This window comes from Eptesicus fuscus, chromosome 5 (assembly GCF_027574615.1).
Source record: "Eptesicus fuscus isolate TK198812 chromosome 5, DD_ASM_mEF_20220401, whole genome shotgun sequence".
Classification (NCBI taxonomy): Eukaryota; Metazoa; Chordata; class Mammalia; order Chiroptera; family Vespertilionidae; genus Eptesicus; species Eptesicus fuscus.
In genome coordinates this window covers 20,945,848-21,090,026 of record NC_072477.1, presented here as the reverse complement: position 1 = coordinate 21,090,026, position 144,179 = coordinate 20,945,848, and the positions used below count along the sequence as shown (strand labels likewise).

Here is a 144,179-nt window from a genome sequence, read left to right as displayed (position 1 = left end):
AGGTCTGTCTGTCCCGCAGAGGAGTTTGCAGTAGGTGTGTTCAAAAGTGTCCTAAGAAGGTCCCATGGATTTAACTTGTGTGACTTTAGGAAGAAAGTTACAATCGATGGTTCAAAGTTCAGTGGAGGCACATAACAGGGTAGTATAAAGAGGAGCTTTCTGTGACCAATGGGTACCCCAGATTGGAAGGGAAAGTGCTGACGGAGCAGAGTCACCACCAATGGAGGCATCCCCCACCGCCCCTCCCCCCAAAACACACACACACAGCTGGTGTTGTAGGAGCTCACGAGTCAGGTCCCTGGACCCTGGAGGGTCTTTCTAACCATCAAGTTCTTCCATTGGGCAGATGGCAATATAAATGAACAGGACACCCAAATCTAGGGGCGCATTGGATGTCTGCCTATTCCTCTTCCCCAGATCCCGAGGTGAGGGTCTGCAAGCTCCTCCACAAGAACAAAGAGAGGAGGCCTGGTAGGGCTAGGGAGGCCCATCGCTTGTGCTGGCCAAGCCAGCTCCTGTACACGCATGGATCCTGCACACACAGACCCTGCACACAGACTCTGCACATGCATGGACCCTTTGCACATAGATCCTGCAAACACACAGACTCTGCACATGCATGGACCCTCTGCACACATGGATCCTGCACACACACATAGACCATGTACATACATGGACCCTGTGCACGTGGATCCTACACACAGAGAGACTGCACACATATGAACCCTGTACACACAGACCTTACACACACAAGGACCCTGTGCACACATATCCTATACACATATAGACTGCACACGCATGGACCCTGTGCACATAGATCCTACACACAGAGATACTGAACACACATGAACTCTGTGCACACAGATCCTGCATGCATACACACAGGCCCTGTACGTGCATGGACCCTGTGCGCATGGATCCTAAACAGAGAGACTGCACATTCATGAACCCTATGCACACAGACCCTGCACACACAGACTCTACACACACAAGGACCCTGTGCACACAAATCCTACACATATTATAGGCTGCACATGCATTGACCCTGTGCACACAGACTCTGTACATGCATGGATCCTATGCACACAGTTTTCCTGCTCACATGCCCTGATCTGGCCCTGCCTCCTATACCAGGAACCCCAAACAGAACCCCTGAGGGCTGGCCATGTCCCAGGAGCTCACCAGTTTCCTGAGAAGTGCTGGTTTGCTGATGAGGCCCAGGCACAGGAAGTGTGAGGCATGGTGGGAAGTGGTGGACTTTGGATTTGACCAATCTTGACTTAAATCTAGGCTCTGGCCCTTTCCATCCCTGAATGTGCCTCCACATCTTCATTTCTAAAATGGAGAGACCAATACCGACCTCAGAGTCTTATGTGAAACACATGGAAATGTTGGAAAGCCCCGAAGGGGAAACTGAGGCTGGGAGGGTGTCAGTCGATGAGAGGCTGAGCCTGGACTCTGATCAGGGCTTCTGGTCCCAGCTAACACCCTGTGGTGCTCCGGGCTGTTTCCCACACTCGGAGATCAGCCTGTGCTCCGGGTTCAGGTCCACCGGTTGCCTTGAGGCTCCTCATGTCCCATGCGGCCTTGCCCACCTTTGCCTGCTTTGGGTTTCGGAAGCAGAGGCCTGGTGGCAGCCAGCTGGGCAGCCGCACTCTCTGCAGGGCATCCATCACTAGGGGTCACTCTTCCTCTGTGAGTGTAGTCTGGAGGCAGAAATACCCTGAGGCTGCTGAGCGGGTGCTGGCACCCCAGGTGTCCCTTCCCCCCAAGGGCATTGTCAAGCCTACCTTGCCAGGAGTGAGAGTGGCACCCCTTCCCAACACCTCTGGGGCCTAAGAGGGGGTGAACTGTTCCCCTCTTACGAACGGGTATACCCCCCATCTCCAGACTTTGAGCTTGCCCAGCCAGGGCAACCTGGCTGGCCCGGGGTTCTGCTTCCGGTTCAGCAGCTCAGGGTTCACTCTGATTGCCCCTGAGCCAGCTGCAGTGGGGACCGGTCTGGAGGAGGACTTGTATGGCAGGAGGCCCTAATTTCCACCTGCTAGTTCCTGGGCCTTGCTCATTAGAACTTGGGTTATGGCATACTTTTCTCTCACGGTGGCCTCACTCAGCAGTCTCTGGTTACTCCCTCCTGTGCCTGCCAAGCCCTTTCCTGCCACAGGGCCTTTGCATGTCCCTCGGCCTGAGTGCACTGCCTTAGATCTTCACATGCACGTTAGTCTGAGCTCACATGCCACCTCCTCAGAGAGATATTTTCTGACCTTCTCATTTAAATTAGCCACCTCCCAGCTTTAGCTGGTTGCCCTTGATCTTATCCTCCTGGTTATCTCCTTCATGGCACCACCACATCTCTAACTGCCTCCTTGGTTTACTTGGTTATTGCCCCCTGCCCCGTCGAAGGCTTTGTGAGCCCAGGGACTCTGTCTGTCTTGCCCTCTCTTGTGTCCCCAGCTCCTAGAAGAGTGCCTGGCACATAGTAGGTGCTCAAATATTTGTTGGAGGAGTGAACTGAAAAGTCCTAGAAAGTAGACTGTTTTACTGTTCTATTTTCTAAGAAGGAAGTTAATGAATCCTGGCACGTGTCCTGTCTGCCGGGCTTAGGAAGGTGGGCGAAGTGCTGGTGGAGAGACTGCAGGTGGGTTGGGGCTGATGGAATCTCCCTGTGGGTAGAATGAGAATAAAGAAATGTGGTTGTCTCTGGGACTGCTGAGAGCATCACAGGATTGGAGAGTGGGGTTGGACCTATGTAGACCTAATGTAAGACTTCCAAGGGGCACAGGGACCCATCTCATTGGGGGAGGGGGATACTTAACCCAAACCAAGAAACACAGAGTTTGTGGAACCAACCTGTTCTGGCCCTGCCTTGGCCTGAGCCTGACTAGAAGGGCCCTGGAAAAAAAGATTGAACACTTGGGCACTAAACTCAGTCCTTCCCTTTGACTAACTGTAGCCTTGAGCTACTCAGTTGCTCTGAAAGGTGAACAAAATAATATAGTATGGTATCATATCATGTTATATAATACTAGAGGCCTGGTGCACAAAATTCGTGCACTGGGGGAGGGGTTCCTCAGCCCAACCTGCCCCCTCTCACAGTCTGGGAGCCTTCAGGGGATGTCCTACTGATGGCTTAGGCCTGCTCCCCATGTGGAGTGGGCCTAAGCCACAGTCTGGCCTCCCTCTGCGGGAGGCAACCGGCTGATCAGGGGAAGGCACCACCCCCATCACCCCGCTGCTGCTGCCACTGCCGGCCACCGCAGCCACCAAGGTGTTTTCATCAATGTGGACTCCAATCCCTTCACCATGAAAAAATGACAACTTTCTTTAGGTATTTTCAAGATGTGTCTTTCATAGGATATGGCATTTCTTTCTTTCTTTCTTTCTTTTTTTTATCCTCACCTGAGGATATTTTTCCATTGATTTTTAGAGAGCGTGGAAGAGAGAGGGAAAGACAGAGAGAAACATCCATGTGAGAGGGACACTTCAAGTAGTTGCCTCCTGCATGAGCCCTGACCTGGGCCCCAGCCAGGGAGGAGCCTGCATCCTAGGTACATGCCCTTGATCAGAATCGAACCCGGACCCTGTGGTCCACAGGCCAAGGCTCTATCCACTGAACCAAACCAGCTAGGGCAGGATATGACATTTCTTAGCCCCTCCAGCAGCAGACCTTTGTTTTTTTTCTCCAGGAGTGAGGTGGAAAAACCCTAGATCCCCTTCTTGGATTCTTATTACCCAAGTTACCATGAACACTGCAAGTGGCATACAGGGAGCTTAGCCAATGAGCTGTAAGAAAAGGTGTTTCCTCTGCAGCTCACGCACAGAGGTGGGACTGCTGGTGCGCTGTCTCCCAGCAAGGGTGGACCCCCCCTGTGTGTTATGTCTCCACTCCAGGGCTGGGGGTGGGCTCCCCTGTGTGTTGTGTCTCCACTCTGGACCCATCTGCACGCGCAGCCTCCTCCTGAGCCGGTCATGACTGTTACGGCGTAAAATTTGCATATTACCTCTTTACATATATATGTGTATACACACACACACACACACACACACACACACACACACACACACACACACACTGAGTGGCCAGATTATTATGCATTCAGAGATCTTAATAATCTGGCCACTCAGTATAGGTGGTATATGATATGATATAATATTATATTATAATACATATTTATAATAATTCTGCTGTAGCAACCCACTCCTCTCTCTTTCCTGGCACATGAGAGGGTTATCTTTTTCCAACCCCTTCAAGTTAGGAGGGTCGTATGATTAGTTCTGGCCACTGGGTTGTGGACAGAAGTGCTGCGTGTTGCCTTGAGGCTGGAGCATAAATTTTCTGATGTGAGACCCCCAGCCCAGCTCCTCCCTGGGAATGGTGATCACAGAAATCTGGTGGAGATGGAGTTCTGCCAGCCTGGGTCTCCTCAGTGAACAGAGCCTCCTGCCAACTTGCATTGGGCATACATAGCTTAAACAAGAAATGAATTGTTGTTTTACGACACAGGGTTGGAGGCTGTTTGTTACGCAGAGCAACCTAGCCTAACCTAGAAACTGATACGGTTTCTCAACTTTGGGGTTCAGTGACCTATAGGGAACAGCCTTGTTAAACTGCACATTCTCAGGCCCCATCCCAGATGCACTGAGTCAGCATGCCCAGGGGCGAGGCCCCGCGATCGACCATTTGAATCGCAGTCAGGGTGGATCCCCGGGCTTGGGAGTGTGGGGAGGTCTCTGGATCTGAAGCAGGCCTGCCCTGTGGCGAGGCCAGGTTCTCCAGGTGCTGGGCTCAGTGCTGAGAGGTCCCTGCCCTCAGCTCAGGGTGGTAGTGCTCCACCCTCTTCTCCCACCTGGCAGTGCAGTGTCCCCTGGGCCAGACGCTGTGGGGAGGGCTCACAGAGTGGTCTCCGAGTGAGAGCGATAGAAACCTTGCGTGATGGATTGAAGGAGACGAGACCATTCCCAGCTGATGGCTGACGTGCAGCCGCAGTGACAGGTGGCGATGTTTGTGCTCTGAACCTGCAATCTCAGCTAATAGGAAAGATTGAGGGGTCTGGAATGAGAAGTATCGTGGGCCGCAGCCCCAGGGGCAGGGATGCTGCTGGTGGAGAGTGGCATGGCTTGTGGCTTCCCTAGGGAGTGGGGGGCACTTTGCTGCCCCAGCCCCTGGGGAGGTGGGAGGATGTCTCTGGCTCATGAGAGCTGGGCTAGCCGGGAGGCCCTCAGCTGCCCCTTTGGTGGCCTGTGACTGTCTGAGGGCCAGGCTGGAGCTCCAAGAGGGGGCAGGCAACTCCCATAAGGAGCTGCCCTGCACAGGCACATGGGGCTGCAATGCCCAAGTGCGGGAATCCCCAGCTGGGGTGGGGGTGGCTTAAGGCTGAGGGCTCAGAGCAGCCCTTGAGTAACTCTCTTCCCCACAGGAGCTTCAGGTGTCCCGCTGGGCCCTGCGGGAGGAGATGGTTAAAAAAGCAGCTCAGCCCAGCCAGCATGGCTCAGTGGTTGAGCATCGACCTATGGACCAGGAGGTCATGGTTCAATTCCCGGTCAGGGCACATGCCTAGGTTGTGGGCTCGATCCCCAGTGTGGGGCGTGCAGGAGGCAGCCAATCAATGATTCTCTGCCATCATTGAGGTTTCTATTTCTCTCTCCTTCTCCCTTCCTCACTGAAATCAATAAAAATATATTTAAAAAAAAAAGAATCAAGAGCTCAATTCGAGATTCAGTTCACAAGCCTCCCCTCTGGATTTGAAGCCATACTACCCTGGGCTCGAATTCCGAAGCTACCATTTCCTACCCACAACCTTGGACAACGAACAACCCATTTCCTGAGAATGCTGCATTAGGACTGAGTGATATAAGCTGTGAAGCGCCCGCGGAATCACCAGGGAGTTAGTTAAAATGCAGGTTCTGACTGAGCAGGTCTGGCGTGGAGCCTGAGAGCCTTCATTTCCAGTACGCTCCCGGCGCTGCTGGGGGGTCACCGTTTTAGTAACAGGATGTGGGAGACCAGAGCGGGTGCCGGGTTCACAGCGGGCACCGACACACGACACCTTCGTTATCGATGCCATCATGGCCAACCCAGAATCGGTGAGGCTGTCCCTTTCCCTACCCCAGCCCACGTCCTCCTTCCAGCGTCCTGCTCCTTTCAAGGTTTCCTTTGAAGCCACCTGGACATAAGTATTGGAGGGGCCCCAAGTGGGGTTCATCGCAAATCTTGTCTCCCGGGCTGTCCTTAGGCCCTGGCTCCACTGTGGGTGCCCAGTGGCCAGCCTGTCCAGTAGACATCTCTTCAAGCAGCCTTTGCTACACCCTCCCTCCCCGACTCCACTCAGCCCAGCCCCTCCTCCCCCACTCCAGGCATCACAGCTGCCCAAAGGGATGCTGAGACAGTTACTATCCCTATCCCACCTCTCAAAAGAAGACCGTTGCTGACCTCTTTCCTTATGGTAGGGATCCCCAGGGGTCTGGGGCAAACTCCAGCAGCAATGGAAGCAGCTTGGCTCAGTGGTTAAAGGCTTGGAATGTGGGCAACTTGTGGAGTCATTCAGAGCCTCCGTTTCCTCATCTGTCGAATGGGGCTAATACTACTATCATAGTGTTGTTGGGAGCATGAAATGAGAAAATGGATATAGAACCCTTTCCACCAAATGCACATCATTTTATGATCATTAGTGTCTCCATAATTCTCGACCTGCCCCCTCCTCACCTACCCCCAAAAGCTGGCCCTGGAACCATCTGAGCTGTGATGGGAACTATGGGTTTGAACCAGCTCTGCTCTCACTTGGACTGAGGTGGTTCCCATGGTTTGGAGCCAGGCTAAGTGTAGAGGAAACACAGAATCAGGGGAAGCCAGCTGTTTACATCTGTGGCTCAGGTGAAGAGGGCAAGCTACCTCTGAGACACTGCGGGGAGGGGTGAAGCAGGGGGAAAGAGGGAGGAGAGAGGAGGGAGGGGTGCTAACTTTGGAGAGGCAGATGCAGTGCTGCACTCAACTGAAGGCTGACCTTCAGGGGGAATCTGGGAAGGGTTGAGGTGTGTGGAGGCTGCAGGGACGCTGGAGACAGATGCTGAGGCCTTGACACCTAGGCCCCCTACTGCCCTCTCTGGGGACACTTCCCACAGGCCTAACTGTTCCAAACCCCTTCATTCCATTTGCACTTGTGGTAAAATGCACATGACATCGTAACCATGTTAACTATTTTTAAGGGCACAGTTTAGCAGTGTGGAGTATATTCATATTGTTGGGCAACCAACCTCCAGAAGCCTTTTCATCTCCCCAACCAGGAACTCTGTGAATTTGGTTATTCTAGGTCCTTCATATGAGTAGGAAGTGCAGGACTTACCTTCTTGTGACTGGCTTGTTTCACTTAGTATAGTGTCCTCAAGGTTCATCCGTGTTGTGCATCTCCGGTTTTTAAGTCCAGTGTAGTTACTAATTGTTCTTGGAAGTGCAGCCCCATGGCCGAGTGAGGCATGGGGCCAGCCCCCTGCTGCAGACCCCCTTCCCCTGTAGGAGGCAGTGTGAGAGCATCCGGCCACTCAGCACCTTGTTCATAAGGCAGTGGTCGGCAAAATCATTAGTCAGCAGAGCCAAATATCAACAGTACAACGATTGAAATTTCTTTTGAGAGCCAAATTTTTTAAACTTAAACTTCTTCTAATGCTACTTCTTCAAAATAGACTCGCCCAGGCCGTGGTATTTTGTGGAAGAGCCACACTCAAGGGGCCAAAGAGCCGCATGAGGCTCGCGAGCCGCAGTTTGCCGACCACGGTCATAAGGAATAACTTCCAGAGCACCAGGCTGCTGAGCTCAGCTGGATGCAGGGCAGGCTCATGTGGTCAAGCTCACACATCTGCTACCTCCAAGGACAATGTTGTGCACTGATGGGAAAAGGGCTCTGGGGCCAGGCGGCCTGGGTGTGAAACCTGTACTGTTACTTACTCTCTGCTTGTTCCTTTACAGAGTGAAGACCATAATAGGGTTGGTGTGGGGATTAGATGAGATGGCCCAGACTTGGCAGAGGAAGTGCTCAGCGAGGGCTTGAAATGACTGACTTTATTAGCATTTCGTGAGTTGAAAACCTCATCTCCACAGCTTCCGGTGTTGCCCAGCTTGGGCTGAGATGAGCAAAGTGTACCTTCAGGGTCTCAGGAGTGTTGGGTGGTTTTCAGTGTCTGTATATTTGCAAGCAGTAGAGCCCTTCTGGCAAATTCGTTGGTGAAGCCCCAGTATTGGGATGGAAAGGAAAGTTGCTCTCACCGGGGGGTTGGAAATCCAGTCCTCCCCGTACCACAGGCACAGGCACATCCACCTACACTTACACATGTATACACACACACAGACACACAGAGACACATGCATATACACACACACCAGACACACAGAGATACACACACACACAGAGAGACATACGTATGCATACACACAGAGAGACACATGCATACACAGAGATACACACAGAGACACACAGAGACACACAGACACACAGAGAGACACATGCACACACAGAGAGACACATGCATACACAGAGATACACACAGAGACACATACACAGAGACACACACAGAGAGACACACACACACACATATGCATGCACATACACACATAAGACACATGCATACGCACAGAGACATGTGCATATACACAGACACACGCACACATACACACATAGACACACGCACTTTCTTTCAGCCCCCCTCCCCCCATTGGGCTTCAAGAATAGAGTTGGAAACCATGCCTTGTGAGAAGGGCCCTCCTCCTGGACAGTCCCCGAGGGGTCTCCAGGTCCCCGTGGACAAGGAAACACTGGGCTCTGTGGAAGGAGGGCAGGGCTTCCGCCTGCTGGGGCCTCAACATAGTCACAGGCAGGCTGGGCTGCCAGGGCCCTCAGTTAGGGCCACAAGAGAGAAAGGCTGTGCAGTCCCCCAGTGTCCCTCATCTCACCTTCTCTTGGGTCCTCACAGACACCTGTCCCTCACTTCTCAAGAGGAAACAACTGAAAAAGCAGGGTCTTTGATGGGGGGGGTCTCACGGACACATGCATGAGCTAAAGACAGTATGTTTGTTTCTGGCCTTGTGACCGAGCCAGCAGAGAGAGGGGTGTGACAGAGGTGAGTGCATGTCTGTGCACATGTGCATGTACCTGTATGTGGGTATGTGTGCTCCTGTGTGCATGTATGCACCTGTGCATGAATCTCAGAAAGGTCCTTATGCTTTAGCATGTTCCCCTGCAAAACTGCTTATTAAATCATGATTCGTTCACTCTTTCATTCATACATTCCTTCAACAAACTAAATCACGATTCTTAAAATGATGGATTTAATTTGTGAAATGCCATGGTGCCGGGAGAGCATATGCCCATGATTCTATGATGTCCTGCGCCCTGGGGTCTCCGTAGGGTCCTGTGTCTCCATGACCTCAAACCCTGCCAAGCAGGTCATTCCTGGTCCTGGCTCCCCTGCAGCTCTGTGTCTGTGCCCTGCCCCTACTTATGTGCATAACCCAGTTTCTCCCTGGACCTATGGCGCTGGGCCATCCCCGAGGGCGTGGCGGTTTCTCTTGCTGCTTTTTGCCACATCAGGCACACATGGTTCCCCGTCAGGGTCTGTGTGTCATCTCCAGGTGTGCCTGCATATCCTTGGGTAGGTGGGTAGACGTCCCTTTGGATGTGGAAAGGTGTATTCCTGGGTGTGAGGTCTGGGGGGGTCACTGGAATCTCCGTGGGGGCATCTCCGACTGGGTGGATGTATTTCTGAGCTTGGCCTGGGCCTGGGCCCATTCCCAGCCTGCCCAGAAGCCCCCACTGCGTGGTCCTGCCAGTAATTACAGCGATAAACTGCTTCAGTTGAGGGCTGCTGTCCCGGCTGGCTGCCAGCCGCGGCCCCAGGCTGCGCCGTGGGAGTCCATTCATTTTAATAAGAGGTACACCCTGTGTTATTAAGAAGAGTGTTTATTACTGTCGCCACGCACTGACAGCAGCTTCCATCATCGTTAAACGGCAGATGGGGGGAGGGTAGGGGGCTGTGCACTGGCCCAGCTGGTGAGGCTGGGGAGGGAGGGTCTCTCTCTCCTCTCTCTTGCTGTTGGACTGCGTGACAACCCCTTTCCGAGCAAGAATGGAGCCCTTCGGCTGACCCCACCTGGGGTGGGGGTCAGGGATGGTGGAGGGATGATGGAGGGAACTCTGTTTAGCATCCAGATGCTGCCGCAGAGAGGAAAGGGACCCCGGGTTTGGGTTTGTCCCTAGAGCTAGGCAAGGTGACCCATTGGTCCACCTGCCCGACTCCTGGTTTCACCTGGATGCCCCACCCAGGACTTGGCTTGATTGCTCTTGGGGATCCTGTAGTTTCAGCTCCATCTAGTGACCCACACCACCCGCCGGCTCCTGGTCACTCACCATCAGCAGCGATGGCCTTCACAGCCCTCTGCTCTCCCAGCCCACTGAGGATGCTCATGAAGCAGGGCTGCTCAGTGTGCTCACTGCTCTGCCCCCAGCACAGAGAGCAGGCCCTGCTTTCGACAGATAAGTATTTAATCACGGAGTGAACGAAGCCTCACAAACACCTTACCCTGCCTGTCGTCTTTCAGGACCTTTGAATGTGGACAGGTGTTGGATGCAATAACAAGACGTGTGTAGAGAAGAAGAAGGAGCAGAGGTTCCCAAACTTTTTATGGCGCTGTTAGCATCTCAATTTCTTCATGATACCCCTTGGTTGAAGGAAACACCTAAAGGTTTTGTTTATTAAGGAGTTGGGCCCAAACAACTGAAATATTTATAGTTTCACATTAGCCATTTGAAAAAATAATACACAAAAGTTTACATTTAAAATATTTTATTTTATTGTTAACCCCAATCACACACTAATGGATGTGTGTGCTTGGTGGGCACTACATACCTTCTCACACTTTGTAGCAATTTTTAAAAAATATGTCTTTATTGATTTCAGAGAGAGGAAGGGAGAGGGAAAGAGATAGAAACATCAATGATGAACGAGAATCATCAATTGGTTGCCATCTGCACGCCCCCTAATGGGGATTGAGCCCACAGCCCAGGCATGTGCCCTGACTGGGAATGGAACTATGACCTCCTGGTTCATGGGTCAATGCTCAACCACTGAGCAATACTGGCTGGGCACCTTCTTACACTTTGGAATCAGGTTGTACCCCACTGCCCTCATTCCTGGTTCCACATTGATTTTTTTTTTAATCACAGCAACTACTGAAAACCCAGCTTCTTAAGGATATGACACCACTGCAAAGAATGTAATGTGATCTAATGTTGGAACAGTGAGCTCCCTCCAGCTAGTCGTTCACGTGGTGTCTGACAGATGTGGAGTGCTGTTTACCTGGACAATTTTAAACTTCCTACACGTGTGCTTCAGTGTCCAGGGTACCTTAGCCCACAGTTTGGAAACCATGATGGTAGAAGAGCTGGTTCAAGCCCTAGTTTGTTAGTTTGCTTTTTTATATGTTTATTTATTTAACAAACACTTCCATGGCGCTACTCGGTGCCAGACCCTGTTCTAAGGGCTTTACAAATATTATTTAATCATCATAAATAATTGATGCGAGGACATGATACCCCATTGTTTGGTCAAGCACCATTGTAGGTGTTGCTGTTAAGGTATTGTTTAGATATGATTATCATTTAAATCAGATTGAATAAAGCAGATTGCCCTCTATACTGTGGGTGGGCCTCATCCAATCAGTTGAAGGCCTTAAGACTGAGGTTTCCTCAAAACCTTAATCTAGAAATCCCGCCCAAGTTTCCAGCTTTCTTCTCTACAAAATTGAGACTCAAGACTACAGCAGCAATTCTTACCTAGATTTCTAGACTGTTGGCCTGCCCTACAGATTTCAGACCTGCTAGCTCCCTCAATTACATGAGCCAATGCATTAAAATCAGTTGCTCTATCTCTTCCTCTCTCTATATTTGTATTTTTTCCTCTGGAGAAGCTCAGTTCTGACTAAAACATATTGTTACTCTCATTTATGGATGAAGATACTGTTCAGCTACTTACACCTTCTCATTGGGCCTCTGTTTTATCATAGCCAAATAAAGGAGTTAAACAAGGTGAATTCAGAGTTATTTCCAGTGCTAACATCTGGGCTGTAAAATGATGGAAAAGTAGGACTACAATCTTGCCAAGGATGCTGTGGTCATCCTTGTTGGTTGACCATCCCACAGCCAATCCTAACCACTTCTCCCTGTCACCACTTACTTTATAGTTTAGATGCTCTCATTCCTAGTTTCACTTACAGCTAGATGTAGCATGTGAACTTCTTCTGGCAAACAATATATAAAGGAGAAATGTACTGGGAACGTCTACAAAATACACTGAGTGGCCAGATTGTTATGATCTCTGAACGCATAATCTGGCCACTCAGTGTATATCCTGTATAATAAAAGGCTAATATGCAAATTGTCCCCTCGAGCACGAGTTCAACCAGCAGGCAGGCCGGCCAACCGCCCATGTCCCCTCCCCCTGGCCAGGCTAGCTGGACCCCACCCATGCACAAATTCATGCACCGGGCCTTTAATACACACACACACACACACACACACACACACACACACACATACACACACACACTCTGAGTGGCCAGATTATTATGCGTTCAGAGATCATAATAATCTGGCCACTCAGTGTATATTTTGCTTCCCCATAGGACAAGCTTGGAGAAGAGAATTCACTGGTGCTGATCTTTCCCATTTCTTTGTGCCTCAAAGAAGGCCATGATGCCTGGAGCTGCTGCAGCCACCTTGTGGCTATGAGGCACAAACCAATAGGTAAGGATGATGGAACAGGAACAAAAGAGCCTGGATCCTTTATATATAGTAAAGCTGCCAAACCAACCATAAGGCCTGTAGCTTCTGGACTTCTTGGTATGCAGTCTGTGCAAATCCTTATAGTTAAGCCACTGTGGCAGAGCGTTCTGTTACTTGCAAATCACAGCATTTTCAACTGATACATGTGTCTTCTTCTATTGCTAGAGGCCATGGCTTAGCTTGGTGAGTGATCAAGGAAAGGGTCCTGACTTTGGGGATTGTCATTTTGGGCCTTAAGGAAATTGACTGTACTCTTTTTGATTGAGTCATAACTTTGACTCCAAGGAGACACTAATTCCGTATTGTCCCAAGTTTCCAATGGGTGGTGCTACACAGTCTTGATCCCTGAGATTGATATCCCCGAGATGGTTTTGGAATAGTGTGCTTATTCAAATAGATGGATTTGGAGCTCCTAGAAAGGCATGTGGGTCACAAGGGGCCAGCCTTGCTCATACCAGCCAAACCTCACTTCCCCTGTTTTGTAAGATTGATTAGGGAAGAGCCAGAGTACCACATTCTTGTACATAAAGGTGTTTGATAGAGACTTGGGGCCTGATATAGAAATGTGGGTTGAATAATAGCCCAGTTTTAGTTTAACTCTCTTGATCGATCAAGTCCCAGATGTTTGTTTAGCAAACACTTTCATAATACTATGTGTCAGGCCCTGTTCTAAGAGTTTTACAATATTAGCTCATTTAATCATCACGACAATCTTATGAGATAGCTGCTATTATTATTCACACTAAAGAGATCTGATCATTGGATTGATGTCAGCCTCAATGGAGTAAGTAGTGGCCAGCCATAAGGCCCTGCTCTTATACCTATTTTCTATTAAGCCTTTTTAAGAATCAGGGACTTGGGCCCTGGCTGCTGTGGCTCAGTTGGTGGGAGTGTTGTCCCGTACACTGAAAGGTGGTGGGTTTGATTCCTGGTCAGGGCACATACCCAGGTTGCAGGTTCAATCCCCGATAGGAGGCAACTGGTCACTGTTTCTCTCTCTCCCTTCCTCTATCAAAAATTAATAATAATAATAGAATTAGGAAACACATGTCCATAGTTTAGGACTATCTAACATATGATGCCAGAGCCATCATATGTTAGATAATTTCAATGGACTGCAATCACAGGGTTGAAACTATCCAGCTGAGATTTAATAAGATTACATATAAAACCATGCACCTTTGTTTTTTAAAGAACAATACAAAAAAAAAACCAACTCTATTGTACGAACACAGAGAGGAACATGGGTAGCCACATGGCAGTGCATGTGATGCAAGTCCTGGGTATGTTAGTTGCCTGCAGGCTCAGGGTACCAGCCCTGCAGTGTGGTCACTTAATAGCAAACCAGACCCTTCGTGTGTGATGCAAGTGGGGTGTCCAGGACGGGGTAGGAGAGACCTGGGACCCACTTTTCACAGTTGATACCACTCTGAGTTCTCATCTCTTTCACTGACCAGCTGAGTGGTCCAAACCAAGCCAGTTAACCCCTCTGACTCACATTCTCCATCTGCCCAAATGGGGTGGTGGTGTCTGCTGTCTCAGGGGTTATGAGGAGGCTCGGGTGCAGTAAAAGCTCTAAAGGGTTTGAGGAAGTTAGTTCACTGTCCAGGGAGATGGAAGAGGCTGGCAGTAGGTGGTGAGGTGGAGAAGGAGACACCTGCAGGAGGGAGGAGCCAGGCCTGGGTTGCAGAGACTTCCTTGAGGGCCATGCTCCCTCTGGGGAAGAGGCAGGTGCTGTAAATGACCAGAACTGGGACCAAGGGAGATGGCAGGTGTCTGTGAAGCATGAATGGGGGTGAGCCTGTCTGAAGAATTGCGAATTCTAATTTGATAAAACCATTGCAGACCAAATAACAGGCACCTGGGGAGCTATATTTGACTTATGGAACCCAATTTGCAGCCCCTCAGTTAGACGAGTAGGTAAAAAAGGACTTGGAACTGGCTCGTGTCTTATGAATGAGTGCGTTGCAGAATGATTGACTCATCCTGACTCCGGTCCAGCCATGGAAGTGGTACATGCCTAGGTCCCAGGTCAGGGATTCAGGCCATCAGATTCCATTTCTTCTCAGATGCGAGTCACTGAACCTTGGAAAGGCCCTGATGAGTCCTGCACACGACCCATGAAGTTATCCCCTCAGTGCCCTCTGTCCAGGTGAGCTTTCACCAGGTCAGGGGCACCACTCCAGGCTCTCTCTAGCAAATGGGGACTGCTCCAGGCCTGGTGATGCTCTGTCCTGTTCCCTGCCCAGAAGAAGCTCCTGAGAGGCCCACCCAAGGAGGGGTCAGGCCAGGGGTTGCTTGGCTTAAGGCTGATTTTCTTTCCTCCTCCTTCTCCTCCCCGCCTCCCCCCACCCCCCAAGGTTGCGATAAGGCAGCCTAGAAGCCAGCTGCCCTTGCCCATCCCACCCTCCTCAGGGACATTGGGCTGGACGTGACATTGGGACTTCTGAGGAGCCTGCTGGCTTTGGCAAAGTTGATTGGGACCCACATGTCAGCCTAGGCCACTTCCTCATCACCGTAACTCTGAGCCCAATAACAGGAGCCCGGGAATGTGCTAGCACAGGCCTAGGGAGCGCACTCCATTACTCTTTTATTCACTCGGGAGATTTATGGGGCCTATCTCCCTTCCCTTTGTCCACCTGCGAGGCCCTATAAGTCATGTCCCCAGGCTGACAGGTCACAGGCCTATGCTGCTGCTCTGTCACAGTGAGTGATGCTAGGGGTGATTGAAAGAGAGGAAGGGTGAGAGGTCAGCAGCAGACGGCATGATGGGAGTTTGGGATGTAATTATCACCCCTGTGACATACTGCTGGGCTGCTCTCCCCTTCTGATAATAGGTATACACACTTGGGTGGGTGCAGCTCAGAGAGGGGGAGGGGGGATGATGCTCAGAAGTGCTGGAAGGACCTGCTGGACTGGGCTGGGTGTCACGGGCCTCCCGAGTGAGCTTAGAGCGCCAAGGGACAGAAGAGTACAGGTGGCTCCCGGGTAGGCAGCACCTCCCTGCAGAGAGAGGGTCCCCCAAGCCCACAGCACAGTGCCTGGAACGGAGGAAGCACTGTTTGCTGTCATTATTGTTACTGGTTTGCAGGAAACTATGAAGGGCAGGCACAGATAGAGCAAACTCAGAGGGTAACTAAAAAGTAAAGTCACCACAATGCCCTGGGCTGAGGGCTCCCTCATTTCCTGGACTGCTTGGCGCTTCCCACTGGCGTCCAGTCAGGGGCTCCCAGCTCTAGGGGTGCCCAGGGGATGTCAGGTCCCAACCTGCTCAGAAACCCTCCCTCACCCACTGGCTGCAGCGTCTGGAAGTTTCACTCCAGAGGACCACTGCATCTGCCGGGAGGAGAGAGGGCCAGGCCCAGAACAGCTGGGACCTACCAGAAGAGCAAGATCGGAATGCCTAGGGGGTCTAAGGATAAGTTTTCATGGGAGTGGAAAAGGTCAGAAAGGGTTATGCTAGAGGTGGGTTTTAGAGGTTCCTGAGGAGACCAAGTCTTGCCTAGAGTCTGAGTGGCTGTGGGAGGCTCCAGAGAAAATCCCTGGCTGCACCGCATGTCACCCAGGGCTGGCCACCCTCTAAATGCGAGAGTCACAGTTGGTTGGAGCGTAGTCCAATGCACCAAAAAGTTTCAGGTTCAATTCCTGGTCAGGGCACGTACCTAGGTTGTGGGTTTGATCCCTAGATCGATCAATCAATCTCTCTCTCTCTCTCTCTCTCTCTCTCTCTCTCTCTCTCTCTCTCCCTTCCTCTCTCTAAAATCAATAAAACATATCCTCGAGTGAGGATTAAAATATTTTAAATATTAAAATGAGAAAAATTGATCAAAGAGTGTGGCTTTCTTGGTGTAGACCTTGAAATTAGATAGAACCTAATGTATTAGTCTGCTCAGGCTGCCATAACACAAGCCCTAGACTGGATGGCTTAAACAACAGTCCTTTATTTCTCACAACTAGAGGCTGGAAAGTCCAAGATCAAGATACTTATTGATTGGTCCCTGGTGAAAACCCTCTTCTTGGCTTATAGAGAGAGAGCCTCCTTCTCACTGTGCCGTCAAGTGGAGGAGAGAGGGAGCTGGTGTCTCTTTTCTTCTTGTAAGGACTTCAGTCACATCATGAGGGTCCCGCCCTCATGACCGCTCCCTTAAACCTCATTACCACCCACTGGCCCCACCTTCAAATACCTCCACTTTGGGAGTTAGGGCTTTAGCATATGAATTTGTGGGGGAGGGGCACAGACACTCAGTCCTTAACACGTGAGTTAGAATCCTAGCCATTTACTCTGTGGCTTTGGCGAATCACTCTTTCAAACTGTTTACTCAGCTGTAAAAATGGGGCTCACATCCCTCACTTCACTGGATTGCGATGTGTCTTCAAAGACCCCATGAGAAATGCCTGGCCTATAAACGTAAGTCCCATTTAACTGATGACTTGAACTTTGCTTCCCTACTAGCCCTCCATCAAAGCCCCTCCACCTTCATCTCCCTGCCAACTTCCCTCACCTCAGGCACACGACTTCCTGTTTGTAAGCTTCTGCATTAAGGTTTGTGAAAGGGGAAAACACAACATGTGTGCCAATGTCCTCCACCCAACGCCAGTAGGAATGAATTTCTAGTTTAAGGAAGTTAAATGATCGATTTGTTGCAATGAGGCCAAAGGGTGCCATGGGGAACGGTAGAATGTCTCAATAAGAGAGAGTTAGAAATGAATTATTTATAGGAGTTGGACTCATGATAGGAGATTTGGGGGAAGGTTCAAGGAAGCAGGGCTTTGCTCTGGGTTGGATGCTGTCAGGAAGATGGGGCAATTCTATGACTGGGTATCTTAATGAATCGTATCTAGAAGACAGGAATAGATGTAGGCTAAAGCTATAATTGGTGAAGAAAGCAGCAGTCATCCAGTTAGCCCGGACAGGGGGAGAGTTGGTCATTTTGTGCTTTGGATGTTGTTCTTGTTTTTGTCTGTGTTTAGACATGATCTTGAAGAAGTCTTGTTTTCACCTCGACTCATTGCAGTCATAGAGTAGCTCTGTCTGATGTTGGGTTCTGTGAAATGGTTTAGAATCACCAGGAAAGCACCACAGTCTACCTTTGAGTGCCAGGCGGCCAACTCTCTGATGTGAAAACAGCTTTTCTCTTTCTCGTGTGTGAACAACTTTGAAGTCAGTCCAAGTATTTGTAGGGTCCTTGGTCATTCTGACTTGGGTTGGAAGAAGAGGATGACATTAGCCTAGTTTCCTTCCCTTACCTGTTCTTCCACCTTTGCCCAGAGAACTCCAAGGGCCTCCCTGCTCTCAAGCAGCCCTGAGGTGACAGGGTCCCCAAAGGCCAGGAATCTGCATTCTCAGCAGCTGCCGTGGCTGATAGGCCTGAGATGGAAGTGTGTGCCAGGGGTCAGGGAGATAGAGAATGTTCTCTATTGAGAAGATGAGAATCCTATTCCAAGCCCAGTGCAGGACTACATGAAGGTGGGAGTGAAGAATCTGTGGGGACAGACAGTGGTCAGAGAATCAATGCATGTTAGTGCTGCAGAGACCATTTGGAGCAGTAAGAGAAGTATAGACTATTTTTATTTTATTTTTAAATATGTTTTTATTGATTTTAGAGAGAGAAAGGGAGAAGTACAGAGAGATAGAAACATCGATGAGGGAGGAACATCGATCAGCTGCCTCCTGCACACCCTTACTGGAGATCAACCCTGAAACCTGGGCATGTGCCCTGACTGGGAATTGAACCAGTGGCCTCTTGGTTCATGGGTTGATGCTCAACCCCTGAGCCAAACTGGCCGGGCAGTACAGACTAATTTTAGCTGCAGAACTTTTTCTTCAAATGAAATTCTGCACAGGAACCATATAAAACACAAACATAGTGGAGCCACTGCAGTTGAATCAGAAGAGTTTGGTGTTGAGGCCCATCCATCCCCCCGCTCTTGAGCCCCTTCATCAGTGTCCCCTAAAGTGTCTCTGGGGATCCCTTAGAACTCTGGGGCTTGAAGGGATAAAATCTCTCATTTCACTCAACATTTCACTTTCTAGAAACCTAGAAGGGAACTTCACCCTCACCAACCTTCTAGATTCTCCTGAGTCCTCCATGACCGGGGGGACTTTGTTCACATGTCATCCAGGGATTTTTCAACAAGATTATTATTCTCAAAACTTTCTTTTGGGAGACGTTGGTCAAAGGGTACAAAGATGCAGTTATGTAGGATGAAAAAGCCTGGAGATTTAATGTACCAGCATGATAACTACACCTAATGATACTGTGTTGAACACCGGAAATAAGCTAACAGAGTAGATTTCAGGTGCTCTCAACTACACACAAAATGATACTGTAGTAATCATGTCACTATCTATATTTATACCAAGCCATCATGTTGCATAGCATAAACATTTTTAATTTTAAAATATATAAATTCAAAAAAGTTACATCTCCCCTTGATGGTGAGGAGGCATGATAGATACTTCTGGGGTGCTGGAACTGTACCATATCTTGATCTGAGTACATGAGTATATTATACATTGTATAGGAGGTTGCCTGATCCAACTCAAGCTGGCTCACACCAGCTGATAAGAATCAATTGTAGGCATCTCTTCCCAACTCTATATTCAGTGACATAATGTTGGTGACTTGAAATCAACCATGGTGAGAATATTTGCACCACAGTAATGGGCAAAATAGCAATCAGGGCTCCCCCCCCCGCCCCCTCCCCTCCGGCCGCAGAGCCAGTCAAACACTTAACCACATACAGCTGGTGTATACATACGTAAATATTCATTGGACTGTATTCTAAAATTTGTACACTTACCGCATGTGTGTTACACCTCAGTAAAAAACATCTGGGGTCTCCAGACTCCTAGTTCCATGATTGCAACCTAAAATTACCTTACTGATTATCTTTTTCTCCTAAGTTCTGTGAGGGCTAGGACCTCATCTGTCTTGTTCACCACCCAATAATTAGTGGTTGCATGAAAAAAAGAATATCCATGATGCTCATGCAGCTTAGGCTATCCCAAGTGTGTGCCTATCCATGTCCTGCCTAGGTTTATGCTGCCAAGGGCTGGCGTGCCAAAGGGAGTTCCCACCATTGGTGCCTGAGCAGACTAGGACTATAAGACTGCCATAGTTTCTTATCCCCATTACTCTGCCATATTTGAAATATTTGCCCTATTTGCTTTTTTTTTTCTTCTGTTCTTTCCCCCCTCCCCCCATCCTCCTCCCCAAGCTAAATAGAAGTAACTACTGTTTTCTCTCTGGCTCTTTGTCTGTCTCTCTACAGAACACTTACTTAGCCCTGTTGAATAGATATTGGGAGTCATGTCTGCTTCCCCTGTGAGACTAGAGGTTGCTTCAGAAGGACCATATCTTCTTGTCTCTGCATGGATAAGACTGTGAGGCTTAAACCCACAGAGGCCTATAGAATGAATGCAATGTTCAAGAAAAGAAAGAGAGAGTAGGTTTGGAGGGAGAATGAGCTGACCCACTGACAAGGTCACACGTTGCTGAAACAGGGATGACTCTTCAGAAACTGGAAAGGCTCGCATGGTTTGGGATGTGGCCCAGCCTGGTGGTGGGGGCTGACCAAGCAGCCTTTTGAGATCTTCTCCACTCCTGTACGCCGCTATCCAAAGCAGAGGACATGGCTGTGAATGTGAGCACAAGGTCAGAAGTCACTGCCACTGCGGTTGCCCTGGGTTGTGGGCTTCCTGAGATCTGTGGAGACACTCCCATCCCCGCACACAATCTCTAGACTCTTCTGGGTGCTCCAGGCACTAGAGATTTTTGCTCACATGGAATCCAGGTCTCCTTTCAACAGGGTTTTTATCCCAAATGTCTCCTTGACTGGGAGAGGGTCGACACTTGAGGGAGACAATCCGATGGCTAGGAATGTTCTACAGCTTGACCTGGGTGGTGGTCACAGGTGGTTACCGATGTAAAAAGTAACTGCACCTTACACTTAGAATGGTGCATTCTGTGTGAGTTATACCTCAATGGGAAAATAAAGGAAACAAAACCAAACCCCGCCCTCTGTTGAGAAAGGCCCTCGATAAGTGAATAGCCACCCCTCCACCCCACTGCCACCCCCCTCCCCGGCTCCTGCACGGGTTCTGAGTCAGGGACCAGCTGGGACTGAGGGCGGCCAACCCGAGCAGAGAGAAGACGAGGAGAAGCTGCGGAAAGGAAAAGCCCCTCAAGCTTCCCAGGGAAAACGAGGGCTCCAGGGCCGGTCAGGTCACGGCACTGGGCGCGGAGGGAAAACCCTTGGGAATGCGGAGGGCAGAACGGAGTCGGGAGGAAAGACAGCGCTAGCTGAGGGGCGGTGAGTGGGCGCGGGAGCCAGAGCGCTGACCACGGCTTGTCTCCGAGGAGGCGCGGGCGCTGGGGAGGAGGAGAGGGGAGAGACAGCGTGACTGCGTCTGATCTACAGTGACGAGTACCAATGTTAACTGTCACCTCTCATCTCCAAACTAAATCACACCTGGAATTGGAGGCACCGAGGAGCTGATAGAGTCAGCCTCGCAGAGGAGACAAGTCAATCAGTGCGGAGATGCACGCCGAGACACCAGCTCCGCGAGGCCCGGCGCCTTCATTCATTCTGGGATTTACACTTGTCAGGCTGCCGCCCGGGGGTGCGCAGGAGGAGGGGTGCGCAGGAGGCTGGTCTCACTTCCGCTCCACTTACCACGGGATGACTGGCGGCTTCTCCCCGGGGGGGCTCAGCAGGCTGGATCCACTTCCTCTTGCTCCTCTTCCACTTCTTTATGCCGTGGGTCATTCCCCAGGGTCAGTGGACAGTGATCAGGACAGCTGGGTGGTCTCAGGGCCAGGGATATTGGCAGCCCAGCAACCCTTGTCACACTGGGAACACATGAGGGCAAAAAGAATTCCGACCTGGGCACCAGGTCAAGTGTTTGGGAGGGAGCAGAGGGGCCTGTGGGGGAAGGAGGGATAGATCCCAATCGACTACTTTGGAGCAATTCTGTGGTCAGATGAAATGGGAGAGATCTTTAGTTTTCCTTCCATTCATTCCTTTACTCACTCAATAAATGGTACTGCATCAGGCTCGCTGCGAAGGGCTGAGAATTCAACAGAGCCCCCTCCCTATCCTGCAAGAAAGAGGGCATTAAAGTGTTAAAAGTTCCAAGTGTGCTGTTTCTGTCTTAGAATAAGTGCATTGACCTACAGCCCCCTACCACGACTCCATCTCTGACCATACCCTCATAATCCTCAGCACAGTCATTTCTAAAAGTGATTTTTCACACATAAACATAACTGTGCTAAGTGCCAAGGAAAATGCCTGGAGATATACATTCCAGATGGAGAGGAAACCATCGAGTTTCCATTGCTGTTTAAACATCTATTTTATTTTTGTCACTATGAAAGTAATATAAATGTACTACAGAAAACTTGGAGTAATAGAGAGGGAAACAAAATCACCTAAAGACGAAGTTAGCATTTTGACATGCTTCCTTCCAGTCTTTTTTCTTATATCTCTTTAACTCCCCCCCCCCCCATAAAAAGCCATTAGTATGTCCTATGTCACTGAATGTGGAGTTAGGATGGATGCATCATTCTCTCCTCTGACCCCCATTCAGAGTGGCCCCTGAGGACAAGGCCTCCTTCTGCTTGGTGCTCAGGCACAGACATGGTGATACAGGCATTTGGCAGGCTGATCTCTTAATCCAGATTGGTGTAGTCATTTGAAACTGAAAGCAGCTCCTTTTTATGTCGCCTGCTTCTCGGCATTAACTTCTCTTTGATGTAATTTTTGCTTCCGATGCTCTCTCCCTTCATGGGTTAGATTAGTGTGAAATTGGCCTGGTTCCTCCTGAGACGCAGTGTTAAGCTTCAAATGCTCGGTCCTTATTGGAAATCCTTAACCCACATCAAGAGAGGAAAGTGGCAGTGTTACTTGGGAATGCGTGGGGTGGGGGTGGAGGATCGAGTGTAGGGTAAGAGGGAGAGAAGTGCATGTTGGCAAGAGGAGGATGGGGAAGTTGAGACTCTTCCCTATCAACTGCTACAGATCTGCTCACCTTAATCTTGGTGGGAGAGGGGAGGAATGGATCTTAGGGAACTTGAAACATGGTAATCTATCAAGAAATCCTGTTTAGTTGGCGGGAGTTCTGGTTGGAGCTGTCCAATGATCTTGGTGCTGAAACGAAGAAAGAAGGGTGCCGGTGTTTGGGGAAATAACAGGGCAATGCTACCTACCCCTGTTTCTATCCCTGGGTTATGCCTTTTCCTATGGGTGTTCCACTTGGTTCATATGTGACCTTGAAGTGCATACCAGATACAATTGTGAGGACTGTCAGAAGTGGATCTCTTCACCAGTTCTGCCCAGCTCTCTTGCCTAGTTCCCATGAGGCAGAAAATGGCAACTTGTAATTGGGCCAAGCTGCTGGAGGGAGGTACTTAACTGAGCATCTAACCCAGGGAGAGGTCACCCTCCCCCATTTTAAAGGCAGAATGAGGGTGGTGGTCCGGCTGTGATTTGGACTGTTCCAGAGGGAAGAGATGCTCCAGGTTTGTGATCACACCTCCAACTTACTCCCCCAATAACAACCTCAGGCCTTCTGTCCTCAAATCAGATTGCTACCTGAGGCTATCACTGGAGGACAGAAACTAACAACCTGGTTCACCCTGTCCACACAGGCAGTGAACCGTCTGTCTATCAGGGTGTTCTGAGGGAACTTCAGGCTCTCCATTCAAGGACAGTTGAGCTCTAGACATTTCTAATTTGTTTACAACCTGCATATACTTCCCCCCTGCAGTCCCCATCCAACTTTCTCTGCCAGACTAGCCTTGACCTTTACTTGTACCCAGCTTCTGCCTCAGTTTCTTTTTTCCCCACAATGCCTCATTCCTGACCCTTGGCCCAGTATGTTCATGATCTTTCTTTCCCTTGGTCTGATCTCTGTTCCTTCCCCTCACTCCTCGTGGGCCCTTTTAATCCACCTTCTCACTCACCTGGCTCCTGGGCTTTCTTTGCTCCTCCCCTCATTCCGCCCCCCTCCTCCCCCCTGCATCTCCAGCTTGGCTCACTTGCCCCACTCTGGGCCTCTATATGGTTTCTGTGCCGTGGAAGGGCCTTGGCCCACTTTGGTTTAGCCTTGTGCCTCCTTGTGCATGGAGCCTCCTCTCTCCTTCTTGAGTCCGCAAATCACTCCTTCCATTGTCAGCTGGCAAATTGGTTTATCCTCCCCCCAACCCGGCTTTCATTACCTTGCCGAAATGAAGCGATATCTCCTCGGTGGAGGCTTCCCGTCCCTGCCGCCGCTGGCATAATAAATGAAGACAAAGTGCCGGCGGCATAGACCATCTCTCCCACCGCACCACCAGCCGCTGCCAGCTTCATTATTCGCTTAAGTTGCCGGAGAGAATTACTTAACCCTGACCCGTGTATTAGGGGCCTGTATTAATGCCGCGACAGGCGCCTCTTACGGCAGAGAACAATTTATTAGTGCCGAAACAGGCTGCTTTTCTCTGTCATTTTTCCAATCTGAGCTTTGAACACACATCATTAAACTTGTCTGACTCTCTCCCCTTCTCCATCATTCCTCTTTCATTTTTTTAAACAGAAAGCACCGTAGAGAATGGAGATTGTTCTGAAAACCTCCAAGTACCTCTCCCTCTCTTTCCTCTCTCTCCCTTTTCTTTTTTTCCTTGGCCTCTTTTTGGTCTTGGTCTCCTTGCTGGTGTCCCTCCTACATTTAGAGTCAGAATGTGGTGGGAGGGAACATGTGGTTCCTGGAAGAGAATCCAGATGTGGGAGTTGGGGGAGAGAGCAATCATAGCTTCCTGTCCCTGAGCCCTGCATCAGTTGCCTCTCCCTCAGAACCCTTTCCCAGAGGCAGCCTCTGCCTCCCTTTGTGCCTCCAGCTGGGGGTCCCTTATTTTGAAAACAGACATTGGGATGCACTCTGGGAGCTAAAGGACCTGGTTATGAGGAAGGACTGGTCAGGTTTCCTATTTGTCATGGGGACTTTTTCATGTCCACATTTGGGAGAGAAGGTCGGGAGGGGTTTGGAAGCACCTAGAGGTAGCCCTGCAGGGTCTGAGGTACCCTGAGCCCTAGTGCAGTGGCTGGCCACAGCCTGGGGAGTTGGCCTTTGAGCTGTGCTACCACATGGCTCTTCCTGACCAAGACAGACAGTCAGTTTCTAGGTGTTTTTCATCGCTGGCTTCTTGTGTGGCGTTCTCTCAGCACCTGAGTTCAACCCAAGTCTTGTCTGGCTCCTGGTCTTGGCCCTTTGGGCCTTGCACATGCCCATGTGTCTAACATCACTGCTGCCCAGAGCCACATGGAGCCATTCTCTGATGCAGCACTTGCCACTTCTCCCTGGTGACTATCTCCTACCCTTCATATTGAGGGCAACTGGCTTAGTTTTTGTTCCCCTGAAAGCAGAGCTTGAGCAGAATTGGGTACAGATCATCTGAGAGATGATAATAGGAAGCAGGAGTGAGGGTGGAGAAAGCCAATAAGAAAGTGTGTTATTGAGAGGGCAGTGGGGCTTGATGTCACTAGTCCTCTGAGCCAAGTACAGGATGCTTCCCAGAATGATCTTTCCAGAAAGCCTGGGCTATCTGCCCACAGGCTCCTGTCCCCCATTGGCTGAGGGTTGCCCCAGGGGTATAAACTCTCCCATACTTCTCCATCCAGCTTGTGTGTGTGTGATGGGTACTGCTGAGCATCATCTTCTTGGTGAAGTCCCTAGGGCAGCAAACTGGAGAGACATGTGCGTCTCCTCTCAAGGTGGGTTTGGTTGGAATGGGTTCACAGAGGCCTGACCAGCACAGCTCTGGCTGAAATCAGAGGTGGTCTTCGAGGGTGTGAGGTGGCACCAACAGCATTCATTCCTGCCACCATCCCACATGCCCACTTCCTCTCGCCATCCCTTCACTCTCAGTCCCCCACCCCGGGGCCTCCAGCAGTTCTCAGCCTGACTAGGAGCTACAGACAGATGATGTCACAGTTCAGGCAGGGACACAAACAAGTGAGGCAGGATGGGGAAATAAACAGGAACTGGTGGGGGACTGGCAAATTGGATCGTGGAGACAATCTTGTAAAGACAATGACATGGTTTTTAAAACACATGCTATCGGACAAACCACCTGTATGGGGGGCTAGAAAATTTGACCTACAGACTACCAATTTAGCATGAACTTAATGTCTTTAGAGAAGAGTTGACTTTTGCAAAGTTTTCACTCTTTTTTTTTTTTTTTTTTGCATTTTCCCAACTCTAGCTGATGGCTTTGGGGACTGTTTGAAAGTGAGTGCTGGGGAGAGGGGCTGAGGGAGGCAGAAGAGCAGGAAAGCCCATCTACAGGGCCAGTGGCTTCCCCTTCACCCCGCCCCAGCCCAGTCCTTCCCAAATTCCCCGAGCCTCCAGATCCCCTCAACCCTCCCTCCCGCTTCGCTCAATAGCTCTTGAAAGTTCTCTAATCACCTCTCTGCTTCCTGCATTAATGAGCCTCTCATCTCACTGATGGCAATCAGAATATTTGCTTATGAAAGGGACACGGTTAATAACACGATTGCTCCCCTCCGCCTTCTTCCTTCCTCGTCTCCCCCCTCCCCTTCCCTCGCCCTCCACACAATTCTCTCAATTAACGATAGGCAGAAATTAATTTTTCCCCTCGATCGAAACAATTGCAGGGAAGCGGATTGCCAGCTTCACTTCTGATAGAGACTGCTCCCAGCAGAGCGGAGAGAAAGGAGGGGAGATGGAGGAGATACTGCGGCCCTATCTGCAGGCACAGGACAGAGTAATACAAATGTTATCCTTAGAAATGTACTTAAAGAGGATATGTTTATAATTCGGAGGGGATTTTCAGGGGCTCTCCTGCCTTCCCTCCCTCTCCAGGGCACGCCACTGCACTCCGTGCTGTACAGCAGAGCCCAGAGTTTGTTGGGAATTTTGCTCCTGTTGCCTCAATGAGTGGAGTGGGCCTGGGGTGAGAAGGGAAAACCAGGTTAGCCTGGGGGTCACTGTCATGGTCCAGGGGCCCAGGGCTTAGGCCACTACTGATGGTGTTCACTCTGTAGCCGTATGCCAAGCACCCGACTTCAGATCTGGGTTGTGTGGCTTTGCAGGCGAGGACTTGGCTTACTGGCCACCTTTATCATCCCTTCTGTGCAGGCCTGCACTTTGGGCGTGGGCTTCCCTCCCAGCCCATTCTTCCATCCGGGTGGAGAGGCAGGGGCCAAGATCATATCCTATCAAAAGAGTTTTAGGAACAGATTCTGGAGCCAGACAGCCTGGGTGTGAAACGCAGTTCTGTTGCTTTAACAGCTCTGTGATCCTAGGCAAGGTACTTAACGTCTCTGTGTCACAGTCTCCTCATGCAAAATGGGAATCACACCTACCTCAGGGGGTTGTTGTACTTAGGGTTGTAAGTACTTGGAACAGTATCTGATCGGGAGCAAGTGCTATTTATATATTTGGGAAAGAAAGAAAGAAAGAAAGAAAGAAAGAAAGAAAGAAAGAAAGAAAGAAAGAGGCCGATACTCCTGTGGCCGTCAGGGACTTGATGCTTTCATTCACATTTACGTCCTCTGGTCCTCGGGAGGATCTAAACATTTCAGATTTTGTGGTCTCTACACTGGCGTTGTGAACAACCGTCCCATGGGCAGAGTTCACCATGAGAGTGGTGTGTGAGGTGCTATGGGATTTCAGGAGGAGGAGGGAGGGAAATTCTGGCTGCACAGGACAATCAGGGTTGGCTTCCCAGAGGAGGTGGCATCTGAGCTGAACTTTTTTTTTTTTTAATATATTTTATTGATTTTTTTACAGAGAGGAAGGGAGAGGGATAGAGAGTTAGAAACATCGATGAGAGAGAAACACCGACCAGCTGCCTCCTGCACACCCCGAACCGGGGATGTGCCCGCAACCAAGGTACATGCCCTTGACCGGAATCGAACCTGGGACCTTTCAGTCCGCAGACCGATGCTCCATCCACTGAGCCAAACCGGTTTCGGCTGAGCTGAACTTTTAAGAGCAAGTTCGATTTCTATCGGCTGAGTAAGGCTGCTGCAGGGTAGAGGGGACCGAAAGAATGAGAGTATCTAACTGTAATGACACAAGTTAGGAGGGGGAATTGGGGAATTGGGTGGGGGAAGGGGATTATAGTCTTTTTTTTTGTCATCTCCACCCTTCCGTGTTCACCCGCACCGGGTCCCAACTCTCCTCTTTCTCTCAGCATCTAAGAAAGATTAACTTCTCTCGGTGCAACAGAGAAAGTTATCATTAGCAAAGAATTGAGAGTGATTAATGATGCTACCCCTCCCCCCATCGGCCTTATCTGGTGGCGATGAGCTGGACAATGCGGCGGGCTGGGGGGGGGGGGGGGAGAGAAGGAGAGAGGGAGAATGGAGAACAATAAACGTTAAAGGCAAGGAAAACGGGGCGCAGCGCTGTTCCCACTTGTTAGATTGAAGGCTCCTCTCCAGAGGGGGGAAGGCTCCAAATTGCTAATTAGCACCTCTGAAAAGGCCTGTCTCTGATATGCGCGTCGCTGAAAGGCCGCCGTTAATGAAGCCACCGCGAGCCCGCTTCCCTTTGACTGGCCTTCATCCCTCCTCCGGAGCCCGGGGCTGCGGGAACAATGAGGCGGGGAGCGCCGGCTCCCCCAGGCCTCGCCGGGACGGCCCGGGCAGCGCGCGCGGGGAGCGGCGTGGCGCCGGCGAAATGTGGAGGGGGAGATAAGGCCGAGCAGAGGGAAGAGGCTCACTCCCAGGGGCCCAGGGAAAATTTGCAGTTATTATGAAGGAGATGAGGCAGATTAAAAGCCCTGTGTTCGCCGCTTTGCCCCTTTATTTAGTGGCTTCATCTAGGAGATGAAAGAAGTTGGAAATGACTTTCTCTGCTTTGCGCTTGCAAGAAGCTTCATGGCACATTGCTTGACTTTATTCCTTCTTTTGTTTCTCTGTTTCTTGCCTTTAACCCCTGAAAGGCCTCGTTGTGCAGCCACAGGCACTGGAGACAGGGAAACAGGGCCTGGCAGGGCCTCCCCCATGGACCACCGGATGCAGGCCTTGGAGGGCTATGGCTGCTGGAGGAGCTCTGAGGGCATTGGCTGAGCTAGGGAGCGGTGAGCCTGCAGCCCCTGGCAGGCCCCAACAGGAGGCTGGATGACCCATTTATCCAGATGGGTGAGAGCAGTGGTTCTCAACCTTTCTAATGCCGCCACCCTTTAATCCAGTTCCTCATGTTGTGGTGACCCCCAACCATAAAATGATTTTCGTTGCTACTTCATAACTGTAATTTTGCTACTGTTGATGAATCGTAATGTAAATATCTGTCACGACCCACAGGTTGAGAACCGCTGCTGGAGAGCCTAAGACCATCGGAAAACACAGATATTTACATTACGATTCATTAACAGTAGCAAAATTACAGTTATGAAGTAGCGACGAAAATAATTTTATGGTTGGGGGTCACCACAACATGAGGAACTGTATTAAAAGGTCATGGCATTAGGAAGGTTGAGAACCGCTGGGTTAGAGGCTTCCATAATGCCCTGGGCCTGTTCCCAGAGAGCAGTACTGCATTGTGCACAGGGACCTCACAGCCAAACCACCTGGGTTCAAACCCAAACTCCACCACACATTAGCTGAGACCTCCGGCAGGCACTTCTCTGTGCCTCAGTTTCCTGTCTGTAAAGTGGGGACAATGATGATAATACTAATACCTACTTCACCGGTAGGGTAGACTGATTTCATGACTGTCCCTGACTTTTCATGCCTCTCTGTAGCTACACCCTTTGTTAGTGCCTTTCTGTACTGACTCTGGGCTTGGCCTTGTCACCAGCTTCGGCCATTGGGTCAATTACAAGCTTGATTCGAGCAGAGGCATGAAAAAGTGGGTTTCTGTCTTAGAGTGTGCACCTCTGTGAGTACCTCTCTTAGAATACTATTACAGTCATGAGAAAGTACCAGGGCTGGCCTCTGGTCGTGAGATGCCTGTGCCAGCCTGATGGAGCCATGTGGCAGACATGGAGGAGAACCACGCTGTCCCAGACCCAGACAAATACACACTAGAGCAGCCAGCTCTAGCTGACTGCAGGTACATGAGCGAGCCCAGCTAAGATATGCCAGTTCTGGCCCAGATGGGCAGGACTTTCCAGCCAGCTAATGGGCTTGTGAGAAATAATATGTGGATGTTGTTTTAAGCAAAATGTTGGAGTGGCTTATGTAGTATTATTGTGAAATAGGTAATCGATACACAAATTGGTGTCTAGAAGTTTGATGCTGCCAAACCAAAACCAAAACAAGACAAAAACCATCCCTAAGATAGACAGCAATGGTTTTGGGATTGGAAAGCAAGTGGAGGCCAGCATAGATGATAGAGAGACTGCTATAGCAGGTTGGGGAAAATAAATTTTTGTTTTTTAAGCTACTTAGTCTGTGGTACTTTGTTATTGCAGCCCTTGCAAACTAATACACTAACCATATCAATAATCATATTAAATGCAAATATTCTAAACAACCCAGGTCCCTACCTAACCAGAACAGTGCCTACTTGTCCTTTTAATGGATAAATCTCGAGAAGAGCCACATATGAGGAGTTGCATTTGGTCCTAACATAGATCAAACCATCCTAGACTCCCATCCTGACGCCATGGTTGAAAGAGACTTTTGGGTATCTGGGATAAGGTGTGAACATTTTGCATGTGGGAGGGACATGAATAAACATGACAAGAGGGAGGACTGTGGTAAGATGATGCCATTAATGTGCCCTCCAAAAAGATATGTTCAAGTCCTAACCTCCAGGGTCTATGAATGTTAACTTATTTGGAAATTAGAGTCTTTATAGATGGATTAAGATTAAGATGAAGATTACTGGATTAGGATGGTCTCCAATCCAATGGCTTGTGTGCTTACAAGAAGAGAAGAGACAAAGAGACAGCCACACACAGAGGGAAGACTGCCATGTGACCATGGAGGCAGAGATTGGAGTGATGCATCTATAGGCCAAGGAATGCCAAGAACCACCAGAAGCTAGGAGACAAGGATCCTTCCCTAGAGCATTTGGAAGGAGCACAGCACGGCTAACACTGTGATTTTGGGTGTCTAGCCTCCAGAGCTATGAGAGAATACATTTCTGCTATTTAAAAGCCACCCAATTTTTGGTACTTTGTTACAGTAGATGTAGGAAACGAAAACACCACCTCATGGCCCTTGCCCTGACTGTTCCCTCTGCCTGGAATGCTTGTCCCCGAGAAGGTTGGATGGCACATTCCCTCCTTTCTTTGTGGTATTTGCTCAGATGAGCCCTTATCAAGGAGACATATCACAAATAGCAGCAAGTCCCCACACCCAGCACTTCTTTCCTCTTATCCTTCTTTGATATTCTTCAAAGCATTTCCGCCACCTGACAGTTCGCATATTGATCCATCAATTGTTTGTCTTCCTTCCCTGGAATGAAAGAACCCTGAAGGCAGGGGCTTTTGTGTTGTTTTGTTGTTCACAGGTGCATCTTCATATCTAGGACATGGTAGGCACTCACTAAATATATCCTGATTAAGTGAATGGATGTGAGTACAGGCAATACCTGCCAAATACCTCCCAAAAGGGGAGGAGAAAGTATAGTAAAAAGACATCTGATTTTGGAGTCAGATGCCTAGTTCCAATCACAGTTATTTCATACCAGCTTTGTGACCTTGTTTAACCTCTCTAAGCTTCAGTTTCTTCATCTGTATTAGAACACTAGCACTTACATTAAAGGATAATTTTGAGGATTAATTAAATGATTTTGTCAATAACTAATGGCGTATAGAAATATCTTTGTATAATCCACATATGTCTAACAATCCTATCTAATAAAGAGGGAATATGCTAATTGACCCTCATGCTATTGCAAAGATGGCAGCGCCCACAGCCAATAAGGAGGGAATATGCTAATTGACTGCCCTGTCCTCAAAGATGGCAGCGCCCACAGCCACAAGATGGCAATGCCCAGTCCCCTCAGCTCCCTAGCCACCCAGGGCCGGCCCGAGGTTCAGGCAAGCCTCAGGTGTCGGCTGCCCAGCTGCCCAGGGCCGCCTGAGGCTCAGGTAACCAGGGACGGCCAAGGCTTGTGCTGCTGGCAGTGGCAGCAGCAGAGATGTGATGGGGCATTGCCTTCCCCTGATCGCCGGGTCACCTCCTGCCCCTGAGGGCTCCTGGACTGTGAGAGGGGGCAGGCTGTGCTGAGGGACCCCCCCCCTTCCAGTGCATGAATTTTCATGTATCGGGCTTCTAGTTAATATATAGCATGTATATATGAATGTATGTTTTGCTATGTGTATTCAATGTGGTAAACACTCACATTCATTTTAGGAGCATTATAATTTAGTGGTTAAGTGCATGGCTCCTAGAGTGATTAGGGGCAATCAGGCAGGCAGGCAGAGTTGTTAGGGGTGATCAAGCAGGTAGGCAAGTGGTTAGGGGTGATGAGGCAGGCAGTCAGGCAAGCAGTTAGGAGCCAGGGGTCCTGGATTGCGAGAGGCAGTCAGACATCCCCCGAGGGGTCCCAGATTTGCAAGAGGGTGCAGGCTGCACAAATTTCGTGCACGAGGCCTCTAGTAAGATTATAATGGAACTAAACTTTCTGTAAGAAATAAAAGGATATGTGATTTAGGAGGAATTTTTTTTCTCTCACAGGATCAGTATCAGTGAAGCTGGGCAATAGGTTCCCTCTCACTCACTGCACCTGTTTTCAGTGCACAGATGACATCCCAATCAGTAGCCACTGACCTGTTTCAGCACAGAGGAGCCTGATCCCCCAGGGCTACATGTTCAGCCTTCCCAGATCTAACCTGATGGTCTTCAGAGTACCTTGCTGTAAATTGTTGAGGACCTACAATCCTGTACAAGGACACAGGTCTATAGGAGCAACCATAGAAAGTACGAAGTGCCACTGCCATATTAGTAAAAGCTTTCTGTGGTATTGTGGAGCCAGCCTGCCCTGTACTTTGGATATATTTTCAGATTGTAATGATGTAAAACATAGATACGTTTTATTTCTTCCATCAATTCAATGGAAGAGAACCAATGGAGCCAAAATCAAAGTCAAAAGATTGAGTCCTCAGTTCTTCACCCTCTCCATGTTAGATACCCTCATTTTTAAAAATATATATTTTATTGATTTTTTACAGAGAGGAAGGGAGAGGGATAGAAAGTTAGAAACATCGATGAGAGAGAGACATAGATCAGCTGCCTCCTGCACACCCCCCAATGGGGATGTGCCCACAACCAAGGTCCATGCCCTTGACCGGAAATCGAACCCGGGACCTTTCAGTCCGCAGGCTGACGCTCTATCCACGGAGCCAAACCGGTCAGGGCTGACACCCTCATTTTTTAATGAATACCACAAATTTCTTTAATATGACCACTGCTCCAACATGCAATAGTCAAAACCATATGGCCACGATAATCTCCTATATTGATCTCTCCATCTTGATTTCTCATTTCTACTGATCCTCAGGCCAGCTTTAACTCCCTCTTGACAGTCACTATTATGGTGATCTACATCTTACCCAGCCAATTTCTCTTGGATATTTCCAATCAATCCAACCCACATCCCTGTTCATGGAGCAGCCTTGACAACTTCAATGTTCTATTTCTGACCCTGTCAAAAGGAAGGAAGGGGAGGGCATGTGGGGCAGTATTTATAAAGTGTACAGTATTGTACAGTAATATCCTAGGCCTTCACATTCACCCAGTCATTCACCCAGAGCAACTTCCAGTCCTGTAAGCACTATTCATGGTAAGTTCCCTATACAGCTGCGCCATTTAAAAAATCTCTTGTGCTGCATCTTTACTGAACTGAATACTGTAAGCAAGTGTAACACAATGGTATTTGTGTATCTAAACATATCTAAGCTCTTTCATGCTTAGATATGTTTAGATACACAAATACCATTGTGTTACACTTGCTTACAGTATTCAGTTCAGTAACATACTGTATAGGTACAACCTAGGAGAAATAGGCTATATTATACCTTGGTGTGTAGTAGACTACACCATCTAGGTTTGTGTAAGTGTACTCTAGGACATTTGCATAATGATGAAATCCCCTAACAACATATTTCTCAGAATGTATCTCCATCATTATACAATATATAACTGTATTATTTTATCATCTAACTTAATCTTCTATGCATTTCTGGGACAGTTCCTGGCATATTGGTGCTCCATAAATTCTAATTTCCTTTTCTGGACCCTTCACAAAGTCAGTGTGAGCTGCCCTTTTATTACACTTCCCCATGCTCCCCAACAAATTGCAACTTTAACAGTTTTGGCTTAGCTACACCATCCGGAAGAGTGGTTGCCTACCCAGACAAGGCCAATGGCAGAGAGCAAGCAAGAGGGAGGGTGGTTGCAAGAATACTGTAGAAGTAGAATCCATGAAGATTGGCATTTCATTAGATAAAAAGGTATAAGGAAGAAGCAGGAACTAAAAATGGCCTTGAAGCTTTTCACCTGGGTGACTTCATAATGGTGGTGAAATTTCCCAAACGGGGAACAATGGAGAAGGGGCAGATTTCATAGGGACTATGGAATAAATTCAACTTTGTTTCGCCATCTTAACTTGGAGATGCTGGTGGAGTAAACAAGTGGTGATTTCTAGCAGAAAGATGAAAATAAATGCTGGATATCAAGAAAAGTGGGTGCTTTCAGTGCTGCTAGAGGCAACTGACCTCTTGGAAGCTGATATGATTTGTGGGGGAGAACTTCACTTATGCAGAAAAGAGGGCTGGTGGCTGCGGACACCTTTTGAATATTTCCATCTTTCTGTCCTGCGGAAGTCACAGATTCAGCATGTCCAAAGTAGAATCAATCATCTTCCCACAAAACTGTACTTTATCCAGATCGCTTCTTTTCTCCTCTAGCTGTGCAAATGCCACTCTTTTAGTCACTCTGGCTCAAAAGCTCAGTCATCTATGTCTCCTCTCTTAATTCTTTTCATAATAAATTTACCTTATAAACAATTCTGAACATTCATACAAACAACAGGTCATAAATATAGTCATTTATAATGGAACTATTTTGGATGGTTTGTAGTGTATCATTCTGGTCACATTCCTAAGCAAATACAGATTTAATTTCCTTTAAACATGATTAGAGTCATACTCTACATTTTTAGAGTAACTATTTTATTAAAGTATAATATTCATATAGAAATGTACACAATAAAAAAGAAATGTACACAATCATAATTTGACAACTTTTCATGTCATTAAAATATTCTCCCATGACAATTTTCAAAAGCTCAAAGGTATTCCATCTCATAGATGTACCATAGTTTAGATAACTAACCACTGTTCTAGGGTTTCTGGCTTTTTTTCCTAATCTTCTCACCTCTCCTTCCACAATGCTGCAAAGATGAATTTACCTGTATTTAACCTGTATTTTGTGCCCATTTCCAATTTTTCCTTTAGAATAAAATTCCTAGAGACTGAATTTCTGGGCCAACAGGCATGTGCATTTTAAAAAATAAACTTTAATTTTAGAGTTGTTTTAGGTTTACAGAAAATTACGAAGGCACTGCACACGGTTCCTATATACCTCATACCCAGTTTCCCCTATTATTAATATCTCTAGCTGTGCAAATTAGTATAGCACATTTGTCACAATTAATGAACCAATATTGAGATATTATTAACTAAAGCCCGTACTTTATCCAGATTTCTTTACTTTTTACCTAATGTCCTTTTTGCTGTTCTACTATCCCCCTGAGGATACCACCTTACATTAAGTTGTCACGTTGCCCTAGTCTCCTCTTGGCTGTGACAGTTTCTCAGACTGTCCTTGTCCTCGATGACCTTGGCAATTTTGAGGAATACTGGTCAGGCATTCTGTAGCATGTTCCTCAATTGGGGTTTGTCTGATTTTCTTTGATCAGGCTGGGGTTATGGGTTTGGAAGGAGATAAAATACCGCTCTCATCATATCTAGTCCACAGACTGTCAACATGATTTATCACTGCTGATGTGAACCTTGATCACCTGGCTGAGGAAGTGTTTTCTCTACCATCAAGTTACTCATTTCCCTCCTGACTGTACTCTTTGGAAGTCACTAGGCACAGCCCACATTTAAGGAGTTGAGAGTTAGGCTTCAGGGTGGAGTATCTACATAAATTATTTGGAATTCTTCCGCACTAGCGTTAACTATTCTTTCCATTTATTAACGTATTCATATCAGTATTCAGATAATTACCTTGTATCGGTATGGACTCACAGATATTTCTTTTATTCTTGAGTTTTAATCCAGTAGTGCTTTACTTGTTTTGTTGCTCAAGGCATGTGTATTTTTTAACACCCTGAGTAACTCACTGCTAAGCTACCCTGCCAAAGGTTGTACCAACTCAAAGGGTTGAAAGGAGGATCCATTTCCCCTTCAACGCCACACACCCTTTATGAAAGTAGGTCAGCAAGCAGGGATGAGGCCTAGGCCCTCTCTAGCGCCCAGTTTCCCGACGAAGATGAGGCCGGCACGGAGACGTCCTTCCCCAGACGGGCACCTCACCCCTGGTCTCGCCCCCGCCCTAACCGCGGCCTCTCCTGGCCCCCAGTAGGGTCTCCAGGCTTTCCCCCACGGCCCCGCCCTACTTGGGGCGGAAGTAGGGGAGGCCGCGGGCCGGAAGTGCTGGGCGGGGGCGAGCCCTCCCGCGCAGATAGCTCCTCCCACTCTGTCGTCGCCCCACCCCCTCCGGCCCATACCGGAAATGAGGTCAGAGAGGGAAACCCTAGCGGGGAGACTCGGCCCCCATAGCGGCGGCCGCTGGAGGTGCCTGCGGCAGCTGGTGAGGGGTCGATGCGGGTCGAGAGGGTCGGGTTCCGGGGGGGTGGCGCCAGCGGGGCTCCGGGCTCTGCGCCGTGGCTGAGCGGCCGGAGGCTTTGAGGGGCCGCGGCGGCCGGCGGGAGGAGCGAGGGTGGCGGGGCCTTGCTTTTCAGGGCCCATCGCCTCCGTCCGGGGGCGGGGAGGAGTTGAGGGTCGGGCCGTCTCCTGGGCGACGGTCATCACCTCTTCGTTCTGGCTCTTTGGGCCGGCGATAGCGTGAGGGCTTGGTGTCCAGGGCCGTGGTCGCCCTAGTCCTCGGGGGCGGGCCGGGGCGTTGGAGAGCCCTTTGAAACACGCGTTTTTTTCCCCCCTCACATGTGTGGCCATGTTGTGACCCCTGATCACGGAGAGAGCCTAGTTACCGGGATTTGCTTTTTCGCAGTTTCTCTCCCGGAGGAGACTGACCCCTGGCCCCTGGCCCCTGGCCCCTGGCCCCTGGTGAGCAAGCCTGAGAAGTTGCCTCTTGCCTTTCCCGCCTCCTCCGCCCCCAACCTCCGACCCTGCCCCTGCCTCGCTTCTTACTCCTCCCAGTTTCCCCTTTTTCCTTTACGTAAATCAGACAGCCTTTCCTCTTCCCGAGGGCTGGCCTGGACCCGAGGGTCCTCTTGGACCGGAGGTGCGGGAGTCCCAGGCTGCTTCTGTCACCTGCTTTTCGAATTGCAGTTTGGGAGGCAGGAAAGGATTCTGCACAGGCATTCGACTCCTAGTTGTTTGGTAACTTAGTTCCACGTTAAAGTTTGTCCAGTTCTGCCCGAGTTTTTAAAGCGGTAGTTCTTTATTTGGGAAGTAGACTTAGGCATGCTGTTGTTCCCACTTGTTTACCTATTTTGGTCCTAGGGACAGTTGTTTCCCAAACCCCAGTCAGGGTGTTTCAAACTACTTCTTTTCTAAAGGGAAGTGGTCATGTGTGTGTGTGTGTGTGTGTGTGTGTGTGGCTTTTGACACTTGGAGAAGTTTTGTTTGGTTGGTAGTTTTGGAACTAGATGTCTCCATTGCCCCCACCGAGGTGGCAGATAAGCCAGCCGACTGTTTTCCTGCCTTTTGAGTTCGTTGGCATTGGGACCAAATGAAAAAAGGTTTTAGGAAAGTCCTTTGGAGAATGTGAACTGCATGAACGGAAATACGGCCTGAGAGTGGCATCACACAGAGATTTAAGCTCTAATTATGGTCTTGAAATACTTTGGTCTTAAGGGGTAGGGAAAAAGTGCCAATTTAATATGGATTTAATAGGTGTTACACAAATTATATTAGACATTTCCATTTAAAAGGGCATTTTGAAGATTGGTCTTACTACTTTCATTCCTTGAAAGGTTTGCCTCTGAAGTGACCCCTGAAATATGATGTATGATGGTTTGATATGAATGAGTAGAAAAGTAGGAAATTTTGGAAAGCGGTCAGCTACAAATCTTAGAGACTCCACCCATCCCTGTCATTTCAGCCTCAGTTATATCCTGTTTTTGTGTGATGGTCTAGCATGAAAGCACATAATTAAGGTGATCACTTATTTTCTGAAGGATGGGGGAAGAGTTTAAAAGTTGCTAATAATTAAAAATTATATGATATAGTCTTATAAGATTCTTTACCTGGTAGCTTCCAGATGGTAGTTGGTACCAGAACGGGTATAAACTTAGTCTCTTTTTCCCATTTAGAGTACAAACCCGGTCCACTACAGATTCTTGGATCGCTAAAACGGCAAGCAGTTTTCCTTAAAGTGTGTCACTAAGGTTGTCTTTCTGTTCTCTTCCACAAGCATTCTTATCAGTGACCTCATACTACACAATATTCCTTCATCTATGCTTTTGAAGTTGAGTGTTTTTCTGCCCTTGAGTGATGAGATATTCTTTTATCTTTTTGGATCTTATCATTAGGTAATTTAGTGACATGTTTAATTGGGGAAAAGGGGGAAAGATTTATTCCCCTGAGTTTGCTAATATTCCCATTGTCATTTGGTAAATGAGTTTTTGTGCTTAAAAACATGTTGACTTCAGGCATTTAACAGGGGCCAAACACCTATTTTCAGTGGCCAAAGCGGGCGTGGATGGTAGGATTCTAAGAGTAGGCAGATGAAATTGACTATTTTCTATGGAAAGGGTGGACTGTGCAGTGACATGATTTGTTTTGTAAAATTTTTCTAAAACAACAGCTCCTATTCAGGCTCTCTTTTTCTTTTTTCTTTTTAAACTTTCTTTTGGCAGATGTGGCCTCATGGATGAGCTGGTACATGACTTAGCCTCAGCCTTGGAGCAGACATCTGAACAGAATAAGCTTGGTGAGCTGTGGGAAGAGATGGCCTTGAGCCCTCGGCAGCAGAGGCGGCAGCTTCGCAAACGGAGAGGCAGGAAGCGCCGTTCAGACTTCACCCACCTGGCAGAGCATACCTGCTGCTACAGTGAGGCCTCTGAGTCCAGTCTGGATGAGGCCGTTAAGGACTGTCGAGAAGTGGCCCCGGTCACCAATTTTAGTGACTCTGATGACACAATGGTAGCCAAACGGCATCCAGCTCTCAACACCATTGTTAAGAGTAAGCAACATTCTTGGCATGAATCTGACTCCTTTACTGAAAATGCACCTTGTCGACCGCTCAGGCGCAGGCGGAAGGTGAAGCGAGTGACTTCAGAGGTGGCTGCCAGCCTTCAGCAGAAGCTCAAGGTGTCAGATTGGAGCTATGAGAGAGGGTGTAGGTTCAAGTCTGCTAAGAAGCAGCGTCTGTCACGCTGGAAGGAGAATACTCCCTGGACATCATCAGGCCACGGATTGTGTGAATCAGCAGAAACTAGGACTTTTCTCAACAAAACAGGAAGGAAAGAAAGGATGGAGTGTGAAGCAGATGAACAAAAACAGGGCTCTGATGAGAACATGTCAGAATGGTGAGATCTCTTACTTAGTGAAAGATTTTTCCTGATTAATTTGACCCAAAGTACAAATGCACAGTCTTGATTAATTTAACTTTCTTTCCAACCACCTTCTATAATATTGACTTTGTAGCTCTCCTTTAACCAATTAGCTAGTGTTTATCTCTAGTTTCTATTTATTTTTATTGATTTTAGAGGGACTAAGGGAGAGAGAGAGAGAAACCATAATGTGAGAGAGAAACATTGATTGGTTGTCTCTTGCACATCCCTGACCAGGGATCGAACCTGCAGTCTGGTATGTGCCCTGACTGGGAGTTGAACCCATCACCTTCTGATGCACAGGACTATATTCCAGCCAACTGAGCCACACTGGCCAGGGCTATCTCTAGTTTTGTTTTGTTTTTAATCCTCACCGGAGGAATTTTTTTCCCTTTTATCGAGAGAGAGAGAGAGAGAGAGAGAGAGAGAGAGAGAGAGAGAGAGAGAGGAAGGGAGGGAGAAGGGGAGAAGGAGAGAGAGAGAGAGAGAGGAGAGAGAGAGAGAGAGAGAGAGAGAGAGAGAGGCAACTATGTAAGAGAGACACATTGATTGGCTGCCTCCGACCAGGGGTGAGGTATTGCACATTGATTGGCTGCCCCCGGTGGGGTATTGAACCTGCAACCAACAGAAGCATGTGACCTTGACTGGGAATCCAACTGGCGACCCTTCAGTCTGCAGGGCGACACTCTTAACTACTGAGCAAAATCAGCCAGTTGAAGAACATTCATGATTCTGTTTCCCTCTGTCAAGAAGGCTATACTGTAATGGAAACACATTTGTTTCTAAAAATGGTTTAAAATGTGTGCCTCAAATGCATAACCAGAATTTCATTTTAAAGACAGTTTGCTGCTGTTTATGCCACGTAGTTCATACATGGGTATTGTTCTTTAGAATCAGGGTCTCAGCAGAGGTTGGTGTATATGTGTGTGTGTATTATAAATGCTGGTGCCACACACATGGAGTTTGTAAATGTTCCTGGTACTGCCTTTACCCATTAAGAATCATGGCTTTAGATATGTCTGGGCTATAATTGTGTTCTCTGCTGCTTACAGTTTGACTATATTGAGTTTATTTTTTATGGCTCATATTCAAGTTGTCCAAACACATCGTAGGCTTTGAAAATAACAGTACTAAGTCCCATTAGTCTTATGTCAGATGTCATTGAGCCAGAAAAATTTGTATGTATTGGGTGCATATTTATAATGTCAGTATAGTTTTTATTTTTTACCTCTCAGTTAGATAGTCCTAGGAACAATGAAACTACCCAGCTTGATACTTTAATATTGTCATTATTAATAATAATGTGTGATATCTGTTTCTCAGTGGGGGAGATGCTGTTGGTGTTTTGGATGGGGTAGTTCTTTGTGGTGAGGGATTGTCCCATGCCTTGCAGGATATTTGGCATTTTTGCTTTGTTTCCATCCACCTGCCCACTTCATATTATCAAACCAAATGCTTCTATGGGTGTTCCCTAGGTGGGTTGAATAGTCTCAATTGAGAACCTTTGTATTCTATTTTGATATTAGTTAGCATTTATGAAACACTAACTGTGTGCCAGGCACTGTACTATTGTGCATAACATATATTCTTACTTAATGCTCACAACTCCACTATTTGTATTTTATAGAAGAGGAAATGGAGGTTAAGCATGGTTAGATAATTTGCCCAAAGGTGGCAAAACTGGAAGTCAAACCTGATTCCTAAGTTCATACTTACCACCATGTTTCCTACCTTTTGACTTTGCCTTTTCCATGGCTCTTTTTTCTCTCATCTTAACTTCTATAACCTAAGGATGTATGGCCTTTCTTAGGACTTTGCTTCTTTTGAAATTTGTCTGAAAAACAAAGACATAAATCTTGGGGCCTCTGAGGTGAGGCTGTGTGAGTAACAGGAAAAGCTTTGTAGGTCTGTATGCCTGTACCTTTCTTGGGTGGTTTTTAATCCAGCTGCACAACTAGGTAGGCTTATGATTTGGTTTTTTGAATTTTCCTCTAATGTATATTCCAAGGTCTATTTACCCAATTTATATATAAATTTTGGGTTATAAAGATTCCCCCTCCCCCATCATGCTATTTTTAATTAAACAAGAAATACTTAGTCAACTTGTAGCTTTTCACAATGTTGAAAATCTCATTTGAGGTGGTCAAGTTTGTTTCAATATTGAGCATACATACCAAATAGTAATCTTACTGTTGAGAATGGTGATTTTAAAAATAGCCCTTTGGGATGATAGATAGCTTGTGTATATTTCTTCCCCAGAATTTCTTATTAAACTATGACAATTGTGTATGTGAGGGAGATTCTTAACTCTCTCTAAGATAGCCCATGTATGATTCTAAATGTAGAGCCTATAATCTAGCAGTGAGGTACTTTGGTTTTTCTGATTCCTTCTTATCCCATCTATTGCTCATACAGTCAGGTGGTGAGAATATACATTCTAGTTACCCGAGAGCCTGGAGAAATTGAAATCGGCAGCAAGTCTTACAGAATTTCTTACTCTTTTCAAATTGAGGAGACCTTGTTTCCCCCTTTGGTCTATCTCCCTGGTTCATGACTTTAGAGTTTTTTCAGTGATGTGGATGCCAAAGTCTTTGCAGCTAGCTAACTATGAGGGGGAATAATGGGTGGAATAGTAGCAGAAATAGAAAAAAAATTCTTTAGAATCTGATTATTTAGAGCCCTAAATTTGCTTTGATTATGTTGAGTCATCTATAGTTATAAACAGAAGTGTTTGTATTTATTCCCCCTAAATCTACTCTGTGGGGAAAGGGGAAATTTTTACTCTCACTGCATATTGTGTTCAGCCTCTCAATAGTAAAGTGGAAATAAAAATCTTCTGCCCTAAATTATTAAGCACACCTTATAAACAGGAGTAGCATTAGAGTGTGTTTAAGTAGATAATAGTGTATGATTTGGATATTGTACCGTCTTGTTGAGTTGATTCTGTCAAAATATTCTTAGTTTTTCTGCATTAAAAGAGATACTTCCAAGAATCCTCTTGGTTACTCTTTTCATAAATTTATTTGGATGTGCTAATTTATTCACAGATCAAAGTGTAGAACTTTACTTTTTATCAGTTGTATTGAGGTTTGTCAGATTGTATATGAACCAACTTGTAAAATTATTAGGATGAATTGATCATTTAGCTTAGCCTAGTCTCAATGGATAGGAAGAGTTCTTATAAAAGTCATGCATTACGTGTTTTAGGATCAAAACCGTATGTCTCAATCAGAGAGCTTTATTTCTAATTTCCTTAAATTCACTGGTAACTAAACTTGGAGTCCTTTTAAGTGTAACCAAGAATTCTTTTTGCTTTTTCTCTTTCTGTTCTTCAAGTCTACACCAGCCAGTCCCTTGAGTTCTGAAGAACTAAAAGTGGTTGTGATGTAATAGCTTTCTTATGCCTGCAAAAAGATCAGTTATTATTTTATTATTTTTCTGTGCATGTGTGTTCCATTCTAAAATGGAACAACTCTTTTATAAAGTTACTTTCTACTGATTTTTATTCAAATTGCCTATAAAGCAGTTATTAATTAGCCTAATTTTGCTCTATTCTCTCCTAACACATCATTCATCTGTTCTCTTTGAATATAGCTTAACTTCTTTTCTTTCATAAATGAGTTGGTTTGGTGATGGCCTGAGGTTGCAGTTAGGAGCCTTCCTCTGATGATATATTAGAGGCTGATCTCACAGGAAAGAAAATATTCCTTTCTCTTGGAAGGCAAGTGACAGAGATAGAGTGCTAAACCTTCCCCCCCTTCTCCAGCCCGAGCTGACCTTCTGCGGCCCCTTGGTGCCTCTTGTTTTCTTATTTTTATAGAAAATCAATATCCCTTCTGACACAAACAATAGCTCAGAAGCAAGAATAAATGGCAGAAAGCTGAGATCTCTGTCTATCACCTCTCACTTTAACTCCCCCAAACTCTTTAATTATGAGTGGGCTTTGCTCCAGGTGTTTGCGACAGTGAAATTGCTAAATGAGGACCATTTTAACCAAAGATTGGGTGATCAATATCACTCTATAGCAGTAGCTTGTTGGATCAATAGCATTCATTATTTCATGGTTAAGGTAAGTAGCCTCCTTTGCGAGTGGAGGTCATTAATCAGGGGTTTCTGGAGCTGTAGAAAAGAATATATGAGGTAGGTTGAGGATGTTCTGTTTTCTATTCTGTAAATAGGGATGCTGACCAACAGTATATTACCATTGTTGTAAATGATACTTTTGCATTTGAGAGTATTGAATAGCTAGCATAGTGTTTTTATGTAGATTTAACAAAAGTTCTGTTAGTACATCCTTAGGAACAACTTAAAAAGACAACTTGGGAGGTGAATCTGATACTATTGTATTTGAGGATCTGTCTCTTGAAAGAAATGTCTACCTCTTGAAAGAAATGCTAGAATTATTCTTTGTGGTTCTAGAGGAAGGAACTTGGACTCACAGATAGAAAGTATAGAGAATTAAGTGTTGCCTCAGTATAGATATAACATTCTGAAAATTAGAACTTTGTAAAAATGAAGTGAATTGTTTCACTAGGTAATGAGTTCTGGATCACTGGAGGGATTCAAGCCTGGGGTTGGTGACCAATTCTGTGTTATTGTGAAGTTGGAGAGTTTGAACTGAATGACCTCTAAAGTCCCTGCAAAACTGAGAGTCTATAATTCTTTTCAGTCACAACCTCCTTCCCATCACTGTAGCTTCATTTTTAAATAAAGCACCTGATAAGCAGCCTCCACTGCCCACTAAGATACTTACGAAGGCATAAAACATTGCACACACATGTCATCAGAAACGAGGACTGACAGTTGGCCTTTTGCCAAGATTTCCCCAAACTACAAGGTTGATAGAGCTATACTGGAGAGGCAGTTGGAAGCCCTCCTCAGCAGTGCTGAGCCTTCCCTGCAGGTGGACAGCGAGGCCCTGCATCCTTTCTCTGTAGTCAGCTCTTGGTTCAGAAAAGCAAGGCTTATTTTGATCAGAAAATTGAGCAGCTGCTGTTTGAGCCAGCATGTTGTTCCATCCTTTACTTTCTGATCACTATCTTTCATTTTCTATTTGGAGGCTATAACTCCCAGAATATACTTGGATAAGGAATCTTAGTGTTTTCTGTGTATATATCTGTGTTTGAGGGTAAGGAGGAAGTAGTCACAGCATGTTGAGTCCCAGGAAATAGAGTCTCCAAAAATAAAGTTTACTGTTGGCATCGGCAGAGACGGAAAAAGCACTCATAATAGAGCATTCTGAGAATTGTAGTGTTTTCTATGCCTTCATTTATTGCAGACTCCTAAAATGGAGTCAGAATCAGGCAGGGAGTGTTAGAAGATCCTGTCTTAGTCCAACATTAGCCATCTGAGATAAAAGCCCACCAGTGACACTGGGAATTACACTAGGGGCTCTGCACATCCTCTTGGCCAATTGTAGAGGTGAGAAGAGCATGTTACTACCCATAACCAAAGGAGTACAGAATGGGAAGATAATTTACAGACCCTTTCTGCTGGCAAATACCAGATTCTAGGTAAACCAGTCTGAACAAGAGGTCTTTGAACAAGTTCTGCAGAATAAAGAAAAGAGGTCATCCTTCAAGTTCAGAGGAAGATCACATCTTTGAAAATGATTGCCAGTGGAAAGCAGGAGAGCATTTTTGAAAATCTTCATTAGGATGCAAAGAGGTATAATCACTTTGGAACAGGAGTAGTAAGTCATAAGGACAGAAAAATAGCTATTTGAAAACCAGTGTTATGGGAGGGAAAATTGTAGGGAAATTTAAAATGTTAAAATGAAAGATAGTTCATCTTGTTGAACACTGCGTTGATGATGTGGAAAACTTCAGAAGCCCTCCCAAAATGCAGAGAGGAGCTAAAAATGAGAGAGAAGATGATAGATAAGGAGGACAGAGAATTGAAGCCCAGTCTGTGAATATGTAAATATTCCCAAGGAACAATCCAATGCATTCGAATAGAAGAATGATTTAAAAAATTTGAAGAGAAAAATAATTAATTATAATAAAATAAAATAATTAAGTATAATAATTAAAAGGGAAAACTAATGAAAAGAGACTTGTACTTAGATATATGCTGACATATTTTTGCATTCTACATTGGTAGTAGGGATAGAGCAAGTACTGTATAAAGAAAAATCTTAAAAGGGATGAGAAAAATAAGACTGGCATTCATCTCTATAGTACTAAATGTGAGGGGCTACATTTGTCTTGAGTGGGGAAAAGATTACTCCCCTACCCCTCGTCCCTGAATTTTATGTATAGCTAAGATAGATTTCACATAGAAAGGAGCACCTTCTTAGATATACATGTCTCAGAATGTATGCCCTTTAAAAATTTACTCTCAAAAGACATTTTATCTAACCAAAGATGAATCACTATTAGCTCTAAGAAAAGGTAAATCTTAGGAGGATGGGTGGACTTTTCTAAGGCACAGCCCCCAGCTCAGTAGCAGAGTCCTGAGCAAAATCATGATCCCTGCAAAGTCTGTCTGATTGCAGTGGCTTTGGTAATGAACCTGTGAAACTGGAGAGGTTGCTGCTTATGTGGTGCCAACTGAATGAAACTGAAACACTCCATTATACAATGTCATAATTTATTATGGGAATAATTTTACAGTTGATGTGAGATATTTCTCTGAAAAACCTCAGTCATGTTTGTTTTCATTCTTAGAAGTCTGATTACGTATGGTTACAAATGTAACACCTTGACCCAGAAAAAAGATGGGGGAAAATTGAGCAGAGATATCTTTGGGCAGTGGATCTAGGAGTGACATTTTTTTTTCTTCCTGTTTTTCTGAATTCTAAGACAATTTAAAATTATTATTAAGTACACCGTTATGTATTTAATTAAAATGAAAACTAATCTTTTAGCATGATGATGTAAGCCATAAACTCTATCCTGCTAATTTCTTTTAAAATTAGATAATTGAGGCACCTCTTATTGAGCTAATCCTATATAATAAAAGGCTAATATGCAAATCGACCAAATGGAGGAACGACTGGTCACTCTGATGTGCACTGACCACCAGGGGGCAGACGCTTAACGCAGGAGCTTCTCCCTGGTGGTCAGTGTGCTCCCACATGGGGAGTGCTGCTCAGCCAGAAGCTGGGCTTACGGCTGGCGAGGCTGGCGAGCGCAGCTGCGGTGGCGGGAGCCTCTCCCGCTTCTGTGGCAGTTGGACATCCCCCAAGGGCTTCTGGACTGTGAGAGGGCGCAGGCTGGGCTGAGAGACCTCCCCATCCCTGAGTGCATGAATTTCATGCACCAGGCCTCTAGTTGGTTAATAATCTTAAATGAGTTGGTTAATAATCTTAAATGAGTAATCTTTAATGAGTAAAAATTGAGTGGTAACTTATTGATATTGAATTTTGATTATAGATGATAAACTTGTTCTGTACATCCTTATTGTAACTGAGACAGGTGTAAACTATTCTCATTCAGTTTTAACTTACAGTCCTTGTAGTTAGGAATATGAAAGAATTAGCAAGCTCTCAGGTCAGAGGACAAGCTGTGGTTTTTTTCCTCCCAGTTGTGGGAATTTAGAGAGATTTGTCTTATTGAAAATAGAAGCTGCTCATGAGGGCCAGAAGGTAGGGAGTTATTTTCAAAAAAGAATTCATAAAGGTGCTGTATTATTTATTGCTGCAGAAAAATTGCCCTAAAGCATAGCAGCTTTAAATCACAAACATGTAAGTCTTATAGTTCCTGAAGTCAGGTATTGGGAAGCAGCTTAGCTGGGTGGTTCTGGTTCAGAATCTCATACTGTTGCATTAAAATTTAGCTCTCAAATGCTGGGGCTGCAGTTGTCTCAAGCCTTGACTAGGGCTGAAGGCTCTACTTTCAAGCTTAGTCACAGGGCTGTTGGCAGATCTCATTTCCTTATGGGCTTTTGGACCAAGAGTCTTGGTGTCTTTTTCACTTCTAGACTCACTCATGGGGGGAGGGGAGGGGAGGAATCTCCAGAGTACCCAAGATGGAAGCCACAGTCTTATTAAATCTATTATCAGAAATGACATACCATTACTTCTGCCTGTGCTATTGGTTACACAGACCAACTAGAGTGTGAAATACCAGGAAGTGAGTCATCTGTGAGTTTAGTTACTACAGATGGCTACTGGTCTTTTGAATTTCTTTCCTAACTTAGTAAGAAGATAAATTCAGGAATAGTTCAGATTACTATTTCCCCAGAACTTATTAGGAGAAGGTTTTTACTTTGATTTCAAAGGAAGGATCATTCAGCAAGCACATGGGGCTTAGGAGATATACCCCCCTGGCTCTGATGGTTATTCACTGTGTAATGCTGGGCAAGTGCTTAACCTCTCTGAGTCATTCCTTTATCTGTAGTATGAGGTTGACATAGTTACCTCAAAGAGTTTGGGGGTAGAAGAAATGTAATAATGAATATATGGCACTTAATACTTTGCCTGGCCTGCAGTAGAACTCAGGGCATGATATTACTTGTATCAGTAATTAATCGTAGCCTTCTATGTGAATAATTTCTTTAATAAACTCAATTCAATACCAAACCATTTTTTGAGATATTTGAAGTTTAGAGAATCTGTTGAGAGCAGCCTCTCCCCCCAGCCCCTGTGGGAAAAATATTAAATTTCATAGACTACATTTTACTTTTCCATTTAAAATGAAAATAGATTCAAGACCCATAGAATTTTTAAAATTGAAATGTAATTGAGAGCCCCATAGATTTTAGATGACTATTTTAATAAGAATGTCAGTGAGGGAATTACTACTATTAGCTTCTAAAATAATATTTGGGCACATACAAGAATTAGCACCCTAGAAGTCGCTTTCTAATCTTTCATCCTTTGCAGTGCTCTCGTGTTCACAAAATGCGTTCATATCATCACATCCTCAGAACAACCCATCCACATTTTATGTGCAGAGAAATAGGATTAGTGAGGTAAAGCGATTCACCACAAAGGCCATGCAAGGAGAAGCGGCAGAGCTGGTTTGAAGGAGTTCATTTCATTTGCGTAACATTTACTGGATGCCTGTCATGTGCCATGTGCTATGCTAGGCATTGGGCACATTGCGATGAGCAATCTATTTCCTTTCCAGCATGGATCTCTCTCTTCCGGGACTATAGGATCTCCTTTCTGCCTGTGCTAGGCAGAGGAGGATCTGTACAACGCTTGAGTAATTTCAGTCCTACCAGTTTGCCTGAAGATCCAGCTGCCTTCTCATGATTCCTGGGATCTGGAGGCCTGAGACTGTTTGAGGTCCTGGCCCACCCCTGGCAAGGGAGTGACACCTTTGTCCCTGAAGGCTGGCTCTACCTTGCAAAATGCACAGGCTTCTCTCCTCTGAAGTAGTTTCTCTTAACATGGCACCACTCCATCTCTCCACTTTGTTCATCACTCTCGATGAGGATTCTTAACTTTGTCAGTACTAATGTTTTGGGCCAGATAATTCTCTGTTGTAAGGGCTGTCCTGTGCATTGTAGGGTGTTTAGCAGCATCCCTGGCCTCTTACCCAGTAGATGCCAGAAGGACATCAACTCCCCTTTCTTCCCTTTGAGTCCAAACAAACAAAAATGGTTCCAGACATTGCCAGATGGCCCCCAGGATCCGTGAGGGCCAAAATTGCCTCCAGTTGAGAACTATTGCTCTAGATGTTTCTGGTACTGAGATTGGCTTTTTACTTCAGTGACTCTGCTTTTTCCAACAAGCATGAGTTTCAAATTTAGAGAACTGTTTAGTTTTTTAATTTATTGATTTGAGGGGGGCGGGGAGGGAGAGAGACATTGATTTGTTGTTCCACTTATGCATTAACTTGTTGCTTGTTGTATGTGCTCTGACTGGAGATTGAACCCTCAACCTTGGCATATGGTAATGACACTCTAACCAACTGAACTACCCAGCAAGGGCAAATTTAGAGAACTTTGTAAGACCAAAACATTGATCTACTCTATAGAATAAAAATAATGTAGTTTAAAAACTAAGAGTTTTTGCCAATTTAAAAACAATACCTTCTAATTGCTCCTCAAAAGGGCAAACAGTTCATTTCACAACTTGGAAATAGAAGCAGTTCAGATGAGAGCATTTTAAAATAGTGCCAAAGTTTACAATGTTTAGCTAACAGTGTTTGTCCTGGAATTAATTAAGTGGACAAGAAGTATGAATAGTGTTTTATTAGGCTTGATTCCTATGACAATCCACTTCTTTGAAAGTGGGTGCCATGCCCAGTCATCTGATTATTTCAGTTGGATGTGGTTCATTTGCTTTGGTCCCATAGAATCCCACCCAATAAGTTTCATTTTCTGGCACCATACATAGTTATTACAATATTATTGACTATATTTCCCATGCTGTACATTATATACCTATAACTGTTTTGTAACTACCAACCTGTACTTCTTAATTCCTTCACCTTTTTCACCCAGTCCCCTATTCCCCTCTTCTCTGGCAACCATCAATCTGTTCTTTGTATCTATGAATCTGTTTCTGTTTTGTTTGTTCATTTATATAGTTCTTCAGATTCCACATATAAGTGAAATCATATGGTATTTGTTTTTCTCTGACTGGCTTATTTCACTGAGCATAATACCCTCTAGGTCATCCATGCTGTCCCAAATGCTAAGATTTCATGCTTTTTTATGTTCTAGTAATATTCCATTGTATATATGTACTACAGCTTAAAAAATATATATATATTTCAGAGAGGAAGGAAAAGGGAGAGAGAGACAGAAATGTCAACTATGAGAGAGAACCACCAATCGGCTGCCTCCTGCACTGCCCCCACTGGGGATCGAGCCCGCAACCTGGGCATGCACCCCCAACTGGAATCTAACCCGGGATCCTTCAGTCTGCAGGCCCAACGCTCTATCCACTGAGCCAAACTGGCCAGGGCTGTATTACTGCTTTTTTATCTACTAATCTATTAATGGACAGCTTGGCTGTTGTAAGAATACTGCGATGAGTGTAGGGGTGCATATATTCTTTCGAATTTGAGTTTCTTCAGATATATACCCAGAAGTGGAATTGCTGAGTCATAAAGCACTTCCATTTTTAATTTTTTGAGGAACCTCCATATTGTTTTCCACAGGGGCTGTACCAGTCTTTATTCCTACCAGTGCATTAGGGTTCCCTTTTCTTCATATCCTTACCAACACTTGTTTGTTGATTTATTGATGATAGTCATTCTGATAATCTGTTGGCCATCTATATGTACTCTTTGGAGATGATTTTATTTTAAAATCATAATCTCTGAGCCATAAATGAAGGAAGGCTGCAGGACTGGACAACCGTGGCCTATGACTGGGAAATATTTGGTTCTACTTTATAGCTAGCGCTACATTTTGCGTGCTGTATTCTAGTGTTTATATACAAATATGCCATGAACTTCCTGGTATTTTTCTTTTTGATAAATTATGCTACCAATTTCTTATATATCATTAGATTTCTATAATACAAGTTCTTCTGGAGGGATAGGTTTAGCAGATGCTATCAAATGAAATAGTCCTCTCCAGATACTGGTGGAATGATGATACTTCTAAATAATAAGTGTTCTGTAAGACCTAAGTCATTTTCTTGGTGAAGAAAATATCTCCTTTGATAATAATCTTAAAATCCTGGTGATAGTCCTATATGACATCATTACCGTTACTCTAATTAACTGCATATAGAAACTTATAGAAATTAGTGCTAGCTAATCTTTCAAGAAGCGTCTCCTTAAATGCTGTTGACAAAAGTAGAAAATATACAGTGACAGGAAGGTTTTAGGTTACCAACACCTTTTGGACCCAACATCTTTCTTTGAGCTTGTCTTCTTTATTTAGAATATGAGGAGAGAATGAAATGCATGGAAAAAAAGGACTAAGGAAGCACTGTATCTTGTACTTACCAGTGGTTGGACAAGAATAGAGAAAAGAATTGATAGATTTTGTAATAAAGCAACAGTTTTATTTTTTTAATTGGAAATATTTAAGCAGAGGGGACCATAGACATTGCAGAGTTGAACTTGTAATACATGTACAGCAGGGATCAGCAAGCTTCCTCTGTAAAGAGCCAGATAGTAAATAGTTTAGGACTTTGTGGGCATTATGTTCTCCGTTGCAACTACTCAGCTTTGTATTTGTGGTGTGAAAGAAGACATAGACCATATATAAATGAATGAGTGTGGCTGTATTCCAATTAAACTGTATTTATGAACACTGAGATTTGGATTTCATATCATTTCCACATCTCACAAAATGTTCTTTTGACACCCCTCCCCCGCCCCCCGCCCGCAGGTTTATAAAACTAAAAACCAAACAAAATAAGTAACTGGCTGTTGTTTGCTAACCCCTAAGTCTCAGTTGGTGCTACTGCTAGCCAATAAAGAATATAACACGATGGTAGAACAGAATATCTGTCCCATGACCCACCGTCCTTCATATCAAGAGGAGTTAAAAATATGAAATTTGCTTTATTTTCGAGGTAAAATAAGAACAATAAAGTAGTAATCTGAGAAGATGTGTATGTAGTTAAGACTCAGTGGAATTAGGCTAGTAATATTTTTTAGGAATTTGCTAAAAATACAAAAACAAAACCATTAAGTTCAGCAGGCACAGTTCTTGGAACTGAGAAGTAGGAAGAATGCAGTAGTCCCGGCGTCCTCAAACTATGGCCTGAGGGCCACATGCGGGTGTTTTTGCCGTTTTGTTTTTTTACTTCAAAATAAGATATGTGCAGTGTGCATATGAATTTGTTCATAGTTTTTTTTAAACTATAGTCCGGCCCTCCAACGGTCTGAGGGACAGTAAACTGGCCCCTTGTTTAAAAAGTTTGAGGACCCCTGCTAGTCTGTGAGGATGTCTTCTGGATTTAACTGCAGAGCTCTTTGAAGATTCTAAATCCATTAGAATCCAGTGGTATAGTTTTGTAAGACATTTCTTACAGTGACACCTGAGAATGTTCCCACTTGTTCCCACAATAAAATAAAATGAAAGGACCTTTAAAGAAACTGGATATGTTTTATTGGCTCTTGCTGCAACAAATCTCTTAGGTCTATTATTCAGAGACAAGCTTAAGTGAGGAGAGCATTGCTACTTAATTTACTCAACATTCTTAGGATTTAGTATTGCCAAAATATTTGGAAGTATTGCAAAATACAAAATATTTTCAGATTTTTGGTCCAGAAATGTAGGTTGGGATTTTCCCAAGCCTTATGCAGTGTGGTGAAAATGTTTCTTCTTGCTTTGGTTTCTTCCATCTTCTAGAGCAGGTGAAAAAAATTAACTGCCTTGGAAGGAAATACTTCCAGTCAAGGAAACAGCTAATATAAAGAATAGAGAAATTTTTCTTGAACCAGATAAATCAAATTTAATGATTAGATGAAAGAAATACAGCCTCAGAAGAGGCAGAATTAATTGTTAGCAATAGCTCAGAAAAAGAAACTTATTAAATGGAATTCTATGCAGCAAAAGTTTTATTTCAATGAGTTCAAATGGAGTTTGTTTTTATATTTTTATATCTTAACTTCTTTTTGAAAATGAATTTTATTGTATATGCTTGATATGTAGGAAGACATTACATTTAGAAAGTAATAACTTTTGTCATACTGATTTCCCCACTCCTCACCCTACTTTATGGATTTTTGTTTGTTGCTTTGTAAATGGGAGAAAAAACTTGAGAGATGCTAGATGTCTTAAAGTTAGATAGCTTCATTTAAAACTGATAGTTGGTAATACTGAAAAAATAAAATTAGTTGATAAATTTGTAAATTTATGTTGTTTAATATACCAAAATAGTTTGAGGTTATTTCTATGAGCCTTAATAAATAGTTTTCTAATGCTAAACTAACAAAGTGGCTTTAGATATTTTTAAAGTACTTTGAGATATAAATAAAAGTTTTAGAATTTTTTAAAATAAACTTTTCCCAATGACTTAACCATGAAATTTACATTTCTGATTGGCTAATGAAATTAGGGAAACCTTTGATTTGAAAACCAGAAGAACATTAGACAGTGCTTTGTATTTGACTGGAGCTGATGTCTTCTCTTTGTTTTACTCTTTTTTTTTCCAGTGAAACCAGCAGTGTATGTAGCAGCAGTGACACAGGGCTCTTTACCAACGATGAAGGACGGCAAGGTAATCTTGATCCCAGCTTTAGGAAGATTCTAATGATTATAGGAGTGAGTCACTGAGAATATGGTGATTGTCTATAGCAGTGGTTCTCAAACTTTAGGGCATGTAAGAGCCACCTGGGGAGCTGTTAAAACTGCAAATTTTCAAAACTCCTAGAAATCACATAGTTCTAGAGTTGTCCCTTGGAATCTGCACTTTTCATAAGCACCTGGGGTGATTTTTATGCAGGTAGTTCAGACTTTGAGAATCATTGGTCCAGGGGTGATTATGGTGTCAAGGATGGGACTTTGGGAAGTTGCATTTTATTAGATATTAAATTAATCTTATTTTCATATAGGAATAGTTTATTTTTATAGCCTTATTTATAAACTAGAGGCCCGATGCACAAAATTTGTGCAAGGGGCTCAGCCCTCGTAGCCGCGGTGGCTTCGTCTGGAAGGTCTTTCGGCTGTCTGGTCTAATTAGCATATTATGCTTTTATTATTATAGATGACCACAGTGTTCTGAATGAATATATTATAGAAAACATCTTCTTTCTAAAGTTTAGCATAGAACACTGAATAAGGCTAATGTATGTTAACCTTTTGCACTTGGATGTTGAGTGTGACTCGACACCGTTAGCATCGGTAGCAGCTCGAGAAAAAAGCAAGCGAGTGCAAAGGGTTAATTATCAATTCTTTATTTTTACTACCTAAGCAGTAATTTGAAACTTTGTTCTTATCCTGTACACTTCCTAAGGCCATACAAATTGTGTACCAATAAGAATTTCATATAGCTCCCTTGGACTAGTTTTCTTACTCTAAATCAGGAACTTGTAGATCTCTAAAGTCCCTTCTAGATCTGAAATCCAATGAATTTTCTCCAAGGGTTAAGTGATTGAAGGACAGAGACACAGTGGCTACATGTCTTGGTTGATACAGATAGGCTCTCTAGTAATTGAAGGAATCCTAGGACCGTGAGACTCAGGATCCAAGTACTGATTTGGAGAGAGAAACTGTGGAGGAGGTGGTTTCTCACCCATGCCTCAGAGTAGTTATGGGCATGGATGGACTTGTTAAGCTTCCTACTATATGGAAGTTGTGAGTACATTTCTGTTCCATTCTAATGCTGAGGGAGCTAGGTGTCATTTGAGATTGTGTGTGTGTATATTCCCTGGTAGGTTCTGCCATGGCCTTTATTCTTTTATCTCATACCAGGAAAGTGTGGTTGTCCATGAGTGACCTGGTGTGCATACTGTTCAGAATTACTAATATTTGTTCTTTTTCTTTGCTTTTACTGCAATGCTATGAAGTATCATAATGCGTCTCTCAAAGGCTATGTTGTGTAATTATACAGAGGTGGAAGAGTGGGTGGACCTATTGCAATAGATTAGGTTTTGGGCCTTTGGAAAATCTTTCCTCTGATAAGAAGTCCTTGGTTTATCATGGAAGATTGTAGCCCCAGCTTTCTTCTTTGTCTCTCCCTCAACTTCACATATTATGGTGATGTTTTAGATGCTTAAGAGTTCTCAGCACATAGTTATGTTATTTCCTGCTTCCATGTCTGTTTATGTTGGTCTCTGCCTGAAATCTCACCCTTACTTTTCCTTGAATGGCTGCTCATCCACCAAGACACAGTTCTCCTTTTGCCTCTCTGGGACATATTTGTGGACTACATCAGTGGGTTTTCCTGCCTTCATGGGTTTGGCCAAGAGGTGGCATCTGCAGAAGAATGGAGGGAGAGAGGGAGGTGAATGAGATTGGGTGTAATAGTCAAGTTTTTATTATGATAATACTAACAACCCCAGAATTTCAGTGTTTTTTCACATTTATTTTTTACATTGGGACTGGGGATTAGCTGAAGTTGAATAGATCTGGCTCAGCTGGTCTCCAGGCTTCACATTAGGTTTGTGTCTATTCAGTGCATCTTATTCTGGGTACTAGGCTAAAGAAGCAATGGCTCTATGACTCATGGACTTCTCATGGCAGAGAACATGAATGTCAAGTGACCAAGCCAGGCCATGCATGAATATTTAAAGCTTTTGCTTGAATCACATTTGTTAATGTTCTACCTAAAGCAAGTCATATGACCAAGCCCAGTGCCTGTGGGATGAGGAAGTGTGCTCTGCCTTAAGTAGAATCCCATGGCAAAAGGCATGGGTGTATTATTTATTCTGTTAAAGGGAGGTGGAAGCAATAATGCTGTCTGCTACATTGGAGTATAGCTCTTCCTGGCTCCCTTTCTGTTGCACTGCTGGTTGGCTGTGGTTATGTTCCTTTGCAGAAGGCCACCACTCCTGTTGGGCAGCCTTTTCCTATAGCCACAGTTTTCTCAGGGCTCTGATAGCCATTCTTTCCCCTTGCTCCTTTAGCTCTAGTAATGTAAAGACTTCTCACTGTGCTGGCTCCAGGGTGCTTCACCATCCCTTACTGGTTTCTTTTAATACTGACTACACCTTTGTAAATAGGCGCTTTATTAAAGTCTCAGTTACTCCATTTAAATGTGCATGTGTTTCCTGAAGGGATTCTGACTGATACGCTCAGTGTAGGCACCATCTCCTAGAACCCTTACTCTTTTCTTTTCCTGTACTTGTTGCTTTCTCACCACTTACCATATCACATTATTGTTTATAGATAGATGCGTGTCTTTTCCATTGAAGTTTTTCAAAGACAGGATTAAATAAAAATTATTTGCAACTACAATAGGTAACACATCACCTGACATATAGTGAGCTCTTAATAAATAATTATTGGGAAGCCCAGTTGACAGGGAAAATTCTCCTTTCCCCCCCTCAAACAGAATCCTATATAATAAAAACCTAATATGCAAATTGACCAAAACGGCTAAACCACTGGCGGAACTACCAGTTGCTATGCCATGCACTGACCACCAGGGGGCAGACACTCAACGCAGGATCTTCTCCCTGGTGGTCAGTGCTCTCCCACAAGGGGATTGCTGCTCAGCCAGAAGCTGGGCTCACAGCTGGCAAGCGCAGTGGTGGTGGCAGAGCCTCTCCTGCTTCTGCTGCAGGCGGGCGGTAAGGAGCGAGGGGTCCTAGACTGCGAGAGTCCCGGGATGTCTGACTGCTGGAGATCAGGCCTAAGCCGGCAGGTGGACATCCCCCGAGGGGTCCTGTACTGCAAGAGGGCTCAGGCCGGGCTGAGGGGGAACTCCCCTCCCCCCAGTGCACAAATTTCATGCACCGTGCCTCTAGTTATACATAGAACCTCAAATTGTAAAACAGCTAAACTTATTTTGGTTAAAGCAGGGTCCTAAAGGAGCAGAGTGTCAGGAGCCTGATCCACTCAGCCTCTTCCTTATTCTCTGGCAGCACTCTTTTGAGGAGCTCCTGCATCAGGCATCTTAGTGAACACAGGTTGAAGACTACGGGTCTAGATGATCTCACAAGGTTGCTTCCAGTTCAGTGAGGCTCTATTCATATTATCAAAAATCTTGAGTGAATGCTTGAGAACCAAAAAACATTCCATGATAGTTTGCCATTTGTTATCAGAAAACATGATCTAGCTGAGTACACTGTTTTACTAAATGGCCTAAGAAATGCTTATGAATAATAAAGGAATTAATATGGTGAAATGCAGAGAAACTATTATTAACTAGAGGCTCGGGGTGGGAAGGGTTCCTCAGCCCGACCTGCGCCCTCTCGCAGTCCGGGAGCCCTCAGGGGATGTACGACTAACGGCTTAGGCCCGCTCTCCACAGGGAGCGGGCCTAAGCCACAGTCTGGCCTCCCTCTGTGGGAGGCAACCAGTGGGCCGATCAGGGGACTGGGCTGGCGAGTGATCAGCCCGGCCCCCATTGCCCTGCCACTGCTGCCACCGGTGGCCTTCCTCTGCAGGAGGTGAATGGGTGGGCTGATCAGGGGACGGCGCTGGCCGGTGAGTGGCCGGCCCTGCGCCCCCCCACCCTACCCCGATCGCCCCCCCACCACCGCTGATTGCCGCTGCCCACCCCATCCCCCATTACTGTCCCCACCCTCTGCCTGCTGGCACATGCCTTGGCTGGCCTGGCGCCGCTGCTCACCAGCCCTGACCCCCTGCCGACCGGTCATTCCGCTGTTCGGTCAATTTGCATATTATGCTTTTATTATATAGCAGGATTCTAATGTCTATCTTTAATTCATCTATGTACATTATTTGATGAGATGCTGTAGTGGTTCTCAAATTGTGGTCCCCAGACAAGCTTAGTATCACTAGGGAACTTGTTAGAAATGCAGTTTTGGTCCTGCCCAGAGCTGAATCAGAAAATATGGGAATACGACCCAGAAGTCTGTGTTTCAACAATCCCTACTTGCCCTATGATGCACATTAAAGGTTGAGAACCACTGCTTAAGAGAAACAGCTGTTGGTGGTGTTTTTTTTTTTTAAGAGAACACTTTGAGTAACTTCTTTAGTGGCAATATCTGCTGCTATTCACAACTATGCAGCTTTCATTTCCCCTTTTAGTGATCTCCACAGTGATTTAAGAGTTATCATTATCCTCGGTGTTAGTAGCCCATGAATCTGCTACTTCATGTGATGGGCATGTCCCGAGAAGTTTCCCTGGGATCCAGTACACCTTAGAGAATGAATGTATATTATGAACTCCTTAAATGTTCTTGCAATAATTTCCTTCATCCTTGCTATTTTGAAGGGGGGGCGGGGGCGGAGCAGACATAAAGTTATCTATCTTAATCTTTGTTGGCAGGAATAAATTATTGGAAACTGAGAGGCTATTATTGTAGCCAATAAAAAGATGTTTGAGCCAAAAACCTGGACATAGGGATTTAGTCTTGCCTTTGTCATTATTGAAGAGCCTTGGGCAAATGAAATAACTTCTTGACATAAACCTTGGGGGACTATATTATTTGTCTCTGGATAGTATTTTTTCTTGATAGCTTGGATTGCTAGTGTCGAGATGATTTTCTGTCCCATTAATGAGGTACCAAGGAAAAAAACAAGGTATGGATATACATTCTTTATTCGCCTATTATGAGAAATTCAACTATAGCAAAAGATCCCTCAGAAACAGCTATAACAATTGTATTTTATATAATATATATTTTTAAAATATAATAATGTTACATGCAGTAAACATTATATTTCCAAAAAAGGTTTAAAATATAATAATATTTCCAAAACTGGACTAACAGTATAATATCATAAAAGTTGTAGAAGATATTAAAAATCTGAAGTAACAGGATTACTTCTATATTCTAAAATGTTTTATTTCTCTGGCTCTATCTTTGTTCATCAGTTAATGTTCATTATATTCCACAAATGAGTGAGATTATGTGATATTTATCTTTCACTGATTGGCTTATTTTGCTTAGCATAATGCTCTGCAGGTCCATCCATGCTGTTGCAAATGGTAAGAGTGCTTCTTTTTTACAGCACAGCAGCATAGTATTTTCCATTGTGTAGACGTACCACAGTTTTTTAATCCACTCATCTGCTGATGGGCACTTGGGCAGTTTTCAAATCTTAGCTATTGTAAATTGTGCTGCTATGAACATAGGAGTGCATGTATCCTTTCTGATTGGTGTTTCTGATTTCTTGGGATATATTCCTAGAAGTGGGATCACTGGGTCAAATGGAGTTCCATTTTTAATTTTTTGAGGAAACTCCATACTGTCTTCCACAGTGGCTGCACCGGTCTGCATTCACACCAGCAGTGCAAGAGGGTTCCTTTTTCTCTGCATCCTTGCCAGCACTTGTCATTTGTTGATTTGTTGATGATAGCCATTCTGACAGGTGTGAGATGGTACCTCATTGTCGTTTTGCATCTTTCGGATGATTAGTGACTTTGAACATGTTTTCATATGTCTCTTGGCCTTCTGTATGTCCTCTTTTGAAAAGTGTCTATTTAGGTCCTTTGCCCATTTTTTGATTAGATTGTTTATCTTCCTTTTGTTAAGTTGTATGAGTTTCCTGTAAATTTTGGAGATTAAACCCTTATCGGAAATAACATTGGCAAATATGTTCTCTAACGCAGTGGGTTTTCTTATTGAGAAACAGCTAATTTTGAATTGAGAAACATTTGTGGGCTTTGAATCCCCAGTTCATTTATGCCCCTGAGAATGGTAGGAGGCAGTTTATTTTTGTGGTAAAGGCTTTGGAGTTAGTCAGGCTTTGAGTTCAAATCCTGGCTTCATCATATACCATCTGAACTTGACTTCTTTGGACTTTAGTTACTTCATTTGTAAGTTGGAGTTAGTGTAAGGTTTGGAAGAAATAACATATTTATAGATTTTTAGCATGGGTCGTGGTAGGTGTAAAGGCTCAGTAAGTTGCAGCTTTATTTTTGTACTATTAAAAGCATTCCAGTTTTCATCATACTATGGATCAAGAAGAAGGATCAGAACAGTTTTTTGTACTTTGACTTTATTTAAAAGTATTCTTAAACCTATATCACTGAGAGGTTATTCTCCCGTTTGGTTTTTGATAGAGCATGTTAATATTCCAGCTTATGAAAATGATCTCTTTACTTTAGGGGATGATGAGCAGAGTGATTGGTTCTATGAAGGAGAGTGTGTCCCAGGATTCACTGTCCCTAATCTTCTGCCCAAGTGGACTCCTGATCATTGCTCTGAAGTAGAAAGAATGGATTCTGGACTGGATAAACTTTCAGACTCCACATTCCTTTTACCTTCTCGGCCAGCTCAAAGAGGTGAGTTCTGAGGAGACCAAAATATACTTCACGCTTTTATGGTTCTCTTTGGGGAGAATCATCCCATGGTATGCATATTCCTTCCTTTAAGCATGTGTTAACTATCTGAATTTTGGTGCTAGTCCAGAGATTTTTCTAGAGGATTCAAGTGGGAGTCTTGAAGCTTGAGGTTCTCTTTATTCTTACCTAAGTCAATCCTTTATTCATGCCTAAATCAATGTCGTGAAAGAAAGCAGGGCATTCCTTCAGCTTGCTGTTGCCATTTGTGCCAGTTTTAGGAAGCGTGTAATGGCTGTTTATCCTGCTGTGACTGATGGGCTACTGAGTGCTCACCGGAAGCCTGAAGCACTGGGTCTTAGAAGAGAACAGATTTCAGTGAGAACATTCACATACAAGTTAAAGTGGCTTTTAAAAATATATATATTTTTTTATTGATTTCAGGAGAGGAGTGGAGGGGGAGAGAGAGATAGAAACATCAATGATGAGAATCATTGATTGGCTGCCACCTACATGCCCCCTACAGGGGATGTGTCCTTGACTGGAATCGAATCCGGGACCTTACAGTCCGCAGGCTGATGCTCTATCCACTGAGCCAAACAGGCTAGGGCACAGTGGCACTTTTTGAATGGATGATTTAAAAATATTCTTTAAATTTTAAAAATTCTCTTATTGTGGGCTTTAGCACAAATATACATTTCTTCCCTTTGCTTTTCCTTCAATGATGATGTAGCAAAGTAGAGTGGAAGGAGCTGGACAGGGAGAAGGAAATACTGTCTGGGAGTGTCTGTCTAGCTCTGTGACTGACAGTCACCTCATTTCCTTGGGGTCTCAGGGTCATTTAAGATATTGATCAGTGATTCTCAACATTGAATAAAACTGTTTGAGAGGTTTCTTTAAGCTGTGTAAATTTATGATTGTAGAATTCTCAGTAATTAATAATCAATTAGTCAGTTATCAAGTATTTGTTGAGCATCTGTTGATGATCAGAATTTCACTAAGAGCTGTAAACTCCTGTAGCATTTCATTATGATGAATGTGGTGGTTGAAAGGCCTTCTCAAATAAATTGGTTCTTGATAAAGAGTACTCTCTGCCTGAGGAACATTATTTGCTACTTAATAATGTTTATCAAACATTTCCATGACCATGTCTAAAAGTTCTTTATGGACTCGTTGAAATACACACAAATAAGCAAGAATCGGAAGAAGAAGGAACTTAAAAATGGCCTCTAATCCCATATCCAGAGACAGTGTCATTGATAACACTTTGGTGTGGTTCTTCCAGTTGTCTTTTCTATGTGTAAAACACATATAGCGGTCAGAAAAATGGGATTGGTTATACATGCTATTTTTACCATTATTTCATGAATTAGAATGGCTTTAAGTAATAACTAGCATTTAACTTATAAATTATTGATAATGCCTCATATATTTATCTAGTTTTTTTTAGTTTATTTTTTTATTTTTTATTTTTAATTTCTTTATTGATTAAGGTATCACATATTTGTCCTCATCCCCCCATTCCCATCCCACACCCCTCCCCATGCATGCTCCCACCCCCCTGTTGTCCTTAACCGCTGGTTAGGCTCTTTTTTTAGTTTATTAGTACCTTCCATGTGCTATTTCATTTGGTTTCAAACATCACTATAAGATAGGACTGAGCAAGCAGATAGCCCTCTTTTACAGATGAGGCTGCCTAGGTCAAAGGTAAGTGACATGCCTGAGATCATACTACTGGTGACAAAGAGATGGAGATAGTAAATCCTTGACAGATAGCCTGGTGATACTAGTTTAAGGGTCAGTCTAGTAGATCCTGGGTGAGAAGGACTCTGGTCTACTAGAAGCATGTCATTGCTAATGAATCTTCTACATTCAGTTACTGAGGACTGCCTTTTTTTTGTTTTAGGGTACCATTCTCGCTTGAATCGTCTGCCTGGAGCTGCTCGATGTCTCAGAAAGGGGCGAAGGAGGCTTGTTGGGAAGGTGATGGCTCTTACTGTTTACAGGCTCAGTGGGAGGATAATATTCCTTTGGGGATTTGTGTAGCCTCTTGATAATCAAAGGTGCTGCACATTATCACCCTGGAATTAATTAAGCCAACAGGAATATTTTGCAAGTTCATAAGAGTGAACGTTATGTAGGATATGGATGGATAAACACATAAAGGATGAAGTTTAATTCATATAGAACTTCTGACAGAGCAAATACTGTCGTTATGACAGTATCTGTTGCCTATAAATCTACAGGCCTGATCTTTCTCTATTCTGTTTTTTTATTAATCTTATATGATTATTATGTAAGTTAAAACACTCTTGACTTTTTTATGACTCCTCCTGAATTCATGGGTGCTTCTTCTGTCCTGTCTTTGGTCTTTCACTCTAAAATTCATTAAAAAGAAAAAACTTGGAAAAAATTTTTCAAATTTCAAAACCTCCTCACTGGCCATGAGGGATGAATATCTGCTTACTCAGGTCTGCCTTTTCCAGTGATTGTGCCCGGCACTTACTTCATTTAATCCTCCCAACAACCTTGAAAAAAGGTGCTATTCCCCTTTAGCAGGTGAAAAAACTTGGGTTCAAAGATATTCAGTAATATATGATGTTATCCAGGTAGAAGTGGCTGAGTAGAGAGTTGAACCCCGGTCTACTTCTCTTTTTTATTTAAATTAAAAAAATTATTTTTCACTTTAGCTTTGAGATTGAATATAGGTTAAGATTGGGGCTCATACTCAGTCAGAGAAGATGGTGGTGGGCAAAGAGTAAGAAAGAGAGAGGCATTTTAGAGCATTAATTAGTTGGTTTACTCAGTAAGCATTTAGAATGCCTATGTGGCAGGCTCTGTGCCAACTTGGTTATATATAGTAGTCAGAGCCACAGTCTGGCTTACCTCAGAGAGTTGTTATCTTATAATTTAATCAGGGAATTATTTTTTGAAGTTTTACTGGTAGTCATACAAAATAAATGAGGCCATTTTTATTATATGTATTCATCTATGAGAATCCAGATGAACTTAGATTCTTTTTATCTTTAAATTCAATTTCAAATGTTTAATTAGGAAGACATTTGATTATTGGAAGAACGATGCCTTCTTTTGGGTCGCTCATTTTCCCGACAATAAAAAGCTGCCTGTTATTCTGAGTGCTTATTCTTGACAGCTAGCAGGGTATAAGTGAGTACATGGGGGTGGAAGGAAGCAGGAGGTTGGCAGTGGGAAACAGAGAGATGGTTTGATTTTTTTTCTCCTTATTGGTTAAGCTTGACAACAGTTTTTCCCTACCACCTACCTTACTTTGTTTCAGTTCCTATAAAAATAAGAGCCTTTCACTTCCATGGAAGTAAATCAGTTCAACTTGAAGGCTTCCTTTAGTTTGCCTGGAAGAAAACTAGCGCCTTTTGGATGTCTCTAAGGATTGCAAATGAATAGAATAATATTTACTTGTTTAATTCATCTTCATCACCTTAAAGGGATATTTGTCATTTCTAGCAGAGGTCACTGTTCTGCCTCCCTTCCCCCCTCCCCATGCCTCTAATTTTTTTCCAAATTGTAATCATAAATAATGAGTTTCATTCACAGCTCCCTGCTAGCGAGCTGCTAATTACGCAAAGTACTGCTTGTAATTTACACAGTAATAAACTGTAAATTTAAACATTACGGCACTTTAAGTTAATAATTTTTTTTTTCTGTAACAAATAGTTCATTTTTCACTCATCTTTTCCCTTGGCCCCACTACCATTTCTGTGTCTGTGACCAGGAGGCACGGGTATAGGGATGAAGAGTATGAAGAATACAGTATGTGAAACCTTTTCATTTACCTCCACTCCTGCCCAAAATCTGACCTCAAATTGATTTTTCATTAGTCAGGTCTGCTAAAATGTGTATCCTAATATTTAAGCTAATTATGCACATAGATGAATACAGATAATATTTGTCCAGAAACAAATGCATTTGAGTAGCAGGCTTGACATTCTTGACATGCATGCCCTATGACTTACACTCCCTCATCTTAACACTCATATGTGTATAACTCTTATTTATACACTGTTGGTATGCTTCCCCAGGCCCTATGATAGATACTCATTGTAAACTAGAGGCCCTTTGCACGAAGATTCGTGCAATAGGCCTTCCTTCCCCTGGCTGCTGGCACTGGTTTTCCTCTGGCACCTGGGACCCAGGCCTTCGCTCTGGCTGCAGCGGAGAAGCCAAGCCTCGAGGCTAGGCTTCTCTGCTCCGGCCACAGCGAGGCTTGGCTTCTCTGCTCCAGCAATAGCAGAGAAGCCAAGCCTTGAGGCTTCTCCTCTCCGGACGCAGCGGAGAAGCCAAGCCTCTTCAGTCTTCAGTCTTTGCTCGGGCTGGAGCCTTCAGTCTTCGCTCCGCGCCCGTGTATGCAAATTAACCCGCCATCTTTGTTGGGTTGATTTGCATACTCCTGATTGGTTGGTGGGTGTCATGGATGTATGGTCAATTTGCATATTTCTCTATTATTAGTGTAGATATGCTCACATTAAATGAAGGGTGAGTGCCTTCTGCCATTTTCCAGTTTTTTGGAGATGATGAGGTTTTGAATTGCTTGTAGTGTTAGGGTAATATTTCATGTTGCAAACTCGAAAACCCCAAATTTAGAAAACAATTTATGCAAACTTCTATTTCTTGTTTTAAGAGATGACATTTAACAGACAAAATACAGGTGACAGTTTCTGTAAGTTGCAAAAATTCTTTGCTATGTATATATATTTACTCAGTAGATATTTAAGTGTTACTGGTGAGGACTCAGTAAATGGATGTGCTGCTTGTCTGTTAAAAATGAGCTGCTGTTGGATTTTTTAAAAAAGTTTTTATTTCTATATACTTGAATAACTCCAGGAGGTATTATTATTATATACTATATATAGTAAACAATGTTTATAACAATTGTGCCACGCCAGCATGGCCAAGGGTGAACCTGAGGAGGGGTGGTGAAGGCTTGAAGAAAAGACAGACAAGAGAATACAGCTGGGGCTCGGTGGATCTCCCGTGCCTGGATGAGTTCACAAAAGACCCAGCCTGCAAACCGATGCTTTATTTTATAGTCTGATTAAAACAAGAGTAGATTACCATGTATACAAATGTTCTTGTTTTGGCGACACTCGCTGCACCTCCCAAAGTCCATTAGCTACTTAGGAAGTAATTAGGGAAGGCTACAAGGTCAGGCTTAATTATGCTAGGAGAGCTCTGCTTTCGAGGCTGGGACTTGTTTGTGGCCCTGCCACAGGTCAGCCCGAGGCTTGACCTTAGAGCCGCTCCCTATAAAAAACTTTTTTGAAAGACTAAAGAAAGGTAAGTCTAGGGTAACTTGAAATACTTTTTTTAGAAATTGATTTTTAGAGAGAGAGTAAGGGAGATGGAGAAAGAGAGAGAGATTGGTTGCCTCTGCACACACCCCAACTGGGCTGGGGATTGAACCAGGGACCCCGGTAAATGCCCTGACTGGGAATTGAACTGCGACCCTCCAGTGCATGGGATACTCCAACCAATTGAGCCACACTGGCCAGGGCAGCATGAAATACTTTTAAGTTAGATTCCCATAAGAAATATACTTGCTGTTGGATTTTAAGATTGACATTTGACATGTGTCTTTGAAGTTGCTGGCACGTTCATGGGAAAGTGTGAGCTTGATGACAGGTTGTGCTTTATATATTTGTTTCTGTGGTTAGATGACACTTTTGTCTTCCTTGTCTTTTCAGGAGACCAGCATAAGTACTTTGGGTACTGAGAGGTTAGGCCACATCATTAGTGACTCCCGGCAGAAAGAGTAAGTGCTTATGTATTTACTGGATATTCTAATCTGTTCCTTGGAGAAGGAAGAAAAAGAGGAGCTTTTTTTTTTTTTTTTTACTATATTTTTATTTATTTCGGAGAGGAATGGAGAGGGGGAGAGAGAAACAGGAATGATGAGAGAGAGTCATTGATCGGCTGCCTCCTGCACGCTCCCTATTGGAGATCGAGCCCACAACCCAGGCCTGTGCCTTTAACCGAATCCAACCCGGGACCCTTCTGTTCACAGGCCAACGCTCTATCCACTGAGCCAAACAGGCTAGGGCCTGAAAGAGGAGATCTTAATAATCAACATGGGTAATGCCCTAAACCTATGAGAGTTACTATTTTTTTCCTTTCTAGACTAGTTTTTATTTTTTTGCTTTTTTATATCTATAGGTGCTGCATTTTAAAAGTAGCCTCCAATGAAGATGCTACATTTTAAACTAATTTTTCTGTCTCTTAAAATTGTTTCTGTTCAAAATGGGTGATTGCCTCTACATTTGCTTATATTCCCTTCTCATTTTTAGACCTCTATATAGAAAAATTTTTTTTGTCCTAACTACTGTGATAAATACAACTAAAAAGCCTGTGTGTAGCTATGGAAAAGTTATTCCATCCCTTCTTGTGACAGCTTGGCCCCCTAACATGATTGGCTCTTTGATGTCTCCTGAACACGTCAGTACCCAGTTATGATCTATACCTATCTAGCCTGAGTGAACCCAGTTATGATCTATACCTATCTAGCCTGAGTGAACTTTTAATGTACAAAATAGACAAGATGTGCATGTAGTTTATGCCCTCGTTGAATTGGAGACCCTGTTGTCACTGCATAGCTGAGAGCATTGTTTTCACAGTCTAATCAGAGGTTTATTTGTAGAGTGTCCAGTCTTTTACATTCCATTACAAGGCTTTTTCCTTTGAAGAGTTATTTTCTGCAAAAAGTTCAAACACATTAACATCTCTATTCTTCTTCTTTTTTTAAAAAAATATACTTTATTGATTTTTTTGACAGAGAGGAAGGGAGAGGGATAGAGAGTTAGAAACATCGCTGAGAGAGAGAAACATCAAACCGCTGCCTCCTGCACACTCCCCACTGGGTATGTGCCTGCAACCAGGGTACACGCCCTTGACCGGAATCAAACCTGGACCCTTGAGTCTGCAGTCCAGTGCTCTATCCACTGAGCCAAACCTGTTAGAGCACATCTCTTTTCTTTTCTCCTCAAATTCCATCGTTTCCCATTTCTGTCTTTGTCTTCTCTTCATTATGCCAACATCTTTTTATCTTCTCCCTCTCTCTGTAATTTTCCTACCACTTCTTTTATGTCTTCTTCACTGTTATTCTCTCCCTTTCTCTAGTGTCTGGTTACCATCAGCTGGGAAAAGGGAACGAAATCAGGTAAGATCTTTTCTTTATTGTCTCTATTTTACACTTGATTTTCTTTTCTTTAGAAAGAATAAAGTGTTGGCTTCTGATTTTCCTTCCCTTTCTGCTTGTGCACATGAGGTAAGGTTCCTGTTCACAGTGTTGTTCTCATTTTCTTGGAGGACTGTTGCCCAAGAATAGGTACTCACTGATAAGACCTGTAGTTACTTGTTAAGTTCAGCTGTAATCTTTAGTTTATTACTTGTAACACGTATTTCTTAGAAATCCCATTTTTATTTTAGTTCAAAACTTTGCAGTAAGAAATCAGAATGAACCTCATCTGCTTATTGTTTAGTTAAGCAGCAGACTCTTGTGCTGAGAAGTAAACTGTTGAAGCCTACACGTATTAAACAGAAGAAGGTAGAGCTGCTTTGGGTGAAATGGGGTTGAGGGCTTAGAGCCTTGCCCTCTTAGTCTTGTCCCTAGCTACCCACTGAGAGAGCCCTCGGCACATCTAGCCCTTTGTTGTAGGGGTCATAATTTAAAAAGTATCGATAGTTCCTTTATGTTTGAAGCTTTTGATTTTGGAAGAGAGGTTGCTTTATCTTGGTGATTAGTTATAAAATAGATGTAATCATCATATCAAACTTGTTATTTCATAGAAATAGAGTAAAGACAATGCTGAATAATAATAATTGATATAAAAATATTAAGTAAATAGTGCAGGTGGTGGCCAAGTATGGAAAAAGTCATTAAGGTCGTATGTGAAAGACTTTAGTTTGGGGAACTCCACGCTAGAGTGCTCATCGTGGTTGCATCAGAGGATCTAAAGGCAGAGGGGATCTTTGGGGATGTACTATTTACAGATGAGGTTTAATCTGTTTGTCCCAAGTCATAGAGCTCATAGAACCGTGACTGGAACCTTTGACACAGAGAACAGTTCCATAGTTTGTATTCTCTTAAGTTCTTTTGTAATGACCATTTGGAGTTCTTTCAGTCTTTAGTTCTGAAATTTTGGGGCGGTTTATTTATTGTGGAAAAAGTCCAAAGAAAGTATCAAAGGTAAAGTGAGGTACTTTTGTGTATAGTGTCCCATTTGATCTTGCAACCACTTTTTGAGGTCCATAGATGTTTTATAGATGATAAACTGAAATCCTGTGTAATAAAAGCCTAATATGCAAATGGACTGAACGGCAGAACGACCGGTCGCTATGATCTTCACTGACCACCAGGGGGCAGATGCTCAATGCAGGAGCTGCCCCCAGCCACAGGCCGCTACCAGCGGCAGCGGCAGGGGGCCGGGCTGGCGAGTGGGCGGCACCAGGCCAGCCAAGGCAGGTGTCAGCAGGGGCTCCCTGATTGCCCTGCTGGTCACCCCACAGATCGGCCCTGATCGCCAGCCAGACCTAGGGACCCTACCTGTGCACGAATTTCATGCACTGCGCCCTCTAGTTACTTTATAAACTGTTAAAGCAATGTTTCATTCAGCCCTCATAAAAGTCCTTTACAATAGGTAAGACAGAAAGCAGTACTTTCATTTCCCAGATGAGGATAGTAAAGCTTAAAGTGATTATGTAGTTTTTAATACATGACAGCTCAGTTGGTAGATTGGAACTAAACATTTGTTATTCTAATTCTTAATGTAGTTCTGTTTTCACTACACTGTGCTGCTGGTATGTGCTAACCAGTTATTCACTGGAAACATTTGCTAGGATAAGGAAGTGAAAAGGTAATTTTATGCTGGTCTTCTTAGGCCCAAGGGGTGATAATCAACAGGTGTAAGTTTCCGTTATGTCAGTTATAAAGTACAGTTGACCCTTGAACAACATGCATTTGAACTGTGCAGGTCTGCTTATACACAAATTAAAAAAATATACTGAAATGTATTTTCTCTTCTTTATGATTTTCTAAGTAACATTTTCTTTTTCTTAGCCTTCTTGTAGGAATACAGTGTATAATACGCATAGCATATAAACTATATGTTAACAGACTGTTTATGTTATCAGCAAGGCTTCTGGTCAACAGTAGGCTGTTAGTAGTTAAGTTTTTGGGAAGTCAGAAGTTATACATGAGTATTCAAGGGTCCACTGTACTGTCCTCTGCTATTTAAGTAATTATTGTTTATCAGAAGTTTTTGAAAAAATAGTTTTTTGGGGTGGTAGATGAAGTGTGCTAGGGTACACTGTTGGATGTGCAAAACCTTACTTAAGGGTGTCTGTGGGACAGCAAAGGAGTTGAATGGTAAAAGCGAAAAAGTAATCAAGTAGCAGGTTACTCTTTCCAATTATGTCTGTTTAATATACGCTTTACTAAAATAACCTTATTTATTATTGCAGTTTAATCCCCTCTCTCCGCTTTACTCCCTGGATGTTCTTGCTGATGCTTCTCACCGACGGTGTTCACCTGCACACTGCTCTGCCAGGTAATTGTCTTCTTGTGGCTATTTCTTCCAGACAATGCCATTTTTCTTCTTACAACACCTTTTAAATTATAAAGTGTGTTTGTGTATAGTGTCAGTTTGATCCTTTTGAGGTCAATGGATGTTTTCAGATGCAGAAACTGAGGCAGAGTAGCAAGGTATCTTCTCTATGGTCATGTGACTAGTATGTGATTTAAGTTTCAACTTTGACCTAGTTTTCTGGCTCATATTTCATATTTCTTCTACAAGCCCCATCTTCAGAGTACATTATTAATGATCCTTGCCATGACCTGCAAAATTATGCATAATCTGACTTCTGCCTGTATGTCCAAACCTCTTTCATAAACTTCTTTCTCCTCACTGGGGGAGGGATCCAGCTGCACCAGGGAACTCCATTTTGTTTTTCAAAAGTAGCAACCCTTTCCTGCCTCTGAACCTTCACACGTGCTCCCTTTACTTGGACTACAGTCTTATAGCAGTTCCCAGGATTGGCTTTTTCTCATCTCAACCTCAGGGAGGACCTCTCAGACCATCCTATTTAAAGGGGCCACCTCTACCACTCTGCTTATTATCTATTTCTTTCTTTCTTTTTTTTTTTTTTAAGAGCTTTAACATCATCTAAAATGACTTTGTTTATTGGGCTTCCCCCCACCCCCCACTACACTATAAACTTCAAAGTGCAGGGACCTTGTCTTGTTCCCTGATATATCCCCAGCATTTAACGCAGTGTCTAGCACTTACTAGGCATTTAGTATACATTTGTCAGAATGAATCCTGAGCCCACATAGCAGAATGAATTTAGCGCCTCTCAATATAAATTCTCTTAAGTTAGGTGACATGGAAAGTAAATACGGTTTTTATTGTAGCATCTCCTAGCAGGACTATTGTGTACAAAAGAGCAGTTAATAGGCTGAACCAAAGGACTTTTACTGTTTATAGTAGTACAGTGAATTTATTTCCAAGGTTCTGATGATTTTTCCCCCTAATATGTTCTTAAATGGATGTGTTCATAACATTTGGGGTACAGAGTGCACAAAGAAATTATTCTTTCATGGATAAAAGTAGAACTTCCACTATGGGCTATAACAAACTCTGTATCATAAATTGCTGCCAGACCTTCTAGGAGAAGTAGTATTTAAATGGGGAAAGTCTTTTGAAAAGGGAGGCCATCACAAATGGTGTTACTTGGAAAGTGGAAAATTGTGGGACGTTGATAAACTACTATACGGCCTTTTCTTCAGTAGATTGCAGTTTATTCATCATTCATTCATTCAACATTTGCTGACACCCTACTACGTGGCAGGGTCTTTGTTTAGGTAATACCTTAAGGAGCTTCTATTGTCATGGGAAAGTCAGGTGTGGAAATTGACAATTGCAATATGGAGTGATAAGTGCATAAAGGTGTGCACGACATTGATATGAAGCACAGAGGAGGGGCTTTTAACTTAGAGGCTCAGGGAGGTTTTCTTAGAGGAGGTGTGTACAAGCTATCTTGGAAGACACAGAATTTCAATCCCTAAGTAAGCAGTCCTCAAGCTTTTGTCTTAATACCAAATGAAATAATGGCCATGTATACTTTTTGGTAAGACTATAAGAAGCACTGTATCATGTCAGATGCTGAAAGTGGATTATTAGCCTTCTTTCCTTTACCTCTGCTACCTAGAGCTGTTCTGTGCTCAGTATCCATGCTTTTATCAGGCTTGCTGTTGCCTTTAAAACCTCATCCCCCTGGAGTGAGTGTCAACCTCTTGTTTCTTTATGTTTTTCATTATCCATATCATTATTTTCATTCTCTTGCTGGCAGTGCTTGTAGCTAGATTTGGAAACATAACGAAGTCTAGGTTTTGCTTTTGGTGCACTCAGCTCTAGGGAAACGTTGCTTATTGCTCTCCACCATGGCTAAAAGCAAGGGGAGAGAATGTGGACAATTACAGCTCATAGCTTGTCCTTCTAGACATCATTTCTAGGGTAGTGGATACAAAGTGAGTTCTTTGGGAGAAGGGGAAGGTAAAGTGTTTAAACTTACATTTATTTATTTTCTTATCCTTAATTCTTTTTATTAAATCGTTTATATGTAGTCTAGCGGCACATAATTGTCCTCTTGCAGCTATTTCTTCCAGACAGTGTCATATATTACATATATATGGTGTGTTCGTTCAAACTTTTTACTCATGAGGGTGCACTAAAGTTTGGTGACCACTAATCTATGGGAATGGTCAGCACAAGTGATCTCTATGCAATTTTTAGAAAATGTGGATGATGAGACACTGAGCTCCTGGGGCTCCCTCTCCTTCCTTTGGAATAGTGGGGTTCCTGCCCGGCAAGGGCTCAGTAGAGAAGAAGCAGTCTAGTTTCAGTGTGACTGAGGGATGAGATTGGGTTCAAAACTGGATGGTGGGATTTGTGAAAAGTGGACGACTTAACAAAGCTTGTCACCTAGAAAGGGGAATGTTAAAAGAGTGGTGGTAGGGAAGAGGCAGGTGAATAACTGGATAGAAAACTGTTTCTAATGGAAATTTTATCTTTTTCTTGTTCCATTTTATCTGTAGTAGGAAAAATTTCTTTCAAAGCATCTGGGCAGCACTGGGAATTTCACACCCATCATTAGAACGATTTGTGTGTGTGTGGTGACTATGTTATCATTAGTGGTATAATTTTATTTGGCGGAGAGAGAAGTGTTTCCTGTTTTATCACAGCTTTCCCTGAGGAGGGCTGGTGTATTAATTTGCTGTATTGCCTCCTGGCTGTTCCCAGGCTGTTTTTCCTCTTCATCATGGAATTTTTAATGGCCCTAGTGCCTCTTGGGAAGCATGTGAGGAAGAGTTCCTCAGGGAGTGCTTTTCTTTTTCACATGCCTATAATTACTCTCCTTTAAGAGCACAAAGAGTTTGATAATCATGCCTGAACTGTGAAGGTTTCCTCCGTCGGGTTATTGAGCTGAGGCTGTTTCCTGCCTGGACATGGCCAGTTCCACAGTCCTCCACTCAACTGCATGCGAGTGATGAGCCTTTACCCACCTCCTCACTGCCGCATCATAATAAAGCTCTGGTTTTCAGCGGGAGGCCTGGAGGCCGATTGGGGGCTATGAGTGACTTTCTTGTTTAGTATTTCATTGCTATAAACAAAGAAATAATGAGACCGAGATTTTAAGAGGTCATTTTATTGATGTTTCATTTTAATACAGCCCAGATGGCAGGCGCAATGGATGGGAGAGGGAGTCTTTGTGGTGGTTGTGCCACCTTATAGATTTGTGGGATAAGAGGTTTTCAGAAATACCACTCTAGCAATACTTAATTTGGTGGTTTTCAAACCTGGCTGCACTTTCGAATCACCTGAGAAGCTTTAAAAAAATATCCATGCTGGGTCCCTCTTCCCATGATTATGACTTAATTGGCCTGGGATGAGGCCCAGGCATTGGCATTATTTTAAAGCTCCCTGTGACTCTGATATGCTGCCAGGGTTAAAAACTATTGCCCTAAATGCATATGGTTTTATGAGTGGTGCTTTGTAATTTGCTTAACGGGAAATCTCATCATAATTGGCATGAGCTCTGTGCTTTGATATTGTGAGCATGATTTTTTTGTGGGAGGTAGAACACGGGACCTCTCTTAGCTTTGGAGAACTGCTTGCTGTAGGTGAGAAGAGAGTGTTAGTTAGGGGTTAGCTCAGTGCTTTGCATGTAGTGATTAACATGTGGGAGGAGTTGCTGGGTGGGTGTATGGATGAAATTCTTAAACCAGCTGTTTAGGTTTGGTTGTTTAGGTTGTTAGTATTGGGGTGTTACTATTAAAATAGTATATACTTGGTGTTGGTGTTAAGAATTACTGCTGCTCCAGCAGATGGTGTGATTGGCGTTCTGGTAGAGGCAGTGGTATTGCTGTCAGGAACTCAGTCAGAGAATGGTAATAAGGAGCTAGTGCTGTAGGCAGCTTTTCCCAAAATGAGAGTTATTGATTATCCAGGATAGCTTTTCTTACCATTATTGCCTTAGAAAACCCAAACTGGAACTTATCAGCTGCTATATCTCTCTGCATGATGCATAGGTCACTAGTTACAGTTTTTGAGTAATCACATGGCAGCTGTGGGTTTTCTTCAATTTTCCTTGCTTTTGGGTAGTGATTTTGTAATGCATCACCATTTCCATTTATTTCTTGTGAAGTTCTCAGTCTCATATTAGTGGATACTAGACCCAGGTTAGACTCTTGGCTTTACCTGGGCAAATGACTTGACCTTCCCCGTACCTCAATTTCCTCATCTGTAAAATAGATTATCAATATTTATTGGGCTAGTGATGATCAAAATGAAATGTATATTTGAATATTTCATATACTAGTAGCTAATATTATTTTTGTTATATAGTTACTACCCTACCTTGTCCTTAGGATAATTATAGTTTTACAAACTGATTTGGCTTCCAGAGCTGTTCACTAATGAGATGTGTACAGATTCTTGAGGTGCTTAAATGGCCTCAAATGGACTATAAGAGGAGGCATTTGGACAGTATGTGGGTATAAAAGAGAGACCTTCCTGCCCATTAGAGATTTGAAATATGATAGGCTGTGCTCATTGTAATTCATTTTATCTGTTCACAAACGTTATGATCTGCATATCAGAGTTGTGTGCCCAGCTGGCTGTGCCATTTGACAAGGAGTTTCAAAGAGCAAGAAGAAGACTCAATTCATGCTATTATTTCTGACCTTTGGAGCCGTAGTAAACAGCCCCAGGTTTTACCTCAGGGCTTGGGGGAAAGAACCTTTTGTTAGTCCTCTGTCTGTTGGGGATGCTGTGATGCCCAGCAGCTCTTGCTCACCTCTTTAGTGCCTTAGTTTTGGCCATGTGAGAAGTGTTTCTGCTGTAAAATTGTCCATAATGCTGCCAGTTCTACTGGAATTTCCCATTATATAGTACACAGTTCTGGAGTCTTTGTCCTCTGTTGGAGGGTCTTGTTTATAGCAGCTCTCAGCCAGCTGGCATCTTCCTGCCTAACTGGAGTGATGAAAGCATTTTTCTCTCTGTTTTGCCATTGTACTAAACCCATCTTTCCAACTGATGTGAATCTGTTCTGCTCCTGTGGGTGGCATGAAACAGCTTCACGATGTGTCAGCTTTGGCCCAGCCAAGGGAAGTAGGTTACGGAGAGTTTTCAGGTGTTAGTGAGCCGTTTGTCACAGACCACTGAGGGTTAGTTTTGAGTGAACACACTAGTGGAATTGCTAGGATCTCTTCCTGTTGAATAAACCTCCACTGTGTCCTATAATTGTGAAGTGGTTTTCTCTCCTTAGTTGCTTCAAGTGTCAGAGGCCTGGATCCTTTGCTATGTGTAAGTCTGTGAAAATATTTCTCCTACTGGGTGTTTAATAAAAGCCAGTTAACTCTGAAGATAAAACACAGGCGAGGAAAGGGGTGTGTCTTTTCCCCTAGATTTAATTCATTTGCCCCCAGTTTACCTTGGCACTTTGCTTGTTCCTTAATTACATCGCAGAGTCTGTGTCTGTTAGTTCTTTATGCATCGACCTCCCTCACTATGTTGTGAGCTCCCGGTGGGAGGGCACTGGGCTCAGTCGTTTTGTGTACACCCTCTCCACACCCAGTATAGTGCTTTACATAGGGTAGGCCTTCATACATTTTTGTTAACAGTAATTGAGGTGAATAGATTAGTAATTAAGGAGAATAATTGGAATATATGATATACATGAACTTTGGTCCTTAGAAATATTAATAATTTTTTCTTGACGTTACTAATTTGTAAATGTTTAAGGAATAGTATAGCAAATAAATAGCTTTTCACAATAAATCTTATTTTATGCAAAATAATGAATTTTCCATTGGGTTTTAAAAATGAATGATTTTTGAAGGTGAACTATTCCTTAAATTAGTTCGACATTGGCAGATAAAGACTGTTTTCTCTCCTTAGGAGTGACTCTAAACATCTTTGTTCTAAATCTAAAGCAGTCACTTCAGTTATTTTTTTGCCAACATTGGCTCTATTAAACATGCATGTTTTTCTCAAAGTAATTTTTCCCCCTAAAAGTACATTCCTGCCCCAGGGACATAGTGATCTGCCCAGTTTCCTAAGTAACACTGCAGTTTTAAAAACTCACCTGATCTTTTGGTTACCTGCAGTAAAAAAATAAAATAGAAATGTGTTTATGCAAGGATATACAGAATACTCTTTCAATTAATTGTTCATCTTTAGCATTCACCTTCACACTTATATATGATATGAATGTAGTGACTTTTCCTAAAGTAAGAATTTTAAAATATATATATTTTTATTGATTTTAGAGAGAGGAAGGGAGAGGGATTGAGAGAGAGAAACATCAAAATGAGAGAGAAACACCGATGGGCTGCCTCCTGCACACCCCCCACTGGGGATCGAGCCCGAAACACGGGCCAGGTTGAAGTAAGAAATTTTTAAAGACTGTATTTGTTACTTTAAAAAAATATATATTTTATTGATTTTTTACAGAGAAGAAGGGGGAGGGCTAGAGAGCTAGAAACATCAATGAGAGAGAAACATTGATCAGCTGCCTCCTGCACACTCCCCACTGGGTATGTGCCCGCAACCAAGGTACATGCCCTTGACCGGAATCGAACCTGGGACCCTTGAGTCCACAGGCCGACGCTCCATCCACTGAGCCAAACCAGTGAGGGCATGTATTTGTTGCTTTTAATGCTCATTCCCCCATACATTCTTTTGGGTGGATGCTGCTGAACATGATGCTTTTAGGGGAAGTACTGACCTGGCTTCATGCTGTGAAGAAGTAGGGCTGAGGAATACTGAGGCTCCATCAGATGAAACAGAACAAGCCTAGCCTGTCTTTTCTGTAGGTTAATTGCTTATATATTGAGTATTTTTGTCTAAATTTACATTAATTTTAATCATCTTGTTATTCTTTAAGTTAAATATTTAGATCTCTTTTATTGATTAGCTTATTAGCTTTGGAAATTTGGTATATTTTTTAACTCAGTAATTTCCACAATGGGTATAAACTTATTGGTATTACTAGTACTTGAGAAGAAATTTGAAAATAAACATATTACTGATTCTTCTCCCACCCTAGTATGGTGGGGGTTGTGTATTTTTTAAAATCTTACATCATTCTGATAAACATTTGCTGCTTCAGTTGAGAAGGAAGTTTTAAGAATTTGGTAGACATTTTAGCTTAATTTATATCTAGCTTTTTTCACCCCCTACATAATTGAAAGGTCCCCTCTCCTCACATATAGTACCTCATTTTGCAACACACAAACAACTGTACACTGCTCTTGAAAAAAAGTTTTAAAAAATCTAGTTAAATCATCTGCCCTTTCTACCTATAGGGAGGGGGCTCTGTGTGTTTAGAAGGGGAATCTCAGGTTCTTTTTCTGTGTCCTTTGTGATATCTCACTTGTTCATTGCCCTTTTCAGTTTATATCTTGTGAGTAGACAGTGATACTGTCAGAGTAAAATAACACAAATTAAAGAAACAACACATCCTAATATATAAAAACCCTGGGTCCGTCACATCCACAATGATTGGAGGCTCGATCTAACGCCCAGGCTGCTTGCGCAGCAGGCTCTGGTGGGTGGGGACTTGTGGCAGTAGAGATGGGGATGGGAGAGGCGGCCGGCACTCACGCTCACTCACAACCTCGCACACGCACAGACACACACAGTGCCCACCAGCTCACAGCTTTTTCTCCCTTTCTTTACCTCCCTCCCAGCTCACTCTTGGAGCCTCTCTCAGAATGAGGAAACAAAACAGACTGTGCCTGAAGAGGCCTGGATAGAAGGGAGGGCAGGCAGAGTGTGGAGCGGCCCCCACTGGCCCCACCCCCTCCCAGCCGGGAAAGAGGAAGAGGGAGACAGGGAGGTAGGCAGGGAGGCCTGGAGGACTGCTGAGAAAAACAAAGAGAAACAGAGACTGGATGAGATCATGCAGCCGGGGAGGGCATTTGGGGGCAACCAGGCCAGCAGGGGAGGGCAGTTAGGGGTTATCAGGAAGGCAGAGGCAGTTGGGGGTGAGATCAGACCAGCAAGGGAGAGCAGTTGGGGGTGAGATTAGGCCGGCAGGGGAGGCCAGTTAGGGATGATCAGGCAGGCAGGCAGGTGAGCAGTTAGGAGCCAGTGGTCCCAGATTGCAAGAGGGATGTCCGATTGGAGAGGGTGCAGGCTGGGCTGAGGGAAACCCCTCCCCCCCTTCTCGTGCACGAATTTCATGCACCAGGCCACTAGTTAAAAATAAAAGAAGCCAAGGTGGTTAAATATTACAAAATGAAATGGGTAGATCAATGTATTTTTTCCTTCTCATTCTTGATTCTTTATGTCTGCAATTGACTGATATGCAGCTATTTTGGGATAAACAAAAAATGGAAACTACCTCTTGAATAGGAAGCTGAGGCTGCAGCAGTTACCTGCCCCATGCTCAGGTTCCAGCCTCACATAGATTATTCATTATTCCTGACCAGGGCTGTCCTGTGTTCTGAATGTGCTCTGCAGCTTGGCGGGTTCCATGTCCTGTCTCCTTTAAATCCTCTTGCTGAAGCACCCAGCTTCCTCCTTGCTTTCTCCAGGCTTGCTCTGGCTTCTCTTCCTTCTTAGTTCTCTAAGGTTTTTCCCAAGCAGACAGAGCCGTCACAGGGAAAAGTAGATTTTCCCATTACTAGTGTCCACTTAAAACCCAAAACAAGTAATTTGACTGTTTCTCTTCCTCCCTCCCCAGAACTTAACTAGGAATGAGGTGGTAGAAGTAGAACATTTACTGCAGAGAAAAGTAACAAGCTGAGGGCTTAGCAGTTGCGGGGGCATTTAATGTAGTACAATTAACCCTGAAGCCCGTACCATCAATGAGCAGGGAAGAATGGGGATCCAAAAACCGTGGCCCAGAGGGGCAGGGCATCATAAGGACCACCTGAGCCTTTCTGTTCACAGCAGTCCCCAAAAGACATTGCAGAATGTAGTGCAGTTTATTAACCTATGTGCATAGTTGCAGGTAAGTAATACTTATTTTCATTTTACTTAAATAAGTATCTTTTAAAACCACAGTATTTCTATTTAAATGGTCAAAAATTTAAACATTGGTTCATAAATAGTTTTATCTTTTTACTCCAAAATGTGTCATTCCTTGAAAAAGTGAGATAAATGATACTGACCAAGGCCATAAGGAGTGGTGATATACTAGATAATAGGTGCCCTTAACCATCTTACTGACATATATCAAACATGCAAAGCTGTGAAAATGATGAGCCTTTCTTAGGCTTTTCATTTTGCATCTATTTCCTAAAACCCAGCATTTTATAAACATTGATCTTGAAGAAGCAATGTTTTTTAATTAATTGAAGGACAATGTACATATAGAGAAGTTTATAGAGAAATATATACTTGATGAATTTTCAGCATCCAGAAACAGAACATTACCAGAAAGAACCCCAGAAGCTCCTAGCCACTGACCCTCTTCCCCACACCCCACATCTCAAAAGTACCACTGTCCTGATGTCTAATAACAGTATTTAGTTTGAAGAAATGGTGTTACATTTAATCTAAGAAGTTTTGGAGAGTTCTTGAATGAGCTTCCGGTAAAGAAGAAAGTGCAGGAATATGAACTGTTATCCTTTGACTTGTTTCTCTTTCTGAAGTACGTTAGGAGAAGCAGGATTGAATTAGAACGAAGTGCCTGGACAGTTTGTTTGGGTCTGAATTTACTAAACTACCTTGTTTGTAGAAAAGATGGAAACTATTCTGTAATTTCTGTTTTGAGGAGAAACAAATTTTATAGCGTCAATTTCTTTTCTGCCTTTGTCTGGCTTCAAAAGGATATTACCATACCATCTCTACATTTAGACTAAAGTCCTGTCTACTTTTGGCATTCTGTCATGTGTCTTTCTTATTAAATCAGCACGCTGATTGAGACTTATTCCCGGGACTTACGTAAGGTATGAAAGATGAGTTGTTTTCTCTTCTTTACACACTTACATTCACACATTTCATGTTGGAATTTTGGAATTAACTACTCATGGAATACTTAAAGTTAACTCTTTTTCCCATATAGACGAGATGATCAATAAAAAGTAATTTGGATGAACTTTGCCAAACCACAGGCTTTCTGGTGTAAATCTTTGCCAATTTTTGTGTTCCTTGCATTCTAAAAAACTTCTTATGATTTCAGTCAAATTTTTATCTTTTCTTGCTTATAAATTGTATGGTCTTAAGCTTTTGCTATTTGGAGAAAAGAGCATGTGAGAAAGAGAAAGAGGGAGAGAAGAAGGGAGGGAGGGAGGAAGGGAGAGCACATACATATATGTACTTTTAAACTGTGAAAGTTGCCAGATCGGCACCTGCCCCCCACAGGAAAATTTGTCCATTCAGTTGTCTTGGTACCTTGCTAACTCAGAGATTTGACTGAGAGTTCAGTTTCAAGTCTACCAAGCCATGAGACTTGATCCCCAGCTAGGACTACGAATTAGGAGTTCATCTGGTATAATTTTACTGGATTTCTTTTTATATGTTACGTATTCTGGCTATTTTTAAAAAATTGTGATAAAATATGCATAACAAAATTTACCATTTTAAATGTACAATTGGCTATTGGTTTTTAGAACTTTTATTCATTCATATCAGTTCTAGTCAACAGATATTTAATGGGGATCAGTTGTGTGCCTTCTGCTGAGGTTGGTAGAACATCGGAAAATTATGAAAGAAATACAAATATGGTCCCTGCTCTCAAGAAGATTAAGCCTCATTAGGGAAACAAGATATATGTACAGCAGTTAAATAATAACTCATGGTAGGTAAGGCCTTGAATGCTCAAGGAAAGCTTTGTGTAAAGATGAGACTCAGCTTGGTCTGAATCACATCATATCCATTTAGTTTGAGAGGAAGGAGGAAGTGGGGATCTAAAATAGCCCATTGTCTTTCAGAGAATCTTTTGCTTTTCTAATGTTGAAGCTCTCACTGTTTTGTTTTTAAAGTAAGCTGAACATTTGGAAAGGGAACATATTATTAGCACATAATTTATATTTTTAAAAATCACAGAAACTGCTATGCAGACATTATTAAAATGCGAATGTATAGTGATAGAAGCGTTAAACTTCTTATTATAATTCTATGCAAATATCTGTGTTCATGCAGCATTAAACTTTTCAATATGTTACCACTTGGGAGTAGGTATTTCATTAGCGAGTTTAGAACAATTGAGGTTTATGGTTTTTATGAAAAATGTACAAAAATCAGCATGTAATGAAACACATATTTACTGAAATTAATCTTGAATGTCTGCTATTTTGCTAATCAGGTAAAAAGTTCAGAATGGGTGTATTTTGTGAGTAGAGTGAATTGTGATTAATTGTGAATGATCTTGTACTGACACTTGATGGCAAAAGATGCTGCTGATTTTGTTAGTATATCTATATTGGGTCAAGGATTTTATCTGGGCTGAACATAGTGTCTTAAACAATGAGAATTATAAAGTTGAAACAGTATGTTTTCCTTGTTACCTCTGCAGACAGGCAAGCCTACACTTGGGACCCCCATGCTCACGTGACATCAAGAGGAAACGGAAGCCTGTGGCCACAGCATCTCTCTCTAGCCCAAATGCAGGTAATTATACCCTAGTTATTATATGTTGAGCACCTGACACTGAATTATGTGTTTTATATACCTTTCCACCTAACTTTTATGAAAAGGTAGGTCATTTTATTCCCATTTTATGTGGGAAAACAGAGAATGTAAGAAGTAATTTCCCAAGGTTACACATATTTTAAGAATTTAAACCTAGTTCTGTCTGACCCTGAAGTCTGTTTTTTCACTGTGTCACATGGGTTTCTTGAGTTTGAATCCCTATATTTCACTAAAAATAATCTTCAGTCATCTGCACTTTTTTTTCTATTACAGATAAGAAATTAGATCTTTGTTAATGAAAATCTCAGTAGGGTGGCAGTTTAGTCAGTAGGCAAGGAGCCACATGGGTTGATTTACTTTTTAATTTAGTATACAGTACAGTACATTCTCACTGTTTTTATGTATAGTAGAGTGCTAATATTTTACCTATCATGGAATTCCTAGTTTAAAACAGCTTTTCAAGTTAAAAACTTTTAATTTTCTGAACAAAACTAGTTGTTAGAAACCAAAATAGTGGTTATCACTGGTGACCAGGAGAGGACATAAAAAATCTCTTGGATGCCGGAAATGTTCTGTATCATGAACTAGGTGGGGATTACATGAGTATATTCATATATAAAGATTCACTGAACTACATACATTTATGATTTATACACTAACTACATCTATGTTATTCTTAAATGAAAACAAAGGGGGATAGTTATTTATATCAGCAAGAATATTGGATGTCTATAGATCTTTTTCTTTGGAGTTAAGAGAAAATAGTTAAATGTAATTAGTAATCATAGACAGTCCTTTAGGTTATTTCAATACAGTTTAGGATGAATTACTCTGAATAAAAAGATCATATCTGGTTGTAGGACCTATCAGAAATACCTACACTTCTTTTGTTTTTCTTTCTGTCTTTTTATTATGTAAGTTTCAGGTGTACAACATTATAATTCGACATCTATATACAATATAAAGTGTCCACCCCCAAAAAGTCTAGTTATTATCTATCACCATACAGTTGGCTTCCTCCCCTCTTTCACATATCCCCAGTTCCCTTCTCTCGTAACCACCTACAGTTCTTTTCTTGATGATAATGAATTTGTTTTGTGGAAATTGAGTATATCATAAATTATTTTATTTTCTTCAGAAAAGACTATATATTATAATAAAGTATGTATTTATGTATATTATACAGAGAGCAGAGCAATTAATAGTTGAATAGAGAGTAGACCTCGGACAGATGGGGAAGTCTTTCCCCTACCTTTACTTAGTAAATTTCAGCATGCTCTGAAATTGACCTCTTCAAGCTTCTGTTTGATGTTTTTGTTTTGTTTTGTGGTTGTTAATCTTCACCCGAGGATATTTTTCCATTGATCTTTTAGAGAGAATGGAAGAGAGGGAAAGACAGAAACATGGATGTGAGAGAAACACATCAATTGGTTGCCTCTTGCCCGAGGCCTGACCAGGGCCCTGGCTGGGGAGGAGCCTGTAACCAAGGTTCGTGCCCTTGACTAGAATCGAACCTAGGATCCTTCGGTCCACAGGCCAAGGCTTTATCCACTGAGCCAAACCTGCAGCTTCTGTTTGAGAAGACTGCTTGATAATGGTTAAGACTAAGATTGTCATGATAATGGATAATCTTAATCACAGGTCTAATGACTATAGTAAATTTTTTAAGTGATTTCCACATAGCCATGTCCTAAGCTAAACCCTTTGCATACATTATCTCACTTAATGTTTGCAACAACTGTATAAGGTGGATGCTGTTTTTATTCCCAGTACACATGAGATATTTGAGCCCTAGAGAGGTTAATCAGTTCCCCAAGGTCACGTGGTTGGTACATTGCAGAGCCAAGGTCAGACTGGTTTCCCTATGACTCTAGAGCTGCACTCTTAGGTCTTCTATAGGATAGGATTGGTTCCAAGTTATGACTCTGCTCAAAACCCAGGTCCTCATCCAGTCTGTGGTATTGGAAGCACAGTCTCCCCTCTTTTACCTTTTTGTTCTTTTTTTCTCTTTAATGTCCAGCTTCTGTTTTTTGCTTTTAATTGTTTATAAGAGAACTGTTGAGAAGAGTTTAAAATCCTTATTCTATATTCAAATTGGGAAATTTTCTGGGAAGTATTAAACAAGATTTGAGCATTAAACATTTCCCTCACAGATCCAAACTCCTCCCCTCACTTGTTGACTAAGGCTTGCTTCACTGAACGTTTTCTTTTTTTTTCTATCCACAACCTGAGTGCCCCATGGAGGTGAAGGACATAGCCCGAGCCCGCACCATCAGTCAGTAGAACAAATGGGCTTGCTCTGCCTAACATTGGGCCATCTCGGATTCCACCTCTTTTATAGAAATGACTGATGAAGAGAGGTGCGTTCCGCTTTGCCGCTGTATTAATACACATCAGGGGCCAGCTCCTGGCACTAAATCACGCTGCTGCATACATCTGTTATCGGATTCTTCACCAGTGTGATGAACAAGACTGCAGATAGAGGCTTCCTTGTGTCATTCTTTATAGGATTTTCCTAAAAGAATAAATAGCTCAGATCTCTGCCAACACTCTCCCCTGTCACTGTGATGAATTCAGCTTCTTTCTTAAACATGCAGCCACAAATCTTTCCCCCTTTCTCCTCCCCCACTGGTGGAAAGTTTTGAGTTGAAATTGACTGAATTTAAAGATATTAATAAGGCTAGAGAGGTGCAGAGCAGAAAGGACTAGCGTGCCTTGCCTTTTTGTACTAGTATTAACAAAAGGCCAAGGAGAAGGACCTTTTCATAGGATCATTGAGTAGATCCTTCTTGAAAGTGTGGCACTTTTATTTTCTTCTTTTAACGTCCACTCCCTTTCTCTTGATGGCTTTATAACCACAGGTGCATGGTGCACAGTGCCACCGTGGATCTGAGTGAGTGACCGTATAAACATGCTTGTAACACCCAGAACACCAGAACAGAAATGCCCAACATGTCATTACCTCATGACAAAGTGAATTTGCTGTATATTTTCTTAAAGAATGTAACTGAGCCCTAGTCAGTTTGGCTCAGCAGATAGAAAGGGTCCCAGGTTCAATTCCAGTCAAGGGCATGTACCTCTGTTGCAGGCTCAATCCCCGACTCTGGTCGGGGCGCCTATGGGAGGCAACCAATTGATTTGCATCTCTTCCATTGATGTTTCTCTCTCTGTCTCTCCCCCTCCCTTCTACTTTCTCTAAAAAATAAATCAATGGAAAAATACCCTCGGGTAAGGATTAACAAACAAAAAAAGAGAGAATATAACTGGAAAAGAAAAAATGGGTTATTTTCTCTAAAACTTGAGATTAAGTAGCTGTCTATATTAATAAAAGTGTAATATGCTAATTAGACCGGACAGCTGAACAACCTTCCAGACGTCCTTCCGGACTAAGCCGCAGTGGGGGGGGGGCCGGGGCAGAGGCAGTTAGGGGCAATCAGGCAGGCAGGCAGAGGCGGTTGGGGGCGATCAGGTAGGCATGCAGAGGGGTTAGGGGCAATCAGACAGGCAGGCAGAGTGGTTAGGGGTGATCAGGCAGGCAGGTTAGGAGCCAGCGGTCCCGTATTGCGAGAGGGTGCAGGCTGGGCTGAGGGACACCCCTCTCCACCACCACCCCAACTCCCCCCACCCCATGCATGAATTTTGTGCACCAGGCCTCTAGTAAAAAACAAAGAACTCAGATAAAAACCAGACTTCATTTCCTCGAGATGATTTTCTTCATCAGAATGGCAGAGCAGAGCCTTTGGTGTACAAATCCCATTCCTTCACAAAGTAAGCATGTAAAGGAGAACAGGATGACAAGATGTTGTATTCAGAGCCCTGACTATTTTGCCATCCCAAAGCCTGTTCTGACTTTTGTCTCTCTAGGATAGGATGAGTGTCCTTGGAGCATTAGTCAGAAGGGTAATCAACAGTTAACCTGTTAGTTACATCAGATTCCGAATATTGGGCCAGCAATGCAGGAGGTGCAGGTGCAAGGGCAGGCATTTTTATCTGTTTTGCTGCTGCTGTACCCCCAGCCACTAAAATAATACTCAGCACATAGAACAGTAACACTAGATATTTGTTGTATGAATATGTGAACAGACTCTATTAGTCAAAATAGTTATTCTCAATATTATGCTAATCCAGTGATTGGATTCAGTAGTTTTGTTTTAGGTTCACTCTTGTCTTGGGAGCCATAGGGCAGATTTTTATTGCCCACTATGCCTTTTTAAAGTTTAAATGGTTTTTAAAGTTTAAAAATTTTTTTAGTAAATATTGAATGGCTATAAAAGAACATTTATAGAAGATATATAAGGAGTAAAGAAAAATGATATAGCAAATATCCACGTACCCACCATCGACTTTAAGAAAAAGAACATCACCTTTAAAATCTTTTTTTCTACTCTCCTCAGAGGTAACCATCATCCTGATATTTATTTTTTATTAATCACTTAATCATTCTTTGATTTTTAAAATAGTTTTAAGACATATGTATCCCTAAATAGTATATTATCTAGTTTTGAGTGTTTTTAAATCTTTTTTAAATAGAATGTCATATTTTATAAGTTACAAGTTTTACCCAGTTATGTTCTTGAGATTCATTCATGTTTCATCCTGCCATATATATGGTGTTCTATTATATGAATAGGATGAATATACTACAATTAAACATTCTTTTTTTTTTTTTTTATATTTTATTGACTTTTTAAAGAGAGGAAGAGAGAGGGATAGAGAGTTAGAAACACCGATGATAGAGAAACATCGATCAGCTGCCTCCCGCACAACCCCTACTGGGGATGTGCCCGCAACCAAGGTACATGCCCTTGACCGGAATCGAACCCGGGACCTCTCAGTCTGCAGGCCGACGCTCTATCTACTGAGCCAAACCGGTTTCAGCTAAACATTCTTGATGGACATTTGAATTGTATCCATTTTATGCTATTATGAAAAACAGAGCAGAGCCTTTGGTGTACAAATCTCCCTCCTCTCTGTGAGAGAACACGTGCAAGAGTTTTTTTCTGGGCCACTTCATACTCCTTAGGATGGCTATATAAAAAACAAACAGGAACAGCAAGTGTTGGGAAGGATATGGAGAGATTGGAACCTTTGTGATTACTGATGGGAATGTAAAATAGTGCAGCCGCTAGGGAAAACAATATGGTGGTTCCTCAAAAATCTAAACATAACTTTTTTGGCCAGAACTACCATCTATATACACTGAGTGGCCAGATTATCATGATCTCTGAATGCATAATAATCTGGTCACTCAGTGTATAACATATATAATAAAAGGCTAATATGCAAATTGTCCCCTCAACCAGGAGTTCGACCAGTAGGCAGGCCGGCCAACCTCCCATGTCCCCTCTACCTGGCCAGGCTGGCCGGACCCCATCCATGCACGAATTCATGCACCGGGCCTCTAATATACACACACACACACACACACACACCGAGTGGCCAGATTATTATGTGTTCAGAGATCATAATAATCTGGCCACTTAGTGTATATAAAAGGCTGTGTCCGACTGGTCACTATGACATGCACTGACCACCAGGGGGCAGACACTCAGTGCAGGAGCTGCTGAGCTGCAGTGACTTGGCAGCGGCGGTTCTTGGGTGATGCACCCTGAAACCAGAGAGGAGGGAACCCGAATCCTCGTGGGGCCGTGCGATTCCACCTTTGGCCCTGGGTTATGTTGTTGCTGGGGCACTGTCAGCCTGAATCTGGTTTACTGCACACTTGCGTTTGTGTTCCACACCCTGTACGACAGCAACTTTGTAGAGTGCCCTCTGGCACTCCAGGGCCCCTCGGGGGATGTCAGAGAGCCGGTTTCATCCCGATCCCTGCAAGCCAGGCTGAGGGACTCCACCTGCCGGAGGGACCCTGCTCAGTCTGCAGATGCCGGGGAGGGACCGTGGGAGGTTGGCTCCAGGGCATGTCTGGCCCTTCTCTCCCAGTCCCACCCTGCGAGCCACCTTCTAATTAATTGCCTTTCAATGTGTGCTAATCCATGCACCGGGTTACTAGTCTTCCAATAATTCATTAAAATGACTAACGCAAAAGGGAAGAGGAGAGGCACCTGCTATATGTTCTCTAGGCCTTTCAGAAAACATGGAGCTGTTCCTCTGGCCCCATACATGTGAATCTACAAGAAAGGTGATACTGCAGACATCAGAGGAATGGGCACTGTTCAAAAAGGAATGCCCCACAAATGTTACCATGGCAAAACTGGAGGAGTCTACAGTTAGCCAGCCTGCGGTGGGCATTGTTGTAAACAAACAAGGGCAAGATTCTTGCCCAGAGGATGAATGTACATATTGAGCATATAAAGCACTCGAAGAGCTGAGACAGCTTCCTGAAACGTGTGGAGGAAAATGATCAGAAAAAGAAGGAAGCCAAAGTGAAAGGTTCCTGGGTTCAGCTGAAGCGTCAGCCTGCTCCACCCAGAGAAGCACTTTGTCAGAACCAGTGGAAAGGAGCCTGAGCTGCTGGGACCCATCCCCTGTGAACTCATGGCGTGACAAGTGCAAAAAAATAAAAGACCTCTGTACTGTTAAAAAATCTAAACCTAAAACTACTATACGATCTAGCAATTCTGCTTCTGCGTATATACCTGAAAGAATTGAAAGTATTCAAACAGATAGCTGTTTATACACTCGTGTTCTAGCAGCATCACTCACAATAACCAAAAGGTGGAAACAACTCAGATGTTCATTGCTGGATGAATACATAAGCAAAATGTGGTATATTCTGTATACAATGGAATACTATTCAGCCTGAGGGCCTTCCTGATTCAGAATGAAATTCTGATACGTGCTACAGCATGGATGAAGACATTATGCTAAGTGAAATAAGCCAGACACAAAAGGACAAATATATAATTCCAGTTATGTGAGGTACCTAGAATAGTCAGTCAATTTATGGGAACAGGAAGTAGAATGGTAGTTGTCAGGCTGGGGAGGGGAAAATGGAGAGTTTTCATTTAGGATGATGAAAAAGTTCTGGAGATGGATGGTGGTGATGGTTGTCAAATAATGTAAATGTACTTAATGCCACTGAACTGTATGCTTAAAAATTATTAAAATGATAAATTTTATTTTATGTATATTTTGCCATAATAAAAACCATATAGCAAAGAAAAAGTTTTTCTAGGGTAAGGTTTTGCACTGGTTAATGACCATAGAGTAATGGTAAATATAGCTTTGTGAAATTTTAGTTAAATGAGTGAGTGAGTGTGTGTGTGAACATGAGAGAGAGAAAGAGAGATTGGATTGATTTGTGTTGTGATTTCAAATGTATTTCTTGCTGATGTGATCTGAGGTTCTAAAACATTTGAAAACCACTGCCCTCAAGAAACCCTTGTACATGTGCCATAGAGTAATAGCTTGCACGATTATTTTTACAATAACTCCCTGTAAGAAATTCATGTTTGAGTATATATGTGGGCATATCTATCTATCTATATATATCTATATCTATATCTATATATCTATATCTATATCTATCTATATATCTATCTATCTATATATATAAAATAAAAGCATAATATGCTAATTAGACCAGACAACTGAATGACCTTCTGGACGAATCCGGGGCTGCGAGGGCCAAGCCCCTTGCACAAATTTTGTGCATCGGGCCTCTAGTATGTATATAAATCCTTGGGGACAATCTGATATTTTTTATTCCTTTTCATTAAGAAGAAAAAGTACTGGTCATGACCCACTAAATTGATCTTGTGACCACAATTTGAAAATTACTGTTCTAGGTTACATTCCAGGAGTGGAGTTACTGAGTGGTAGGGTAAAAATGGAGCTTTCTACATTTTGCTTTTTGTTAGTGTATATTCACCATTGGCACAGTGGCTGTGAGGGTGGTTTAACTACTCTGCTTGGGGGCATTTGGAAATGTGAAGACAGTGTTTACTTGTCCCAGGGAGGGAGTACTTTTGGCATTCAGTAGATGGGGTCAGAATGGTAAGTGTCCTAAAATATACAGGACAGCCCTGCATAAGCAATTATTATTCTGTCTAGAATGTGTTTTGTGTTCTTGTTGAAAAACTGGGCCTGATTGTGTGATTTTCTACCATTTTCCTTATTACACTGTTTATTGGTGACATTGTCATCGGGTGTGACAGAAGGAACATAGGGCTTGGCGTCCACTATCTGAGTTTGAATCTTACTACTTAACCAGCTCTGTTTTGTCCCTGAAAAATTTATCTGCTCTCTGTATGGCTCATTTTTTGATCCGGAAAATGGAGATGACAATACCTACTTCTAAGAGTTTGCAACAAATAAGATTATGAATGCAGTGTTTACATAATACAGTGCCTAGCACGTAAGTGCTTAAGAAGTGATAGTTACTACATTATGGATTTGTATTACTGAATGTGCTTACTTGTTCATTTAAACCCATTTTCTCAGGTAGAGAAATACTTACCTTCGTTACATCTGGCCTTTAGTTCGTTGTAAAGAAAAAAGAAAAACCTTATTTGGCCACTTGGTTTAGAAGGGCATAAGATATAAGGATTAAGAATATTTTGGGTTGAAGTATCTGCTCATTCTAATTTGTCTCCCCTGGATTTTTCCCCTTTTTCCTTTTATTGTAGCAATCTCACCAGTTCCTGTGGATGTGATGGAGCCAGTCACACCAGCGCCACAGGCCCCGAAATCTCCCAATACGGAGTGGCTGGTCAGGACCTCTGCCCCAGAGAAAGCCGCCGATTCAGCTGCAGCCGCATTTTTTAAGATGCCACAAGAAAAGAGTCCTGGATGCAGCTAGATAGCAGTAGTTCGCCCACCAGGAGCCAGCGGGTGTTGTGAAACAAATATTAGATTTTGTGTTATATAGTCTTGCATATCTCAATTGATATTCCCAGTCTTTATCACTAGGACTGGCTCCTTCCTCTTCAAACAAAGCAGTGGACTCTTTCTCTTAGAAAATCATATTGTGGAAATCTGTGTCTTTTTAAAAAAGTAAAGTATTGGGGCAGGAATTTTTTTAAAAAGTCATCTTATGCTATATTTGTTATTGCTATTGCTGTCTCAGCAGTTACCTACAGCTCCGGTTACAGAACTGTTGCTTTTTTGCAGGTGTGTCTTTTTTTAAAAAAAAACTCGTAACTGCTTTGCATACTTCTTGTGTAGAGCTTTTAATATCACTTGAGGAAGTTCCAAATTTGTAGTCAGTTCCAGACAAATTTCAACACTGAGTTAAGACCTGTGTGTGGAATTGTGCTTGCAGGAGGCAAGGCTTGCCTTTCAGCCTGGCCTTGCTTTACTCACAGTGCCAATCCACCAGGGTCTCAGTTTGGAGCCTCAGAAGCGATACCAGCAACATGGACTTGGGGACTCCTTTCTAGATGCCCATGGGATCGCCAGCAGCTGCTTTGTACTTTGCCTCATCTCCAAAGTTGGTGTTCTATGGAAAGAGGACATTTCACACACACACACACACACACACATACACACACACACACACACACACACACACAGATATTGAGGTAATGAAGATGGTTTAACTGTACAGCTAACTTAGAATAGTCAGTGGATTGTGTCTTAATACTTCATGTTGCAGTGTAAGCCTTTACATATTAAACGGGATTTTATTGTTAGTTTACAGGTCAATAACCTGCAGCAGATATTCATACTCTATTATAATAATGGCTTTTTGGGGTTATACTTTGGGGAGGAAAAATGTCTTTTGACATGCCTTTATATTTGCCATGTGTATGACAGCTGAGCTGCGTGTAGAGTTATGTACACATCCATGCCTGAAGTTGATGCTCTTTTGTCAAGATGAGGAATAAGAGACTGCCTAGAGCTGCTGGAGGAAGCCACTCTTTCTAGAGAAAAGATTACCCAGAGTGTCTTGCATTCAGGAGCCTGGTTAATAGAAGGGTTCTTGTTTTGTACAAATTTAGTACATTTACTCTGAAATATGCAGACACTGGTCTCTAAGTGCGCACTGCTCTGGCACTGTTCTAGGGGATGCCCACTCTTGCACCTGAACTTTTCTATGCTTCAGTAGGTGCTGAGTGGGACAGAGCTTCCTGTCCCTGAGGGCAGGAGCCCCTTTCCCTCACACTGAATATGATGGCAGGCTGCTTTACTGTGTCCCCGAAAAATTTTAGCCCTTGGCGCTGGTGGCTCCGGGATTCCCTCTGAGGGGTTGGCGTGAGTCTATTTGGAGAGGGGACTTAAGCTAAGTTTATGCGGCACTTTATGTAAGACTGAGACCATGTCAGTTGTCCCTAACAAGGAATAGGGTGGAGGGAGAGTACATGGAGATTGTGGGGTGAGGGGCAGTGCTGAAGCCAACACAGCATCCCTGCTCTCATGTGGTGGGAAGTGTACTGCCCCCTGCAGGCTGGACCCCAGCCATGGAGAAGGTGAAATGTCTGTTGAATATAGTATGGCACTACTGAATTAGTGAAAGTGGGTCTTATTGTCATAGGTGCATTCTTACCTAGTCCCCACAGTGTCCCGAGGCACACACTTCTAACATACTTTTTTTGGATTTGAGGGGGAAATCCTTGGACATAATTTCATTTTCTTTGCACTAAGCTCTGTGACTCATGCAGAGATTGGTCCTGTGATCATAGCCTAGTAAGACCTCCATAGTTCAGGTAGAATCTTTTCTTCATGGCATGTTGCCTGACAGTTCTTTCTACCTGTAACTAAAAGTAACTTATATATACAACTTTACATTTTAAACATCTCTATGATGTAAAGGCAGGTGACTGCTGCCATTTTACAGAGACAAGAGCAATTACAGTTTAGTGACTTGCTCAAAAACACATAATCAAGCCAGTATTAAAATCCCAGACTTTCAGACTTTCTCTGCCCTGGGTTTTAATCTCTTGTTTGTTGTTGATAGACCTGAGTAGCTCTGAGACCCATGTGTTTGAAACAGTATGTGATGGGGTAGCCCACTTGGGCTCCCCTACCTGCTGTCCCCCTGTGGCATGCAGTTCTTTTATCCGTCAATACATTCTGTTTCCTCCACAGAGAGAGAGAGAGAGAGAGAGAGAGAGAGAGAGAGAGAGAGAGAGAGAGAGAGAGAAAAGAAACAGTATGCCATGAATGTTTATCATCTTTCTTGGGCATGCTTGTCTACATATTTCAAATACCTTCAACAAGGATCACCAAAAATGTCATATCTACCTATAATAATTGGGGAAGAAAATTAATTGCCCAAGAAAATAGCAATTAAACACATTAGTACTTTACAACACAAGTTTTTAAATTGTGTTCTTGTAAGCTGCTGCGTGAGCCTGCTTACAGAATTATTAATAATTCTGCTGGTTTTCTGTATGAGTCAATTCCAAAGGAAACTTAGAATCGAGTGTATTTTGAACCTTAAATTTTAAATCTTTTTTATATAGCAAACTATAGAATGTCATAAATTAAGAAAAGTCTGTTATCTTTTAACAAAAGATATAATTTCAAAATCAGGTTTTGTAATATGTTAAAAAATAATTCCTTTGAGTTTAATCCTTGAGCTTACATGTATTTTATCTGCTCGAAAGTAATAACAGGCTGAGTTCCATGTTCTTACTTATTTCAGGGTTCTGGATTATCCCAACTGGCTACACATCTGCCTGTCTGAATCCTAATCCTGTGTATTTTCCAAATAGGCAAAAGTCAAGACATCATCTACTACTGTCATTCATAAAAGTTAGTTTTGCTTATGAATTTAAGATTATTTTTCAGATTCAGTATTTTAAAGGGAACAACTTCATTTGCATCACAACTTGTGTTGCTTTTTGATAAGAACTGTTCAGAAGAGGAAATTAGTAGCAGTTTAAATGGTGCCAAATTTGGGGACAGATTATGGTCTTTGATGGTGTGTGCTTTTAAACTTGAATTCTTTAGAAATCAAATGCATTGTTTTGCTGGGTTGTGAAACAGGCTGCAAACAAGGACAGTTAAGCAGCAAAATGACCAAAAGCTTAAATAAATCTAACCTGTGCTGCGTATGGCATCTTTGGTAAGTAAAACTCCACACCTAGAACAGGGAATGAAATTCTTTACGAGTCCAAGTAGATTAATCTGATATGTCTTTGCATTTTAGAATCAGAAACACAATTGAGACCACAGCAGTGGGAGTCTGATGCTGCAGAGTAAAGGGGCAGTTATCACAGAAGTCTCTCGGAGAAGGGAGCTAGGCTGGCACTGGCACTGTTGATGTGCTTCTGAGCCATGTGTGTTTTGTTTCCTGGGCTTTGTAAAAACAGCATTAGGGGCCATAGTCAGTATTCTGTGTCTGGTGAGCCCTATCTGGGCTGGGATGAGAGCAGAGTGGCTTACTCAGGCAGCTATGGATGTCGTCTAGTTAGGGGCATGGCTTGCAGGACGTGTCATGGTTCAGGGATGGCAAAAGGGATGATAGAAGCGGTTTTCGCTTGCTGTCAGCTGCTTCCTTTGCTAATGCTCCAGCTGTCCATTTTACCTGTCAGTATTTCCTTATCTCCTACTCCAGTCTTGACAGTGGAGTTACTGATGGTGGCAGCAATCAAGAGGGGATCCTACCCAATCAGACACTGGTACAGAGGGAAGAGGTGAGGAAAGTGGTGGGTTCCTCTATTAGCACCAACACAAAGTGGCCCAGATATGCTTTCGCCTGCGTTAAGATCACAACAGATGAATGTCAAATGCCTGGGGACAGCAGCATTGAACAGTACCAAGGACAATGAGTGATACTGCTCAAAAGTATGGATTATAAGGTTTTTACCAAACCCAGCAAAACAAACTTGACTAAGAAAAAAATTTCCTGCCACTGCTGATAGACATAGGCACTTGGTAAAATTGCCAAATTTGGGGATAAAAAAAAAAATTAAAGCACAGTTTTGAAGAATGGGGCATGTCCTAAGGTTGTTCACCATGGAGCAAACTTGGCAAGGTCCGAAGTGAGAAGGCGAGGGGAAGAGGGGTAGGTGCTTACGGTAGTGGTGCTAGCCTGCCTGGACCAATGGTATCAGCTCGCTCAGTCCCCCTAGACTAAATCTGAAACGGTGGCAACAGCAACCTTTTACAAGCTCTCCAGGGGACTCTGGTGCAGGTTGATGTTTGCGAACCACATGATTTGCCAATTAAAAACTTAATATACTAGTAACCCCCTGAGCTCTGAGGTATTCTTACATTACTCTCCATAAGAAGAGATGTTGCCCTGGCCGGTGGTGCAGTTTTTTTGAGTGTCGTACCACCAGAAGGTGGTGGGTTTGATTCCAGGCCAGGGCATCGAAAACTCTTTAGAAATCAATTCTATTTCTAAGAATTGGTTAGCCCTGGGAGGAGCAGTCTCTCCCCAGCCAGAAAGGTTTCTTAAGATGTCAAAACATCATATCCAGGTTGAGGGTTCGATCCCTGGTTGGGGCATGTACAGGAGGCGACCAATTAATGTTTCTTTCTCCCTCTCTAAAATCAATAACAAAAACAGATCCTCAGGTGAGGATTTAAAAAGTAATGAGATATTTTGTGTGTTGTATTTTGCAGCCACTGTTAATGTCTTTTTTCCCCATACCCTTTCCCTCAAGCTCCTGAAAAATCACCTGGAAATATTGAGAAAGGATAATGTGGAGAAAAATGCCATCAAGGCCAAATTTAGATGGATGGAAACAATGTTTTAAAATATAAGTGGATTAAAATATAACCATGAATTTTTAGTCTGTGAGTGAGAGTCATTTTTCACAATTAACAGTAAAACATTTGTGTAAGATACTGCCGTTCATGACTGTATGATTCTTGTTCATTGTCTCTTAGTTTCATGGGAAAATGTTGTGTTTTCCAGCGTCACAATGCTGAAGCCTTTAAAGCATGACTCACAAATGTGAAACAAACAGAAAAGAAGTTGGAAGAAAAACCACCCCGAGGACATAGCTTTTGTAGTAAATACCTGTTGAGTTGTTAGTAATCTTTTGCTAGGACTTAATCCCAGTATTCACAACACATAAAAATCAATTTTCAGTTATCCCACATACTCACATCCTATTGTCTTACATTTCAAGTAGTATGTTTGCAGGGGTTGAGGACCAACAACAAAAGCATGTTATATATGGATTGTCTGACTCATGGGTTCAGTGTTTCAGAATACGGTACTGTAATCTTAAAGTTTTGAAATGAAATGACCGTTTTTTTCCTTTAGATTTTATTTGTATGAATTGGGCTGGGCCCTAATTGGCTACTAAAGCTTACGAACCCGAGTTCTCTTGGGGAATATGTGTAGCTAAGGAGGAGGAGTAGTCTAGTCTCATTGCCTTGGATGCTCATGTGGTTCTGTGCCCGGCTCTTCATTTATAAAGGGGACTGCCCGGCTGGTGTGCTCGGTGGTTGAGCATCGACCTATGAACCAGAAGGTCACGATCGATTCCTGGTTGGGGTACATGCCCGGATTGTGGGCTTGATCCCCAGTGTGGGGTGTGCAAGAGGCAGCTGATGAATGATTCTCATCATTGATGTTTCCATCTCTTCCTCTCCTTTCCTCTCTGAAATAATTTCTTTAAAGTTTATAAAGGTGACTGAGTGAGAACATGGAGAGGTCAATGCCATTGAAAGAAAGGTTTAATGTTCTAGTTTCCAGGACGAACATCAGATTTGGAATAGGAAGCAGAAGACCAGGAGCAAATGATAGGTGTAGGCCAGAAAGGCAAGGCATAGAGGGCGGACAGTTTAGGAGTGGCTAGTTGGGGTAATTGGGGTCCTTTGGACTATAAAGTGGTCTCTAGTTGCCTCATAACTCCCCTGGGATGTTTGCTTCCTGGGGTGTACAGGTCAGATGGAGGAGGCATGGCTCCATCATCCCTGGTAAGTTTGTACATCAAAAGTGTCTGCTGGCTGAATCCTTGGCTCTTTCTAAGAATTGGCTAGCCCTGGGAGGAGCAGTCTCTCCCCAGCCAGAAAGGTTTCTTAAGATGTCAAGACATCATAATTCAAAGAATATTAAAAACCATGATTAATATACATGTGTAGGCTGTTTACCTCTCATTTCAATTTTTATAGTCTTTTAAAGCACCCTATACTTTGCCTTTTCTATCTTGAAAACCATTTAAAAGTACCTTAAGCCAAAAAATGTTTTTACTAGATTTTATCAAGATGTGGGAATATAAGAAATTAAGATATAAATTATGAAAATTAATGTTTTTTCTCTAGAAGTGAGTTCTGACCCTTGCTTGCAGATCTCTCATTCAGATGTTTTTAATTGAAAAAAGGAAAGAAAATATCAGAGAACTTGGGAATGGCATGGTGGCTTTGACTTAACCCATTTCACTGTGAGGAGATTCTATAGCTTGCTCTTTCCAGTGGGCCATGTATTTCTCCATGAAAAATGGTCATGACTTTGCAAGCTTCTACTACGCCCAAATCTTGCTTACATTTGAATGGCTCTCAGTATTTAATCTCACGCAGCCCCCCACCTGTTATCAGCCGCTATTGCAAACTGTGGCCATTTAAAAAATTTCTCCCCCCTCCTCTCAACCTCAGCAGCTCATCCATCCCTCCCCTTAGAGCATTAGGAAGGAGTCCCCATGTACACACCCTCACATACACCCTCACCTGCCTGCTCAAGACAAATCCCTTCTGCAGTGCCCTAGGTCCCTCTGTTGCTCCATCTAGCTACAATGCTCACTCCTGGCACATACAGTTTTGCATTCAGACATGTTCAGACTCCATCTTCAAACAAAAATACCCCTCCTTAACTCTTTGAACCCCTTGACCATCACTCAAGTATTGCCCTCACTTGCACTTTCTGTCCCTTAGTTCTCAATTCACTGGAGCAGTAGTTTTTAACCCTGGCTGCACATTAGTATGGTCTGGAGAGATTTTTTAAAAATCCTAATTCCCCAACTGAATCAGCCCAATTACATGGGGATGGGGACAGGCTCCAGGCTTTTTAAAGCAATGTGCAGATGGGCAAGTCTGGCCACTCCCCTCATCACCACTAAACTTGTTCTTGCTGGGTTCGCCAGTGACTTCAGCTTGATACTGATAACCATTTCCTTTTTGGAATTCTTTCTTTTCTGACCCTGCTCTCTCCTGATTTTTCTCCTCCTCCTCTGCTCTGTCACTCTCCAGAAGTGGGCAGGTTAGTTGATAGGTCCCAGATGTTTGTCCTCACCTCCAACAAGTTCAATTAACACCTATGTGCTAATGAGTTCCTTTACCAAACCGCCTTAATGCACTGACTTAAAGCACAGGCTTAGAGTAAAACATTGACCTTCATTAATAATTATTGTAAATTTCTAGGATGAGTACTCAAGGTCTCTGCTCCTTCCCTCACGTCTCTCTGCTCCTCCTCCAGGCCCACTGAGGTGGGGAGAATGGCTAATCATATTAGATTCTAAGGACCACCCTATTTACTAGTGGGTGGAGTTGCTGTTGATGAAGTCTGCCTTGAACTGTGGTCCCTCTTCTGCTTTCTCCTTTCCAGGGTCTTGGACTGGTCAGGAGGCCGGGGCCACTTCTGCATGTGAGGAGGCTACCCCCATCTAGTGCCCTCTCCAGTTATTTACTTTCTGCTGCTGGTAAGATTTTAGTTTGAGTTTAGGGGCTGAGACAGACCCATTTCCTCATCACTTTTTGACCTTGAGTACCATGTTGGATCTTTGTCAGAGAACTTTATATATATATATATATTAATTGATTTCAGAGAAAGAGAGAGAGAGAGAGAAACATCAATGAATTGATCGGCTGTCTCCTGCTTGCTCCACACCGGGGATTGAGCCCACAACCCGGGCATGTGCCCTGACCAGGAATCAAACCATGACCTCCGGGTTCATAGGTTGATGCTCGACCACTGAGCCATGCCAGCCAAGCTGTCAGAGAACTTGGGTTTCAGGTACTACTAATTAGCTCTACTACTAATAAAGGGAACTTGATTTTCTGCCTCACTACCATCACAACATGTTGCCTCTGGAACTGCATGCAGGGGTCCCACCCTCACCAGAAGGGACCCCGTGTGTCCCTGGCTCCTTTGAATCACTAGTTTCTGATTTAAAATCGGGGATAGGTGGATCTAATTAGCAGTTATGTGCCTATGCCCTAGCTATAGGAAGTGGGAACGAGGTTATCTGAAATGTTTCACTGGGATGGATGAAACATAAGAGGGCAGTTCAGATGCTGGACAGCTAAGAATAACAAAGGTCCACTAGAGCCATTGCCCTATTCACTGATTCAAAAGACATTTGTTAAGCGCTCACTAAGCCAGTCTTCCTCACAGAGCTCTTGGGGAAGGGTGGCTGCCCCAAAGCAGGATGTTCTGAGGTTCCTTAGATATATTCTACACACTCCTGAAACCAGTAGAACCCTTTTCAGAGCCAATAACAGCAACAAGTATTTACCGAGGGATTATTATATGCCTTAATATTAATTTCATTTAAATAATCTCACTTAATCCTCAACAACTCTAAGGTAAATATTTTTATCTCTTTTAAAGCAGTGAAGTATGCTTACAGTTAGATTAACTTGCTCAAAGTCACAGAGCTAATCATTGTATGCTAGGATGCAAACTGTTTGATGCTAGAGTTTCCAGTACCAGCCAATGCCCTATGCTGCCCCTTTTCACAATAGAAATGAACTGTTGGTGGTCGTATATGTCTGAAATAAACTGTGTACGTAGATCCAGGGCTGGGTATCTAGTGACACCCTTTTATTCCATTTACCTGTTGCTGCTGATGGGCTATTTCTCTGTCAAAGCAACATGAATGGGCTCATCGCTTCTCTGTGCCTCCAGCATTGAAAGAAGATAGGCAACTCCTGTGGCATCCTCTTAAAGCAATCTGGTCTTGTTTTTGAAAGTGACTAGAGCAAGAGCCAATAAAATATTCCAAATCTATGGAAATAAAAATGTATTTTCCTTTGTGTGCCAAGGCAAAATTGATCCATAAGCCAGGAAGACATGTGCTTTGAGTTGTTAATGGCAGTGATGGACTGTCCTGAACAACCCATAGAACTGCTGGCAAAATAGCTGTTTTAACAGTCTTGGCCTTCATTCAGTAGATGCGTATGGAACACATTTTATGCCAAGCGCTCTGCTAGCTGCTGAGTTGACAAAGAGGAAAGGCATTCCCGATGTCATAAAGTTCAGGGTCTTCCGGGGAAGAGATAAGGAAAGCAAATAGTACAACGTGAAGTGGTAAGTTTTGAAGTAAGAATATCAGGGTATTTTGGCAAGAAGGAAGTCACTCTATATCAAACTGAGCAGAAGGAGGATTAAAACAATTCTGAACCTGAAGGACAAGCAGGAGTTAAGTGAAGAAGAGAGGAGGAGACCATCCAGTGTAAAGAACATGGTTTGTTCAAGCGTTTGGAAAGGCTGATATATAAAGCATATGAGGGAGCAGGGAGAGGTGGGCAGGAGACAAAATGAAGGGGCCTGTGTGACCAGCTTGCTTGTTGGTTTGGAGCTGTTACAGTGTTCCTCTGCTGTGCAGTCATGGAAACCCTACTACAAGTGGCCCACTGTGCAAGCAGAGCTGGACTGAGATGTGAACAGGTCTGCATCTCCCTGATCATCTCTCCGAGATAGAGAACCAGGTCCACCTATTTGCAGGAGCTACTGTCATGCGTAGGAGTAGATTAAACTGAATTGGAAATATCAGTTTACACCATAGCTGACTGATTCCCTTATGGGTTCTATGATGAGGCCAGCCTGAAGTTATTCCCCTTGAACTACTTTATCTTGGTAGAATTTAATGCACAATGTCATAGTCCTAATTGCTAGTACTGTTCTTCAGTGACAAAGTTGTCATTGTCAATGGCCAGTTATGCATTTTGGGTTTTGTTTCTCAGTAGTGACAGTAAATTTGTGTCGATCCTTTCGCTCCTTTTAGGATGGGGATTTTTGTAATCTTTGCTATTTCAAGGCTGCAGAAAGTGTCCATAGGATAAATCCAATGCAGCTTAGCCTACAGTAAGCTCTGATCCCATGATTTTGGTCTCATTAATACCATGCTCTAAGTCACTAAAGTTAGCTAAACCCTTTGAAACTGTGAAATGGAACCAATTAAGTGTTTTGGGCCAACAGTGGTGACTAATGGCCCTTTTTCCAGTGCTCTACATTATTGTGACTCAGAACCTCCTCTCCAAATTCTTTGGAGCTCTTGATTAAAAACACTTAAAAAAACTTTTACTTGGAAATAATTTTAGGCTTATAGGAAAGTTGCAAAAATAATACAGAGATTTGCCCTATGTCTCTTTCTAATGTTAACAGCTTACATAGCTATGGTACAATGATTGAAACCCTGAAAAGAACACTGACACAATCCTATTAGCTTAAGTACATACTTTATTTGAATTCCACCAGTTTTCCCAGTAATATCCTTTTTCTGGTTAAGGATTCAATCCAGGATCCATATGTACGTGGGACTATGGCCAGGCTTTCCATTCAATTGCACTGGTCGGTTTGGTTACTTGTGCACAGTACCACACTGTTTTAATGATAGAAACTTTATAGTGTTTTCAAATTGGTGTTTTCCTGGCTAGTTTTATGTGTTTGTTTTTTCATATAAACTTTAATATCAATTTGTGGAACTCCATTAAACATGTGTTGATATTTTAATTGAGATTGTATTACATTTATTTTGTTAATCCTCATCCGAGGATATTTTTTTCCCATTGATTTTTAGAGAGAGTGGAAGGGAGAAGGAGAGACACACAGAGAGAAACATTGATGTGAGAGAGACACATTGAATGGCTGCTTCCTGCATGCACCTCAACTGGGGCCAGGGATTGAGCCTGCAAATGAGGTACATGCCCTTGACTGGAATCAAATCCACGACCCTTCAGTCTATGGGCCAATGTTCCAGCCACTGAGCCAAGCCAACTAGGGCTGTATTACATTTCTTAGCTAAAGGAGAACTGACATCTTTACAATGTTGAATCATCTTATCCAAGAACAGGGGATGTATTTCCACTTGTTCGGGTCTATTTTTGTGCCTTTTTAGGACTATTTAAAGATGTTCCTTATATAGGTTTTGCACATTTAAGTTTATACCTAAGTATTTAATCTTCTTTGTTGCTAGTAAATGGGGTTTTCTCTGCCATTATGTCTTCTACTGGGTTATTGTTCTTCCATATGAAGGTTATTGATATCTGTATGCTAATTTTATATTCTGCTACCTTACTGAATTCTTTTACTTTTGGGGTTAGTTTTGTCATTGATCCTCGAGGGTAAAAACAACAACAACTTTCTAAATGTACAAAGCAGTGGCAAAAAAATGAAAGCATCTATACAGGTCAAAAGTGATAGAAAATCTCAAACCTTGGGAGGCAAGTAAGGTAGAAAGATCTTTCACCATGAAAGTATCTGCTGAGACCTGGTCCCCTTGAGCCCATGTCATGATGACTGTGCTGGGTATAGGCGGTAAAGCAGAGAGTTTAATCTGCAGGGAGTTTAATCTGAGATCTCCCGAAAAGCAAGGAGCCTCCAAGTGCTATACTTATGGCAAAAGTGTAAATACTAAATAAAACCACCAAGCAGAATAATAGTAAGTAAACGAGACTATGTTGAGTTGACCTTGGCTCTCGGTGGAGGAAAAGTTTTGTGTTTTTTTTTCATCTAAAGGTGTTTAACAAGTTGTCCTTATTGTGTAAGATAAGGCTCAAGTTTATTCTACTTGTGTGGTCCAAAATACTGCAAATGGGAATTTAACTTACTGACCTGGGTCAATAGTAACCCCAGATGATTAGCAGAAACAAACAGGTTTTTACAATCTAGATATCAAAGAACTCCCACAGATAAAATATAAAGAATATGAGTGTTCACAATTAACCATAGACCAAAGAAGAAAATAATTATTAACTTTATAATTAATACAGAAACAACATATAGGAGAATCAGACTCACAAACACTTTACTGTACTATTAGTATAGAATATAAACTAAATATTTAAATATATTTTAAGAAATAAAAGACAGGCTTCAAAACACCAGGCAACAAAAACATAATTTTGAACAGGGGTGATGAGAGTTAAAGTGTCCTATTGCCCATTTATTATTCTAGAAGAAGGTAACGAGTCTTATTAATTTGGGACTTTAGGAAGTAACATGTTAAAATATTTGGAGTAGCCACTAAAAGAATGAACATAGATATAGAGAATAACATTTAAATTAATATGTGTGAAAAAGGAATGATAAAAAAATAAATAAGAAAGGTGAGAAGTATAAAAAGCATAAAATAAAAGAATTAAAATATATTGGTAATAAGCATAAATGAATTAAACTTGCCAGTTGAAAGTAAAGCCTTAATATACTGGATTTTAAAAACCCAGCTATATGCTATTTATAAAAGACACATCTAAAACTTAAAGTGACAGAAAGATTAAAGGTAAAAGGATGGAAAAACTATAAGAGACAGATCAGAGAAAGTAAAGATAAAGATAACCTCTACAAAATAATAAATGTTGTTTCAATTATTGATAAACTAGAGGCCCGGTGCACGAAATTCGTGCACGGAGGAGGGTTGTCCCTCAGCCCAGCCTGTACCTTCTCCAATATGGGACCCCTCGAGGGATGTCCGACTGCCCATTTAAGCCCGATCCCGGTGGGCAGTTGGATCCCTAAATGGGCAGTCGGACATCCCTCTCACAATCCAGGACTGCTGGCTCCCAACTGCTTGCCTGCCTGCCTTCCTGATTGCCCCTAACCACTTCTGCCTGCCAGCCTGATCACCCCCTAACCACTCTGCTGCCAGCCTGTTTCACCCAACTTCCCTCCTCTGCCGGCCTGGTCACCCCTAACTGCCCTCTCCTGCAGGGTTGATCACCTCCAACTGCCCTCCCTTGTAGGCCGGGTGCCTCCCAACTTCCCTCTCCTGCTGGCCATCTTGTGGTGGCTATCTTGTGTCCACCTGGGGGCAGGATCTTTGACCACATGGGGGCAGCTATATTGTGTGTTGCAGTGATGATCAATCTGCATATTAATCTTTTATTAGATAGGATAGAGGCCTGGTACAGGTGTGGGGGCCAGCTGGTTTGCCCTGAAGGGTGTCCCTGATCAGGGTGGGGGTCCCCTTGGGGCATGGGGTGGCCTGAGCGAGGGGCTTGTGGTGGTTTGCAGGCCAGCCACACCCCCTGGCAACGCAAGTGGAGGCCCTGGTATCTGGAATTTATTTTCCTTCTACAATTGAAACTTTGTAGCCTGGAGTGGAGCCAAGCCTGGGGCTCCCTCCGAGGCCGGCAGCCATTTGTGTTGGGGTTATAATTGAAACTTTGTTGCCTTAAGCGGGTGGGCCTGACCAGGGTGTGTGGAAAGCTTCGCTTCCCCTGTTGGCGGTGGCAACCCTGGCCTGCTCTCTCAAGCTCCATTTTGCCGCCATTTGTTTGAATTTGTTTACCTTCTATAATTGAAACTTTGTAGCTTGAGTGGAGGCTTAGGCCTGGCCAGGGCAGGCGGAAAGCTTGGCTTCCTCTGTTACCTAGGAAACCTTGCTCTCTGTGGCTGTAGCCATCTTGGTTTGGGTTAATCTGCATACTTGCTCTGATTGGATGGTGGGCGTGGCTTGTGGGTGTGGCTTGTGGGTGTGTCGGAGGTGTGGTCAATTTGCATATTTGTCTATTATTAGATAGGATGGTTCCATTTGCCAGGGAGATGTCCTAATTCTCAACAAGGCTTAATAATATAGCTTCAATATACATTAAGCAAAAATTGATAGAACTAAGTTTCAAGTATCTTTCAGTCATTGATATGACAAGTGGACAAGAATTGTTATGAATATAGAAGATTTAAACGGCACAATGAATAAGGCTGGTGTAAAGGACATGAAATCATTCCCCAAAATTTGAAGTTACACATTATTCTGAAGCACAGATTGAACATTGACAAAAGGTGACACTTAGGTCTTCAAGCAAACCTCAGTACTTTTGAAAGATTATAGTCACATAAACCACTTTCTTTTATCATGATTAATTAATTAAAAAGTTAATAATTTTTAAAAAAGGATTTTCTAATGCATTTGGAAACTTAATAACATGTAAACAAATGAATCACTGAAAAAATATTAATGAATATTAGAAATATAGACTATTAGAAATGAATATCAAAACCTTATCCCTTAACACTCTTGGAATGCAGCTAAAAGGAGAGTTAGAGGAAAATTCATGATCTGAAATGTTTAAATCAGAGAGGCAGAAAGGACTGAAATTTTATGAGCAAAGCATTCTACTTATATAGTTAGTAAAAGAACAACAGAATAAACCCAGAGAAGGCAAAAGTAACAAAATAATTGTGGTAAGATCAGAATTTAATGAAATAGGAAATAAACATATAATTGAGAGACCAACAAAGTAAAACATTAAGACAAATAAAATAGGCAAAACTCTAACATTATTAATTAAGAAAAAGAGAAGGTACAAATAAAAAATATTGAGACTAAAAGTGGGTATATAATTATAGACATAGCAGAGATTTAAAAGTTAATAAGGTAATATTATGAACAACTTTAGCCATTAAATTTGAAAGCTTAGACAAAATGGACAAATTTCTAGAAAGATATAATTTACCAAAATGTAATCAGGAGAAGTAGCTTGATTACTCTTGTAGTATTAAACAAATCTAATCAGTAGTTTAAAATCTAGGACTATATTTTCTTTGTAGAAAGATTTTGTGTGATCCACCCAAAACACAGGAAATGCCTAGCTCTTTCTGGAGTTAGACACATTGATTGTAAAGTTCATTTGGAAGAACAAATGAGCAAGACCAGCCCAAGAAACCCCTGGTATAAAGCACTTGGAAGGAGGAGGGTATTACAACATAAAGCCTCTAAAACCGAAAGTGTGGTACTGGCACATGAATAGACAGAATGACTAATGGAACACAGTAGGGAATTCAGAAATAAACCCAATTGCATATGAAAATTCAGTGTACAATACAGGTGGTATCTTAAGTCAATGAGGGGGAAAGATGGATTATAGAATGAATGGTGTTGGGATAACTGGAGCCATATGGAAAAAGAAAATTGGATCTGTCCCTTACACTACATACCAGAATAATTTTCATATTGCTCAGAGATTAATTATACAATAGTAAACTATAAAATTACTAGAAAAAAAACAAGATGCATGCATTCCTCAGTATACTGGCCTGGAGGCCCAATCTGGCCTGAGGCCTATTTTTGGGCTGATGGGGACTAAGTAAGACTGTTCTTTTCACTTTTAAAGGGTTCAATAAACAAGAAGGAAGAGGAAAAGGGCATGAACTTATCTGGTGGCAAACCCTAAAATATTTACTTAAATATTTAAAAAAAAAGAAAAAGGATTGGCAACCCCTGCTCTGTAAGCTGAGCGTGAGCAGAGCTTTGCTGGTGGCACTGGTTAGTTATAATGATGCCACTAAGCTCAGGTTGGCAGCTCTGCTCACATGTCTTTCCATCCCTTGGACCAGTAGGAAGTATTCTCCACCCATTTGCTGGAAGAGATTGTAAACTGACATGACAAAGGGTAGGGATACAGTGAAGGGTAAACAATTAGGACCAATAATGTAATCCTTCAGACTAAATATGACTTAAAAATCCAGACATAACAGAGATATATTTAACTACACTGAAAAACCAACACAAAATAACTCTCACCTGCAAAATATTCCATAAGCAAAGTAAAATACAAGTGCTAACTGGGAAAACATATTTATATTTTAGTTCACAGATTAAGTGTTAATATCCCTAATTTATACAGAGTTTCTAAAACTGAAGAAGATCCTATAGAAAAATAGGGAAGAGATGTGAACAGACAGTTCACCGAAAAAAAAAATGCTTATGAAACATAGAAAAGATGCTCAACTCTCCATGGTTATTGGATTTTCACAACCAAATGAAGTAGATATTCTTATCTTTCCCATTTTACAGATAAGAAAACTGAGTCAAAAAGAGGTAAAGTATTCTGCCTGAATGCAAATTACTAATAAGTAATGGTGCTATGATTTGAACCCAGTCAGGCTGGCTCCAGGTAAAAGAGTAATTCACCATGACTAAGTGAAGCTTATTTCAGAAACACGAGGATCATTTAATATAGACTAGCTGGGTGTTTCCTTAATATGATAAAATATATTTATCTCAATCCAAACCCAGCATTGTGCTTAATTGAGAGAGAAATGATTTCATTAAAGTCAGGAACAACACAAAGATATTCACTAATCATCACCAATACTTAAAAATATTCTGCAAGTCTTGGACAAAACAATTAGACAAGAGAAAGAAAGTATGGGAATTAGAAAGGAAGAGAGGATAAAATTATAATTTGCCAATGATATGATTAAAACATTCACCTAGAAACTAAAGAGGACTACCAAAAACATACAAAGAAGAATTTCATAAATTAGATGACTACAAAATTAATTTTCAGAAATCAATAGAGTTTGTGTACACAATGTCCAATTACATGCATAAGGAAAGAAAGGACCCATTTTATAAAAGCAGAAAATATAAAATATTAAATACTTAGGAATAAACTTAAGAAATATTACTTTGAAATAAAATAAAGAAGACCTAAATAAATGGAAAGATTTACTGTCCTCGTGAATTGAAAGGCTCAAATGTTGGTTCTTTCCCATTCAAAATCACAATGGATTCTTTTTTGGAAATTAACAAGCTAATTCTAAAATTTATATGAAAACTAGAGGCCTGGTGCACAGATTCGTGCACCGGTGGGTCCCTCAGCCTGGCCTGTGCCCTCTTGCTATCTGGGACCCCTTGGGGGATGTAGGGCTGCACCAAGTGGCAGGTGGCTGGGGAGGAGGTGAGTCGCTGTGCAGCTCCCGCTCATCCCAGTCCCACTGTGCCTGCTGCTGCTGCCACAGAGGCGGGAGAGGCTCAAGCCGTCATAGCTGCACTTGCCAGCAGTGAACCTGGAGTCTGGCGCATCAGCTGAGCGGTGCTCCCACTGTGGGAGCACACTGACCACCAGGGGGCAGCTCCTACATTGAGCATCTGCCCCCTAGTGGTTAGTGCGTGTCATAGCGACCGGTCAAACAGTTGACCGGTCAAACAGTTGACTGGTCGACGGGTCGCTTAGGGTTTTATATATATAGATGTTAAAGACCAATAATAGAGAAGACAGTGTTGGAAAAAACCCCACAAATACCAAAGCTGGAAGACCGCTTATAAAGCTGTAAAACTATGTGGTATCGATGCACAGATAGACAAACGAGCCAATGGCAGAATAGAGACCAGAAGCAGAGCACACATATTGTAGTTTGATGTCTGAGAGCCCAGGGCAGGGTATGTGTGGACACCACCTCCCCTTCGATCTCAGGACCTGGACAGAGGCCCTTCTTCCTGGACTGCCTGAGGGGTCCTCCCACCCTGCTGTGTTCTGGCCAGCATCTATCTGATGAGGATGATTGCCCTCCCTGGTGTGAGAGTAAGCAGCTGCCCGTAGATGTCTTTAGCATCCCTACCCCCAACCTCAGAGTGCCTGAGCCCCTGTCTGGCCAGTGTGGCATAGAGAAAGGAGCTTAGGAGGCAGGGAAGTCAAGGGGACAGTGCCAGAGGCCTGGGGAGAAGGACTCGGGGGCAGAAGTGACTGTGACCAGCTGATGGGGCAGAGCACGGCATGAAGATCCCCTGGGGAGAGAGGAATCCAGGGAGGTGTACAGAGGCAGCCTCAAGACCATGCTGGGATGTTCAAGTTCCAACCTCACTGCAGGTCATTGTGAATCAACATAAGTCGGGTTCCTGCTAGGACACATGCTTGTATACTAAGATATTTTAAAAGTAGCTCGTGTTTTAACACAGATACAATCCTATATGTCTAGAAATACATTGGAAAGAGTACTGCTTATGAGTCTAGTGGAACTGGCATCCACATTGTGTAGGCATGTAAAACCCGAGTTGCTCAATACAAGCAGAAACCAGTCTTCTAGGCCCGGCCACTCCAGTCTGCACCATAGGAACTCTCCAGAATGTGAGAGTTGCAAAATCCATGTCACCTGGTCCAGCCTCTCCCAGGCAGAGGGCTCGGTCCACGACTCCTAGCCCCAGGGAGCAAGGTAAGTGGAGGAAAAAAATCATTATTTCTCCTGGGGCAACTCCTACAAGAAGGGGGAGATAGCAGTGGATAATAGACAATCCTGGAGCTTTCCAGAAGCTACGCTACTTTGTGGGTTCAAGTGGCTGTAACACTGAGGAGGTTAAATGCTAATGGAAAGCCTTGTCTGGAACCAAAAGGGTACTATAGCTCCAGGTATCAGGATGTTACTGGTTTGTACCTCCACTTAAAAGACAATAAAGTAGCATTGCTTTCTCTTCACCCCGAAACCCAAGAGGGATCAAAAATTCCCCTTTCTGTTAGATCCAAGATTCGCAGTGTTTTGTTTCAAATGTTGGGTTCCTTTTGGGGAGAGAGGAACATAAACACGTTTGGTGTTTGATGCGCGCGTGTGTGTGTGTGTGTGTGTGTGTGTGTGTGTGTGTACACAGAGAAAGGTTGCTTCTTCCCTCTCACCTCCCCGCATTACAAGTCTTTGCCTGTTTCTCTGAACTTGTAACTTTCAGCATTGTGCCAGGGGCATGCAGTTTCTAGGTTGTCGGTTTTCCAAGGTCATCCTTTGAGATGAGCAGACTGCTGGGTGCATCTGTAATAAGCCAGACAAGGGTTTCTTTGGATGACTTGGTAGGCTCTTCCCTTCTGATCTGAACTTGCTGAGGAAGTTTCTGTGCGTCCTGTAGCCTGTTTAAGTGTCTGTAAATTCCCCAAAGAAAAGGAAAGCGGAGTTTAATAATGCCTGGTGCCTGCTCCTTCTCCCCTCCCTCCCTGTCCTTTGGCGTGAAAGGACACGACAGTGTCTGGAGGAGTTGATGGAGACAGAAACAGGGGCCTGTGGGTTGGGCTCAGAGAAAGAGGTTATCCTAGGATGAAATACAAACTATATCACATTGATTTTCCCTTTGGGGGACCCGGATATCACATCCTGCCATTTCCCTCTAGTCCCTGCCTGTGATCGACAGGGAAGCATTAACAGGGAATAATCAATGGCGCTCTGTCCTGAAAATAAAAGGCTTGTCATGTCTCTCCATTTGGTGGAATGGATGTGGGACCAGGGGTCATGTGGCCAGCTTCCATCTGTCTCCTGACACAGGCCCTGACTCAGACATGCCTTCCATCCAGAGGGCGACAGCCACCACCAAGTGATTGCAGGCTCTCCGTGGGCAGCAAGAAAAACAAGACTTCAATTTCTTTGGACTCTTATGTCAGGAGCTTGGCTAACTACCAGACATGGCAGCTTAGGAGTGGCTTTCCTGAACTGTAATTTCTGGGTTATGTAATGGATTGATGTTCCCTAGTATAATGGATGCTGTGCTTGCAGTCAAAACAAAGTTACACATTCACTGTTTCATGATAGAATCGCAGAAAGTCAGAATTGAAAGGGACTTATATCTGTGGTCCAGCCCTATTGCCCATCTGATGTGCAAATTTGCTACAATTTTTCTGGTAAACCCAGTGGTTGCCTGGACACGACTGCCTCCTACTATTGCTCACCCATTGTGAGAAAGCTCAACTCTTAGAAAGTATTTTCTTAAACTGACCAAAACCTGTTTCCTGGTGCTCAGGGCCTTCACTTGTAGCATCCTCTCCATATGCTCCCACCTCTTTCACTTACTAGTAGATCCAGTTCCCACTTGGTTCCCCACTCCAAACTCCTGATTTCTTCCATTCACAATCCTGCTAAATCCCTTTAGATTAAACCCTTAGATTTGGTCATTCACCGAGGGCTGTGGCTTGGAATCATGGGGCTTTAGTATTTATTCTCTCATTTGATCCACCGATATTTATTGCAAAAAACAAACATTTAGTATTTATTCTCTCATTTGATCCACCCATATTTATTGCAAAAAACAAACAAGAATTTGTGTAAAAAATGCTTAATGAAATGTCATTCTTCCTATCGAGGCTGCAGTGTGTTATAAAAGCTCCTACCCTCATCTTCTAGGATCTCCTGTTACCCTGGTTGCCTCCAAGATTCCTGACAATAATTTAGCAATCCCATTTGCAAGGGTTATCAGCCTCCTGGGAAGTGATTCATCGAGGTGAGCAACTTTAATTCATTAGAGAAGCTGGAGAACAGGTGCACTTTTTATAATCTCTCCACTTGGGCTTTAATTCTCTCTTATCGACATTTATGCTACCCAGGTCTTGGTAAAGGATTTTATTTGACAGAAAAGATGGAAGCAAATTAGGGGTGTTCAGGTTCCGCCTTCTTTCTGATAAAAATCACTTCCTAAGCAGTGGCCTGTGTCATCTTTTATTTTTCTTTTTTCGACTTGCCATTGCCTTTTTTTTTTAACTCAAACTCATTGCTGGCTTCAACTTTCTGTTACTCTTTAACCAAAACCCATCTTGTTTATTAAAGTTTTTATTCACAGTCCACTCTGTCAAGATTTTGAAGAATAGAAGCTCATGAGAATAGAAGTGGTGTTTTTTTTTGGGGGGGGGAAATGTTTTGAGCACTGTATCAATTCTAGACCTTTTTTTTTTTTTTTGTCTTGTGAACTGTGACATCAGTTGTAAGTTTGGGGGTTCCCAAAGTCACCTTGAGTTTTGATAATCACTAGAAGGACTCACAGAACTCATGGGTAGCTATTATACTTATGGGTGTGATTTGTTACAGTTACAAATCAGCCAAGGGAAGAGAGGCATGGGGCAGAGGTCAGGAAAATTCCAGACATGGAACTCCCAACTGTCCTCTTCTTATGGAGTCACACTGCCCCTGTGGCTGATCTGAAGTCTCCAGCCCCTCCAGACATAGAGTGGATGCCAGATGGCCAAAGCCCCCATCATAAATCACAATGTTGGACTGTCCAGTAGCCAAGGCCAACAGGTAAACACAGACACTCTTATCAGCAAGACATTCCAGGAGCCTAGGGTTCCCCTCCCAATAGCTGAGGGCAAAGGCTGCCTGCTTTTGGGGTAAGATGAGTTCTCTATTACGCATCCTATAACAAATACCTTTGTGCCTAAGCTCTGTTCATGTTGAGGGCTATTTTTTTAAGGTAAATTCTCAGAAGTGGAATTACTGTATCAAAGAATATGAACATTTTCAAAACGCTTGGTACATATCAGAATTCTTTTCAAAGAGTGTACTAATTTATACTCTACCCCTCCCCATCCCCACCAGCAATGTGTCAGAGTATCTGTTTTATTACACCCTTATTGGCAATTTGATAGACACAAAGTAGGACCACATATTTTCACTTGTATTTCTATGGTTAATAACATATGTTTATTGTTAAAGCTTTTATTATGCAGGATTTTGAGTACCCACAGAAGCTGACAGAAGAGCTTAATGAACTCCCGCATGCCTATCCTACCAGCCGCACAACCACCTTCTCCCATTCCCATAGCTTTTTGAAGAAAATCTTCTAACAGGTCATTTTGTCTTTAATATTTCAGTATGAATTTCTAAAAGCTGAAGACTCTATTAGAAATCCACAAATACAATGATCTTTCTTTCAAAATTAACAGTAATTTCTTAATGTCATCAGATATCCTGTTGATGTTCAAATTTCTAATTGTTTCATAATTATCAAGAGTTTCTTTTACATTGAAAAATAAGTCAGATCCAAATGAGGTCTAGATATTGAGATTCATAGATATAGCTTTTAATCTAACATATGTCCTGTGGTTTATAGACCCTCTCCCCTCTCTCACTCTTGCTCTTGCCCTCACTGTTGATGGCCTTGACGATGTGGCTCCGTGGCGAGGAGCTGTGGGCGTTCTCTAGGAGCTGAGGGTAGATTCCAGCAAAAAGCTGAAACCCTCAGTCTGGCAACTACAAGGAGATGAATGCTGCCAACAATCTGAGGGATCCTGGAAGCAGGTCTTTTTCTCTGATGGGACCTCACCCCCAGTCAGCACCTGGATTGCAGCCTGGTGAGACCCTTAAGCAGAGAACTCAGCCACCCTGTGTACAGACTTCGGACCTACAGAAAACATGGGTGGCAAATGTGTGTTGTTTAAAGCTGCTAAGTTTGTGGCAATTCAGTGGCATAGAAAATGAATACAGTGGGTGTTCACTAAACTGATGTTGAAGTGATTTTATGAATCCATAAGAAGACCAGGTAAGAACTGGTCAGACTGCTTTCAGTGGACTGAGTCTTCCAGCTATTGAGCAGGTGTTCAAACTCCACCACCACTACTGCTGCCTGGGAGGTGGCTTTGTGGCACATCAATGCTGATGAGTTGGTTGGCCGGCTGTGGCACACCCCAACACCGCCTCACCCATACCCGCCCCTTCCCCGTGGTCTCCTCTCTGCCTGCCTGCACTGACCTTAGGATGCGTTTCTGGAGCAGTGAGCACCCTCCTGAGAACCCTCCTAAAGGAAGTGTACCCTCTCAGTACACATGGTGGCTTCCTCTCTCATGTGGACAACACAGAGCATATGGCCTTTGGGTGTCCACCTGCACTTTCTCCATCCTGTGACTATTTCTGCCTTTGATAAAACTTACCTTCTCCTCTCTACACAGCTTCCCCAACAGGATTTCTGAATGGTTATAAATTGCTTCTGACAAAAATAAGCAGGTAGCCTTGAGCTGACCCTGTGGTCACCGTGCAGACGGGCCACCCAGGGGAATGTCCTCGCCCGACCCCTCTGCAGGATAGGTCTCCTCTTTGTCTGCACAGCCCCAGGCTCCACACACCCTCTGTTCTCTTAGTGTTCTCTCTACCACCACCCCCGCCCCCCCTCATATCCCATCCAGCCTGGGTGTTTAAAAACAATCATTGTCAGAAGATGTCATTTAATCTGTTTTCATTTTTTATTGCACAAAGAGGAGGCGAGGACTAGCGGTAAGACTGCGATGAATAATGAAAGAACTCCTCACAGCTGTTCAGGGATATATATTTTTCCTGCAGTGGAGCGAGACGGGTCCCCAGCGAGGCTCGGGACTTGCTCCAGGAAGCCCCTCATCTGTCACGCTGGGGGCAGGGGAAGGTGGAGAAGTGTCATTATGGATGTACCTGGGCTCAGAAGTGACTGGTCAAGGTTGACGCTGCATCCTGATGGGGCTGTTTATGGAAATGTTCCGGGAGGCACTGCTGGAGGGTATAGTGGGCAGCTCCAAACGGCCCCTGTTCTGTGGCTGATTCCTGATTCCTTTCCAATCAGCCTGCCTGAGCCTGAAATAAGTCCTTCCAAGGAAGAGACCCTTGACATGTTCCAAATTAGATAGGGAATCCAAACCGTGAGTGTTCATTCTCTCAGTTTTAGGCTGGAACCAGATGCCCCTAATTGTCTATACTTCCTTGTCCTGAAGCCACTGGCCTGTCTCCCTGAGGACTAAGCAGAGTGGAATCAGGATGGTCTACGCCTGCAGCTGGTGCATGACACCCAAAGGGAGAAATGTTTGGGATCCGGGGGCCTGCATCAGCTTTGCCAATCCTGTGTGCATGCTGCTTTAGTCTTAACGTGAGAAGACTGAACGAGGACAGAAATAGGTCCATCTTATAAGATGGAGAAGCTAGACCTCAGTTTCCACTTCTACCCACCTTTTTTTTTTTTTTTACCCCCTGAAACAACTTCCACAAAGAGCTTTCCTGCTACTAACAGCTATTCTTTCCTGCCCTTTCGCTCCTGCTGGTCAGAAGGTGATCCTGATAGCAGTGCCCAGGGCCACCATGGCTGGAGGACCCGAAGGCCCCAAGAGCCCTGTCACACTCTGCCTCTCCTCCCAGGTTTTCAGTTTGCTTAGGGGAACAATCTCCCCTACTCCCCACTTTAAATTAATTTTCTTATTGCCAGTTTCATTCCTAAAAGGATTTGAAATGTCTTGACAAAAATATGGATGATGTGGCAAGGTAGATGGTTAGGGAAGAACATCAGGCTGAGGAAATAAAGGCAGGAAAAATTAGACAGCCACATGAGGCTCTCACACCAAAGGCTGATTGATGTTCTTGCTAATTTGGTTCTGAGTTTTCCGGAGGAAGGAAACATAATCAATGATTCCTTCATCGTGCCTACGAGATAAAAGCAACCTAGTTATTTGGGAGAAAGTTCTGAGCTACCAGACACTCTGGCAGGATGTTTGTTCCTTTAAAGATGTGAACAACACTCTCAAAAATGCTGAGTTTTATGTGACATAAACTAATTTAAAACTAGAGGCCCGGTGCATGAAATTCGTGCATGGGTGTGGTCCCTAGGCCTGGCCGGCAATCGAAGCTCTAGCATCTAGCATGGAAGGGTAGGTCCCAGCTGACTTCTGGGCCCTGGGCAGTACCTGGGCCTCTGGGCCTCTGCGCGCCCCCCTCCATCTGAGTCATTCCATAATAATTAAAGGATCAATTCAACAGGAAGGTATAACAATTGTACGTTATGTACACCAACAACAGAGCACCTGTGTGTATATACAAATGTTGACAAATCTGAAAGGAGAAATTAACGACAATGCAATAATAGCACAAGACTTCAACACCCTACTTTCAATAATGGATAGAATATCCACACAGAAAATCAAGAAAGAAACAATAGATTGGAACAATACTAGTGATCAAATGAACCTAAGAAACATATACAGAACTTTTCATCCAACAGCAGAAGACTACACATTCTTCTCAAATGCACACAGAGCAAACTCCAGGGTAGATCACATATGTCACAAAACAAATCTAAGAAGATTGCAGTCACACCAAGTATATTTTCTGGCCACAACGAATGAAACAAGGAATCAATAAGAGCAAGAAAGTAGGAAAATTCACAAATACATGGAAACTACATCACACACTCATGCACAGCCACTGGGTCAAAGAGGCAATCAAAAGAGAATTTAAAAAATATCTTGAGACAAACAAAAACACAACTTACCAAATCTTATGGGATGCAGCTAAAGCAGTACTAAAAGGGAAGTTTATAGTGGGAAACACCTACATTAAAAGAGAAGAAATATTTCAAATAACCAAACTTCACACTTCAAGGAACTAGAAAAAGAAGAACAAACTAAACCCAAAGTAAGCAGAAGGAGGAAATAATAAAAATTAAAGCAGAAATAAATAAAACAGAGACTAGAAAATAGAAACAAGTCAACAAAACCGAGAGAGGTTATTTTTGAAAAAATAAACTAGACAAATCCTTAGCTAGACTAAAAAGAGAGAGCGAGTGAGAGACAGAGAGAAAGAGAGAGAGTACTCAAATAAAATTAAAAACTAAAGAGAAGACATTACAATGGATGCCTCAGAAATAGAGGGGATCATCAGGGATGGGACCTATTATAAACAATTATATACCAACTAATTGGATAACTAGAAGAAATAAATGCCTGGAAAAAACAACGTATCACGATGGAATCAAGGAGAAATAGAAATAATGAACAGACCAATAATGAATAAGAAGATTGAAGTAGTAATCAAAAACCTTCAGAGAAAATCCAGATGGTTTTATGAGTGAATTCTACCAAACATTCAAAGAAGAATTAATATCAATCCTTCTTAAACCCTGCTAAAAATAGGAATGGAGGGAATACTTTTAAACTCATTTTATGAAGCCAACATCACTCTGATATGAAAGGCAGACAAAAATACTAGAAGAAAACTATGGACCAATATCTCTAATGAACCTATGATTCAATACTATCAAACCAAATTTAACAACACATCAAAAAGATTATACACCATGACCAAGTGGGATTTAACATATGCATATAGAGTTGGTTTAACATATGCAGATCAAACAATGTTATATACCACATTAACAGAATGAAAGATAAAAATCACATGGTCATCTCAATAGATATGTATCAATAGTTTATTCATTCTCATTGTGAGATAACATAAATAGACAACAATTTATGTATTCATTTTACTGTTGATGAACATCTAGGTTTTTTCTAGTTTGGAGCTATTACAAAGAGGGTTGCTATGAACATTCTTATACATTCTTTTGGTAAATATATATGCATATACCTAGAGCCTAGATGGATGTGTCATAGAATAAATATGTGTGCTTAGTTTATATTTATTCATCTTTGTATCACTGTTTACATACTCACATTCTTTACCCTCCTGTTTTCCTCCTTTCAAAAAATCTACTTTGTACATAATGGGTACTTATATAATCCTATATAATAAAAGGCTAATATGTAAATTGTCCCCTTGGGAATTTGACCACTTGCTATGATGTGTGCTGACCACCAGGGGGCAGAGTGGAATGAAGGAAGGCCCTGGCTGGCAGTCGGCAGCCGGGGAAGGGTGGCCTCAATCAGCCCTGATTGCTGGCCAGGCCTAGGGACCCTACCTGTGCACAAATTTTGTGCACCAGGCCTCTAGTCATTATGTAACTCTCTCTCTCTCTCTCTCTCTCCACACACACACACACACACACACACACACACACACACACACGTACATATATATCTCCAATCTATAAATATATAAGCCTAAGTGACCATTCAACCATTCGACCAGTAGCTATGACACGTACTGACCACCAGGGGGCAGACACTCTAACCAGTAGGTTAGCTTGCTGCTGGGATCTGGCCCATCAGGACTGGGCGAGACAGGCTGGACATGCCCTGGAGCCCTCCCGCCGTCCCTCCCCAGCCCCGATCGTGCACAGGTGGGGTCCTTAGGCCTGGCCTGTGCCCTCTCACAATCCGGGACCCCTCAGGAGATGTCAGAGAGCTGATTTCAGCCCGACCCCCACAGGCCAGGCCAAGGGACCCCACCAGTGCACGAATTCGTGCACTGGGCCTCTACTTTGTATATAATAAAATTAAATATAGCCACAACCCTAACAAATTAACAGTAGACACGTTTTGCTGGGATTACAAAAGGTGTGGTCAGTCAGGAATGGCTGGGACCCCCATTCCCATCTGAAATTTGGGTTAGCAATGGACTCATCCATAGGTTTATTTCAATTGCCCTTGGTCTGAATTCTGGAAGTTACTACAACTTCTCTCTCAGAATAGCTGACAAAATGGAAAGGGTATTAATGAAGAAAGGGGTTGTCTTTCTTTCACGGTGGAAGAGGGGAAGAATGACCCTGTTAGGTTGCTTGGAGAAGAGGGACAAGGTTTTCCATGTGCGAGCAGTCCAGTAAAATGCTGCCAGGCCACGGTTCTTAGATGCGGTATTGATTTTCTTAGAATTATTTTTGTTTTCAACAAACCACCTTTTCCTGAATGCTTTTTTTTTTTTCATTCAACCTTTAGAAAGGACTTGGTTTGCAAACTAATGTTAACATAGGTCTCTGTGAACTATCTCCTAAAACTGGGAACAACTCTCAGATTTTCTATAAATGGAAACATTACAGTGTTGGGGGATGTTTTTTTTAACTACAGGAGAACTCTAAAATATGTATTGCAATTTGCTTAAATCTTGATTGGTCTCATGAAAAAAAATTAATGTCACTAAGAAAAATACAATTTCCCACTGATGTTTAATCTCTATATTAAACTGTGACTACCCAGGAACTCTATGTACTCATGGAAAGGGTTCGTGACTTTGGCTAACCACCTATCTGTTCTCATCAGGTACTTAATTCAAGTAATTAGAAAAACGACAGACTCCGGTAGACCTACACATATGCATCAGGAAATACTACAGGATTCATAACAAACCAAGTTGGTATTTCTGAAGCCAACTTGTAACTAATAATTTCAATGAAAGAATGACAAGTCTTGAAAATCCTGACCGACTCAAGACAACACTGGCGACCGATGGCACACTGACAATAAGGAGTCGTGTTTAAAGCTGTGGTACCCTGCCTAGGTGTGAGCGTGCTCAGGAGCTGCTCTGCGGTGCGCCAAGGGCTGTGCAGATGCCAGATGGCTTAGCAGAGCCAGGACTAGAAGTCCTCGGTGAACCCTGGGAATGTGCTAATCTAAGCTTATGAATATGAAACTTCAGTAATCTTTAATAACCTTCTTAGGAGGTTACTAGTAAGAACCCCTTAGTCATGTGAAAGAAAAAAAGGTCTTCGTGTCCAGCTGGTGAGGCTCAGTGGTTGAGCATCAACCCATGAACCAGGAGGTCACATCAACAGTTCTCGGTCAGGGCACATGCCCAGGCTGTGGGCTCGATCCCCAGTGGGGGGCTCTTATGGTTGATGATTCTCTTTTATCATGGACATTTCATCTCTCTCTTTCCCTTCCTCTCTCTGAAATAGATGAAAACATATCCTATCTAATAAAAGAGTAATATGCAAATTGACCATCACTCCAACACACAAGATGGCTGCCCCCATGTGGTCAAAGATGGCCACCACAAGATGACCAGCGGGGGAGGGCAGTTGGGAGGGACCAGGCCTGCAGGGAAGGGCAGGTGGGGGGACCCAGGCCTGCAGGGGAGGGCAGTTAGGGGTGACCAGGCCTGCAGGGGAGGGCAGTTAGGGGCAATCAGGTTGGCAGGGGAGCAGTTAGGCATCAATCAGGCTGGCAGGGGAGTGGTTAGGGGGTGATCAGGCTGGCAGGCAGAAGCAGTTAGGGGCAATCAGGAAGGCAGGCAGGTGAGCAGTTGGGAACCAGCAGTCCTGGATTGTGAGAGAGCAGTCGGACATCCCTTGAGGGGTCCCAGATTGGAGAGGGTGCAGGCTGGGCTGAGGGACACACACCCTCATGTGTGAATTTCATGCACCGGGCCTCTAGTATACAGTATATTAAAAAGTCTTTGTAGTTGCCCTGAAGAACCAAGAAAGGATTTATGTAAGTTCTTGGCCCAACAGGGGACCCCACACAGCCCAGCAGTGGGACAGACCCACCGAGAGTCACAATCCTACCTACACCACTAGAGTCTACAAGAATGGAGCCCTAATCCTTTTCTTGCAGATGTTTAAATCTTTCTGCAGGACGTGGATGATGTGGGATGAGTAAAACGCATGCCGTGAAGGAGCAACCGTGTGCAGTACTAGCCTTGGCTCTGCAGGACCCGGAGTGTCAGTTGTCAGGTGAGTCTGGCTGAGACTGGAGTGTGACACTATCAGTTACCATGTATGTGAGGGTGGGGATGAGTGTGGGTGTTGGAGGTGGCCTTGGTCAGGAGAAGCCAGGTTCATACATTGTTTGGTTGTTCTTAGTCTTCTCTTTTACTATAGGAAGATTTTTCAGTTGCCTCTTATGGCTTATATATTCACTTAATTGTCAGATAATTTCCTTAAAAAGCAATCAGTATCCCAGGAATTGATTTAGAGCTGAAGTCAGTTTCTATGTGTGTTGCTTGGTTCCAAATATATATATTTCAAAGCTCTATGTGATATACCGAACCATACAGAGATCAGAAAATAGACAAAGATCAGATCTTGTCATTTTTTAGTCTGGTGAATTATACCATTTGAACCACCACTTGAAGGTTTGTTGTCCTACAAGTCTTATGTATTTCTCAGAATAAAGGAAGCCTTCAGATACCCAGGTGCCCAATTGCCTCTCCTTTTTAGCTACCTAATATATTTTGCGTTAATCTCTACTTTGCCTTTCATAGTCCTCAATAGCGCTGCATTATTCTAACCCGAGTCCCAGCTGATTATTTTTTAAACGAGTGTGCTTGTGATGGTTGCTTATAAAGATGGTTGCACATCCTGAGCTCCTGTAGGACATCAAAAGACAGAATTAGACATCAGCTTCCCCCTCTGTGCTCACCATGAAAATATTAAATGGGATAGAGGCATGAGGAAGGCACAAGAACACACATCTTTGTAGTTATGTTTTTCCACTGGGACCTGTGGTTTTTCTCTTTATTTGTGGAATATTTTTACAAGTGTGTGTATTGATTGAGTTTTAGAAGGGTAGGTGTACCTGTGGTTTATCCTGTGTGAGCCACCAATAGGTTTACCGTTTCCTGTCTAATGTGTTAACCAGGTGCCATGAATCTGTCACACCTAAAGAGCAACAGAAGGCCACAGGAACCTGAGGAAATGCCTAGTGCTTGGGCAGCTCTTGTGATTGACTTGTCGTTATACTTAGTTTGGTCTTGAACAAACATAGACAAATTTAGAAAGTCTGCTTTATTTCTGTGGTTGGTATGTCTTTATTTTTCACTCTAACCTGCTAAAGAATGTCCTGCCAAACTCCAGTGTTTAGTATTCCAGTTGTAACTGCATTAGAAATTGCCAAATACTTCACAACTATTCTTTCTGTCCCTATGAATGGAACTTGTAAATAGAGTCACTTTCTGTACGGTCAGGGAGAAATGTGAACTTTGCTATAATTATTTTACCCTTTCTTCTACCCTTCCAAATGTTTGGGGCCACCCAAAGCTTGATGCTCTTGGTGAGGTGTGCAAGTCTATTGGGAATGGCAGGTGGGAGTGAGAGTGTTTGGAGCTGGAGAAAGAAGACAGAGAATTGAGCAGAGGATGGCAATGTCTGGATAATGGAGTCCAGTCCTCGCAAAACTGGAGAAAGGCTGTAGCTCAGAACACCAGCACCAGTGTACTGACACACCTCGAGGCAGAGAGGATTCTGGGACTAAGAGCCCTCCCCCTTTCTGTGTGTGCACATTTCACATACCCAAGGGTGTCTTTGTAGTCGAGGGAATGGATTGCTCACCAGTTAAGCAATAAGAGACACTGCCTCCTCCTCCACAAGGACTTTTCTGGGTGAAGACAGCTGGCCCACTTGATTTGTGCTTGGGGCTCACTGCTCAGAGTTGGTTACCATTGGTGAAAGGGAAAGAGGAAGAGAGGAAGTCGCCATTTCCACATTTATTCCAAATGCCCTAAAACTGTCCCTTTTCCTATCATCTGAGTGATGCCTTTTGTTTTGTGAAGTGTGTTGGTTTCACAGAAGGTCTTTGTGCTTCTCGAGAGAGAGTGTTCTATTTGTTTCTAACCACACTGTAGTAGCAAAGAATCCAAGAAATATGATGAATTAATTAGTGCTATTGACCTCCTAAAAGGGTGAGCTGTTTATCTTACAAAGTCAGTAATTTTCTAAAGTGAGAGGAAAGGGTTTGTACACATAGAGGTGTGCGTATAGAATGAACTTTCAAATGTATAGAAGGTAATGCACACTGTGGCCATTCTTTTTTTAAAATGTGTTTTTATTGATTTTAGGGAGAGAGGAAGGGAGAGAGAGAGAGAGGAGAGAGAGAGAGAAACATTGATCTGCCACCCACCTCCTACATGTTCCCCACTGGGGATTGAGCCCACAATCTGGGCGTGTGCCCTGACCAGGAATTGAACCTGCCACCTCTTGGTGCACGGGATGACTTTCAACCAACTGAGCCACACTGGCCAAGGCTGGGGCCATTCTTAGAAAATTAAACAGACTCTCATTTAGCTTTGTTCTATATACAATCAAGCCTGAAAAATGGCTGATGAGACTGGTCAGTTAAGGAAGCACTAGTCCCAGTTCTGGAGCCAGTGTTTCACTGGGCTTCTACTGTATATGACCCAAACACACAAACAGGTCAACAGCACATTGTTTCAGCTAATAGATTGAACAGTTTCTCTTCTTCTCCCTCCAACCTCCCTACCCTGGGCAATGTCTCTCAACTCTTTAATTTAAGACACTAATAAGAACATTAACACAGTTTGGCCTCATTTCCTTTCTTTTTCTATCCATATTTAAAAATCCTTAATATTGAGATTATTACAGATGTTCCTGTTTTTCCCCCCTCATTGCCCCCCCCCCCGACCTGGTTCCCACCCTACTCCAGGCCTTTGCCACCCTATTGCCTGTGTCTATAGGTAGTGCATATATGCATATAAGATCTTTATTTAATCTCTTTCTGCTCCCCTAACCCCTTTCCTCTGAGACTTGTCAGTCTGTTCCTTTTCATGCCTCTGATTCTATTTTATTCACCAGTTTGCTATGTTCATTAGATTTCTTATTTGTTTCTTTTGATTTTTAGATTCAACAGTTGGTAGCTATGTATTTGTTGCCATTTTGTTGTTCATATTTTTTTTCCTTTTTCTTCTTCTTCCTCTTCTTAAAGAATACCCTTGTCCTAGCTGGTTTGGCTCAGTGGATAGAGTGTTGGCCTGTGGACTAAAGGGTCCCGGGTTCGACATGCCCAGGGTTGTAGGCTCAATCCCTAGTAGGGGGTATGTAGGAGGCAGCCAATCAATGATTCTCATCATTGATGTTTCTATCTCTCTCCCTCTCCCTTCCTCTCTGAAATCAATAAAAATATATATTTTTAAAAAAGAATACCCTTCAACATTTCATATAATACTGGCTTGGTGGTGATGAACTCCTTTAGCTTTTTCTTGTCTGTGAAGCTCTTTATCTGACCTTCAATTCTAAAAGATAGCTTTGCTGGGCAGCATAATCTTGGTTGTAAGTTCTTGCTATTCATTACTTTGAATATTTCTTGCCAATCCCTTCTGGCCTGCATAGTTTCTATTGAGAAATCAGCTGACAGTTGTATGAGCATTCCCTTGTAGGTAACTAACTGCTTTCCTCTTGCTGCTTTTAAGATTCTCTTTTTGTCTTTAGCCCTTGGCATTTTAATTATGATGTGTCTTGATGTGGTCCTCTTTGGGTTCATCTTGTTTAGGAATCTCTGTGCTTCCTGAATTTGTAAGTCTATTTCTTTTACCAGGTAGGGGAAGTTTTCTGTCATTATTTCTTCAAATAGGTTTTCAATATCTTGCTCTCTCTCTTCTTCTGGCACCCCCATAATGTGACTGTTGGTACACTTGAAGTTGTCCCAGAGGCCCCTTACACTATCTTCATATTTTTGGATTCTTTTTGCTCTTCTGGTTGGGCATTTTTTGCTTCCTCATATTTTAAACCGTTGATTTGATTTTCAAATCCTCTACTCTACTGTTGAATCCCTGTATATTATTCTTTATTTCAGTCAGTGTATGCTTAATTTCTGACTGGTCCTTTTCCATTTTTTTTTTAAGGTTTCTAGAAGTTTCTTGAGTAACCTTATAACCATGGTTTTGAACTCTATATCCAGTAGTTTGCTTTCTCTCATTTCTTTTATTTGTGACATGTTTCTTTGTCTCCACATTTTGGCTGCTTCCCTGTGTTTGTTTCTATGTATTTGGTAGAGCTGCTATGTCTCCTTGAGTTGGTAGAGTGGCCTTGTGTAGTAGGTGTTCTATAGGGCCCAGTGGCTCAACCTCCCCAGTCACCTGAGCTGGGAGCTCTAGATACACCCCTTTCTGGGATATGAGCAAAGTCTTGTAGTTGAGACTTAATTGCTGTTGGTGTCACTGGGAGGAATTGGTCTACAGCCCAATTGGCTGTGAGGACCAGCTGCAACTACAGTGGGAGAGCTGCTGTGCAGGAGGCACCCTTATGGAGCAGGACTTGCTTCAGTGGTGCTTTGGTGCTCACTGAGTCTGCCCCATGAGTGTGTTGCTTATGGATGTGTAGAGTTGTAATCTGGTATGGTCTGACACTGACCACTGGCTACACTGGCTCTTGGGTCTCCAGGGAGGTGCAAAGTCAGCCACTGCCTGGGGCCACCCAGCAGGAACTGCAGAGAGATCTGCAGAGTCCTCCTCTTTGTATTGGATTTGGAAGTGCCCAGATGAGGCCCAGCTATGAAGCAAGGCAGGTTGGAGCTGGTGCTGGGTCTTGGGTCTTTTATTGATAGGTTTGGGGCTCTCTGACCCAGCTGAAGCTTGAGAGACTTTAGCCTGAGCAAGGACAGGCCATTCATATGCAAAAGCCACTGCACACAGCTTGGGTGGGGTTATAAATTGGAGGAAGTGGAGTCTTAGAGACTCACCAAGGCAGAGAAAATGGAAACGGCTGCCAGTCAACCCTGGGACTAGGGAGGTCCCTGCATAGAAGCAATGATCCCTGTGAGCACCTCTGTCTGGGAGAAAGCTGCCCCTGAATTCCTGTCCCAATGCCAGACAATCCAGTTCCTCCTCATATGTGTCTGTGTTCCCCAGAGCCTTGCCCTGGTGCTGGAGCTCAGAGGAAGGGGGACCTCATAAGTTCAGTTCATGGTGCCGGCCTTTTAAGAGGAACAGTTGGGTCTCCAGCAGCCTCTGTGTCACTGAGCCCCAGTCTGCACTGGTTTTTATAGCCTGTAGCTCTTACTGCCCGTAGGGACTTCTTTTCTCAACCCTGGGATCCTGGGCTGGGGGTCTGGTGTGGGGCTGGGACCCCTTGCTCCTCCGGGTGGCCTCCACAGAGATGATCTCCCTCCCAATTAAAAAAGTGGCACATGTGGGTGCCAGCCCAGCCCATTCAGCACCTTCACTTCAGCACCTCCTACCAGTCTCAGTGTTATTTCTTCTTTACTTCTCTAGTTGTCAGACTTCCATCAGCCAGCTTTCCAGTGGTTCTGGATGATGGTTGTTCTATATTTTAGATGTAATTTTGATGTGGTGGTGGGAGGCGGTGAGTACAGGCATTTACCTATGCCGCCATCTTCAAATCCTCTCTCTATCCATTCTTTAATGGATATTCTGGGGAGTAAGGAACAGTCAAAAACACAATATCATGGCGGATTTTCAGCGAGGAAGAGATCCTTGGAAATCTATAAGCAGAATAGAGGTGCCTTTCATTTTGGGATTTGTATGTACTTAGGAAATATGGGGGCAATTCCTTACCTCGCTCCCTCTCTGTTCCCCTCGAAACCCAATTCCGCTCTCCCCAACTCCATCCCTAGACTTACTCACTGTTGCTCATCTTATAGTGGATAAGACGAGTGGGGTGGGAGAGCCCACTGCACCCATAACTAGCTTTGACCTTGTTTGCTTACTGTGTGTGTGGGGGGGTGTGCGGGCCTGCACGTGCATATTTCTTTATTCTCTTTGCATGTCCCTCTAATTGATCTTGAAAAGAAGGGACAGTTAAAGAAGACGTTAAGGTGAAATGAAGCCATAACTGCAGCTGGAGACTTTTATTAAGTGTGGCAAAGTTCCCTGGGCTGCGCTGAAATTGTTTATTGATTTTGGTATGGTTGGGTGCTCGGGGGTAATCACCCAGAATGCCGCTAGAGAGAGCATCTTGTTAGCTCACGCTCAGCATCTCCTGAGCAGTGTTCACTCAGGAGCTTGCCTCTTTAACCTGTGAGTAAATACCCCTGGTTAACTCCTGAGGTGCCTCCGCCTGGGACCTGAGCTCTGGCTGACCTGAGTGTGCGCCCCAGCAGCTTTTAAAGACTAATGGGGTTAATGTCTTCCCTTGGAAAAGGTTGTCTTGCCGGGGGGGGGGGGGGGGGGTTGGGGGGAAGCAGGGTTAGGTTTGATATTAGAGACCCATATCATTTTCCACTTTTAGTGTGTATTTGGTTTGTTTGATTCTCATTTCCCTTCAAGGTGGAAAGTTTGAAGGGACAAAGTAAGCAACAGAGTTAACTGAAATTTTGGGGTGGTAGTTTTATTGTTCTATCCCTCGTGTCTTTCCTTGGGTGTTTGTCACTTTCATGGGCTTTGTGTTTCTGGTTTTCTGAACGCTATAATTAAGTGGGGCACTCTGTGTAGGGCAGCTGTGTGGCAAGAACAGGGTGACTACAAGGTCGCATGGTCCATGCCCTCACGCTAGCAAGGTGGTGAAAAGAAGCCTGGTTATAGGATCATTCGAGGAAAGGATCAAATTGTGGGAGAAAGGCAGGAAGTCTGGGACAGCTGAAGGAGGGCCTGTGGCATCCTCCCTCCAAATATAGCTTAGGTTAGTGTCTCTGGGGGACCCCAGGATGACTGTGAACGAAGTCAAATTCCTGAAGCTATTTGGCTTCAGAATTCATGTTGGCGGTGATGGGAGCGGCCGCCCCCTGCATCGGTGGGTTATGTTCCACATCATCCAGTGAAATGCCCCGTGGTTGTTCTTCCCTTGCCTTTGCTGTCCCTCTCTAATTCCCACACCATTCTTTGCAAGTTCCATGACCATGTGCAGTCGGCTGCTCACAGCGTCGTGCAAGGGCTCCATGATGACAGCTTCAGAGCACGTGGGGCCCAAGGCTTCCACGGGAGTCCTTTGGAACTAGTAGCTTTAAAAAAAAAATCACATTTTGTGAGTTGTTCCTTCTCTAGTTATCCTTAAACAATTTCTCTCAAGGCACTGATGTAATATCATGTCCTTTGTGAATCACTCAGTATTTGCCTCCCCTGATTTAGTAACTATTTTCTCCTCAAATCAAACAGCATATTTCTTGGTTCCATTCTGGCCACAATGAATATTTTTGCTCTCTGGGTTATACAGAGAATCAGAGAGTCATTGGAAAGCACCGAGTTCAGGCTATTTCTACGATTTCCCACCCCTCTCATCCTAAATACTATCAGCAGTGGCCAGTGCCTGAGGGAGTGACTACAGCCAGGGAAGGGAGTGGAGATGAAAGATAAACTCACAGAAAACTTGGGTTTTATCCTTAAATCTCTATTGATTGTGCTTTGTCATTGCTCTTTCATGCCTCTACTTAGCCTCTTGTAAGAGAGGGTTCATATTTGTCCCCCACCCAACTGGTCAGTGTTGGTCAAGACTAAGGAAGAAGTCGGAGCTATTGAGATGGAATGGGCTGTAAGTTAACTCAATGACAAATGGCATCGCCTAGAATTCTCAGTATATAACAAAAAGATTCCTAAACCTAAGATGGTATCTTCATTGACTTCACAACTACTCAGCTGAGTGACATTCTAGTGAAACAACAGGGTTTGAACAATCCTTGGGCCAAATTTGACTTCCATAGATATAATTTGTATAGATACTTGACTTACACAGACAGTATTATTAAGAGTGAACATAAACTCTTCTCCTTTGGAAAGTAGGACATGCCTAGGGGACATTTTTTGTATATCAGGCAGACCTGTATTCAAATTCCAGCACCATCCTGGAATCTGATCCTGAGCAAGTTATCTAAGCCTGATGAGTTAAATTTCCTTGTGTAAAATGCAGACATGACAATTAACTAAGATCCTATAGACTTTTATTTGCAACCAGCCAGATAGTAAATATTTAAGGCTTTCCAGGCCTTACAATCCCTGAGGCCACTACTCGACTCCACTGTTGTAGCAACAGTATATACACAAATGGGCATAACTGTTTCATTAAAACTTTATTTATAAAAATAGCCAATGGTTGGATTTGGTTATAGTTTGCTGACCCTGCTATAGATGAATAATCAGCAGATGATATGGTATTCATAAATATGAAGTCCTTCTTATTTATTGATCATAGAATAGTTGCCCAACTCTTAAACTATATTCAGCAAAGTGGTTTGGCAAGTATGAAAAACTGATTTTTAAAAATCTTCTAAAAGCTCATCCTGGGTATTGAGCCTAAGTTGTAATCCAGTCTATCTTCCTTCTTATCTTTTTCTTTTCTCCCTAAGCTTGTATGTCACACACTTCATTCTGACCCTCCCTCCCCATAGTCTCCAATTTGGCATTGGGCTATCTCCATCTTCCATTACTTCCCTGGCCCATGCTTTTAGAGAATTTAGAATTCCTGTTAGAATTCCTCAGTCTGTTGCCTCCATTGGAAAGAGTTATTTTTGACCTACCCTGACCCCATCTTGAACAACAATAAAATGGGGATTGGGAGAAACGTGACACAAATCAATAGGTTATCCCAACAGACGTGATCTTTGAAGCTGTTTTTTTCCCTCCCCAGACACTTGCAGCAGTAACAAAGATAAATAGCGACCCCCTCACATTGCCATCTGAGCAGTAGGTGGCTCAGCAGATCATGATGTGACCTCCAGTCTGGGTGAGCAGTAGGTCTGAGCAGGATGAGGATCAAGGAAGTACAAAGATTCAGGCCACGAGGAGAGAAAACCAGGTGGCTAAAGGACAACTGGTACCCTAGTTTCTGTTCAGTCATTGGTACATGTGGGTTTCCTGCCTGCTTTGCAGTTTGCCCTGCTCACTTACCCACTTTCTCATACCTTATTTTACAGTGATTCAATAAGCATTTATTAAGCACCAACTGTGTACAGGGCATGGGCATGATAACCAGGGCATTAGTTGTGGCTCTAGTGTCCCTTTGACTGTTTCTGAGCAAAATGAGGTTGAGAATTGATTGCTATGGCTGATTTCAGGACCCTGGGGTAGGGTCAGGGAAAGTAACCCAAGGCCTTCTTCTTCTACCTGCTTGGGTACCCTAGTTGGCTAGAGAGTGGTCAAGAGCAGACAGAACAGATGCAGGAAACTCTACTGCCTATGGATGGGTTTGTGTCCCTCTTTGAGCTCCTGTGTTACTAGTAGTAGTGGTACTGGTGGAGCTGGTATTAGTAGTGATGATAGCAATAGCTAACAAAAATATTGATCAATTACATACATATATAAGGTATACTGTAGCTGTATTACCTCTGTTTACTCATTTACTTCTCACAACCACCCCATGAGGCAGGTATGGTTATCATTCCCATGTTATACAAGAGGAAAAGGCTAAGAGAGTCTAAGTCACATGTCATCACATGACTAGGCTGTGGCAGCGCTGGGAGGGGAAGCCAGGCTGTCTGGCTTGTCATCACATTTCTCTCAGTGTCGTACATGCCTGCTTATGTTTCTGCTTCCCCAACTTGACCGTGAGTTTGTTGGTGATATGAGACATTAACTTTAAAAAATTATATTGTAAAGCATAGCACACATACAGAAAATTACACAAAATGTGAAGTATAAAGTACAATAAATTATTGTAAAACAAACATCTGTGTATTCATTGCCAAACATTACCAGCACCCCAGCAAATCCCCCCAGTCTCCTCTCAATCCTTACCCCTTCTGTTCCCCCCCAGCAACATATTTCTGAGATGGCTTCCCTGACTCTGGTCGCTCCCTGTCCCTGCAGGCAGCTCAGCTTCCTCAAACACCACCTTCAAGCTGTTGCACCTGTACCCCAAGACCAAAGAGGAACTCTTGTTATTTACAACATACATTCCAAACTCCTGAGTTTGTTCTTTAAGACTCTCTATAATCTAGTCCCTAAATACCTAGTCCTCCTTTTCTCTTCCAACTACTTTCTGGTTAGTGTACTTCATTATCTTATCTCCTATGCATAGCATGCTACTCCCAGCTGAGTTGTTCCTTCTACTTACATGCCCTTATCTTCTCCTCTATCCTATTCCAAGGATTCTTCAAAGCCCAAGGAAACCAGATTGTATTTTCTCCCCTCAAGCTCTTTCTGACTACTTCAGCACCCTGTTCTCTTCCACCTCCGAAACACTTGCTGTTGCATATCCAGGTTTGCAAAGTTGCCATTTATGATTCTCCTCATAGATTGCAAGAAAAGCAAGCTGTATTAGTCCAGATTCTCTTGGTAGCTGCATTAGTAGCAGGGGGGTGCTGTATTCGTTAGGGTTCTAATAGATAAGAGGAGATTTATTGTAGGAATTGGCTTATGCTATTATGGAGGCTGAGAGAACCCACATTCTGCCATCTGCAAGCTGGAGAACCAGGAATGTTAGTGTGTAATTCAGTCCAAGTCCAAAGGTTTGAGAACCAGAGAGAGCTGAAGGTATAATTTCCAGTCCAAGGTCAAAGGCTTACGTCCTGGATTCTGAAGGCCATAGAACCAGGAGCTCCATTGTCTGACAAACAGGAGATGACAATGTCCCAGCTCAGGAGGAAAGAGAGAGAATTTGCCCTCTCTCTACCTTTTTGTTCTATTCAGGGGGCCCCCAATAGATTAGAGATGCCCACCCACGCTGGTGAGTGTGGATCTCTTTACTCAGTCAACTGAATCAGATGTTCATCTCTTCCAGAAACACCCTCCTAGGCACACCCAGAAATAATGTTTTACCTTACAGTTCTGGAGATGAGAAGTCTAAGATCAAGGTGTCAACAGGTTCTTTGGAGGCCTCTCTCATTGGATTGCAGATGGCCGTCTCCATGCTGTGTCCTTTGCTTGCACATGCCTGTGGTATCTCTCTGTGTGTTCATTTTTCTCATCTGATAAGTACACCAGTCATAATAGCCCCATTTTAACTTTATTACCCCTTTAAAAGTTCTTATCTCCAAAATCCCAGTCACATTCTGAGGTATTTGGGGTTAGGGCTTCAACACATGAAATTGGGGGAGAGACACATTTCAGCCCATAACAGTAGCCAACTCAAAATGGATAAAGCCAAAGAGAATTTATCATCTCCAGTATCTAAAAAGTTGAAGTTCAGGTACCCAAAGTTGTCTAGAACCCTCATCTCTATTTTCTGATGTGTTGAAATCTCTCTCAAGCAGGCTTTTCTTCCATTGTGGGGTAATGGCTGTGATGGCTCTTGTCTTATATTCTACCAACTTGGCAACTCTGGGGAAAAGAAAACTTCTATCTCATTGGTACCAGGTCAAGTCCTGCAGACAATTCACATTGACCCAGACTCGGTCATGTGTTCATCTCTGAGCTGATCATGAATTAGAGATTCTAATTTGCCTGACCTTGGCCTATACCACCCACACCCCAGACAAAAGATAGAGCTAGCCTAATCAAACCACATAGAGCAGTGGTCAGCAAACTCATTAGTCAACAGAGTCAACTATCAACAGTACAACAATTGAAATTTCTTTTGAGAGCTGAGAACTGACTTCTGCGCATGAGCCACGAAGTTTCAATCGCACTGTACGTGCGTGCCCACACGTGGTATTTTGTGGAAGAGCCACACTTAAGGGGCCAAAGAGCCGCATGTGGCTTGCGAGCCGCAGTTTGCCGACCACTGACATAGAGTAAGAGTGTTCCCTATAGAGAAACCAAGCACTGTTACAGAAGAAGAGGGGCAGGATGCATAGGAATATGCATTCCAGCTACTTTCCTATTCATCTTATTTTGATCTAAACATTAACCCCAAAGGGGTAGATTTTATTATTCTCATTTTCACAGTAAAGAAATGGAGGCTCAGGGAAGGTAAATCAAGTCAAGTAGCTGGTAAGTTGAGAACTAGATTGAAGTACTGATCTCTCTTGACTTGCAAACTTACATCCTTTCCCTCACTATTCTATCTCCTTCAACTTCCTCTGGGCAGGAACTTAGCTTCCAGCTGCCTCAACAACTGGCACAGCTGTAAGAAATCATAGAGGCTCAATAGGTGATAGGAGCTAGAGGTAGATTATAGTTGGTTGCACGTTGGACATGCTGTAAGGTGTCTTAAGCCTCAGGTGCTGAGGTGGGAACAGGTAAGGCTCAGGGCTGGGAACAGAGGGTATGTCCACAAGGAAGTCTGGGGTGAGACAGGGGAATGGGGAAGAGAGCACTGGGAAGGACATACAGATAGCAGGTTGGTGGATGGAGCAGGTGCAATTTACTTCTCACTGTTTGGCCTGGACACAGGTGGCTCTCCTGGGGGACTGCCCACCTGTCTCCCACTTCTCTGCTCCAAGGCCTGGGTTTTGCTGTAGGAGTGAGCGCAGGTCTGCCCCGCTCCTCCAGAGGCTTCGCTTTATTCCTCTTCTTTGCAGACACCTTTTCAGACGAGCACCCACCAGAACATTAAATTCAGAGATTGCTCAACTCATCGCAGTAGAATAGAGGGATTAAGAAGGCAGCCTGTAGGTGGTCTGCCTGGCTCTTCCACTTAAGTTGCTGTGTGACCTTGGGTAAGTTGTTTAACCTCTCTGAGCTTCAGTTTCTTTATGTGTAAAATGGGGATAGATGATAGAGCTGGTAGATTATATAGAGCTGGGTAGATCATAGAGCTGAGATAATCTACCCAACGTTCTCAGAAATAAAATGCCAGGCATTCCTGACTTGAGGCTAAGAAGCCAGGTTAGATAGGGGCTGCCCAGCCCAGAACAAAGACCCTGGTGAGTAGAGGTGAGCCGGCTCCTTGTTCAGAATATTCCTGCGCACGCAACTCAGAGTTACAGTGTCCTTTGGGGAGAGGTCATGGGCAGGCAGTCAGGGTTACATCTAAGTTTGCTTTCCTTGAAGAAGGCTTAGAATAGGCTTCTCAGAAGAAGTGAGTCACCAGGAACATTTTTAAGAACGGGAAGTTGCTAATTAATAGGGTAGCATGGAACTTCAAAAGCTGACCTCCATAGAAACTTAGTAGAAATGGAGCAATTTTACATTCCCCGATATTAACTGAGGGCTCCTTCACCATGGAAATCTATATCCACTGATAATCCCGAAAGCATCTTTGATTTCAAAATGCATTCATATACTTTTTGGCAGAAGATTTACTTCCTAGTCGTGTTTACAGCTTAAATTAATATGGAAATTAACCCTGAAACCCCAGACCATTTGAAACACTGGATTTTGCAGACCTTGAACTACTTTCAAGTAAATGTTGAAAATGTGAACTGCATAAAGAAGAGAAGTTGATAGTATTAATTTGATTTACTCTCCATTAAAGATATCACAAATGATTTATTGAACTTTTAAAAGTGAAATGGCATATGCTCTGTTAGGGGCACGTGACACAGATGTAGGCTGTTTGAATGAAAAAGAATGCTTTTGCCAGGTCCCAACTAGGAATAAAGTTGAGTGGGTTTCACCTTAATGATAAACTCTATGAACACATGTCTTCATGCAGGAACATCTCATATTTTTAGAAATATGTAGCTACACAACAGGTGTCGTCACCTTCCAGATTCTGGGGAGATTAAGTTTCAAAGTGTTTTTACTCTGGAGATGCATTTGTCCACTCACACATACTGAACACTAACACTGTGTTATGTGTTTACTGAAAATAGTGGGTAAAGAGAGCAGATGTGGTCTCTGCCTTCATGGGATAAGTAGACTCAGGGGCAAGGGAGACATGAGGTAAATGAGCCCAAATGAATATATAATAACTAGTGACCCGGTGCACGAAATTCATGCACATTAAAAGGGAATTACAGGAAATAATTTAATATTGCTATTTGCCCTTCCTCTATAATAGAAGTGTCAGAGATGAAAGAAAATTAGTAAAATGTATATGAAAACCTTCCTCCTGTCAGAGTCTGGGGCTCACCACGGGACCCAGAGTCAAGTCCCCGCCCACCCACATGCACCTCAAAATTGCATGAGACCCAGACCCAGCAGGCCCCCCAACATTGGGCTAGATCCAGACCCGGCCAGTCCCACCCTTGTCAAGCCCTGCCAGGCAGGGGGCGTAGCCTCAGGTCCCCTGGCCCAGAGCCAGGATGGGGGGCGTGGCCTAAGGTCCCCCAGCTCAGACCGGGGTGGGGAGGGGCGTGCCTTGAGGTCCTCTGTCAAGCCCTGCTGGGGGGACATGGCCTGAGATCCCCTGTCAAGCCCCGCTGGGTGGGGAGCATGGCCTGAGGTTCCCTGTCAAGCCCAGCCAGGCAGGGGGGGTGCAGCTTCAGGTCCCCTGGCCCGGTGCTGGGGCAGGGGGCACGGCCTGAGGTCCCCTGTCAAGCCCCACTGGGCGGGGGCTGCAGTCTGAGGTCTCCTGGCCTGGTGCTGGGGTGGGGGGCACGGCCTGAAGTCCCCTGTCAAGCCCCACCTGGTTGGGGGCACGGCCTGAGGTCCCCTGGCCTGGTGCTGGGGCAAGGGGAGCAGCCTGAGGTCCCCTAGCCCAGCACCAGGACGGGAAGCGCAACTTGAGGTCCCCTGTCAAGCCCCGCCGGGTGGGGGGCATGGCCTGAGGTCCCCTGTCAAGCCCTGCCGGGTGGGGGACTCAGCCTGAGGTCCCCTGTCAAGCCCCACGGGGGCGGGGGAGGGCATAGCCTCAGGTCCCTGATGATTGCTCGTTAAGGTTCCTTATGGGAACTTGGTCTCAGCTGTGGATGCAGCCATCTTTTCGATGGAGTGATTGTCATTTTCCATATTCCCTCTTTATTATATAGAATAACTTAATAAGTGTGCTTGAGAGTGAACATGGAAGGGGGCATTTAACTTAGTTTTCGGGGGTCTGGGAAGGCCTCTCTGAGGAGGGGACACAGCCTGAGGTGCAAAGAAAGGTGAGGACTGCCTGTTCATGTACATACGTGTCACCGGTGCACATGTGTGGTTGGCTTGGGGGGAGTGTGGATGGGGCCTCTATAGGTAGGATTCCCCAGCTCAGAAGCTGTCACCTGCTTCCAGTCACACACCTGATAGGTGGCATAGCTGGGACTTGAACCCAGGTCTCTGCCTCGAAGTGTGTGTTCATCCACAGGGCCCCTCAGGGAAAAGGAGCTTTCTCCTCCCTCCTTTAAATCCGCCGAGTGCCTCTCTGTAAGCAGTTGGGGTTTCAGCTGCCTTCTTCAGTGTAGGGTGAGACAACTGGGTCTTTCTCTTTCCCAGAGGGACCCCTGCACCAGGAGACCCAGCTACCGGCCTCTCCCTCCCAGGCTGCTCCCAGGAGGAGTCTGAGCCACTTGGTCCTGTCAGCGCGTGGGGATGGGAGGCTTAAACGGAACAATTGAAACCAACATCCTTGGATGTTGAGAGGTGTCTTTAGTCTTTTTCTCCCCAGCTAGAAGCCGGCAGAGATCATTCCATCACCACCCCAAGGAAGGGTGATAAGGCTGGAGGTGGAGGATGAAAGGGCCTGCCTGAGGGCGGGGAGCAGTGAGGCAGCCGCATGCACCCGGGGGAGGGGTGGCACCAGGCATTCTAAGCCCCGGAGAAGTGGGAGAGAGAGGAGAGAGAAATATCAATGATAAGAGAGAATCATTGATTGGCTGCCTCCTGCACACCCTGCCCTGGGGATTGAGCTCGAAACCAGGGCATGTGACCTGACCAGGAATCGAACCACGACCTCCTGGTTCATAGGTTGATGCTCAACCACTGAGTCACACCAGCGGGGCTGGCCTTGATTCTTTTTTTCTTTTAATTGACATTAAAAAAAAAAATAGCAATCAGGTATAATTTATATAATAAAATGCACCGATCTGGAGTTCAGTTCCAGGGACTATGACAATGTACACAACTATGAAACTGCCAACCCAAACCAAAGACAGAACAGTTCCACTGCTCCTGGAAGTCCTCTTGTTCTCCTTCCCGGTCAATCCCCCGCCCTCACGCCACCCTAGACAACCAGTTTTCTGACTTCTGACACCATAGGTTAGTTTGGTCAGGTCTGGATTTCATAAACTGGACTCATGCACCACGTCATCTTTCCTGTCTGGCTACTTACCTAATGTTTATGAGATTTATCTAATTCGTGTGTGTATCCATAGCCTGTTCCTTTTCATTGACAAATAGCATTCCGTTGTATGCATATACCACAATGGGTTGATCCAGTCTAACTGGTGGACATTGGTTTGTCTCTGGTTGGGGGCTATTGTGAAGAAAACTGCTATGAACGTTTGTGACGAAATCTTTTTATAGATGTGTTTTCATTTCTCTTGGGTAGATATCTAGGAGTGGAATTGCTAGGTCCTAGGGAAGTTGTATTTTAGATTCCTTTACTCTGGCTTACGTCAGAAAGAGAAGCAGCAGGGAGGAGTCTCATTTGCTCACGGCTTTGCTATCTTCCATGATAAACTTTAGTGGGTACAGGGGATCAGTATCCAACCCCCTCTCTGGTGCTGATCAGACAGCCCCAAACAGATACTTGCAGGCTTTGGTCAGCACGGTGCCAGGGACCAGAAGGGCTGGCTCTCACCCTCAAATCGGCTTGTCTTAGCTTTATTCCCTGTCCGTTCTTAGTTCTCTAACTCCAGCAGCCCATCTGCACGAGGGTGCTGCTCTTGCTACAGGAAGCTGGTCTTGTATAATTGGCAAACTTTGGAGTCAGTAGAATTTGGTCTGTCTCCTGGCTCTGCCATGTTCCAGCTGAGTGACATGAACACACTACTTAATGTCTCTGAGCCTTGGTTTCCTATGAACTGTTGAAAACTATCTTGAAGAGTAGTTATAGGAATTATACCAAGGCTGCCAGGTATGGCAGTGCAGGTTGCTGATGCCCAGAGGGACCCAGCGCATGCCCTGCTGCCAAGCCCTGGGTCTCCATGTGGGGCTGTGTCAGCATGGACGAAGGGGCATCTTTTGTAATTGGTGAAACTTTTCAGTTTTTTTTTTCCCACCTAAAAGAGATGTCTTTTTGTAATTCATACTAACATAGGTATAGTTGTACCATGAGATGTACAATATCCCACATACAAAACATACTGGATAACTGGTAGCTATTATAATGCAACTAGGGGCCCAGTGCATGAATTTGTGCACCTTGAAAGGAACTGTGGGCCACTGTGGGCACAGGGGCAGGTCTTGGCCCATCCTCCACGCCCCCGCCCAGCCTCTCCCACCACGGCCCCGCTCCCCTGTCTGCTGGCAGCCCCGCTCCCGCTGCCACTGCTCCCATGCGCTGATGGTACGGCCCCACTCGCACCCACTGACAGCGCAGAGCGATTGGGGCTGGTGCCATCAGCAGGTGTGAGTGGCTGCCGCTGCCCTATCACCCCTCAGGAACACGGGGAGGTGGAGAAGCCCTCAAGGGTGATCAGGGCCAGTGCCAGGTGCCTGCAATGGGTACGAGCGGCAGCTCTGGTGCTGTCTGCAGGTGCAAGCGGGGCCATCGCTGGCAGCAGGTGCGAGCACCAAGTGAGACCGCAGCATGCAGGAGCAAGGCATTTTCAGTAATCACCAGAGGCTCGTCTCGACGACAGCAACTGGCACCCCACCTTGGTCTGGCGCCCCTGCTCATCTGCTCCACCATCCCACCACGGCCAATGCCATATTCTGTGTGCGTCCCCTGGTGGTCAGCGCGTGTCATAGGCACTGGTTGGTTTGGTTGTTCTGCTCTTTGGTTTATTTGCGTATTAGGGTTTTATATAGAGAGACGAGAGGCCCGATGCATGAAATTTGTGCAAGTGTAGGCCTTCCTTCCCCCCGGCTGCTGGCACTGGCTTCCCTCTGGCACCTGGGACCTGGGCTTCCCTCGCAGCCCCAGCTTCGTCTGGAAGGTCGTCCGGAAGGTCGTCCGGAAGGACGTTGGTCTAATTAGCATATTACGCTTTTATTATTATAGATTGTATCAGGCAGGACATTGGTAAGAAGCAACAGAAATGGACTCTGGCTGTCTTATGAATGAAAGGGAATTTGCTGCCTGGCTGGTGTGGCTCAGTGGTGGAGCTTTGACCTATGAACCAGGAGGTCATGATTTGATTCCTGGTCAGGGCACATGCCTGGGTTGCAGGCTCGATCCCCAGTGTGGGGAGAGCAGGAGCAGCCAATCAATGAGTCTCTCTCATCATTGATGTTTCTCTCTCTCCCTCTCACTTCCTCTCTGAAGTCAATAAAAGGATATTTAAAAATAAATAAATACAAAAAAGGGAATTTGTTAATGGGCCAGAGAGGACTCACAAACTTGTTAGGAGGCATGAGAGCCAGGCTTGGGAGTGTCAAGAACCAAGGGGCTGTTTTGAGGACTGAGCAGTAGAAACTTTAGCTAAAGCCTCTTGAGCAGGCGCTGGCTGGCCTGTACCCTGCAGTGGCTGCTGAGATAGATATGGCCTCCAAATGTCCCACATCCTTGTCTCCCTTGTTCCAGGGAGAGAGTGTCCGATTGGCCAATTTGGACTCGCGTTCTTGTTCACTGTTCGGGGTGGACCAGAAGACTCAGGACTGAATTCCAGCTTCCTTAATGATGGGCAGGTCTTCTCTACCCTCAGCATGTCACCCCATTTGAGATCCTCCATATGATGGACAGGTACCCTCTTTCCCAAACTGTCCTCCCCTTCCCCAAGATGTCCCATAATGCTGGGCAGGTGCTCCCGACCTCCAAGAAGACACCCAATGTGGATTTCCCATATTGGGACAGTAACAGGAAGGGGGATTAAATGGCAGACAGCCAACCAAGTGACAAATCTGCTACTTGGGTCAGTTTTGAGGAATGGAAGATGCTCTATTTTCTTGCCAGGAGTCCTCATCACTTGGTAAGCCAAGCCTTAAACCTGCAGCACCCCATTGAGCCAAGTCCTTTCTCGCGTTGACGGAGGAACAAAGGCCCTCACACAGAGCAGGGCACAATGCCTCAGCCGTTTCCACTTTGGTATTTGCAAAAATAATCACTCGTTGTTCTGAAAAATGCAGAATCACCTGAAGAGACACCTTTGGAGTTCTGGGAGAGCTGCCTGCTGACTTCCAGATTTATTCTTCAGATTAAGGACTGTTAGCATAGCAGAGTGAAATGTGCCTGAGCAAAGTGAGAATAGTAATGATCACGGTGGAGATCAGGGCTCATTGGAGGATGCTGTTGGGGAGAATTGAAGTTTTGATTTACAGCCTCTGCATCACCGAGTTGCAGGCATGGCTGCTGTAAGCCACACTGGCACCTGATACTAGCCATGGGGGCAAGACGGGGTTCCAGAAGGATGCAGGATGACTAAGTTTTCAGAGGGGGTACAGGTGCCAAGAAGCACACATTAGAGGTTCTGTGGCGGGTGATGACGTGGTGGAGGGTAAGTGCAGAGCAAGCGTGATGGTCTCAGTTCCTGGAGAAAGGTCAGCCTCGTGGAGCAGGGGCAGGGAAGGTGCTGATACTAGTTGGGCATTGTTGTGCCTGGGACTTCACCTATGTCAGCTCATTGCAACGCTCATGACAACTGTGTTGCACAAAATCACCAGCCAGTTTCAGGAACACCAGCTTGGGTCCAATTACTGCTTCTCTCCAAGGCAGATCTTTGCTACGGTGAGGGGATCTCACTGCCCAGATCCCCCCCCCCCCCGCCCCGCCCCGCTGTTACCCTTTGCTGGCTGGGTGAACACAGGTGACCTGCCTCTGGGATGTGAGTGCCCAGGTCCAGATGGGATGTGAGTGCAGGGCAGGGTTAGCAGGGCGGCCCTCAGTGCATGTGCACGCACCTGCTCACAAGTCTGCACAGCCCACAGGGAGGTTAATAGAGATCTACGGCCCTCGTTACCATTTGCTTTCATACATAAGTATATTAAATAGGTAAACCAAATTTATTTCTGGCAACAGCTTGCTGACTGCTTCTTCCCCTCTCCGTCACCGTTCCCGCAGCAACTCCAGGCTCTTCCACCCCACCCCCAGGCGTGACTTTCTCTCTTAAAATTTTATTTTTAATTTGTTGTGATGAATGAGTGACATCTCTGACAGCCGATTCGCAGAGATTAATAGAAACGACACAATATTTACGTCGGCGCTACGAACAATTATCCTGCCATCCATCTCCGAGATTATCTTCCTGATTGAAAACTACTCATCCGTGTAATCGGAATTATTTGGAATTAGAAGGGAATTTATAGCCACCCTGGAGCACACGCGCTCCCCTCGCATCTCCGCTGCGGTCTCCATCATTCTCTTGTCCCTCCTCTGCGCCTCTCACCTTCTCTTCCATCTTGGTGACGGGGCAGAGAAAATTCTCCTCTGCCCGGGAGGGCTGCCTGTCAGGCAGTGGGCATCTCTTTGGCGTGGCACGGGGGTGCGTGATGCGGGCTCTGGATGTAGTGGGATGAGGAAGGGAGGGTCTCAGTGGTTTTTTTGAGAATTAGGGGTCGGCAAGGCCAGACCCCTGATTATGAAGTAATCTGAAGAACGAGGGTTACTATGAGGGTGGAGGAGAAACGTGACTTTGGAAGGCACGTGGAGTCAGATTGTGCCAACTGTGAGCAAAGTAAGGAGCAGGATGGGTTCTAGTGACAATGAGAGTTTGCTATCAAGATGGGGCGGTCTTGAGGGGCCGAGGAGGCTGAGTCAGGTGGAGCGGAGTGACTGTATTAAGAGGGGGCATTTGGGTTGTAGGGGTGAGTGAGGGGAGGCTGGGTAATGGCACACGCAGATCTGGAGAGCTCAGAGAACCTGCTTGTCACACTGGGAGGCCGGAGTGGGAGTCAACGTGTGAGAGAATACAGATGCTGTGAGTGTGTTCTCCGCCAGACCCTGCCTGTTAGCACAGCAGATACTAAATCAGACTGGTCTCGATTTGATTCCGCACTCTGCCATGTCAGAGCTGTGTGACCCCAGGCAAGTTTCTTGGCCTCTCTGAGCTTCAATATTCAATCCCTAAATCCCCAATTTACAATCCTTTCCATAGGAGTGTGCACAACCTGTAAATTGAGTGTAGTAATAGTACCTACTTTACAGGCATGTTGTGAAGATGAAATGAAATAATGCACCTAGGGCACTTTGCACAGTTCCTAGTGCACAGATGTGTGGATGCCACAGCTGAGATAAACTTGAACTCCTTTAGGAGACAAAGACCTGGGCTCCAGGAGCAGCTCGGCTTGTTAGGTTCCTCTCCCACCCTTGGCAGTGCTCCTCCTGCTGACCTGTCTACCTGCAGCCTTCTCATCCCCTCCCCTGTCTCCCCCCCCCGTCCCCCCCCATCCTCCCCCCCGCTGCCACCCTGTGGTACTGGAATATTGTCTGCAGCAGCAGCAAAGCAGGCAGGTACCTAGTTAGTGTGTGTGTGTGTGTGTGTGTGTGTGTGTGTGTGTGTGTGTGTATCTCAAAACCATTCTCTGTTATTTCTCACGTCCTCTAATACTTGTAACTGTCAACACTGAACACATGCTCTTCCCAGGCACTGTTCTAGGTTCTTTACCTGCATGCATCTATTTAATCTACACACTATCCCCAGTGGTTAAGTGTTATTAATTGTTAGCATGCCCATTTTACAGATGAGGAACCTGAGGCACTGAGAGGTGGGATAAGTTGCCAAATTCAAATGACTAGTGTCGTAGGCAGCCTCTAAGATTCTCTCACTGATCTCTACCTTTGGTATTCACATCATGTACACCCTGGGGTGTGGCTGGACCTAGTGATCTGCTTCTTATGAACAGAATATAACAAAAGTGATGGGCTGCCACTTTAGAGATTAGATTACAGAAGGCTGTGACGTCTGTCTTGCTCACACTCTCTCTCCCTACCTCTTCTCAGGTGACTTGCTCTGATGGAGCAAGCTGCCCTAGGGAGAAGCCTCCAGGAACTGAGGCTGGCCTCTGGTCACAGCCCACGAGGAGCCAAAACCTGCCAGCAACCATGTGAATGAGTTTGGAGATGAACCATTGCCCTGTGAGGCCTTGAGGTGACTGCAACATCTGGCCAGACACCTTGATTGTAGCCTGGGAGAGATGCTGAGCCAGAGGACCCAGCGAGGCAGCTCCCCCACACACAGGAACTATGAGGTAATACGTGTGTTCTAAGCTGCTGAGTCTGGGGATAATTTGTTATGCAGCAATAGGTAACTCATACAACAGGTCTAGCCAAGCCAGGATTTGGACCTAGGCTGTTGGACTCTAAAGCCTGTGCTTGACTACTTTGCTTCCTGGCACCTGAGGAGCCCCCTGGGACTGAGCCACTCAGGTGGTTAAGTCATATCTGAGATGGGCAAGCGAGCTGAGATGGCTTTCTCAGGTGGTCACTTTACACAGAGATTCAGACTGAGATTAAAGTAATGTCTAGGTTGCCCTAACCCAGTGGTTGGCAAACTGTGGCTCGTGAGCCACATGCGGCACTTTGGCCCTTTGAGTTTTTAGCAAAGGCCAGCTTAGGAGTACCCTAATTAAGTTAATAACAATGTACCTACCTATATAGTTTAAGTTTAAAAAATTTGGCTTTCAAAAGAAATTTCAATCGTTGTACTGTTGATATTTGACTCTGTTGACTAATGAATTTGCCCACCACTGCCCTAACTGGTTTGGCTCAGTGGATAGAGCATCGGCCTGCGGACTGAAAGGTCCCAGGTTCAATTCCGGTCAAGGGCATGAACGTTGGTTGCGAGCACATCCCCCGTAGGAGGTGTGCAGGAGGCAGCTGATTGATGTTTCTCTCTCATCGATGTTTCTAATTTTCTATCCTCCCGTCCTCTGTAAAAAAAATCAATAAAATATATATTTAAAAAATAAAGTAATGTCTAGGTGAAAAGAGATTTGCAAATGCCATCTGGACAATGTCTCATCTCCCAGAGGATTCATTTCACCCTGTCTAAGAGAAAGGAGAGAAATATATGTTCTTTAGGTCTAGAGGAGCTTTGTTAGTTACCAGGTAGGCAAGGAAAGAGCCCTCCTTTTGTAAGAAAGGTGGTGTTATCAGGGAGCCTCGGGCCCAGAACAGCAGAGAGTAATCTATGAGTGCCCTCAAGAAATGCTTCTAAGCCGAGGCAGCCTCATTTGGAGGACTTTGTCTACAACAAGAAAATGATCCGAACTTTACCTCACCAACATTGGGAATGAATGGAGCCAATCTGGATTTATTGGTGATAGTGAGATTCTGCCATTTCTCTCCTGGAAGTAGGGACAACACTACCTTGTCATTGAGACATCCTACCTTCTTCGTAATGAATGACTTCTTTCAGCTCTGGAAGAATTGGCAAAGTCTCTTGGAGGGAGACTGGAAAGTTTGGAATTTAGTGGAATCCAGAGCTCAGCCCTGTAATTTCATTCTAAAGTCATCCAACCCCTTAACAAAGAAAACCAGTGTTAAGGACAGGGTAGTGCATTTATGTTATTGGAGGGACCTATAGGAGTAAGAGAGAAAACAGATGCTGGTACCCATCATAGGAAAGAACCCTCTGAGGCAAAGATGCCTTGATAACTGAAAAAACATTACCATTTCAAGTTAGGTTTCCACTGTGATATCCCACTAAATGAATATCTTTTGGAGAGCTATATATGTGCCTAGTTTAATGGGCCAGTGGATGAAGCAGCTGGCCTCCCTCAACCTTGCACTGATTTAGCTCCATCCAGAAGGACCCACGTCCCCCATGGGGCTCAGAGAACCTTTCCCCTCCCACCTTGGGTAGATCCCACATGGGTGGATTCAACTGCATCCTGACCATCTGGTCAAGGCCTGGTCTGTGATTCCAGGATGATGGGCTCGGACCGGGGACATTGCATGGAGACAAGAGAGACGGAGCCAAAGAGAGCCCCAGCGGTGTTAGTAGTGGTTCCCAAGGGAGGTGGAGAAGTTTCTGGGAAACAGTCTAAGAAGGAAGAGACTCAGGGACATGATAAGGAAAGCAGAACATGAACCTATATTATAATTTCATTCTAAAATCGTCCAACCCTGAATACAGAAAATTCCTAGGAACACAATCCTAGGAGGGAAGAGGGAAGGGAAGAGTTAGGAGCTGTACCAGCTCCATAGTTGTCTGGTTATAAGCCTGGGAGACTGAATGAGCTCACTTAAACAAAACTGGAATATAGCCCAAGGATGCACAGGGCCAAGCCTCAGAGGGGCCAAGGGCCAGGGCACTAAAGATCTGGGAATGCTTGGCTATTTTCAGCCTTTGGGCACCTGGTTCAAGACTCACCACCCACAGAGCATTCAATTGGCCTAGTCTGAGTCACGTGATTGACAGTACCTCCAAGGCTGCAAGAAGTGGGCGTGGGGCAGCTCCCCAAAGCAAAATAGGGTTGACGATACCAGGAAAGGGTATGCTGGGAAAACAAAAATAATAAGTCATCTACTACTTTACTACTCATTACACACACACACACACACACACACACACACGTGAAATCTTCATGTTTGTCTAACAAGTTAATATCAGGCAACAACAGCTTTCTTTCCACTGTTCTGGGCTCATCCAGCAGAAATGAGATCATCACCACCTTATTGTGGAGGACCCTCTTTCCCTTCACGGACTCCCATCAACACCCAAGTCCCCCTGCCCACGCCCATGTCAAGCGTGTGCCCTGGAGACGTAAGCAGGCCCAGGCTGAAGCTACGAAAAGCACGTAAGATAATGTGCACAGTTGCCCCTTTCTTAGGAACCTCTTTGGATGCGAATAGACGATTCGACAGAGGACCAGGGCAGGGCCCAGGGACAGAAGCTGAACCTTATTTAACACCGACAGTGAGATGTCTGTATTTGTTTGGAGTGTGGAGTGAGGGGGCAGGGGGCACCGCAGTGAGGTGTGTGCTACTCTGCTGGGGCCCGGGAGCAGAGCAGACAGGGCCATTGGTGTGTTCTCCACCCCGACCCAAGGGACGTGAACTCTCCCATCCTTGGGAAGCGCCTGGTGCTGGAGGAAAATGAACCCCAAGCAAGTCCTCAGAGGGCAGCCTCTTCATGAGTCGGGCCACCGGGGGCATGCGGGTAAGTCATCAGGGTAACCAGCCTTAATAAAGGTAGATGAGATGCGAGAGGGGTGGGTTGGAGCAGGGGGAGTC

General features: G+C 43.9%; 1 protein-coding gene and 1 long non-coding RNA gene across 4 annotated transcripts; both read left to right on the top strand.

The window, feature by feature from the left end:
- Nucleotides 1-36,549: 36,549 nt before the first annotated feature.
- On the top strand, nucleotides 36,550-90,416 carry GPATCH2L (G-patch domain containing 2 like). 3 transcript variants are annotated; one of them, XM_028141337.2, is made up of 10 exons: nucleotides 36,550-36,614; nucleotides 38,848-39,519; nucleotides 53,565-53,629; nucleotides 60,095-60,271; nucleotides 62,175-62,251; nucleotides 65,989-66,056; nucleotides 67,511-67,565; nucleotides 69,761-69,846; nucleotides 81,326-81,420; nucleotides 90,030-90,416. In XM_028141337.2, the coding sequence occupies exons 2-10, from the start codon at nucleotides 38,858-38,860 to the stop codon at nucleotides 90,200-90,202; spliced, it is 1,458 nt and encodes a 485-aa protein (XP_027997138.2). In that variant the 5' UTR covers nucleotides 36,550-36,614; nucleotides 38,848-38,857; the 3' UTR covers nucleotides 90,203-90,416. The 3 variants fall into 3 exon arrangements, with proteins under 3 accessions (XP_027997138.2, XP_054571862.1, XP_008137029.2); XM_008138807.3 differs by lacking the exons at nucleotides 36,550-36,614; nucleotides 67,511-67,565 and adding an exon at nucleotides 67,418-67,457; XM_054715887.1 differs by lacking the exons at nucleotides 36,550-36,614; nucleotides 62,175-62,251; nucleotides 65,989-66,056; ... (2 more) ...; nucleotides 81,326-81,420; nucleotides 90,030-90,416 and adding an exon at nucleotides 37,346-37,366 and having other exon boundaries at nucleotides 60,095-60,282.
- Nucleotides 90,417-90,906: 490 nt separating this feature from the next.
- Nucleotides 90,907-95,081, top strand: LOC129149110 (uncharacterized). The gene is made up of 2 exons (XR_008556060.1): nucleotides 90,907-93,099; nucleotides 94,959-95,081. It is a non-coding gene; the product is annotated as an uncharacterized LOC129149110 (long non-coding RNA).
- Nucleotides 95,082-144,179: the final 49,098 nt, after the last annotated feature.

Bases quoted from the DNA above. Each gene is read 5' to 3' on its own strand.
- GPATCH2L (XM_028141337.2), top strand. From the start codon at position 38,858: ATGGATGAGCTGGTACATGACTTAGCCTCAGCCTTGGAGCAGACATCT. The intron at 67,566-69,760 runs GTAAGGTTCCTG...TTATTATTGCAG, and splicing joins TTTCTGCTTGTGCACATGAG to TTTAATCCCCTCTCTCCGCT. The intron at 69,847-81,325 runs GTAATTGTCTTC...TTACCTCTGCAG, and splicing joins CCTGCACACTGCTCTGCCAG to ACAGGCAAGCCTACACTTGG.